Here is a 126371-nt window from a genome sequence, read left to right on the forward strand (position 1 = left end):
ACCCAAGGTCGCACAAAGGCTCATGGCTGTAGAGCTGGGAGGAATCTCAGAAACTATCTAATCCAACCCCTTCCTTTTACAGGAAACTGAAGGAGAGGAGGGAAGGTGGCAACAATTTATTTATTTATTTTGATTTTTCTTTTGTTAATTTTTAAGTTCTCCCTCTCTCCCTTCCCACCCTGCACTAGAGAAGGCCACCATTTGGCACAGATATGTGTGTGTGTGTGTGTGTGTGTGTGTGTGTGTGTGTGTAAAACCACACTATACATACTTCTATTTATCAGTTCTTTCTGTGGAGGTGGATAACATCTTCTTTCATAGGTCCTTTGTAGTTGATTTGAGTATTTATAATATTCAGAATAATTTAGTTGTTCAAAATTGTTCTTAAAATAATGTTGCCAGTATTGTGTACAATGTTCTCTTGGTTCTGCTCATTTCACACAAGTCTTCCCATGTTTTTCTAAAATCAACCTGCTCATCATTTTTTATAGCACAATAATATTCCATTACATTCATATACCACAACTTGTTCGGCCATTCCCCAATTGATGGGCATTCCCTCAATTTCCAGTTCTTTGCCACCACAAAAAGAGCTGCTATAAATGCTTAAGATTTATTAAGAAGCACTGAAAGGGTCATGAGTGGAAAAAGTTTAAGAAGCCCCGCTTTAGAACATACAGGTTCTTTTCCTTTTTCTCTGACCACCTTGGGAAACAAATCTAATTGCTGGGTCAAAGGGTATACACAGTTTTATAACTCTGGGCATAATTCCAGATTGTTCTCCAAAATGGTTGGATCACTTCACAGTTCCACTAAAAATACATTAGTGTCCCAATTTTTCCATATCCCTCTAACATTTGTCATTTTCCCCTTCTATCATTTTAGCTAATCTCATAGGTGCAAAATGACATCTCAGAGTTTTAATTTGCATTTCCCTAATCAATAGTGATTTAGAGCATTTTTTCATATGACTATGGACAGCTTTGATTTTTTCATCCCAAAACTGCCTGTTCATATCCTTTGGCCATTTGTCAATTGGGGAATTGATGAGGTGTTTGGGTGCTTGTATTTGGGTGCTTGTGCTTGTACTTGGACCCCAATTTCTCCCTAGTCTCAGAAACACAGTTTCTGACAATTTCTCCCCAGCCCAAGGACACTGCGCCTAGCAATTACTCACGGGTGAGCCCCAGCAAGACCCTTATCTCTCTCCCTGATGCAGTTACACAAAGCTGAGTGAGAGAGTGCTGGGCTGCTCAGGCCCCAGCCCTCAGATCATGTCTCTGGAAGCCTCCCAACTCCTTAGTAAGCTCCTATCTTGTGAGAAAACTTTCCCTTGTTGCAGAGCATTCTCTAATCAGCTCAGAGAGAGAGGAGTGTCTTGTCTGGCCCAAGGAGTTTTGTCCTTGGCTAGCCCAGGGACTCTTCCTCCTGCCAGATTCCCAAGATCTATGCCTCTGATATCTCCCTCCCTGTCTAGTATACTCCCTACACTTTCCCATCCATAGCTCCCAAAGACACCTGGACCTTTAGCTTACCTAATTGGTATCCCTGGCATTCCTTTCCCATGCCCTTTTCCATATAAACCCTAGCTCCATCCTCAGTCTCTCGCAGGTTCCTTAAGAATCTTTGCCTGTGGGGCAGCTAGGTGGTGCAGTGGATAGAGCACTGGCCCTGAAGTCAGGAGGACCTGAGTTTAAATCTGGCCTCAGATCTTACTTGACACTTACTAGCTGTGTGACCCTGGGCAAGTCACTTAACCCCAATTGCCTAAAAAAAAAAAAAAAGAATCCTTGCCTGCTAAAAAGCGTAACAATAAAATTTTTGCCAACTTGACTTAAAGATTGCTTGAGTCTGTGAATTCATTCCAGACAACCGTCCTGTCTTTGAGGGGTCTCAACCTCTCAGACCGCAACAGAATGACTCACATTCTTATAAATTTGACTCAGTTGTCTATATATTTGAGATATAAGCCTTTATCCGAGAAACTATCTAAAATGTTTTCCCCGATTTTCTGCTTTCCTTCTAATCTTGGCTACATTGCTTTTAGGCAACAAGTATTTATTAAGCACCTACTATGTGACAGGCACCGTGCTAAGTGCTTTACAAATACCTCATTTGATTACCACAACAAACCTGGGAGGTAGATGCTGTTATCCCCATTTTATAGTTGAGGAAACTGAGGCAGACAGAGGTTAAGTGAATTGCTCAGGGTCACATAGCTAGTAAGTGTCTGCTGCAGGATTTGAATTCAGGTCTTCCTGACTCCAGACCCAGGGCTCTATCCACTATGTAACTGGTGAGAACGTTTGCAGTTAGGTCCTGGTGTTCCTGCCTCTCCTCCACCTGCCTCCTTTGCCCACAGAAGGAGCCATACAAAGGACCCCCGCTGGAACTTCCCTAATCAACTAAACCCCCCCCAAAAAATCTCATTGTTTGGGGAAGCTGGCTAAATGCCCCAACCTGGCCAGGCCTCCTGGGCTTTAATTCGGAGGTGGAACAAGTCTCTGACCCAAGGTGAAGATTAGCAGATGGATTTGCAAAGCTGTGGCTAACATTTGGAAATCCCACATCCCAGCTCCAGCCTCCTCCTCTGAGGAGCAGAAAGCCCTTGGGTGCTTGAAGAGGCTGCCCCGGCCAGCTGGGCCTCACAACTAACCCGGCCCAGCTCAGTAAGTATCCCCAGCTCTGGCCCTCTGAGTGGGCTCCCTGGCCCTGGCTGCCTTCCTTCCTAGAGAGCAGACCTTCTTTGTCTGGCTCCCTATCTCCCTTCCTCCCTCCTTTCTTTCCTGTCATTTCCTTCCTTCTTGCCCTCTCTCTCCCCCTTCCTCCTCTCCCTTATAACTCTAAAATCTATACATTTTTGACCTTACAATTCTTCTCCTTTCCTTTCTTTCCTTCTTTTTCTTTCCCTCTTCCTTCCCTCCTTCCCTTCCTTCCTTCCCTCCCTTCCTTTCCTTTCTTCCTTCCTTCCCTTCTTCCTTCCCTCCCTTCTTTCCTTTCCCTCCCTCCTTCCCTCCCTCCTGCCTTCCCTCCTTTCCTTTCTTCCTTCCTTCCCTTCCTTCCTTCCCTCCCTCCTTCCCTTCCTTCCTTCCCTCCCTCCTTTCTTCTTTCTCTCCTTTCTTCCTTTCTTTCCCATTCCCTTTCAGAGAAGACTCTATTTTTTCTTATCTTCCTTCCTTTTTTCCCCTCTCTTTTCCTTCTCTCTTCTTCCTTCCCTCCTTTCATTCCTTTCTTCTTTTATTCCTCTCTTCCCTTCCCCTTCCTCCTCTCCTTCCTCCCCTTTCCCCTCCCCCACCCCTTCCCCTGTCCCTTTCCTCCTTCCCCCTCCCTTCCCTTTTCCTTCCCCATTGAAGTGTGTCTAGAAGCTGTCTGGGAGGAATGGGGGGAAATCTAGTGACTCAGATTTGGGAGTATTGACTTTGCAGAAAGACCCAAGGCCTTAGGGAGCCAGTTTGGTACATGGGATTTGGAATCCCCAAAGCTGGGCAGCAGTCCTGGCTTTGCTGTTTACTGGTCCCGTTACCTCAGGCAACTGTCTTGCCCACTCTGGTCTTCAGTTGCCTCAGCAAGGTTTGTTCTAGAAGGTCTCAGAGGACACCCCCAGCTCTAGATTGAGGACACTCTGGTAATTCCTAGGTAGAGCTGCTGCTTAGGAAAGAGTTAGGAAGGTAATCTTGGAAGGAAGCTGCTGCTGAAATGCCTTAGGTGGTGTGTTTGCACCTGGGAGATGGGGGACAGACCAAGGGAGGCTGGGAAGAAAGAGCTCTGGCCTGGGCTCAGGAGTCCTGGGATCTCCTCCTAGACCTGCCATTAACTTGCTGTGTGAACATATCCTCTCTAGGATTTAATTTCTTTCTCTGTCAATTAAACTCTTCCTATGTGACCAGCACCATACCAGTCACTCAGGACATGGGCACAAATGGCAACATTCTCTTTCCTTAAGGAGTAAGTAGTAACGTCCCAGTGCCCCAGGTGACTCCAAGACTATGTGTGACTTCTAGAGCGGGTCGTGATCTGCATTGGTGAAGGAAGTTTCCTCCCTGGGACTTCCCCATAACAATAAAATGGGATCATTGAATCATAGAATTAGAGCTAAGAGGGACCTTAGAAGGCATCAAGTCCAATCCTCTCATTTTACAGATGGGGAAACTGAGGCCCATAGGGTGAAAGAGGTTTGTTCAAGGTCACATAAATAGGAAATGTGTTAAGTGGGATTTGAACACTGATTAGCGAAACCCCAAATACCCCAAGTACCCCAAGTATCTGCTATACCTTGACGCCTTTCTAAGTATAAGTCATAGGTCTAATTTCCATGCCTACCCCCCAAAAATGGTTGAGGGAAGGCACTGGGGAGTGTGTGTGTGTATGTGTGTGTGTGTGTGTGTGTGTGTGTGTGTGTGTGTGTGTGTGTGTGTGTGTGTAGAGGTGAGAGGGAAACAGGAAAAGCCTCATATTATCTTATCTGTTTCATGATGCTGGAGCTGAACTTTAAAGGAAACTAGAGATTCCAAGACAGAGAAGGGAGTATGGTCTAGGCCCAGAGATGGGGGATGATGTGTCATATGTGAAGAGTAACAAAAAGTCCAGTTTGACTGTGGGAGGGAAATAATATATAATAAGCCTGGAAAGGTAGGTTGGAGCCAGGTCATGAAAGGCTTTAGGTGTCCAATGTAGGAGTTCATATTTGATCCTGGATGGAACAGGGAGCCATTGCATGTAATTGAACACAGTAGTGACCTGGTCAGAACTGCACCCAACTGATTGGAGGATGGACTGGGGTGGCTAGAGAGATCAATTAGGAAGCTACTGCAAATACTGTGCAATGATCAGCTGTGAATGACTTAGCCCTTCTCAGCAATACAATGACCCAAGACAGTTCCAAAGGACTTATGATGAAAAATCCTATCCACCTCCAGAGAAAGAATGGATGGAGTCTGAATGTGGATCGAAGCATGCTGTATTTTTCTAGGGTTTTTTTTTTATCTGTGTTTTTTTTTTTACAACATGACTAATATGGAAATGTTTTGCATGATTGCACATGCATAACCCGTATCAAATTGCTTACTGTCTCAGGAAGGGGGAAGGGGTGGGAGGGAGGGAGAGAATTTGGAATTCAAAATTTTTTCAAATGAATGTTTAAAATTGGGTTTACATGTAATAGGGGAAGGGGGGGCTGGCTACTATAATAGCACAGGCCAAGAGTGATGACGGCCTGAACTAGATGGCAAGTCATCAAATCCAATCCTTCATTTTATGGAGGAGGAAATTGAGGCATGGAGAGGTTCATATAGCTACTAAGTGTCTGAGGCAGGCTTTGAACCCAGATCTCCTGGTTTGAAGTTTAAGGGCTTTATCCACTGTTCCAAGAAAGCTTGTGGAGAGGATGTGATAAGGGCAGATAGGAGAAAATCAATTGGACTTAGCAAATGATTGGCTGTGGAGTTTGGGGGAAAGGGAAGAGTCAAAGATGAATAATAAAGGAGTTGGGACAAGGACCTCTGGAGGCCCTTCTACCTGTGAGGATCTATTGTCTATGGCTGTCAGAGACTCCAAGGAGAGCTGACCGAGATCCATGTGATTGGGGGTGGGGAGGGGGGGGGGAGAGTTGGAGGAAGGTCCAATATAACTCCCCAATTGGGTACCACACTCACTACCAGACCACCCCTACCCCATTCCTTTTTTCCTCCCTCCTCTTGCTTAGGTCATTAGTCATTAGGGATTCAATCTCTTCCTGGAGTTGTTAACAACTTTTGGAACTCTTCTCCAAAGAAGAGAGAACCATGGGAGAGAGCCATGAATACCCAGGGCTTTAGAGACGAAATTTTCAGACTTCCTGAAAAGCTACCTGCAGTCAGTTTCCTGGCAGTCGTTATCTTAAAATTGGACCGCTCACCATTCCCCAAAACCATTCTCTTACCTCCACGCATTTGTTCCTGCCATTCCTGGGGCTCGTGCCTTAGAACTGTCTCAGCTCAAATCTTCCTCCCCCATTGACCTTGGCCAGGCACGATCTCTCTTTCTTTGGAATAAGTCGGTTCCTCAGTTTGAAAGTGCTTTCTTTGCCATGGCCCTAGAAGAGAGGACAGATGTCATTCCCATTTTCTGGAGGAGAAAACTGAGATTAAAGAGAGGCTAGGTGACTTGGCCAAGATGGTTTACTTAGGAAGGGAGTGGCAGAGCTGGGCTCCCTCCTGGCCCTTTCACACGCATCGATCACTTGTCATTTTGTGTTTTTATTTCTATAGCTTTCTGATCTCCCTTACCAGAATGTTAGCTTGTCAAGGGTCCTTTTTGTAGCCTCCACAGGGCCCAGAGGGTGCAGCTGAACTTAGAGTCAGAGGACCTGAGTTCAAATCCAGCTCTGCTACTTACTACTTATTAGCCTTGGCCAAGTCACTTTAGTGACTTGTCTAAGCTCACATAGGGGCACTTGGATTTTAAGCTAAAAGGGACTTTAGGCCTACTCTCTGGGCCTCAATTTCTCCTCGCATATTATTTCATTTGGGATGCAGAATGGAGTAATAGAAAAAGGACTAGATCAAGTCAGGGGGCTTGGGTTCAAGCTCTGATCATCACTTAGTTGTGTTACCTTGGAAAAGTCACTTTATTTCTCTAGGACTCAGTTTCTCTTCTGTAAAAATGAGAAGGTGGGGCTGGATGACCTTTGAAGTCTTTTCCAACTTTAGATCTATGCTCCTATGTGTGACCTTGAAAAAGTCGATTAGCTTTCTGGGCCTCAGTTTCCCCATCTTTAAAATGAAGAAGGTTGGACTATATGACTTCTAAAGTCCCTTCTAGGGACTTTAAAATCTACATGCTGGTATGTGAGCTTAGACAAGTCCCTTCCCTGCCTGGGCCTCAGTTTCTCTCTTTGTAAAATGAGAGTGTTGGACCAGATGGCCCCTGGGGCCCCTTCCAGCTCTAGATGCAGAAGCCAATGAGACTATGGATGGCCTTGCTAGTGCCCTCAAGTGGCTACAGATTGAGGCTTCCTCAGAATGCCCTGGAAGAGAAGAGCGGAGGAGGGAAGAGATGGAAAACCAGAGGAGGGCTGTGGCAGGGACCCTTCTGGGGGCCAGGAGTCCTGTCATGTCCAAACCTCTGAGCTAGCCTCACCACCCCCCTATCAGTTCCTAACAGCCTCCTCTTGGCCACTCTAACAGCTGTTACCCATGAGTCCTTCCTTGGGCCCAGATCCAGTGAGTGGCCACCCCTGGCTAACAAGTGAGGCCCTCCCCCAACTCCTCCACCCGCAAAAAGGAGTCAGACCCTCGGTGATCAGTGCACCAGGACCCCAAGAGTAGAGAGCCCCGGCAGGAGCTGTGGCACACTGAGCTTAACGCTGGGGTTAATTCTAGAGAAAGCTGGAGGCCTCTTGCTCGCCTGATCATCTGGAATCCCTCCCCTAAAGATTAAGAAAGAAGCTCACCTGGCCCTGCTCCCCTCCTCTAATGGTGTGGCCAATGTGGGAGTCGTAGGAGACTGGGGTGGGAGGTGGGGAAAGTGCAGTTGAGTGGACTAGCTCAGTTCTGCCTTCTCTGCACCTTCAAAGCACACTGTCCCTGTCACTGTCCCTGGCCTGGGGTCTCCCCATCCACATTCAAAAGATCCATCTCTCCAAATATATCCCTCCCCTGGCCACTCCCCTACTCAGCAAGCCATTCTTCATAACAAAGAAGAAGCAAGGGTAGGGGCGGCTAGGTAGTTCAGTGGATAGAGTCCCGGCCTTGGAGTCAGGAGGACCTGAGTTTAAATCCGGCCTCAGACCAAACACTTGACACTTACTGTGTGACCCTGGGCAAGTCACTTAACCCCAATTGCCTACAAAAAAAAAAAAGAAAAGAAAAGAAAAGAAAAAGAAGAAGAAACAAGGGGATGGGAGCTGGGGGAAATTCAGCAAAACTAACCAGAGAAAATGCTGGGAGCCAAGAGATGGAGTGTCTTGTTCTAGGGGCAGCCAGGAGGCCGGAGTCACTGCATTGAAGAGTATGTGGTGGAGAATGGGGTATAAGAAGACTTGAAAGGTAGGGGTGGAGGACTAGATTATAAAGAGCTTTGAATGCCAAACAAAGGATTTTGTATTTGATTCTGGAGGTGATAAGGAGCCTCTGAGTTGATTGACTAAGGGGGAAGGGGGAGGTGACATGATTGGACTTGGGCTTTAGGAAAATCACTTTCAATTACTTTGGTGGCTGGAGGATGGACTGGAGTGGGAGGAGAATTGAGGCGGGCAGAGCCAGCAGCAGCTGCTGCAATAGGCCAGAAGGGAGGTGATGAGGGTTTGCACCAGGGTGGGAGCAGTGTCAGAGGAGAGCAGGGGTGCAGAGGTGACATTGAAAGGCCTTGGAAACAGATTGGATATGGGAGGGTGAGAGAGAATGAGGAATCCAGGATGACATCTAGGTTGGGAGCCTGACGGACCAGGAGTGGTGCCCTCTATAGCAATAGAGAAGTTTGGGGGGGGGGGGTTAGGCAGGGATGGAGAACCTGTGACCTCGAGGCCACATGTGGCCTTCTAGGTCCTTGGGTGCCCTTTGACTGAGTCCAAGTTTTACAGAACAAATCCTTTTATTAAGGGGATTCGTTCTGGGAAATTTGGATTCTGTCAGAGGGCCTCACTTGAGGACCTAGAGAGCAAAGATTTGTTCTGTGAAGTTTGGATTCTGTCAGAGGGCCGCACTTGAGGACCTAGAGGGGATTTATTCTGTGAGGTTTGGATTTAGTCAGAGGGCCGCACTTGAGGACCTCGAGGGCCTCATGTGGCCTGGAAGCCACAGATTTCCCACCCCTGGTTTAGGGGGAAAGATGAGTTCAGTTTTGAACACGCTGAGTTTAAAACACCTACTGGACATCCAGTCTGAGCTGTCTGAAAGGCAGTTGGAGATGTGAGACTGGAGGTCAGCAGAGAGTTTAGGTAGGAAAGGTAGATGTGAGAATCATCAACAGGGATGGTCATTAAATCCAAGGTAACTAATGAGATCACCAAGTAAAGTCGTCTAGAGGGAGAGGAGAAGGGGGTCAGAGGGTGTGATCTGGAGGAGGGTCCAGAAAAGGAGGCAGAGAAGGAGCCGTCAGAGAGGGAGGAGGAGAACCAGGAGAAAGTGATGTCCTGAAAACTTATGGGAGAGGGGCCAATCTGTTGGAGGAGAGAAGATAGAATGGGATCAATTGTGCAGGTAGAGTAAGGACTAAGGGTGAAGAAGGAGACAGAGGCAGAAGCCATCTGAGTGATAGGAGTGATAGGAGGAAGAGGAGAGAAAAAGAGTGGACTCCTCCCAAACTCCTTCTATTCTTTATTTTTTGTTTTTGTGTTTTTTATGGTTTTTGATGAGGCAATCGGGGTTAAGTGACTTGCCCAAGGTCACACAGCTAGTGAATATAATGAGTCTGAGGCTGGATTTGAACTCAGGTCCTCCTGACTACAAGGCCAGAGCTCTCTATTCACTGTGCCACCTAGCTGCCCCATAGGGGTGTATTATTATTTTGTTGTTTTTAGGCAATTGGGGTTAGGTGACTTGCCCAAGGTCACACAGCTAGTAAGTGTCAGGTCTGAGGCCAGATTTGAACTCAGGTCCTCCTGACTCCAAGGCTGGAGCTCTATCCACTACGCCATTTAGCTGCCCCAAGTCCTTCTATTCTGCCACAAACCTGCCAGGGCCTGCCTCCCTTTCCACTCTTTCATAAGGTTGCGGGCTTGCGAGGGACATTCAAGAGTCATATCTAGTCTTATTTTACAGGGAACAGAGAAAATTACAGAATCAGAGAGTCAGAAGGGAGCTCAGTGGCCATCTGGTCTGATTCCACCTCACTGTCACATACCTGACAAGTGGTCATCTGACCTATACTTGAAGACCTCCAAATAGGGGGACCCATGTCTCCCCAAAGTAGCCCATTCCACTCTGGTCAGCCTCAGGTCATACATGTAGTAAGTAACAGAGTGAGGGCTTGAACCCGGGTTCTCTGATTGCCCAGGGTCACACAGCTAATGTCAAGTGTTTGGTCTGAGGCCAGATTTGAACTCAGATCCTCCTGATTTCAGGGCCAGTGCTCTATCCACTGTGCCACCTAGCTGCCCCATAAATCCACTGCCTTCTTCACCATGCTGCCCTCTCTCATCCTTGTCCCTTCCTAAAGGCATCCCCAACCAGTAGTCAACCAGCCTTTGCTTGAAGACTTCCAATGGGGTGGAATCCACTCCCTTCCGAAGCGGCCCATCCCATCTCTAATTAGTATGAAGTTCTGTTTCCTACCATCAAGCTTAAAATCAGCCTCTTTGTGCCTTCCTCTCATGGCTCCTCATTCTGCCCTCTGGGGCCAAACAGAGCAAACCTAATATCTTTCCACATGACAGCCCTTCCAATTCTTTTTTTTTTTTAATAGTATTTTATTTTGGGGGCAGCTAGGTGGCGCAGTGGATAGAGCACCAGTCCTGGAGTCAGGAGGATCTGAGTTCAAATCTGACCTCAGACACTTCACACTTACTAGCTGTGTGACCCTGGGCAAGTCACTTAACCCCATTGCCTAGCCAATAATAATAATAATAATGATAATATTTTATTTTTCACAGTTGCATGTAAAAACCATTTTTAACATTCATTTTTAAAAAAATTTTGAGTTCCAAATTCTCTCCCTCCCTTCCCACTCATTGAGAAGGCAAACAATTTGATATCAGTTATACAAGTGCAATCATGCAGAACATATTTCTATATTAGTCATATTGTGAAAGAAAATAGACCAAAAATAAAACCCATGAAAAAATAAAGTAAAAAAAAAAAGTATGCTTCGATCTGCATTCAGGCTCTGTCAGTTCTCTCTCTGGAGGTAGACAGCATTTTTCATCATCATGAGTCCTTTGGAATTGTCTCGGATCATTGTCTTGATGACAATAGCTAAATCTATCATAGTTGATCATCATGCAATGTTGCTGTTACTGTGTACAATGGTCTCCTGGTTCTGCTTGCTTCACTTTGCATCAGTTCATGTAAGTCTTTCCAGGTTTTTCTGAAGCCATCCTGCTCATTGGCCTTTCCAATTCTTGTTTCTTCTTTTTCTTTTTTTTTTTGGCTAGGCAATGAGGTTACATGACTTGCCCAGGGTCACACAGCTAGTAGTAACTGTTAATGTGTCTGAGGCCAGATTTGAACTCAGGTCCTCCTGACTCCAGGGCCAGTGTTCTATCCACTGCACCACCTAGCTGCCCCTGGCCTTTCCAATTCTTGAACGCAGCTCACGTGTCCTCCCATCCTCCAGTTTCTCTTCTCAGGGCTTGACACCCTCCCTTCCTCCAATGTATCTTCATGGAGTTTTACACATAGCTATCCTAGCTTCTTTCCTCTGGATGCTCCGTAGCTTGAACTGTGACAGCCAGATGTGAAGCCAGCATGGGGTCTGCCCAGGGCAGAGGACGGGGCTAGCCCCTCTCTCTTTCTGCATGCTTCCAGAAGATCCTGTCGGGGTCTGCTTCTCCAGCAGATGCTCTGCTCCCTATCACACTTGGGGAAAACCTCTACTCCAGCAGAAAATTTAACTAGTGTGCAGCAAGTTGGGGATGCGAGCAGAACCAGTCTCCCCTATGTTCCTCCACCATTGTCGTAGTCATCATTTTCCAAGGTGGGGAAAACCTTGCCCTTTCTTCCCGCCCCCTAGCTTGTTCTGATCCCACCTGGGCCCTCCTCCCACCCCCTTGGTTTCTGGTTTTGTCTTTGAGGGCAGGATGGATGTGCCCAGGGCTTGCTGAAGGGGAGTAGAGAATGAAGAAGAGGTGACATTTCTGCCCTCAGAAGGCTTTTGGTCTAATTTGAGAGGTGGAATCCGTGTTTTTCCCTTCTCTTATAGTCCCCCCCCCCATCCTGTACCAAAGGATCCCAGATCTCAAACTTATAAGTGCCTTCAAGGTTATCAAGATCAAATGACGCTTCCATTTTACAGAGGAGGAAATTGAGGCCGGGGGGGCGGGGGGAGAATGGGGTGGCATGTGACTTTCTCAAGGCCACACAAGTACTAAATGGAAGAGCTGGGATTGGCCTCAAGGTGTCTGATCCAAAGCCAGCATTCTCTCCACTGCATGGACAGCCTCCCTCCTCCTCCTTCTCCTTCCTTCCAAGGCCGCCATTAGTGGAATGCTAGCCGTCATTGGAGTCAGAGGACCTGGGGTCGAATCTGGCTTTTCTACTTCCTACCTGTGAAAACTTGGACAAGGAACTTCTTTCTGAGCCTCAGTTTCCCTCATCTGTAGAACGAAGGGCTTGAAGTGGTCAAAGAGCCCATGCCAGTCTAGTGGCCCAGGCATAGGGCACCTGCCTGTCATTGACTTATTTGGGAACCTCCCTCCACAGGAGTTGGTTGGGATTTGAACCCTGGAGAGTCTCTCTCCTACACTCCAAGGATCCAACCATGGTAGGCTGTTATCCCTGTCTGGCAACCCCAGGGCCTGGTCCAACTTATGCCCTGAGGCACCTGGGAAGTCTAAGAGGAAAGTCAACTATTCACAAACCCGGGCACACCAAGGACCTAAGTAGAGGGTATGGATAACTGTGTCCCCCTTAGCTGTCTCCTGATACCCAGACTAAAGCCTCTGGGCCCACAGTGACTGACTCAGGTCCCAGTTTGTGCCCTCTGAGCCTCTGGTGTCTCAGGGAGGCCACCACCTCCCAGACTCTTCCCTCCTCCTCTGGGTACCCCTCAGCCCATAACAGTTGACCTAAGTCAGCTCCTATGGTCAGGTGGGGTCAGACTCCTGGCTAGGAAAGCTGAAAAAGTTGGGCCAGTGTCTACCCCAGGGGCCATGAGTCTTTGTTCTTTCCCCCCTCCTAGCCTGTCCCGCCCCCTTCCTTTGTCTGGCTGCCACCCTGGGGCTTAGGCCTACACAGGAGGTGATGACATTTTGGCTCAATTTTCAAAGTTAGTCGGGAAGTTTTTGCGTGTGTTATTTCTAAAGATAACAAAGGTCAAAAAGCACCCAGCATTTTCTGGTTTCTCATAAGCTTCTGGTCAATATTTAATCTGGTTTATGTGGGGTTTTTTTTTTTGTCTTCTAGGTGGCTTCTCTAGCCAGCTTGTAGCCACCCTCAGACACTCCTGAGGAGGGAACAGAGACAGCCCTGCCTTCCAGAGGCGCTCTGCAATGAGGAGCTAGGAAGCAGAGGCCCAGGGAAGCAGAGCCATCATCAGGGCAACAGGGGTGTTCTCAGTGGAGAGACTCCAACCATCATGGCATCTCTCGGCCTGCAGCTGCTGGGTTACATCCTGGGCTTCCTGGGGCTGGTGGGCACCCTCATAGCCATGCTGCTGCCAAGCTGGAGAACAGGTTCCTATGTGGGGGCCAGTATCGTCACAGCCGTTGGCTTCTCCAAAGGCCTCTGGATGGAGTGTGCTACCCAAAGCACTGGCATCACTCAGTGTGATATCTACAGCACTCTGCTAGGGCTGCCTGCAGACATCCAGGCTGCTCAGGGCATGATGGTAGCTTCGAGCACCATCTCCTCTCTGGCCTGCATCATCTCTGTGGTGGGCATGAGGTGCACTGTCTTTTGCAAGGACTCCCCAGCCAAAGACAGGGTGGCAGTGGTGGGCGGAATCTTCTTCCTCCTAGGAGGCCTCCTGGGTTTCATCCCTGTCGTCTGGAATCTCCACGGGATCCTCCGTGACTTCCACTCACCACTTGTGCCTGACAGCATGAAGTTCGAGATCGGAGAGGCCCTCTATCTTGGCATCATCTCCTCCCTCTTCTCCATGGTGGGTGGCACCATCCTCTGCTTCTCTTGCCCAGCCCGGTGGGGCAGCCGCTCTGCCTACTATGGCGGTTACCAAGCTCAGCCCTTGGCCACCAGGGCCTCCCCTCGGCCAGGCCAGTCCACAAAGGGCAAAAGTGAATTCAACTCCTACAGCCTGACAGGGTATGTGTAAGGAGTGGCTTGCCAGGGTGGGGGGAGTGGGCCATGGTGGGAGGGCCAGCCCCGTGGCTCTCCGCTGACACTGGGGAGAGACATTTCCATCTGTTCAAGTCAAAAGGCAATGCTAAAGAAAGGACGGACATCGGGGGTCCCTTGGGTCTGACCAGGGGTAGCTGACACTGCAGGCCTTCCCACAGGCCTCCCTCCTCAGCCAGCAGCCCCCTCCCTATCTCCACCCTGCCCTTTTTCTCCCCAGTCTACAGGCCCCGACCCAGTTCCCTAGCCTCCCCACCTCTCCAGAAGGCCTTCTCAGCTCAATGGACTGAAGTCTCACTACTTGAACCTCACACCCCTCCCCACAAAACTCCTTCCAAGGCCATAACCAGACTGGTGGAGAGCTAGACCCAAAGGGCACTTCTTTGTTTCCATTGTTAGAAGCAAAGAGGGAGGAGGGCCCAGCTCCCAAGGGGCTTCTGGCTGGGAGTTCCCTATCCCCACATTCCACTGAGAAGTCTTCTCTGCCGTTAGAGTCAGCGTGGAAGCCAGGAGCCTGGGCGTTTGCTCCGGAGGGCACCTACTGCCAGGAGCCCTAGATGAAAAAGAGAGCAAAGGAAACCAGTTTTTCTAGAGATGCTCTTTGGCTTGGGGAACAGCGTGTAGGGGCTGAAAAAAACCTTGGCATCCTCCTATACTTCCTGAGAAATAGTAAAATTTTAAAAATAAGAATACCAAGCCAAAAGGAATGTGTGTGTGCGTGCACGTGTGCACATGCGTGTGTGTGTGTATGCATATGCATGTGTGTGTATGTTTAAAGCCCTCAATGGAGCCCCTCCAAGGATTTCAACCCAGGTTATGGATCCAGAAAGAGAATGAGCTGTTCTGGAGCAGGCTGTACCCAGGCTCTTAGATTTGTCTTCTTAGCCCACCTCACTAAACCAGAGCAGTCCCCAGGGGAGCTCCCAGTCCCTCTGGGGGGATGGGGCAACAAAAGCCCCAAGCAGATAGGCCTCAAAGAGAGAATTGTTAAGAGCCCTGGAGACCCAGTAGTGACCCCCTAGGGGGAGTCCAGAACAACAGGGAGAACTGAGAACATCCTCAGCCCCTCACACCCTGCCCCCCCATCCCACCACTTCTAAGCAGGGAGGGCCCTGTTGGAACCTTCCCCATCCTGAGCATGTCCATCCTTCAGTCCCCAGTGGGAAGTCCCCAGCTCCAGCCTGAGTGCCACATCCTTCCAAGCCCTACCTGCCCAGCTTTGCCCCACATGGCTCCCCTGCCCTCTAGCCCAGAACTTTTTGCCTGTCCCTCCTGTAAGGCGTTGGCCTCAATCACTCCAGCTCATGGCACCCTGTCCCTCTGTACCTTGCCCCCTGCTGACTCCTCTGTCTCAACCATTGGGCCCCTTGGCCCAGTCGTCTTGCGATGTTAGTTCTCTGTCCCTGGTTGTAAGCTGTGCCTCCCAGCTTTACTGTAAGCTCACTGTGGGCAGGCCTTAGTCTGCACCATCTTCCCCACTGCACTGAGCCTAGTGGTGGTTCTTAGTGAGTATTCAATAAAGACTTTTGAATTGACTAAATGGTTCTTTGTTTGGTTATTAAATGGTTACCAAGCCTGGCTATCTGGCAGGGGGCTAGGCCTTGGGCGCCCAGCTGCCTTCCATGGGTGGAGGAGGCAGGCCCACTATCTCAGGGTATGAAGAAGCCAAGGAAGTGGAGTGGCTGCTGGTACCCCTTTGATCAGCCCCACTGGGGCCTTGGGAGGGCTCAAAGGCCCTCAGGCTTTAGGATCAAGCCCAGCTTGAGTCTCCAGCTTGGGAATGAGCTCTCCGTCCCCATGACACAGGTGGGGGTGGGGGGATGGGACTACGGGATGGTGCATGGAGTACAGAAGGGGGAGTGAGCTGTGGTGATTGTGGTGACCACCTAGCAGTCTCAGGAAGACAACAGGTACACACTTCTCTTTCCCTCTCACACCTAGCTGCCTGTGTTTTCAGGCTGTCAGGGAAACTCCCCTTCTTGGGCACAGGGGTATGTAGCAGTGATAGCTGACATTTATATGGTAGTTTCATGGGGATAGGAACTTCCAGCAAAAAACCTAACAAACCAGAAATCCCTCCACTAGTGTAGCTGGTAGTCTTAGAGGGCAGAGAAGATAAGTGATTTATCCAGAGTCATACAGTCAGTATGGGTGCAAAGGGAAACTGGAACTCAAGTCTTCCTGGCTCCAGAGCTAGAACTTTATCCACTAAGCCACACTGCCCCTGAGAGAAGGGTGTGCGCGCGCGCACGTGTGTGTGTGTGTGTGTGTGTGTGTGTGTGCATGTATGTGTGCATGAGAGAGAGAAAGAGAGAGACAGAGACAGAGAGGGGGAGAGGGAGAGAGAGACAGACAGAGAAAGAGAAAGAGGAGGAGAGGCGGGGAGAGAGAGGGAGGGAAGGGAAGAGGGAGACAGAGACAGAAAGACAGAAAGAGAAAGAAGGGGAGGGGGAGGGGAAGAAGGGGAAAGGGGAAGAGAGAGAGAGAGAGAGGAGAGAGGTGGGAGACAGAGAGAGACAGAGAAAGAGAGAGGGGAAGGGGGAGAGAGGGAGGGGGGAGACAGAGAGAAAAGGGGGGAGGGGAGAGGGGGAGAGGGAGAAAGAGAGCTGGCCTGGGTCTGGTTTCTGACACACGCTGGCTATGGGCCCCTGGGCTCTTCTCTCTAGATACACATACAAATACAATGCCAGGCCCCCTTTCTCTCTTTGTCTCTCTCTCTCTCTCTCTGTCTCTCCTCTCTCTGTCTCTCTCTGTCTCTGCTCTCTCTCCCCCCTCTCCACACATACATAGACACACATACACACAGCACACACATACACACGTGCACATACATGTTCATATACACATACATGTGCACACACATCCATATTTACATGCACACACAAGTGTGTGTATGCACACAGACACACATATAGACATAAACACATTCATATACACAGGTATATGCACATATACACATGTACAATCCATATTCATATGCATCCATACATATGTATACACATATACATATGCATGCATGTATTATATACATATATATATATATATATTTTTTTTTAGTGCCTTAAGGTGGCAACATCATGCAGTGAGAAAGATCACTAGTTCTGGAGTAAGAAAAATTTGGTTCAGAACTAGCTTCTGCTTACTACCTGTATGACCTTGGATAAGTCACTTCCCCTTATGGGGCTCAGTTCCTTCTTCTGTAAAACGAGGGCAGCTAGACTAAATGGCCTCTGAGATTCCTTCCACTTCTAGGTCTAAGATCCTTTATGTGACTTTGCACAAGTTCTTTCCCCTCCCCGGGCCTCAGTTTCTCCAAATGAGAGGGGTGGTCCAGATGGCCTCTGGAGCACCTTCCAGCTCTGTGATGTCCTGACTTCAATTTTGTGCAACTCCAGATGCCCGACCTCATTCAATCCTCACAGCAGCTCTGGGAAGGTAGGTGTTATTATTATCTTCATTTTACGGATGAGGAAACTGAGGCTGTGGGCGGTTATGTGACTTGTCGCATAGCTAGCAAGTCCCTAAGTTAGAAGTTGCCCCCGTCCTAACTCCTAGTCCTAGGATTCTACCCATTACCCCACACTGCCTCTGTGCTGGAGATTGCCTAACCGAAATCCCGAAGACTTCCTAACAAGTAGAGGAAAATCTACCCCCACCCCATAAACGAGAGCCCCTTAGACTTTAACTTTTCAAAGGTCTTTCCTATCTGCTATCTCCTCATAGCCTCCTGACTCTCTTGTGAGGTAGGCAGGGCAGGCCTGTAATAATATGATAATAATGCATTACCTGACACAGAGTAAGCCCTTTAATCAAGGCTGATCTACTGAAGACAACAGCAGCAGAGGTGGCAGATTAGAGTTCAAAGGGGCTTCCCATCCATTTCCTCATGGGAGCCTCCCAGTAGCACTGTGAGGTAGGGTATTGTCCCATTTTACAAAGAAGAAAACTGAGACTCAGAGAGTGGACACAAATTTCCCAGGGTCACCCTGGTTGCCGAGCCAGCAGTGAAGTCCTTTCTGATTATCCCCATTTGGCAGATGAGGGGACTAAAGTCGCACAGAAAATTAATAGTGGAGCAATGACCTGAACCCAACCTAGTCTCATGTGAGAACAAGGTCTGAATTCGGAGGATCTAGGTTAGAAGCCAGGCGTGACTTTGGACAAATGTCATTTCCTCTCTTGATATCTGCCACACGGTCCATAAAAGGAGGCCTTATGACTTCTATTATGATTTCTGAGGTCCTGCCCGCTCGATAATCTCCCAATTCCATTGGGATATGGTGGAGATAACACTGGATTGGAGTGAGAAGGCCTAGGTTCAAGTCCCGCCTTTGCCACATTCCCTTTGTCATTTCAGGAAAGCCATTTTCTGGGCCTCAGTTTCCTCATCTGTAAAATGAAGGGGATGGCCTCTGAGGTTCTTTCTAGCTCTAGAGCTGGGATCTGTGAACCCAGGGCCCTTTCCACTCAGGCTGGGGAGTAGACAGAGTTAACTCTCCCAAAACCACACCTAGGTCTGTGGTCTAGCTGCCTCTGGTAACCAGGCAAAGGCCATAATCTGGTGGTCTGGGCACCTTCATTACCCACACCAATATGGGGGAAGGCTAAGAATTTTGGGGGATCCCCATCCCCAACTACGGGAAAATTCATTAATTGAGCCAGCCGATGCCAGCTAAGATAGCAGGACCGGTTTGGAAGTAGTGAATGTCTCTTTGGCATGGAGGCCAGGGCCCACCTCAGCCCTGTCCCAGCTTATTGGGAAGAACAGAGTCCCCCAGGCATCAAGGGCAGAGCAGGCTGAGCACAGTTCCCCTCCCCCACAGCCCACACTGCCATTCCTCACAGCCAGAGCTGATATTTGGAAGCACGCTCAGGGTCTGGACCCCAGGGAACCACTGGACCAAGTTGGAGATAGCTTATCACCTTCACTATCTGTTCTCCAAATCTGGCCATCCTGTCCCAGTTCTGCCACCCTAGGAAGGGCCTATCAGAGACCACCTCCTTGTTCCAAAGATGCCCACTCCAGGACAGATGCCCCATGCATTCACCCCCAACCCATGCTTATCTATGGAAAACGGAGTCATCTGCAGGGGAGACCAATGCCAGGCCCCCAGGGAAAACATAATTGTGTCTTCCTAGGGATGTGAGTTGGGGGGGGACGACATGTTGTGCTAGGGTGCAGTGGGGAATCAGAAATCCTCTCATAAATAAGATTACTGGCATTTGAGTGTGGCTTCCTTCTTTTGACTGTGTTTCCCCATATTCAATGAAAAGAGAGATGGATTTGGAATTAGAGGACATGTCTTCCTTGGCCTCAGTTTCCCCATCTGTAAAATGAGGAGATTGGACTGGATGGCCCCTGAGGGTCCTTTGAATTCTAGAACTATAAGCCTACAATCTCACTTTATCTGGTGAGTATTGTTTATTCCCATTTTACAGATGAGGAAACTGAGGCCCAGGAAGGGGTGCAATGTAACATCATATCTCAGGCCTCCCAGCCATCCCAGTCCCATGATCTATGTGTAGTGATTTGGGAGAGGGTGATGGGATGGTACAAAGAGCTCTGGGAGACACCCTTTCTGTATCCCCAAGGTCACCTGACCCACATCCCTTGGCAGGGCTGCCACAGGCCAGTGAGAGAAGGCAGGCTCTCTAAGGAAGACAGAGACAGAGAGATAGAGAGAAATAGAGATAGAAACAGAGAGACAGAGATAGGGAAATAGAAATAGAAAGAGAAATACACACAGAGACAAAGAAATACAGAGACAATGAGAGAGAGAAATACAGACAGAAACAGAGACAAAGAAGGAAAGAGAGAGAGAGAAATACAGAGACAGTGAGAGACAGAGAGATACATTCAGAAACAGAGACAAAGAAGGAAAGAAAGAGACAGAGAGAAATAGAGACAATGAGAGACAGAGATAATTAGAGATAGAAGCAGAGAGGCAGAGACAGGGAAAGAGAGAGACAGAGAGAAAAAGAGACAAGGAGAGACAGCGAGAAGTACAGACAGAAACTGAGACACAGATAGAGACAGAGACGTAAAGAGAGACAGAAAAATAAAGATGGAAACAGAGAGAAATACAGATAGAAAGAGAGAGACAGAGACAGGGAAATAGAGACAGAGAGAAATGGAGAGACAGAGGGAAATATAGACAGAAACAGAGAAGTGGAGAAACAGAGACAGAGAAATGGAGACAGAAATAGAGAGACAGAGGGAAATATAGACAGAAACAGAAACAGAGACAGAGAGACAGAGAAATAGAGACAGAGGGAAATATAGACAAAAACAGAGAAGTGGAGAAACAGAGATAGAGAAATGGAGACAGAAATAGAGAGACAGAGGGAAATATAGATAGAAACAGAAACAGAGACATAGAGAGACAGAAAGACAAGGAAATAGAGACAGAGGGAAATATAGACAGAAACAGACAGAGAAGTGGAGAGACAGAGAGAAATAGAGAGACAGAGAGACAGAAAAATACAGAGAGAAATAGAAATAGAAAGAGACAGAGACAGAGAAATAGAGAAACAGAGAGAAATAGAGCGTGAGCCGGGGAGAGGGAGAGCAGGCTTTCTCCTTGGGCCCAGCGACGCCCCCCCCCCAGCACGATAAGTCCATTGACAGCCCGATGCCGGGAGGCTGGACAGGCCAGGGCAGAACCTGAATCCCGGCTCTCCCCCTGGCTAGCCATTGAGCAAGAGTCCTTCAGTTTCCTAGAAAAGTCTCCCAGGTCTGGATCCAAGTTGAATAACTCTCAGTCCCCCAGTTCATCCTGTGCCATAAAGTAATTTAGATTAGCACTGGGCCAAGTGAGAGGCTTGGGGGGATAGTGAGGCCTTTGTGTCTGGAGCTGGAGCTCAGTCTTGCCACTCTGACCCTCGTACAAGGCAGGCCTATTTGTCTACCCCCCTTTGCCTTCAGAGGGTGTGACTGCTCCCCCTTTCTGGGCCCTAATACCGGAAAGAAGCCCCATTGACCCAAGGGCTGCTGCCAAAGGAGGGAGGATGTGCAAAAGGTAAGGGCCGCATGGAAAGAGCATTTCTTCTGGAATCAGGGGGTCTGGGTTCAAATGTCACCACTGACACTTGTTATCTGGGTGACCTTGGGCAAGTCCCTTCCCCTCCCTGGGCCTCAGTTTCCTTCTCTGTAAAATGATGGAGTTGAACTCGCTTGCCTGTCCCTTCCACCTCTCATTCTCCTGTCCTCTTTTGCCCAGAGCCCTCTTTCAGTCTATCTGTTAGACTGGCCTGCCATCCCCAGGACACAGCAACCTAGGGCTGAGAATAGTCTCTGTTCTTCCCAGTTCTGCTGGGTGCAGCCTCCCCCCCCCAATTCCTTTCTTTCCCCCAACCTGCCCCCCCCCCCCGGCCAGCCCAGGCCAGCCTCTGGCTCTCATGGTTGTTGCCTTTGGTGAACACATCTGTTATCTTGAGAGGAAAAAAAAACACTCGAGCAGGAAGTAGGCTGGGTTATCATCTTTCGCCCCAAGTGGTAGCTGAAGCAGGCTGTGCAGTGCCCATTGATAAAATGGTGGCTATGGTGATAAGGAAATAATTGTCACCAACCCCCTCACCATATTTGTCAATCCCTTACTTCCTTTGGGACCATCCGCCCTCCAAGGCAGGAGCCCTGGTTCCCTAACTTCCAATTATGGGACATTTCGTCAGTCCTTTCCCCTCTCTGGGCTTCAGTCTTTCCATCTGTGAAATGGGAGGAAATAACTCTCCCTGGCCCACAAACTTCCTTGACAAATGGGAGATGGTATTATTAGTCAAGGCCCTCTTGGGTCCCAGGTCAGGAGAGCCCAGATTGTCCTTCCCCCCTAGGAAGGCACCATCTCTCAAGGCCCCACCCCCAAAAGCTAACAACCTGAGGAAAGGGGTCTAGTCCTCTCTTGCATTAAGCACTGAAAAGTGCTACAATCTGGAAGTCCCAGGGGCAGTGGCCTGTTGGAGGAGTCATGGAATCACCAAGGGAACTCAGTGACCACCTAGTCTAAGCCACACCTGAAAAAAGTCCCCTCTACAATATACCTGACAAATCCAATGTCAACTTGAAGAACGTCAATGGAGTCTAACTGCAAAGGGCACCCATTCAACTCCTGGAAAGTTCTGACTGTTTGGGATTGTTCTTCCCTGACATCCAAATGAAATTGGACTCTATGCAGCTTCCCCCCCAGTGCACCTGCTTCTGCCCTCTGGGGCTAAGCAGAATGAAACTCGGTTCATTTTCTCCCCTGTGTTCTCCCTCAGCTAAACATTCCCAGTCCCTTCCGCTGGTCCTCTTATGACACTGACTCAAGGCCCTTCATTATCCTGGCTGCCCTGTTCTGGATGCTCCAATCTTTTTTTTTTTTGGGGGGGTGAGGCAATGGGGTTAAGTGACTTGCCCAAGGTCACACAGCTAATAAGTGTTAAGTGTCTGAGGCTGGATTTGAACTCAGGTCCTTCTGACTCCAAGGCCAGAGCTCTATTCACTGAGCCACCTAGCTGCCCCCTGGATGCTCCAATCTTTATCTACCTTCTCCACATCCTTCCTAAAATGTGCTGCCCAGAACTGAATGTGATATTCTAGATATAATTTGATCACAGCAGAATAATGTGGGACTATCCCACTTCCCTAATCCTGGTTATCACTCGTCTCTTGATGCAGCCTGAGTTTGCATGAACTTTCTTGACTCACACTGTTGAGTCATATTGACCTTACGGTCAGTCCTCTAGATTTTTGGTGGATGAATGATATCCTCTGATCTCAAAAGCCTTTCTTTAACCTATAGATCAGCTCAGTCATTCATTCTATCCAAAGTGAAGACAGATAATATCACTTTGCCTGTACCCAAATCAGCTACAGCATGGCTTAGGGCTTAGGACGCTTGAGGTGGCAGCCTTGGGTACTTACTGAGCCTTCCTTAGCCTCCTGAGAAGGTAATTTGATTCTGGGGTGCCCACATAGGGAGAAAAAGCCTGAAAAGCTTCCTGAGGAAGTCTCCACTTGGCATCTCAGAATCAACCAATTAGAAGTTAATGACTCCATGAAGCATCAAGAAATATTAAAAGAAAGTCAAAAGACTGAAAAAATAGAAGAAAATGTGAGGCATCCCATGCAAAAATAGCCTTGGAAAACAGATCAAGGAGAGACAATTTAAGAATCATTGGACTATCTGAAAGCCAGACCTGAAAAAGAGAGCCTAGAGACATTATATTTCAAGAAATCATAAAAGAAAACTTCCCAGATCTCTTAGAACCAGGGGGCAAAGCATTAATTAAAAGAATATACTAGTTACCTCCTGAAAGAAACCTCAAAAGGAATAGTATAACCAGAATCTAGAGCTCCCAGGTTAAAGAAAAAAATACTCAAGAAGCTGGAAAGAAAGAATTCAAATGCCAAGGAGCCATAGTCAGGCTACTTGGAATGTGATATTCCACAAGGCAAAAGTTCTAGGCTGTCAACTGACAATAATTGACCCAGAAAAATGGACTGATAATACTGTAAGAGAAAACAATGGATTTTTAATGAAATAGAGGACTTCCAAGCATTCCTGATGAAAAGACCAGAGCTGAGTAAAAAAATCTGACACTCAAACACAGAAGTCAAGAGAAGCATTAGAAAGATAAACATGAATGAGTAATCAAGAATTAACAGAGTTAAAGTGTGTACATTATTATATGGGGAAATGATATATGTAGCCCCTCAGAGACATCATTAGGCATCAGAGAGGGAGTCTAATTAGACAGAGGGCTTGATTCTGTTATGTTTTGATGACCTTAGAAGAATGGAAAGGGAGAGGAAGAAGAACATCACCTCCCGTGGGGGGAGAGGAAGAAAGGCAAACATTATCTCACAGAAATGGGGGGTACATGCACAGAAGTCTACAAAACAAGGAGGAGGGAGTGGTCGGGAACAGGTGACTCTTGAAAAATATTTGTTCAGAAACCTGATGTGGTCCTGACACATTGCCAAAGTCATCCTGCTCTTAGAATGATAGTAAGATCGTCACCCTGGAGATGGCAGGGCCCTTGGAGGCCATCCAGTGCTTCTTAAACTGTGGGTCGTGACCCCATGGGGTCACGACCCACAGTTTAAGAAGCACTGAAGGGGTCGCAAGTGGAAAAAGTTTGAGAAGCCCAACCATTTTATTTAACACAGGGGCAAAGTGAAGTCCAATGAGGAGAAGTGATTTGTCTTGGGCTAAACAGCTAGTAAATGTCTGTAGTTGAGATTCAAACCCAGGCCTTTCCTGACTCTGCGTGTAGTGATTCCTCCACTAGGCCTCATTGCTTCCCTCCATATTTTTATTCAATTACTAAAAGCAAGTCTTTTTATCCACAGGGTACACTAAATATAAAAGAATGTTTCTATTCAAACTTAATGAAAATAAAGATGAAAAAAATGAGATGGCAATAATAATAAGGAGAAAACAATGATATTGATAACTTCTATTTTTCCATTGTCTAAGTTTTCCTTATAACAATTCTATTATGCAGGTGGTGCAGAGATTGTTACCCACGTTTTCTGGTTGAGGAAACAGCGAAGGGAATTGATTTTCTCAAGATCACACAGCATATTGGCAGGAGAGCCAAGCTTAGGCCTCAGCTCTCCTCATCCCCAGGCCCTGGTGATCTCTACAACCCCCAGAATTTCTCCTTGTGCTGTTTCAGAGATTTCCCACCCAAAGGAACCATCTCTGGCATAGCACTGAGTGGTTGGATCAAGGAAGGTACCAAGGAAACTTTAGGGAGTATGTCTTCTGTGCGAATTCTGACATGGACATGAAGAAATAAAGAAGAAGAAGAAAAAGTAGAGTCCATGGTTGGCCTATGGAGGGAGGAAGACAGCAGTGCTGGGGTCGGGGGGCGTAGGGGTGTCACACTTGCCCTGGGAATGCAAGAGGCCCTTCGTGTTTCGCAGTTCTCATGGTTAATGTTAATCTGTCTGTAATGATAAACCAACATGTCCTTAGGTGTTGGTTTCCCAGTGCCCATGAGAGCTACCTGAATCAGCAATCTCCAGGTGGGAGGCAGAGCTTGGAAGAACACAGGCAGACAGAGGCCAGCGAATTCAAGACCTCCTGGAGTGTGAGAATGGGGTCTTGGGAGCCATTGTGATAGCGGGAAAGCTGCCAGGTGACAGTCCTGAAGGCAGCCAAGAGGAAATGGCTTCCACTCTAACTGTAGGATTCAGGTTATATAATGGATGAGAAGAATGTCCTGACCATGAGAGTGGTTAAACATTGGACTAGACTGTAGAATTTCCTTTGCTGGTACTGCTACTTAGCTGGAGAAGTGGGGCAGTAGAAAGAGGCAAATCTCACCTTTGTCAGTTACTACCTATGTGACCTTGAGGAAGTCACCTCACCTCCCTGGTCTCACTTTCCCCTTCTGGACAATGTCAGAGTTGGACATGAATGCAGTCACTTCTTCATCCTGGGCCTCAGTTTCCCCCTCTGTAAAATGAGGGGGTTGGACTCAGTGGCCTCTGAGGACCCTTCCAGCTTTAGAACTGTATCCTATGACCATGGAGTGTTCTGAAAGTTATGATGGTCATCTCTTAGATACTTTCTGAAGAAGCTTCCCCTCTAAGCCTAAGTGGCTGCATTAGCGGCTAGTCGAAAAGTAGTAGCTTCAAGAAAAAAAGTACTGATTGGTTGGGATCAGCATATGAATGTAATGGAATATTGTTATGTAACTAGGGGACACAGTGGTCAGAGCACTGGACTTGGTGTCAGGAAGATAAGCTTGGATTAAGCTTTAAACACTTCCTAGCTATGTGACCCTGAGCCAGTCACTTAACTTGTGCCTCAGTTTCCTCATCTGTAAGATGGGGATAATAATAGTATCTACCTCCCTGGGATGTTGTGAGGATAAAATGAAATCATATCTGTAAAGTGCTTTGCAAACTTTAAACTCTATGAATGCTAGCAATTATGATTATTCCATAAGAACTAGCAAACAGGAGGAATTCAGAGAAGTGTAGACACATAGGAAATGCCTTGAAGTAAGCAGAACCAGGAGAACAACGTTTGCATCTTTGGAGCTAGGCCTCAAAAGTTGTTAGACCCTTTGACTCAAAGATATTAGTACATGGCCTATGCCCCAGTGAGATGAGAGAGAGAAAGACAGAGACAGAGACAGACAGAGGCAGAGAGAGAGGGAGGGGGAGAGAGAGAGAGAGAAGACCAAAAGCACTGGTATATGAACATGATGGAATACTATTGTGCTATAAGAAATCACGAAAGGGATGGTCTTAGGAAAACCTGGGAAGATTTGTATGAACTGATGCAAAGTGAAGTGAGCAGAACCAGAACAATTTATAAAATAATAATGACATTCAAAAAGTTGTTTGTCAACTTTGAAAAACTGATCAGTGGATAGAGCACCGGCCCTGAAGTCAGGAGGACCTGAGTTCAAATCTGGACTCAAACCAAACACTTGACACTTCCTAGCTGTGTGACCCTGGGCAAGTCACTTAACCCCAATTGCCTAAAACAACAACAACAAAACTCTGATCGACACAATGGCCAGCTATGATTCCAGAGGAACCATGATGAAACTCTTTTCCTCTCCTATTGACAGAAGCAATAAACCCAAAATACAAACAGATCATACATGGACAGTGCAGAAATATTTCCCTTGACCACACATATTTCTTACAAACAAGGGTTGTTTTTCTTTATTTTCAATTGGAAGTGGAGTCGGGTGGGGTGGGGTGGGAGGTAGGCAGGATAAACATCTAGGTGGTGTAGTAGATAGCACACCATACCTGGAATCAGGAAGATTACTTTTCCCGAGTTCAAACCTGGTTTCAGATAAGTCACTTAACCCTGTTTGACTTAGTTCCTCATCTGTCAAATGAGCTGCAGAAGGAAATGGAAAACCACTCTAGTATCTTTGTCAAGAAAACCCCAAATGGGGTCATGGAGAGTAGGACATGACTAAAACAATTGAAAGGAAGGGAGAGAAACTAAATGATTTTGGGTTTTTTTTTTAACATTTAATAGTATTTTTTTTTCCAATTACATATAATGATACTTTTCAACATTCATTTTCATAAGAGTTTAAGTTCCAAGTGTTTCTCCCTCCCTCCCTTCCCTCTCCCCTCCCCAAGACAGCAAGTAATCTGATATAGGTTATACATGTACAATCATGTCAAATATATTTCCAGAAACTAAATGTTTATTAATTGAAAAAAATTAAATTTTTAAAAGAATAATTAATATAGGCATCCACTATGATAACATAAATAAAAAAGCAGTAGATCTCAGATTAGCAATGACCAAAGGTGGGATGGGGAGGGGGGTGAGGAAGAGAAAATAAATTATTGTTAATTGAAATAAAATTTTAAAAAATGACCCATCTTGGTCCTGGAATAGGTGATAAAACATATCTCTCTTCTCTTGGCAAAGGTGTGGGGGGATTACGGGTGCAGAATATATAATATTCTGGTAGTCATTTTGTTGGTGAGTTTTGCTTAATTATTTTTCTTTGGTACAGGGAGGGTCAAATAATAGCTAATAATAATAATAGTTAACATCTCTATGACCTATGTGCCATGCACCGTGCTCATCATACCCTGGGAGGTAGGTGCTATGATTATAGGGGAGAGGGTAAACTGAGGAATGCCTATGATTCAAATTCCCCTCTTCAAAATCTCAATAAGACTTTTAAAAAAGTAACAAAATGATGATGGATGCCTTCCACCTTGCATCCAAGAACTGCTCTCATGCAGGTTATGAGGGAGAGACCGACAGCCATGGAGCCGAACAATAACGCTTTGCAAAAGAAGATGGGGCAGCAGCAATCTCTTCCTAAAGGAGTCACAAAGCAATCAAAGAAGGTAAATAACTATGGCCTTCATTTTCTTACTCTTAAGAAAAAAAGAAAAGGAAGAAGAAAGGAGAAGGAATTCCAGCCAGGCCCAAGGAGAACTTTGCCTTCTCAAGCAGAGCCAGCAGGGCTTGGGGATAAAGAGCCCAACGCTCTCCATGGTCCAACCTGGCGTGACTTAGTCTCACACTATACAACCAAGGCTTCCCTCCTCCAATTAGGCCAGCCTCCTCCTCCTCCCTTGAGGATCCCATGCTGCCACCCTTCAGAAGTCAGTTTACTTCCTCTTGTAGAATGAGGGAGTTAGATTAGAGGTCTCTAAGGCCCCTTCTAGCTGGAGTTCTACGAGCCTATGTGTGACTTTGGACAAGTCACTTGCCCTCTGTAGGACTGGGCTTCCTCCTCTGTACAATGAGGTGATTCATGCTGTTGTTGATGTCTGTCCTTCATTTCGGAAGAGGATGGATGGTGTCTTGACTTGCACGTGAATTTGGATTTAGTGGAGGCAGAGTTCATTGAAGTCCAGTGACAAGACGAAAGTCAAGACAGCCTAGCTGGTCTCTGAGGTTGCATGCCTAAAATTCCTTCCCCTCTCCTGTCAGTCTACCATCTCTTAGCTCCAATTCCAGCTTCTCCAGGAAGTCTTTCCAACTATCCCCAGGCTACAGTTATCTGTCCCTGTCTCTCTCCCTCCCGTATCTCTCTTTATTCAGAATGTACCATTTTGGAATGTAACTGGAATTCTTTCAATGAACACGTACTGAGTCACTACTAGGAGTGATGAATTGTTCCTCTCCTCAAGGGCCTTGAGTTATATAATACCCTGTAGACCATAGGTATTAAACTCATGACCCACAGCCTGCATGTGGCTTCAAAATTCCAGAATACTGGGGGCAGCTAGGCGGCTCAGTGGAGTCAGGAGGACCTAATTTCAAATCTAGCCTCAAACCAGACACTTGACATTTACTAGCTGCGTGTCCCTGGGCAAGTCACTTAACCCCAATTGCCTCGCCAAAAACAAAAACAAACAAAAAAACCCCTCTGGAATACAGCCAAAGCAGATTAAAATGTAACTGGGAAAAATGTTTGATGAAATAAATAAAAAATACAATACACACAGAGAATGTTCATTTGTGGTTTTCTAAGTCACCATGCACTGGAGGGATCCTTTCTACTTGAGTTTGACACCAAGGTTGTAGAATATAAGGCACTTTAAGAAATGCTTGTTGAATGAATGAATGGCCATCGTGTGTGGGTATGTGGGAGGTGTCTTATGACTGGCATAAAGTAAGTCCTTCAGGAGCTTAGAGGAAGGTGTTCAATGTCTTGGCAGGGGGTTGGGGGAGGGCAGAGAAAGCTTCGTAGAGAGGGAAGCATCTGAGCTCAGTTTTGAAAGAAATAAAACTGATAAAATCTTAGCACTAAGGGACCTCCGAGATAATCTATGTGAGCTTCAAAGAGGCAGAGACGGGCAGAAGGTATTCCAGGCTCAGTGTAAAAGGGAAGGGAGCTGTTCCGGAAGAGTGACATTGCCACACAGAGATGGCTGTTATGCCAGCAGAGAAGAGCATAGGGGTGGGGCCTTCGTTGCCTCTAGCTCCCTGGGCAGGCCGATAGTTTAGACAGGAAGCAAGACATGGCTCCCATCCAAGGCCCCTCTAAAGTGGCTTTGGGTTCAAATTTCTATTGAGTTTTAGACAGAGAGTTGAGATGGCATTAATAGGAGACTGCCCCACCACCGCTAAGGCAGTGGGAGCGTGGAGCCCCAAAATCAGGGTATCCTCTGAACTACTTAATAAGGAATGAGAAATGAGGGACAGGGACCCATGGGACTTAAACTAGGTATGCCATAGCAAGCAAGAGGCTGGAGAGGGGGGCAATGACTGGTCATTTAAGGCCTAGCACACATGTAATCTGTGTGGCTGGGCCTGGCACCACACCAACCAGTCCAGTTTTCACCGGCTCACACCAGATAAAGGGAAGAACATGGGTTGGTCTGGTCTTAACTGGAAAGCACGCAAAAAAATATGTGCAGAGGTGAGAAGCATAAGGCATAGGAAGCCAAGAAGTCCAGTTTGATTAAGCAGGTTTGTGTCTAGGAGTCATGGGAGATCAGGTTGGAAAAGTTAGTTGGAGCCAGGCTATGAAGGGACCTGAATGCCAAGCTAAGAAGTCTGAGATTTATTCAACACAAAGTCAGGAGTCATTGTACGATTTGAGGTGGGATAGTTACATGATTGCAGCTATGCATTAGGAAGAGTAACTTGGGAGTGGGGAGTGGGATAGTACTGGAGGTGGGGAGAACATTGCATTGTTGTAAGTCTGAGCGGGGCCCCAAACTAGGGCAGTAGCAGTGTGAGTGAAGAAGAGATGGGAGAGAATGTCATAGCATTGCCAAGGATTTGACAACTGATTAACCATGAGAAGTGAGGGAGAAGGAATAGAGACTGGGGGGGAGGGGGTGCTTGTAGCTACATTAAAAAGATGTAGTTGATCTATGGTGTCCTATTGCCAAGCTCGAGAAGGCAGAGACCATGTCTTACCTCCTTTTTTTTTGTATCCTTTCCAGCAGCCCATAGTAGGTATGAAATAAAGGATCGCTGCTCATAGAACACAAACACAATGCTTTGCCCTGGGAAAATAAAGCAAGTCAGCAGAGACTTTCCTTCCAGAGGCTCTCACCAACCAAGAGGGTATCTCCATGCTTTTGATATGTTATTAGCAAAGTAACAAAGCTGGGGAAGTGTGAATGTGAGCTGGCAGGGCTGGGAGGAAGGTGGGTACCCACTCCAAACAATACCAATGCTTCCCAGTGTTGAAGGAGTGCTTGGCTATGATAGGTATGGATACATAGGTAGACTTCCAAAGGGCCAGCCTCAGTCTGTTATCTACCTAACCTTGGCATAGACCCTCACCCAGTTGGGCCCAACCTACTCCACACTTAAGCCAGATTGGTCTCCTTACTCCTCTCCCTCCCGCCCTCTCCCCCTGCCACATTCCTGCCTCCGCTTCGCCCATTCCTGCCTTCTTTGGACATGCCTACTCCCTATGACCCAACCTGGAATGCCTTCTCCCTATGCCCATCTTGGAGGCTGTGTGGTGGAGTGGGAAGAACACTGGAATCAGAGTCAGAAGACCAGGGTTCAAATCCTGGCTCTGCCACTTCCTGCTTGTGGGACCTTGAGTAAGTCCCTTCCCCTCCCTGGGTCTGTTTCCCTATTTGTAAAATGAGGGGATTGGATCAGATGGCTTCTGGAGTCCCTTTTCAGCTTGAAAATCTAGGATCCTTATCTATTCTTCAAGGCCAAGTTCAAATCCCTCCATGATACTTTCCTTGACCAATTCAACCTATACCAATTTCTTGTAGTATGGTACTTACCTACACTAGTCTGATGTACATAAGGGGATTTGTCTTATACTTCTTTGAAACTTCCACAGCAGCAGAGGTAAGGAACCTGGGGCCTTGAGGCCACATGTGGCCCTCTAGGTCTTCAAGTGCGGCCCTTTGACTGAATCCCAATTTCACAGAATGAATCCCCTCAATAAAAGGATTTGTTCTGTAAAACTTGGACTCGGTCAAAAGGCCACACTCAAGGACCTAGAGGGCCACATGCGGCCTCGAGGACCCAGGATCCCCACCCCTCTACGGCCTAGTATAATGCTTTGCACACAGTAGGCACCCAATTCAGATTTATCAAATGATTAAACCAAGACCAACTGGTCTTGGGCCTTGGTGTTTGGAAAGGAAAAAGACTAGCAGAGGTTCTTGGGACACAGAAACAGCTTGTGGCTATGACTCCATTTCAAGGACAAGAAAAGATGGGTAGATGCAAGACTGGAGGATAGTAGGGACCAGTTTGGATGGTCAAACCCAAAGAGTAGCCATGAATGGTTTGATCAGCTTCCAATGTCTTCAATGGAGTGCCCCAGGGATTTGGCCTATTAAACACTCTGATCAACGACTTGGATAATAAAGGCTTAGTTGGAATCCTTATGTATTAAGTATGCAGATGATACAAATGAGAGGGAGAGCTAAGAGTCAGAATCCAGAGACATCTAAACAAATGTAATGAGGGATGAATGTAAAGTCTTATACTTGTGTTCAAAGACTCAACCACACAAGGCCGTGGTGGGGGAGGCCTGGTTAGACAGCTGTTGGTCTGTGTCAATGGTGGGATGTGGTAGCCCACAAAAGGGCCTACTTAATACAATCTTAGGTAGCATGAGAGGCATAACTGATAACCTGAATAGCTAACTTTTATACGGCACTTCCTATGTGCCAGGCACTGTGCTAAGTGCTTGACAATTATTACCTCATTTGATCCTCACAGCAATCCTAGGAGGAAGGTGCTATTATTATCATTTTACAGATAAGAAAACTGAGGCAAACAGAGGTTAAGTGACATGCCCAGGGTTACACAGCTAGTAAGTGTCTGAGGCTGGATTTGAACTCAGGTCTTCCTGACTCCAGGCTCAGCACTCTATCCACTGCACCACCTAGGGCCCAGGAACAAAAGTCCCACTGTACTGGTTAGACTTCATTAGAAGTACTGGGTTCGGTTCTGGGTATGTTTTAGGGTGGGCACTGATAAGCTGGAAAGTGTCCAGAGAAGGGCAGCTAGGATGAGGAAGGGCCTTGAGCCCACATCGCATAAGGATCAGGTGAATGAAATGGGCATAGCCTGAAGAAAAGAAGGCTCAGGGATGACAGGATAACTGCCTTGAAGTACTTGAAGATCAGGGCAGCTAGGTGGCGCAGTGGATAGAGCACTGGTCCTGGAGTCAGGAGGACCTGAGTTCAAGTCTAGTCGTGTGACCCTGGGCAAGTCACTTAACCTCACTGTCTAGCCCCCCCCCCAAAAAAGTACCTGAAGATCGAGGACCTGAAGGATTGATGAGACTTGTTACATTTTTGCCCCAGAAAGAAGAATTAAGAGTAATGGGAAGAAGTTTCAGAGAGGTAAACTGAGGGTGGCTGTTAGGAAAAACTTCCTCACACTCAGAGCTGATCCAAAGTGGAATGAACTGCTTTAGAAGAGACCCCAAAAGATACCTAGTCTAACCTCACCACTTTTCAGATTGAAGAAGGAGGCCCAAGGAGATAAAGTGATTTACCCAAGATCACCCATAAGCTCCTCTATCGATAGCCAGAAAGCCCTTCAGAGGCCATTGAGTCCACCACCTCATTTTACAGGAGAGAAAACAGGCACAGGGAAGAGTGACTCCCTCAGGGTCACGCCGGCAGCATGTCCAGAGCAGGAACTGAGCCCAGGCCCTCCGACTATATGGTCAACACCATTTCCACTGTCCTAAGCTGCCTCCTGTAATGGGATCCCCCTTGTTGGACATCCCCCAGGAGACGATGGATGACCGCTTGCCACGTATGCGGCAGGGGGCACCCTTTTGGGACGTGGGTTGGATTAGATGGCGGCTAAGCCCCTTCCAACTCTGAAACTCATTGGCTTTTGAGGGTATTGAGTGGCCTCTCACCCCACCCCCCTCTCCATCCCAAAAGGCAGGGAGAGAAGCAGCAAGATCACCAGCCGTCATTTATTACTAATTCTGTACACGTAAGGCAAGAAGGCGGCCACCGCAGGGAAGGCGAGCGACGGCGTGGGAGCCGTCGCCGATCACTCCAGGATGTGATTAGTCTCTAACACAGTTTGCAGGATCTCATCCACCTGATCAGACTCGAAGTTGACCTCTTCCAGCTCCAGGTGAGGAAGAATGGAGGCCAGCAGGCGGCTGACATTCACCCGGAGGCTTTTCAGCTTCTCCAGGGTGCTGAGATGGAGGAAGAGAAAGGACAATGGTGGGGGGCTCAGCCACGAAAGCGGCAAAGCAAAACAGCTGGGCAAGAGGGGGCTCTCTCCCCTCCCTCAGAGTTCCTAACCTACTGGGCCTCCATCAGGCAGAGCCAGGAAGGAACAGAACACCTGCCCCCCAGCCCCACCCCCAAAGCTTCCCAGCAGATACTGAAACTTCTGGGAGACAAAAGTCCAGGCTCTCCCTCCACACCTGCCCTGTTTTAAAAAACTCTAAGGGATTTCTTCATGGATCCTTTTTATGCTTGAATGAGACCATAATCAACTAAGTCATCTGAGATATCCAAACCTGAGTTATTGGCAGCATGGAGCTGGCCCAAGAGAAGGGTCAGGCGATTCCAGTTAATGGCCTGGGAGCTGGTTCCAGTGGGTTCACCCCTACCCAGACACACAACACTGAGTTAGCGTGACTCTGTGTCCCCAATCTCTCAAAAGGGGCTACCTACCGCCTCCTCCATCTACCTCTGGAGCAGCCCTCCCCAAGCAAACCTTTTTGTGATTCACAGACTGCTGAGAGGCTACTTCTCCCACTGGGACTCAGGCTTCCCTAGTGGGGCTGGAGATGATGGAGGGGAGACAAACTGAGGATAGAAGAACGGAAAGGAGTCTCTCTTCTCTTCCTCTCTCAATCCCAGATCTAGAAATTCAACTTGCTATGCAATTATAATGACCAAAGAAATATATGAGACTGTACGTCACCTCCTTCTCTGCAGAGGTGGGAGAACTACGGGTGTGAGACACTGCATACGTTGTTGGACTTGACTGAACGTGAGAACTTGAGCTTCTTGAGCTGAGGACTGTTTTGTTTTGCTTACTCTCTCCCCAGCACTTAGCACAGGGCCTGGCACGTTAGAGGGGCCTGATAAGTGTTTGTGGATTGATCGAACTAGTTCTGTTTTTCCTCTTTGTTATAAGAGGAGGCGTATACTGGGAAGTGTAGGCATAGCTACAGGGGCCAGACCGACAGTTCCATCGGTGTGGGAGTTCCCAGATGGGGAAACTTCCTTTCCCAACTGGAGGTTGGCCCCTTCTACACAATTTCAGAATCTTGGGGTGTGGCCTTCAAACCCTGAGAGCCTTGAATGACCCGGCTAGTGTGTGGGAGGCTGGACTTGTCCCCAGGTCTTCCTGGTCAGCTCCCTAGCCACCACACCACCCTACCTTCCCCAAACAAAAGCTGGAGGGAATTCAAGCACGGGAGCTGGAGACTGTAGGGCAAGGGCCTGGCGCACTCCCCACCAAAGACCAACAAACCCTGGTAACAACCTCCTATCTTCTCCCTCCAGGCTCTGACAGGAGCCCTGAGCCTGGCGCAGAACCTCCACGCGCATCTCTGTGGCCTTGAGCCGCTCCTTGAGCTCTGTCTTCTCCTCCAGGGTTCTCTCCAGCTCGGACTTGAGCACCTGCAGCTCGGCCTGGCGGTAGCCCATGTGCTTCTTGCTCCAGTACAAACTCTCGCTCTCTCGGGCCCGGAGGGTCATCAGTTCATGTTGGGTTCTCTCAAACTCGGTCTGCCAATGGCTCTTCTCCTCTTCTAGCTCTTGAACCTGTGGTCCAAAGGACAGGGACACAAGCACGCATGGAGACACCACTATCGCTCTACACCTCGTTCCATCGCTAGACCCTACCCTGGCCTATTGTGTACAGACCCTTCCTGAGATTCACTCCATTTAGGAATTACTATCAAGTATCTCACTGCCAGCTTGGGCATGAGCTCGGGATTCAGAGGAGCTGGGTTCAAATTCTAGACCTGCCAACTCACTTGGGCAAGTCACAGCCTCCCTGGGCCTGCCTCAATGCCCTCATTGGTAAAAAGGAGAGGCTTGGCCTCAATGACATCTACGGTCCCTCCCGGTTCTAGACCTGGGATCCTAGGATCCTGGGATGTTCCTTTATATGGAACATCCATACCAACACCTTCCCCTCGGTCACCACTTTTGATCCCCAGTACCAAAGTGCCCCTGACCTTCTGCTGCAGCAGATCCCTTTCTGACAAGATGCTTTCCAGTCGTCTCTCAGTCTTCTGGTCCTTGGCCTTGGGCTGACTCAGAGCTCCATTATCCCCAGCTTCCCCCTTCTCACTGCTGGGCATGGCACGGAGCTGGCTCCGGTCTTCTGCCCCCCGTCTATGCTCAGCTCTCTCCTCTCGAGCGAATGGAATCAGCTGGATGGGAGCTCCGCCGTCCATGACGGCTTCGGTGATCCCAACCACGGCCACGAAGGGGCCTTTGGCTGCTTCCTGTGCTGGTGCTCTGCTCTGCTCCGCCACCAGAGAGCTTCGGCTTGAGGGCGGCCAACCCTTGGCCATGTCGGCCACCAAGGATGACCGCTGACTTCCGAGCTCCTCAGGGCGCTTCCCAGGCAGCCCGTCCTCTCGGATGCTCACCAGGGATCCTTGGCCTGGGCCCTGCTCCCCAGCAGGTGCCCCCCAAACCTCACTGCTACTCTGGCCTGCCTCTGGGAGAAGGCTTCTCTCAAGGTCAGATTCACCTCTGCCACTCTCCATTTCTTGGCGAAGGGCAGCCAACTCTGCCCTCTTGTAGGAGTCAGAGGCCGTCGCTGGCTTCTGGGACCGTCTCCGCTTTACCAGCGGCTCCTCATCTAGGAACGTTTTGTGCTTGCTGCAAGAACGAAAAGCAAGCGATTAGTGCGGACCCCGCCCAAGTCCAGGCTGTGGACGAGCCCACCTTTCGCTGCCTCCCTACATTCAAATCACAGCTTGGGAGAGCTTCTGGACCCAACTCTACCCTCTAAATCCAACCCCCCCCAACCCCCTTTGCTCAGCAGCAGCTGGCCCAGGCTGCAATTGGGGAAGGGGTGGAGAGGGAGAGGGAGCCTGCCTGAGGCAGGAGCAGCCTGACCTTTACAGGAATTTTGGACACAGGCAGTGAAATCAGCCCAGCTTTGAAGTCTCCCAAATGCAAAGAGAGGGAGAAAAAAACAAAAAATAAACACATAAAACAACCCCCTAATGTGATGATGGAAAAAAAATAAGGTCACACAAAGGCTTGGCGGGGTATGTGGAGGCGAGCAGAGCCAGCCTGTTCATTGTAAAGTGTCACAAAACCAGCCAGTTTCAGACTTAGGCACATGTTGTTATACTGCAATGGAACACCATCCGGTCCCTTTGCCAGCCGCCTGGATTGCGGCTATGGCCCATTATTCACTTGTAAAAGTTAATTAAAACACAGGGTCCTCGCCAGAAACAAAGAAGCCAAATCAGCCAGACCTAAGCTGATTTGAGCCCCTGGCCAACTACTGCCCGGTTGAGACCGAGGCCACGCTCCTTGGGGCCTTCAGCAGGACTCAGGGGATCGAGCTGCGACCTTGACCCTTTGGTTGCCGCACACGCCAAAGGCAAGATCTCTGGCCCCAGATGGCTCGGTGGGAGAGTCCGAGGCAGGCAACAAGAATCGTGACCAGTCTGCCTTACCTTCAGCTAGTGCCCCCCCTCCCCAATTCAAACTGAAAATGTGACTTTCAACTTTCTAACAAAAGAAAATCAATCAGCAAGCATTCATTAATAAGCACTTCCTACACAAACATGCCAGGCACCGTGCTAGATTGAGAATGCAAAGACAACGGATGGAGCGATTTCTACTCTCAAAGAGCTTCCTCATCGTGAAATCACCATACTGTTCCTCACCCCCCACCCCCATCACGGGGCTAACGTCCACATCAGTGCCACGTCTGGGTACAGCCTAAGGTGACACCCTTGCAAAGCCTTAGCTTCTCAGAGATTCTCCAATGACCTTCAAGTTCACTGGCCAGTTTTCTAGGTCTGACATGGGGGATTGGTCCACTTCACTGTGGTATTCAAGATGGAAGCTCCCTGAGGACAGAGATTAGTTGATTTTTATCCAGGGTCGAACACAGTGCCTCATGCATGGTAGAAAATCATATAAAACGTTTGTAAGTAAGCTTCTTGGGGACAGGGACTGTTCCTTTTTGTCTTTACATCCCAAAGTACTTAGCACAGTGCCTAGAACAGAGTAGGTATTTAAGAAATGTTTGTTGGGTGACTGATATGCCTACTCTTAGAGAATGTAGTCTCCCCAGTAGAATGTAAGCTCTCTGAGGGCAGGGACTATTTGACTTTTGACTTTGTCATCTCCAGGGTCTAGGATGGTGACTGGCACACAGTAGGCATTTCACTAATGCTACTCAACTGATTGATGATAGCAGACCAACTCACTGATCTGCAAACATCTGGGAGGGCACATGGTCCTAGGTAGTAATTATGTCTATGAAGAAACAAAAATGCCAAATTAGAATTTCAGAAAAGCCTTGGATTCGGCCCCACATAGTCCTCGTGAAAAAGGTAGGAATGAATCGATATGAATCACGCTGTCCCAAAACTGGCAGGAAGGCCACATCCAAAATATAGCCATCAATAGTGTGGGGTCAGCCTGAAAGGAAGGGTAAACTGAGGCACATCCTACAAAGTTTTGTTCTGAGGCTAGCACTAATAATAATGATGATGATGATAACAACTAGCATTTATACAGTGCTTTAAGATTTGCAAAGCACCTTACAAATATCTCATTTGACCCTCAAAACAACTCTAGGAGGCAGTTACTATTATTATTCCCATTTTGCAGATGAGGAAATTGAGGTTGAGAGAGCTTAAGTGACTTTCTTAGGGTCACATAGCTAGGAAGTGTCTGAGGCAGGGTTCAAACTAAGCTCTTCCTGACTCCACTACCTGTGTTCTCTCCTCCCCACCATGTAGATGCCACTAGTGAATGTTTGTGGCTGGTCAACAAAGTTGAGTGGCACCAAGTAAGTCTTTCAGGAGTTTAAAGGCAGGTGAAGAGGACAGAGAAAACTTCATGGAGAGTGTAGCATTTGAACTTAGTTTTCAAAGAAATAAAACCAATGAAATCTTAGCACTAAGGGACCTCAGAGTTAATCTACATGAGCTTCAAAGAAGTAGAGATGGGCTTTGGTGATGGGGATCTCCATAGGAAGACACTGGGTATAATGGTAAAAGATGGTAGCTAAGGTACCCAGATGAGTCTGAAACTAGAACGGCAGCTCACAGGGAAAGCAGGTTCAAAGTCAAGGCATACTGGGTATTCCAAAATTCTCAGTGCCATTTTAAGGTTGCATAGGACACAAAGGAAGGTATTGGCAGAGTGCAAGAGACTGAAGGAGTCAAACTGTCACATGTTAAGAGGGTTATAGACACACTGCAAAGGGTGCAAGATGGGTTATGTGGTCCAAAGAAAAAAACGGTGTCCAAGAATCATAAAAGCCAAAAGATGGTCTAATCCTAATGATAGTCTAGGCTAATGGGAAGAAGTGTTTGGCCTGGAAGTCTGAAGAATGATGGGTTCCAATAACCACCTCAGATAAGCCTTGCAGCTGTGTGAACCTGGGCAAAGCAATTAACTTCTCTGTTCAGAATCAGTGTCGACTTGCATTCCTGGAGGGGGCTTCCATACTGGGGGTTCCTATACCAATGAAATCAGAGGTCTGGGCCCAGAACAAATACTCAACCCCCAGGACTGTAAGATTCAAATCGGACTGTAATTGCATCTAATACTATCTTAGGGGCTTTGGGGAGTGCTTTGGTGAGGAAGGATGTCAGGTTCGGCGGGGGGGACTTTTTTTTTTAGTTTTATCTTGGTATTCTCAAGTGCCTAGCATGGTATCTTGCATACAGCAGGGGTTCAATAAGTATTTGGTTTTGGTTTGGGAGCTTTTTTTGCCTTGCATGACTTTCAGAAGATATAAATAAGCTCCATCTGCTGGTCACTGCTTAAATCTCCATTTTGAATGTGAGCCTACATTTGTTTTACAGCATTTATAGAAACATCTCTCTCAAACACTAAGTGGCTGATCTTCCCTTCCATTCTAGAACCAGATGTTCTCTTGTTTTGCACATGTGTGTGTGTGTGTGTGTGTGTGTGAACAAGTGTGTACACACACTTGCTCACATACCAGTCAGCAAAGTACTTATATAGATTTGTTGAATGAAATAATAAACAAATTCTTCTCAATTGGTAAGGTATGATTTCACTTTAAAGCAAACAGGAATAGGGGACTGGCTAATCACATGGTGGTCCATGGGTGTAACGGAATGTTTCTGTGCTGTAAGAAATCACGCATGTGTGGGGCAGCTAGGTGGCACAGTGGATAGAGCACCGGCCCTGGAGTCAAGAGGACTTGAGTTCAAATGTGACCTCAGACCAAACACTTGACACTTACTAGCTGTGTGACCCTGGGTAAGTCACTTAACCCCAATTGCCTTGCCAAAAAAAAAAGAAAGAAATCATGCGTGTGGTGAATATACTGAAACCTGGTGAGATATACTTAAAGAGTGAGGTAAGTAGAGGAAAAGTAAGATCCACAATGATGTCAGTGGAAGAACAACCACATACCCTGAATCAGAAGTAAATGTACCCAAATTACAAGGCTCTGCTAAGAGTTGGCGGCAGGGATGGAGAGGCCCTTGGGGAGCTGGGAGCTCCATAGGTACTATACGCTACACATGTTCTCAAGTATTTTCAATGTATCCATTAGTTGTCCTGACTTTTTGTTTCCTCCAAAAATACTATTTGTTATAGGGGATAGCTTTCAGGGAGGGTGAAAGGAAGAGATTCTTGGGATAACTATGGTGGTATAAGAGACAGAAAAATTCAATAGCAATTTGTTTGGTTTTTTTTAAGAGAGTTGTGGACACGAAAAAGAAATTCCTTGCTCTACTACCCACAGTGACGTGTCCTGCACACTCTGGTCAAACCTGAAGAGCGTACTTTGCCATTCGAACTCAAAGCTTCAATTATAATCTTGGGCAGTCAGGTGGTGCAATGGATAGGAAACAGGAGTTGGAGTCAACCTTAGATGCTTACCAGCTGTATGACCCTGGACAAGTCACTTAAGCTTTTGCAGTCTCAGTTTCCTCATCTGTAATGTGGAGATAATGATAGCACCTATCTTGAAGAGAGTTGTTGGGAGGATCAAATGAGATCATGTTTAATAAGGTGTTTTGTAAGCAAAGTACTGTACAAATGTTAATCTTCAAAAAAACTGAGCAAATTTTTTCATGCTGAAAGAAAATTAGTTGTCTTCCAGTTAAAATGTAGCCACAGCATAAACTATCTAGTCCTCCTGAAGTGGTAAACAAAATGTTTCTTTGTTGCTGGGCAATCTGGGCCTCCTGGGGATGCTGGCTTTATTCACTGGCTGCCCCCCTCCCCCAATTCGGCTGGTTTCTGTCATTGACAGGCTGGACTCACCATTTTGGAGTTTGATTGGTCTAGTTTAGAGGTGTCAAACTCCTGGCCTACAGGCCACACACAGCCCACAAAATTCCTTGACTACAGGAACTGGGTTCAAATGTCATCAGGAAATGTTGAACCAAATAAATACAAATACAATACAACATCAATGAATGGTCACTTGTGGTTTTCTAAGTTGATCTGTGAAGTAGAGAGATTGTTTCTATCCGTGTTTGACCCTATTGGTCTAGTTCAAGCTCCTTATTTTACAGAAGTGAGGCCTAGTCTTACCAAAAGGTTTTCATCATCTGACAGAGTCATTGGGTGATGCCTGAGCCCCGCCCCCAGTGCTCCCATTTTACAAGGAGTCCCTGAACTCAAACAAATCAACATGGAGGGCCCACAATCCTCCAAATTACTGAGGTAGTTTGAACCATCTAGACCAGTAACCCAAGGGTACAATATCATTTGCCAAGCCCACACAATATGAATGGAATGAATTATTATCATCAATCGCCACCTACCTCTTTTTCTGAAGAGAACAATTATTGTTCTCAACAGGCTATAAGGCATAAATGAACAGGCTGTGCAAGGAACAAAGTACTTTCCTCCACTCCTACACGCCAAGGCCAAACTGCCACCCTTGGCTAGGAAGGCTCATCCAAAAGAAAAATGTAACGAGAGACTGCTCAAGTGCACCACCCACTGGCAAAGGCTATACTGCACCCAGAACACACATACCCAACAATTCCCTCCTTTCCTCAGAGCCCAGACACTCCCCTTCAGAAGTTAGGGAAGCCAAGGATAGAGAGGGAGAGAGAGAAAAAAGGAGGGGCAGAGGAAGGAACATAGGAAGAGAGACAAAAAGAGAAAAGGAAAGAAAAGAAAAATGAAAACTAAAGAAAACAGAAAAGGGCTGAAAGAAAAAGAGGGAAAAGAAAGATAAAGGAAGGGAGGGAGAAAAAGAAAGAAAGAAAGAAAGAAAGAAAGAAAGAAAGAAGAAAGAAGAAAGAAAGAAAGAAAGAAAGAAAGAAAGAAAGAAAGAAAGAAAGAAAGAAAGAAATAAGGAAGAAAAAAGGGTAAAAAAGAAGGAATGAGAGAGGGAAGGAAGGAAAGGAGGAAAGGAAAGGAGAGAGGGAAAGAGGGAAAGAGAGACAGAAGGAAGGAGAGACGGAAAGAAGAAAGTATGGAAGGAAGGAGGAGAAATTAAAATCTAAATTCCAAGAAGTAAGAAATTGGCCACACCAATGGTTGTGGCATGCTATGTTCCAATCTAAGAAATGGCCAAACATATAGGCTTAGAGAGACTAGGAATGAATCAGGAACAGAGGCCAGGACAAAGAAAGATAACACATGCAAGGCTTACACTTCCCCTAGTGAGGCCCACGAAGAGATGCCATCGGACTCAAGAGCAGGGATTAGAGGGACCTCCAAATCTGACCCCCTCATTTTCCAGAAGAGGAAAGTGATGGCCATGGAGGGGCAGTGCCCCCCACCCCCCACTATCTCACAGAGAGTGAGTAGCCAAAGTGGAGATCAAACTCAGATCCCCTGACTCCAGAGCCCACACTCTCCTCACTGAGTCCTCATTTTCTAAAAAAGCCAACAAAGTTCAGAGGCTGATGGTGATTTGAAATAACATCATACAGAGAAAACAGCACTGGATTTGGAATGAAAACCCCACCCCTGTCACTTACAACTCATTTACCCGCCTTGGGCCTCAGTTTCCTCCTTCATAAAATAAGAGAGTGGGACTCAGGGGCCTCCCTTCTAGCTGCTGTATGACCTTGGTAAAGTCCTTTCCCTTCCCTGAGCCTTCGTTTCTCCTGGATTAAATGGTCTCTGAAGTTCCTCCAGCTCAAGACCTAGGGGCCTGTATGCAACCCTAGGAGAGTTACCTTCCCTGCCTGGGTCTCTGTGTCTTCCTTTTTAAAATAACTGGACAACCTCCTGACAAAGGGGTGATTTGTTTTGTTTAACTATACATACAAGTTTCAAGAATTTTCTTTTTCTTTTCTACAATAGAGGTGGACAGTAGATAAAAGGGAGAGAAAATAGATTGTGTTAATTGAAAAGAAATAATTTAACTCAATAAGTAAAACCAGGTAGGACGAGATGGCCACTGAGGTCCCTTCCAGCTCTAAATCTACAATCCTATTATCCCATGATGCCTCTGGCAAGTCACATGTCTGAGAGCAGCACTATTCTATAAGCAGCTACAGCAAAGCATGGGTGTGTGTACGGGTGTGTGTGTGTGTGTGTGTGTGTGTGTGTGTGTGGGTGCATGCATGCACACACATGTGCATGCATGTACATGTGTATGAAAAGGCTGGCTCCAAAGCTTCAGAGAATGGAGCTCTTCTCCCAGGCCAACCCAGCAGCAACCATCTCTGAATAATGTCCTTCCTTTCTCTCCACCTTGCTGTGAAGAGCCCTAAGACTGTGAAAATCCACAGCTGCCCACCTCCCCTGCCCCTGCCAGCCCACAGGGCCCACAGGCCTCTGCCCACTGCCCGGAGTGGGAGCCAGGGCCTTGGTGGCCAGCTTTCCCATCCATGAGGCTATCTGGATTCTTCAGTTCCCCAGGCCAGCACAGTCTGAACACATCAGCCACGCCAAATAATAATCCACAAACAGTCACTTACTGTTCCCAAGCAAAGGAAAAGAAACCTGTGAAATTATAGGCCATTGAAAATTTTGGAAAATCTTCCAAAGAGTACACATACATGCATACATACATATATATATGTATGTGTGTATATGTATACTTGTCTACACACCCACAAATACAGACATACACATATATACACGTGTACATACATATACACAGACACAATATACATATACAGGCACATATATATGTATATACATATACAGACACATACACACACACACATACACACACACACACACACACACACACAAATCATCCTATTAGTTAAATGTGATACTAATCCTTCTGAGCTCAGGGCTTGTTTAGAATGAAAACTCAGACAAAAGCCAAACTGGGACGGCCCATATCCTGATGGAGGGCAGCTGATGCTGATTGCTAAAACGAAGGGCTATTGTTTCTTACTCACCTGGATAAGTGGAGGTACATGGGCTCCGGAGGCTTGGGGAGAAGACAGGGAGCCGGGCGTTCTCCCGCCAGGAGCAGAGGTGCGTGAGAGCCACCAGCTCCATCACCCCTCACTTCCCTGAGGTTCTCCAGTTCGGTTCTAGCCTGCATAGGAATGGACTTCGGTGGAGCAGTAAGTACCTGGCAAAGAGAGACAAGGGTTAGAAAGACCCAGTTTCCAAGAGGAACCCTCAAAGAAGCTGCTGTGGGCTGAGGGTAAAAGATGAGTTAGCCAAATCACAACAAACTCATTCCCATACAAGATAAACAGAGCACAGTGAGATACGCTGGGACACTGACCCCAGGCAAGCCCAGTCATCGCCCTTATCAGCTGGCCACCAAGAGCCAACCTCCCCCTCATTTGGTTATTGGCTCCCAAAGCTCTCCCACCCAGAAAGCGGACCCAGAACTCTTAATCATTGTCCAGTTCTGCTACAGTAGGAAGGCAGGGCTTCCAGTCCTCTGGGATCCAGAGTGAGGGTTCATTTGGAGGAAAAGATTGTAGACAAAGTTTTTTATGTTGCTTTCACAGAAACATATGCAAGGTACAAACTCATGGCAATTTTTGTGAACACACATACCCAAAGACAAAGCATCTGCGTTGATGGGGTGGGGGAGGGGGGACTTGTGGGAGGGATGCCTTGACTTTCCCACAGGATTAGAGATCTAGAGCTTGAAAGATGAAAACAAAGGTAAACAAATAGAAAACAACCTGGGGGAAGACAAGGTAACCCTAAGGAAATACCCAATCTGTGGTCCAGTCCTTCAAGCCAAGACAGTGGAGTTGAACATCTAATGCACTATTTACCGGTATGACAATTAGCATGATCTTAGATGAGCGATTAATTAGAAAAGAAGGAAGTTGCCCCCTGACCTTTCCTCCAAATCTGACCTTCCCTCCAAATCTGACCTTCCTTGATGGAGCAAACAGAAGATGAACTCAGCACGTAATGAGCAGATCTCTTTGGGAACAAGCGTGGAGGGAAGAATGTACAGAATGAGAAAGTTGGGTAAAGAAAGTGCATGGCACCAGGGTGGATGAAGAGAAGAGAACGTCCTGGAAAGAGCAGCCAACTTTGCTGTACCCTAGGAGTATCCTGGCTCTATTGCTGTAGGGGACCTCAGAAGTCAAGTTTGACCCAAGAGAAGCCCAGAGGGATTAAGTCATAGATATTTCTCTCAAAAGATTCGCAATTAGAAGGGACCTTAAGAGGCCATTTAGTCCAACGTCTGCCATTTTACAGAGGAGGAAACTGAGGCCTAGAGAGCTTAGGTGACTTGCCCACAGTGGAACAGCTCTTAAGTATCTAAGGCAAGATTCAAACTCAGATCTTTGCTGACTCTGAGTCTGTTACAATTAGTCTCAAAGAAATTGAAACCCAGAGATGGGAAATGCCTTGCCCAAGGTCACTCAGGCAGTAAGTGCCACAGCTGGCATTCAAACCTAGGTTTTCTGAGCCCAAATCCAGTATGTTATCCACTGTGCCACTGTCCTCTTCTCTCAAGTCCTTTGTCCCTTTATTCTACCGCCAATCTTGCCCTGCCAGGCCCAAGTCCTGGATCACTCCCACCATCCACTGTCTTCACTCTTACTCACGTGCTGCTAAATAAAGCTGGGGGGGAAAATCCACCAAACCACGATGGCTGGATTCACCACAAAGTTATGCTATGTGATGTTGTCTGGGCCCTCACTGCTGCCAGGCAATCCATCTCTACCTGCCTTATCAATTTCCTATCTCACTTCCCAAAGCAGCTCTTCCAAACCTTTTCTAACTTCCCAAGGCTTTCCCTCCCCTCACCCTCTCAGGTAAGAACTCTGCCTCATATTTTACAGAAAAATATTGAGGCCATTTGCTGTGAGCTCCCATCATCCAGATACCTCCTACCATTACGTCCACCTTCACAAGTGATCTCATTCCATTTAGTCTCCCCTAGCAGACTGCCCCTCCCTCCCTAGCACTTAACTCTATCACTTAACTTCCACCTTTCCCTGTCTATTGGCTGCTTCCCTACTTCCTACAAATATGCCCATGACCTTCCCCATCCTCAAAAACTCTCACTTGGGACCCACATGTACAAAAATATTTATAGCAGCTCTTTCTGAGGTGGCAAAGAATTGGACGTTTAGGGGATGCCCATAAATTGGGGAATGTAATGGAATACTGCTGTTCTGTAAGAAATGGTGAGCAGGTAGATTTCAGAAAAACTTGGAAAGACTTGTATGGACTGAGTGAAGTGAGCAGAACCAGGAGAACACTGTACACAGTAACAGCCACACTGTGTGATGACCAACCATGATAGACTTAGCACTTCTCAGAAACACAATGATACCTTCTTCTTTACTCCTCTGATACTGTGGAGGGCACCACCATCCTCCAAGTCACCCAGGCTTGAAGACCCAAGATAATTCCAAAAGATTCATGATGGAAAATGCTATCCATATCCAGGGAAAGAACTGTCTGAATGCAGATTGAAGCATACTATTTTTACTTTTTTTTTGTTTTTTTTTTCTTTCTTGTGGTTTTTCCCTTTTGTTCTGATTCTTCTTTCACAACGTGACTCATGTGGAAATATGTTTAACATGACTGCACATGTATAACCTATATCAGATTCCTTGCTGTCTTAGGGAGGGGAGAGGAAAGGAAGAAAAACTTAGAACTCAAAAATCTTATAAAAATGAATGTTGAAAACTATCTTTATATGTAATTGGAAAAAAATACTATTAAGTGGGTGGGGGGGACCCTTACTTGCTCCTTTCAGCCCCACTAGATGTGACGCTATAGCTTTCCTCCTTTTTGCAACTAAGCTCCTACAATTGATGCCTCCATTTCCCTTCCTCTCTCTCACTCTCTTCTCTCTACAGGCTGGCTTCCAACCTCATTATTTGCCTGAAACTGCTGTCTTCAAAGAGATCAATGATCACTTTGGTATCTAAGAAGGCCTTTTCTTAGTCCTCAACCTTCTTAACCTGAGAGTGCCTGATATGGTCAATCGCCCTCCCCTCTTTGATCCTCTCTTCTTTCTAGGTTTGTGGAACATCCCTCTCTCCTGGTTCTCCCTCTACCTATCTGACTGCTCCTTCTCAGTCTCTTTTGTTGGATCTTCATCCAAGTCATGCCCACTAACCCTGGGTAGCCCCAGGGCTCTGTTCTGGGTCTTCTTCTCTTCTCCTCTATACTATTTCTCACGGTCATCACACCATCTCCCATAGATCCATTTATCACCTCTAAGCTGACCATTATCAGATCTACCGATCTAGCCCAACCTCTCTGCTCACCTCTAGTCTTGCCTCCTGGACATCTTCAACTCAACAAACCCAAAACTGAGCTCAGTATCTTTCTCTCTGCCAAACTCACCCCTCTTCTTCACTCCCCTGTTACTGTGGAGGGTACCACCATCTTCCAAGTCACCCAGGCTTGAAACTTAGGTGGCATCCTTGATTCCTCACTCTTTCACCACCCCACCCTTATGGCCAATCAGTTGCCAGGGCCTGTTGATTTTTTGTAACATCTCTTGTATACTTCTCCTTCTCGCCTCTGATATTGCTGCCACCCTGCTGTAGGCCCTCATCACCTCACTCCCAGGTTATTACAATAGCTACTGGTTGGTATCCCTGCTTCCAATCCATCCTCTGTTCAGCTGTCAAGGTGATCCTTGTAAAGCACAGGTCTGACCACGTCATTCTCCTCTAAACTCCAGTGGCTCCCTATCCCCTCCAAGATCAAATATAAAATCTCTGTTGGTCATTGAAAGCCCTCAATGTCCCCCGTCACCTTTCCAGTTTTCTTACACCTTCACCACCTCTCCCCTGCTGCACCACACACTCAGCCTCCTTGTGGTTCCTCACACAAGACAAGACACCCCATCTCCTGATTCTGGGCATTTTCTCTGGCTGGCCCCCCATGTCTGCATTTCTCTTTTCTCATCTCTCCTTCTTGACTTCCCTGGATTCCTTCAAGTCTCAGCTAAAATCCCACCTCTTGCAAGAAGCCACGTCAATCCCCTGAAAGCTAGTGCCTACTCTCTGTCAATCATCTCTAACTCATCTTGTCTATGGTTTGCTTGTACGTATCAGTCTGCAGGCTGAGTCCCTCATTAGATCGTGAGACCCTTGAGGGCAGGCACTGTCTCTGACCACAGGGCCTGGCACACAGTAGGCACTTAATAAATGTTTATTGACTGACTGACCACTCTCCCTCTCTTGGAGAAGCACGTCCCTGCGTTCCATCATAGTGAATATGATGTTCCCATTTCTCCATAATCAGTATTTGATTCTTATGGGGGGTTTTCCTGATATTTATTTGATGCCCTGAACAGAGGCCCTTGGCAGCAGAATATCCAAGTAGAACCGAACACTTCCTCTTTCAAGTAGGGTCAGCAAAGGCCATTTGTCATGGCTTCCATTTCCCCAAAGGACTAGTAGTGTTCAGGAGTGAGTAGTAACACTTTGAAGCAATGGACTAGTGGGGAAGTATGTGTAAATGTGCATGCTGTGCTGACAATTTTTTCAAAATTTCAAATGCCTGTAATTTACTAGACTTATTTTCCTTTGCTTGGGAACACTAAGTGACTATTTGATGATGATTATTTGGCATTCAGAGTGTGCTGGCCTGGGGAGATGAAGAATAGCAATGGAATCGTAGAGGGGAAAACGCTGTGGACAATGGGCAGGGGCTAGGATTATACTGAGGCACGTAGGCTCTGCTCCTGAGGCCGTGTGGGAGGCGAAGGACCTCAGGCTCCCATGGAGTCCAGCTACTTGTTTACTGTTTCCTGCTATGGATCATTCATGTTGTTCTGCTCTGGATTTTTCCCTTATTTTTAAGAACTTCATTAGTCCCATCTTATTATTCTTTAGAGTAAGAAATAAGAGAAAGGAAGGAAGTCACCAGTGGAGAAAGCTTTGCTTTGGAAGATGCAGCCCTTGGGTTCGACTCCTGTCTCTCATACTTATAACACGGAAGGGGCAAGTGGCAAGTCCCTTCCCCTCGCTGGGCCTCAGTTTCCACCTCAGTTTCCTCCTCCATAAAATGAGGGGGTTGAAGTAGATGGTCTCTGAAGGTCCCTTTCATCTCAAGATATAGGAGCCTAAGATCTTCCTCCAGAAAGAAGAGATCAGGATCTACATCAACAGTGGTAATTCCCAATGAGATAGATAGACATTTGTGGGTAGGTTAAGGATGAAAGGGTATAGAGAGGATAAAAAGGATAGAGATATTTCAAAATAAAGCTAACTTACCATGGAGCATCAGAAGAGGGGAGAAGGAGATGCCAAGTTCAAGTCAACAAATACAGATGAAGTGCCCACTAGTTGCAAAGCCCTATGTTAGGTGCTGGGGACACTAAGATGAAAAGCCCCTGAGAGGGTGCTTGCACTCTCCTGATGGGGACATGCAATGTGGCCACAGAGAAGCATGATATCAAACTGAGCCATGGAGGTGAGACACCAGAGGAGACACCTTGGTAAAGTTCCCCAGGAAAATGTGAAGAGGGAAAAACATTTCCATTTTGGAACTGAATTGTTCAATGATCAAAGAAGATCCTATAATGGGGGGAAAAAAAAGAGCAGGGACCCTGTAGCCTCTCACCCTTGCCGACCTTTACAGACCTCCCTCGAAGCAGTTTCCTGCTTCTTGAATTTAGTAACTCCATTTCACCTCAAGAGAAAATGCATCAGGAAGGCAGTTCTTCCTGGACCACGCAATGAATGACAGCAATGCCGAGACTCAAAATTTGAGCAAAACCCTTCTAGGCTCACAGCTTGGCCTGAAGAATGACTCTTAGGGAATAAACATAGGCCAAGATGAGATAAAACTGTCTCAATTTACAAACAATATGCTGGTGTATTTAGAGAAACAATGGAAAAAAAAGGGAAAAGTGCCTAACTTCAGTAAAATAGGATGAAAATAAACTCACAAAAAGCACCAGCCTTTCCACACACAAGCTGTCCCCAAAGTCTTAGTGTAGCTTTAAGCTAGTAAAGCTGTTAAAACTTAAAACTGCACTAAGAATTTTGGGAGACCCTGTATTACTAATAAAACCTACCAGGAGGGGGAGAGAGAGAAATTCCATTCAAAATTACTTCAAAATCCATAAAATATCTGGGACTTAACCTTCCAAGGCATGCTTGGGCTTCATGGAAACACAATTACAAAGCACTCTCCAGAAATAAAGGAAGATTTAAGTAATTAGAGAGCTATTCATTGTTCTTGGTTAGGCCATGCCAATATAATAAAAACGATATTACCAGTGAAATTAATCTATAAAATTAGTCCAATGCCAAATAGCCAGCTAGTTTTACAGAACTACACAAAATAACAACAAAATTAATTTAAGGGGAATGGTTAAAAATCATGAGAGAAACGATGAAGAAAAAGCAGGAATAAAGGAAGCTTAATATATCATAAAGAAATAATCATTCAAACTATTTGATGTTGGCTAAAACATGGAAAAGTAGATTGGAACAGACTGGATAAGTAAGACCCAAAACCAACAGAGCACAATAATCTAGTGTTCATTAAACCAAAGAACATAAACCAGCAGGGGAAGGATCCCCTATTCATTGAGAACAGCTGGGCAAACTGTAAAGTGGTTTGGCAGAACTTAAGTTTAGATCACCATCTTATACCATAAAAAGTGCCAAGTGAACATGCAACCTAAATATGAAAGGTGACATTATTAAAAAAAAAACCATTAGAGGAAAATGAATAGATGTACCATTCACAATTTTGGTTGGAGGGTTTTAAAAAAATATTTATCTTATTTTTATTTATATCTTTTGTTTCTATGTCACATATTTCCGAATCTATCTCTCCCCTTCACAACCTTCCCCTTGACTCTTTCCTTGTAACAAATATTAAACCAAAAAGAAAGAAAGAAAGAAAGAAATTCTTCACCAAGTGACTGACACAAAAGAGAAAATTCTGAGTACATAATAGCTTTTGTATGAACAAAATAAATGTAGCAGCTAGGATAAGGGAAACTCAATTACAGGAAAATCTTTCTATTAAACAATCTTGGATAAAAGTTTAAACTGAGAGGAAGCATAGTATACTGGAGAGGTAGCTAACCTTGGAGCCAGGAAGACCTGAGTTCAAGTCCTGAATCTGATCCACACTGGCTGCTTGACCCAAGGCAAGTAAGTGACCTTTCTTCTCCAGGCCTCTAGGCAACTAAGATTATATGCCACAGAGAAATTGGTAGGGGGAGTTTCCTCATTTGGGAGCTCTCTATTTTGATGAACTCACAGGTTCAGTCCTCATCCCTCTCCTAAAAGGACTCTCCAAGCCATATAGCAAAGTAACATAAATATGGCAAGAGCCATTTCCCAATAGAAATGGTCAAAAAATACAAAGTGTCAGTAAAAAAATGTAAATTATTAATACACCACATTTTAAAAAAATGCTGCAATCACTAATAGGAAAAATGAGAATTATAACAGCTTTGAGGTTCTATCTCACACCCATCAAGCAGGCAGAGATGACAAATGGAAATATTCAACATTGGAGAGGTCATAGGGGAAATGGGCATGTTAATACAGTGCTGGTGGAATTGTGAATTAATCTAAACACTCTGGGAAATAATGGAAGCAATTTGGAACTGAAAGAAAAATCACTAAACTCTTCATAGCCTGTGAACCAGCTATTCTGCTACTGGTCATATGCCCCAAAGAGAATAATGACAGATATGCAAGGTCCTATTATATAACAAAATATTTATTGCAATGCTCTTCATTTCTGTGTGTGTGTGTGTGTGTGTGTGTGTGTGTGTGTGTGTGTGTGTGTTTTGCCCTAGAAGGGTTTAGTCATCATCTGGGGAAACAGCTAAGCAAACTGTGGTACATTAATGTACAGAAATATTACTGCATCATAAGAAACGATGAAGTGGGGGGAGGGGGCAACACAGTGTATGGAGAGAGAGGATGTCTATGAGTCACGAAGACCTGGGTTTCAGTTCTGCCTCTGGTACCTACTGGCAATGTGACCCCCAATGACCTCTCCAGGCCCCAGGCAACTCTTCATGACCCCAAGTTGCAGAACAGCTATCAATCTGTATCATTAGACTGAACTTCTTCATTGGAAGGAATGAAAACATAGGTGTGGTCCACCCCCCACCAAAAAAAAAAAAGAGAGAGAGAAATGAATTTAGAGAAATTTGGGAAGATTTGTCTGAACTAATGAAGAGTGAAGTAAGCAGAACCAAGGGAACAACATACAAAATGAGCACAATAATGTCAAGGAAAACCATACTAAAAGACAGTAAACCCCAGATCAATGTACCACCTGGTCTTGACTCCAGAGGACTGATGGTACCCCTTTACCCCTCTCCTCCAAACAGTGAGGTAGTGGACTACAGGCACACAATGAGGCACATTCTGTCAGACACAGTCAACGTATTGGTTTGGTTCATTCAATAGTACTTTTTTGCTACAAGAAAGGGTTCCACAATGGGGTGGGAGGGGTATACTGGTAAATGACAGCAGAAGGGGGAAAAAACCAGCAAAAAATTACATAGATAATCTGGGGAAGGCTTGTACTGTATAGAATCCCAGAATCTCAGGACTCTAAGTGTTCTCTCTCCAAAGTCATCCAGTTCAGCCCAGACCTGAACAGAAACCCCTTGTAAGCCCTCCCTGATGAGTGATCATCTATGCTCTCACCATTAGGCAGGTTTCTCTTACGTAAAACCTGCTCCTCTGCAATTTCTACCCATCGTTCCTAGCTCTGTCCTCTTGGTCATCCAGAACAACGTATTCCCTTTTCCACATAGAACTTTTCGAGTATTTGAGGACTGATATAATGTTGTACTTTAATCCTCCCTTCCCGGGCAAGAATTATCTCTTCTCCAGCTCCTCCAAACAATCTTTGCATGGCACGGTCCCTCGCCATCTTAACATCCTGGTCACTCTCCTCTGGATGACCTCTAGCTTGGCTCTGCTTTTCCCAAAGTAAAACTGAACATGATTCATTTGTTTATTTTATTTTTTGCCACTGAGATTATTCTTTCTCTAGAATACTTCCAATATTCTAATACCTTCCCCTCCCCAAAAGAAACAACCAATAAAATGACAAAACAAAACAAAACAAAAAAAACCTACCACCCTTCACCCTTATTTTCAGGCTCTGCAATAAGGCTTGAGAGGGTTACAGACAGCAGGCTTACCCCCTCCTAGAGCACTTCCTTGTCATGGCAGAGAGGCCTGAATAGCTCAATGAAACTGAACTAGGCTGTGCAGGGTTACCCAAGATGGACAGGTTATAGTAGAGAGTTCCGACAAGAGGTAGATCCACTGGAGAAGAAAATAGCAAAACATTCTAGTATTTTTGCCAAGAAAATCCCAAAGACAGAATTCTAGTAGAGGTGCTATCGTTCACAGGGTCACGAAGAGTTGGACATGACTGAATTACTGAACAACAACAAAGGTGCTTAGAATCTCTTTTAGAGTTGTAGATACATAAACTAATTCAAGGTAGCATATGATCAAATTCTAAAATATGTGATACAGGAAATAAATATTTCATAAAGTCTAAAAAGAGATTAATCTCAGTTGGAGTCATCAGAGAAGCCTTTCCAGAGGAGGCGAGACTTGAGCTGGGCCTTGGAGAGTGGGTAGGATTTGGATGGGTAGAAGAAAGCAGAATGCATTCCACGTAAAGTTATGGAAGTAGAAATGATCCTGTCATGTGTAGGGGAATGTTAGATGTCTGACCTGGTCAGAGCAGAGGATTTGTGTTAGAAAAGAATGAGATCAGGTGGTACCTCTTACAATTATAGCTGGCAGAGGGGCAGCTAGGTGGCGCAGTGGATAGAACACCGGCCCTGAAGTCAGGAGGACCTGAGTTCAAATCCAGCCTCAGACCAAACACTTGACACTTACTAGCTGTGTGACCCTGGGCAAGTCACTTAACCCCAACTGCCTAACCAAAAAAAAAATACTATATCAACTATAGCTGGCAGAGAATTCTTAACTAAACAAGAGATGCTCTGACTACATAAAATTTAAAAATGTATAATAAAAATAAATGAAGATAGGATTAAAAGGGAAATAATTAAGTAGGAAAAAACATTTGCATCAAATGGCACTGATGAAAGTCTGACTCCCCCAAATACAGAGGGAATTAACACAACTATATAATACTGAGAGCCATTCTCCAATAGATAAATCGTCAAAGAACATGAAGTTTTAAAAGAATTATAAGCTGTAAGGGCAGCTAGGTGGTGCAGTGGATAGAGCACCGGCCCTGAAGTCAGGAGGACCGGAGTTCAAATCAGGCCTCAGACCAAACACTTGACACTTACTAGCTGTGAGACCCTGGGCAAGTCACTTAACCCCAATTGCCTAAATAAATAAATAAAAATAATTATAAACTGTAAATGACCTCAGGAAAACATGCTCCAGATCACTAATGGTGATACATTAATGCACAATAAAGCAATGCACAATAAATGCACCAGAAAGCAGAGTTCACCTCACACTTCACGAGAAAAGGTGGGAAGGATCAATGCTGGGGGCGCTGTGGGAAGACAGGCACACTGAGACACTGTTGGTAGAGCTGAGAAGTGGTCCAAATATCGTGGAAAGCAAATTTGGAATTATGCTAAGAAGGGTGAGTAAAATGGCCAAGCCCTCTGAGCCAGCCAACTGACTGCTGGGTAAATACCCCAAGGAGATCAGGGAGAGAAACAGAGGCACCACATACACCAACACGATTATAATAGTACTTTTTGTGGCAGCAAAGAACTGGAAACAGATGCAAGGATGGTCAAACCAATTGTGGTACGTGAATGTAACAGAATATTGCTATGCCTTATGAGAAATTATAAAGATGAAGGATTCAGAGAAACATGGGAAGATTTGTATGAACTGATGGAGAATCATGGCAAAGAGAGATGAAGAAATGCTAAGCTCTTATCACTAGGACAGAATACAGTAGACTTTGTCAGATAAGATTCAACCTGAGAAAGTGAACTATTTATTCTCTTAGCTCCTTAGCATTTCTAAGGACAGAATGGAGTGAGGCAGCCTATTGCCTTAGACTTGGAGTCAGAAAGACCTGGGTTCAAATCATACCTCACACTAATGAGCTATGTGACCCTAGGCAAGTCATTTTCCCTCTCAGGGCCTCAGTTTGCTCCTCTGTAAAAGGCTGGGAGTTTGGACTTGATGGTCTCTGAAGCACCTTCCAGATCTAGACCTTGGATCCTATAATACGTTCTCAGATGAGCGTTGGCTTAATTTGATTTTTTTGTCACAAGGGAGGTTTTGGTCTGGAGGGGTGAGTGGGAAGTAAAATATACTAGAAAGACAAAAGGCATAATTTTTTTTTGGTTTTGTTCTTGTTTTTCCAAGAGAAGTGAGCGAGAAGGTTGACTAGGTCTAATGGAGCCAGATGGCAGACAATAGAGTCCTGAAGGGCAGGCTTAAGGAGACTTTGGATTGGTTCAGAGACACTGGCAGGCAGGCAGGCAAGCAGAGAGAGCACACTGCCGGCTGCTGAGTGGGATGACAGAGAAGTTCTTACCTGGACCTTGGATGGGGATTAAGGCAAGAGAAATACTTCTCAGGTAACCAAGACAGAGCAACCTGGTCAGGAAGCTGCATCCATTGAGACACTCCTCCCACTGTCCCTGGATCTGGTCAGGAGCCCCACTGCATGAAGGAGTGGGAGAGTGAGTCACATCCCAGCTGTGTGCTTAACTTACTTTCCCATTGCCAATCATATACAAGGACTTTGCGTCTGTATGGAAAACATCCCATACCCATCAGTTTGATTGTTGTGTGTTTGTGTGTGTGTGTGTGTGTGTGTGTGTGTGTGTGTGTGTGTATGTATATACCTGTATACTTGCATACACATACATCCATATTGACTTGTATGAATATATTTACATATATCTATATGTGATATATTAAGACATATTATATATACATGTATAGTATATACACATATATTTACCGATGTATGTATATATAATAATATCTATAGATTATAGATAGAGATAGACATATCGTGAACAACTCTGAAAGGCCTCAGCTCACTCCCAAGGAGGTTACAAGCTCCCACCCAATGGCTCTCTCTGCTATTTCAATAAGGAAAAAGCCCATGAGAATGAACGCGACAACATAAGAACCCTGCTCTTGAGTCAGTGAAACAAGAATGCCTTACCTAAAGCAAACAGGCCACACTGAATTTCCCAAAAGTACAAAGAAGGAACCAATTCGACCCAAGCTCCCTCCGCCCCACCCCTGCAGTGACAAGCTCGGCAAGGCCCGGGGCCCATGGTGTCAATTTGCCTGACACTTGGCCAGGCTAAAAATACATTTACAGGAGTCATCAGAGCAGTATCCCCCACCCCACTCTCTCCCCCCACCACACACACATACACACACACACACTCTCACTCTCTCACTCTCATTCTCTCTCTCTCTCTCTCTCACACACACACACACACACACACACACACACACAAATACAGGCTTTATGCCAAGCCCTTTTTGCTTAAAGAAATATCATCCACACCTCAGGTTTTGTGGGGGTGCTGTCATAAGATCACGGGAGTCACAGGATTCTAGATTCAGAGGCAGAAAGAGAGACCTCAGAAACTTTCTAGTCCAAATCCTAACTGAGACCCAGGGTGGGGAAGTGAGTTGCCCTTGGTTACATGGAGGATTCAGGATTTAGAGATATAAGAGGGGACCAGTCCAAATCCTTCATTTTACACAGAGGAAACTGAGACAAGGCTCAAGCAGGAAACACGAATTGCCCAAGGACACCACATAAAGTCCTAGTTGCATGCCAGGATCTTTCAGCATTTTTTCCCTGGGGTCTCTCTACAGGGCTCTTATGAGTCTCAAATGAGGGAAGAAATGGCAAGTGTTCTTACAAATGTGACGTCTGTTCTGAGGGCCTGTGTCCTGAGGGGGAAAAAAATGGTTCCATGGAAATATAAACATCCTTTGTGAAAGAGATGTGTCTTTTCTTTTTAAAATGTTATTAATATCTTTTGTTTTAAAATCACCTTCATTTTCAAATATCGCCTTCCCCCCTCCCCTATCTAGCCTGGCATCCCTTGTAGGAAAGACAAGAGGGGAAAGAGAGTTCAACAAAGCCAACTGACACACCAACTGCATCTGACAGTGGATGCAGCATTCTGCAGCCATAGTCCCCCACCTCTGCAATGAAGGGCGAGGGGTCAATTTTAAGAGTTGGCTTCTTAAAAACACTATGTTGTAGGGCAAAAAATTGAAGTAGATATATTTTTTGAAGTGACTTTCATTATAAAAATCAGTTAGGTTCCTATATTTGTATACACCAATGTCGTGCTACTGGGAGTGTCATGGTATATCACACATCCCGGGGTATGTGTATGTGTATGAGAATGTCTGTTCCTGCCCACTCCCAATGTTCCCTCCCAGAGGCTTCTGGGAACTCCATCTGTTATTAACTGTTCTCTTCTGCCTCCCTGATTTGTTGAATTCCCTAATCAATTGCCAGGCATTTAACCCTAAACAGCTTGATTGAGTTCTTATTGGGTTTACATTTGACTTACAAGCCAGGGTAGAACTGAGCTTAATCCATTGGTAACCTCAAATCTGCTATCCAGCCTCTTTTTTCTTTGCTGGGCCTAGAGTCAGGAAGACCTGAGTTCAAATCTGGCCTCAGACACTAACTAGCTATGTGACCCTGGCTTCCTCATCTGTAAAACGGGGATCATAGTAGCACCTACTTTAAAGGGTTGTTGTGAAGATCAAACGTGATATTTGTAAAACACTTCGCACAGTGACTGGCACACAGTAGGTGCTATATAAATGCTTATTCCTCTCTTCCCACACCAGGTCATATTCCACCCAGCTACTAAAGTGACATTCCTAAGGCGTATATATTGATTTGGTACACATATATGTCTCCATGTGTGTACATGCACATACATGTGTGCACACACATATTTCTTCCTAGGGGCAGGAACAAAATTTTTCCCCCTTTTTCCTTTGTATCCCCAAGAACTAGCACAGTGTCTGGTACACAGAAAGCACTTAATAAATGCTTGTTGCTTGATGTCTCCTCCATTAAAATATAAGCTATTTGAGGGCAGAGGTCATTTCATTTACATAGTCGTGTCTTCAGGGACTAGCATAGTACCTAGCACACAGTAGGGACTTAATAAAAGCTTACTGATTTCTCTCTCCTCCTATGGAACACGAGGTCCTCGGCGCCAAGGGCTGTTTTCTTATTGAATCTCTAACACCTAGCATAGTGTCTGGCACATAGTAGGGTCTTAGTAAATCCTTATAAATGAATATAATTGATGGACCAAAAAAGGGCAAGCCAAAAGGATTCCGGGCAGCCACTATAATTTGAGAGTTGAAAAGTGCTTGGGGATCACATAGTCCCGCCCTGTCATTTTGCATTCTCATGGTCTCCAAGCCTTCCCTGCCACGCTCCCTCCCCGGCCCCCCCCATCTGTGGGTGCGGCCCCTCTGACTCACACTATTGGTCTGGCTGCAGCTGAGTTGGGAACATTTTTCTGGGATGCCTTCTCCTTCCAAGGAGCACTGAGCTTCTGGCCAAGGGCAGCTCGAGTCAACCTGAAGAAAAAAAAGCAAACAGAGAGAGGAAAGAGGGATTTCAGGGTCTGGCCATAATTACCCAGCTCAGGGACAGGTGCCTGCCTCTCTGGTGCCTCAACAGAGATGACAAGCAAGCTAGAGTTGCTATTTTGAGCAGACCCAAGACAGGGGCCCATGGCCTTCTCCAGTCACATACAGAATGGCAAATGCAATGTTGGAAACTGATTTCAAGTGGAAGTTTAAAGGAGTTCACAGTCCTGGCACCACCACACCAGGCAGTTTCTCAAGCCTTGTGAAAAAGATTCAAGGAGTATTGTTGACAGAGGCTCAAATAGAGCCAGCTCAAGTTGCAGGGTGTGGCTGGTCAGCAGGCTCATGGGAAGTTAAGAGGCTGTCAGGGGCCTGCTGTGAGGGATTGACAACGATCAAGTTATCAGGCCAGATGATCAATAGGGCAGACTTCAGATTTCTTCAGTCCGACCTAGAAATCGAGTAGAATTTTTTTGTGCCCAGGTCTCTGTCTCCCCTACCCAAATGGTGCACCTAGCAAGGCAGCAGCAGCTCACCCCCAGCCCTGGTGCTTGATCTACCCCTCCCCCAGCACCATCCACAAGGCTCCTGAACAGCAGTAGAACCCCTCAGGCCAAGCCATGCCATAAGAAGAGGTTTAAACCCAAGGATTATTTAGGGCCTGTGCAACGTGGCTGAGTCAACAGTGGGGGGAGGGGCGAAGTGGCAAGAAGGGCACAGTATTTTCCCTTTCTTGACATGAGTAATGCCATTTTAGAACGGCCTCCATTTCTATCTAAGTCGCATCTAATCCCCGGATTTCACCTTCCTTTACAAACCCAGATAGATCGTGGGCAAGGCCAGTGACAAGCTGGAAGATTAGAATGTCTCTGTCCTCCCCACCAGAACACAACAAACTGCCCACAAGGCCAGTGACAGACTGGCAGTAAATCCAAGGTCCAGAATGATTGAGAGTTTTCTTTATACCCATAAGTACCTGCAGAAAATGGCACTTTTTCAGAAGCCTGCTTGCCCTGTCAAGACCCTCGCCCTTCCTGTTGGCAGCTAGGTGGCACACTGGAGAGTGCTGGACCTTGAAGTCAGGAAGACCTGAGTTCAAATGCGGCCTCAGACCAAACACTTGACACTAGCTGTGTGACCCTGGGCAAGTCATTTAACCATAACTGACTAAAAAGAAAAGCACTATCTGGACAATTCACTTAACCACTCTGGGCCTCAGTTTCCTCATCTGTAAAATGAAGGCGTTGAACTCAGTGGCCTCTAAGCATTACTTTGAGTTCTCATTAGAATGGGAATCTGTGGTGCAATGATCCTATGAAAATCTGAGCTCAAATCCTGCTGCAGGCACTCACTGGCTATGTGATCCTGGGCAAGTCACTTGAACCTCTCTTGACCTTGATCTAATTCCTGATCTAGAAAAAGAAGGGATGGAACTCAACCTCCAAGGTCCCTTCCAGTTCCAGTTCGATGGTGCTATGACACATTTCTCTGTCTCAGCTTGTAACTACACACATAGTAAATCATAAGAGTTAGCACTTATATAATGCTTCATATAATGCAAAGCACTGTGCATGTTATCTTATTTGACCTTCACAACAACCTTGAGAGGTAGATGCTGTTATGATGCCCATTATACAGATGAAGAAACTGAAGCTGACAGCAGTTGTCCAGGGTCACATGGCTAGTAAATGTGTGAGGCTGGATTTCAACTTGGGGCTTCCTGACTAGGACAAACATTCTAAGCTGCCTCTGAAGGGCTTCAGAAAGCCTTTTCCCAACAGTGGACCTAAACTGTAAACAAGGGATTTCCTTTCCACACCAAGAGAGGTGCTCTAGGAGGCACGAAGCCCTGGGTTCAAGTCCAGCCTCTGCCATATCTCCCAACTGGGTGGCCCTGAGCTAGTCCCTTCAGCTGTCACTGAGTTACAGAGCAGGTGGAGGGCTACAGGTAGCCAAGCCTCTTACACAGGAAATGACAGGTGTGGATCCCACCCCAAACATTTCCACCCACAAATAACAAGTACTCTAGGCCTCCAGCTGGTCGCTGTCTCTCAGCCCCAGGCACACTCCCCAAATTAGTGGCTCTGGCCCTGCTCAAATCCCCAACTTTTCTCCTTACCCTATGCTTCCTCGGAGTACAGCAGAAAGCAAGGTTGGGGCCTTCAACTATCCACTCAGGTTCTCCCTATCCTTCAACAAAAGCCTTGCCTCGATGCTATCAACCCTTCAAGCTACCAAGCTAGGCCCGTCTTCCCTTTCACTGCTAAGCCCCTACAAAAGAACAGCCCCTGTTGGCCTCTCTTTCCTCCCCACCCACTTCCTGATCACTCTTGTGATCTGGCTTCTGACCCCAGTGCCTCACCACAAGTGTTCTCTCCGAAGTTACCCTCCATGAGCTTGGGGGCCTCATCTCAGTCCTGACCTCCTCCCTGATGCTCTGCTGCTTCTGACATGGGGGCCTCACCTTTCCCAGCCACTCTCCTGCCTTGTTTTCCTTGACACTGTTCCCCTACGTGTTCTCCCCTGCACCATATTACCATGTCTTCTCAGCCTCCTACGCTGGCTCATCCATCAGCACCTCTCCCTCCCCCAACTATGAGGAATCATGCAAGGATGTGCCCTGGGCCAGCTTCTGTTTTCTTTTTGTCCTCTCTCTAGCTGACTTCATTGGATTCCCCGAGTTCAATTATGGGACAGTATGTGATTGTTCACCCTTATTCTTTCCTGGTCATATATGTCTTTGGAGGGATTTTCTACAAACACTCCTCATGGGGAATAGGCTGCACCCCACATCTCCACACCAAGTGTCTTTCTGTCACCCTTTGAGTTACACACCATTCGGAGGCTTTGGCAATGGCGGTATTGAACGATTCACAGCTCTACAGCATCACAAGCATGAAAAAGAACAGAGCAAGTTGGGGTCACTGAAAGTTTCCACAAGGGATTCCATTCAATCTCTTCCTCTGGTTGAATTCAGGGCCTGTCCAAGAGAGATGCCAATGATGGACTAACTGGATGAGCTGCTCATCCGATGGCATATCGCCAATGGTATAGTCTGGGCACTATGCATTTGTCATCCACTGGACTTTTTCCCTTAGGTCTCACCATGTCAATCTCTTTTGATTGGTCATGGATCTCACTGAGGGTGTCTTCTGGCCTAGAGCCTTGTGGGGCTTAATACAATCAACATATGCAATCATGTGAAAATGGAGTGGCTGGAGAACCTCCCCATTTGTAGAAGACTCTCCTAACCATGTACAACTCTGCATGACATCCAAGGCTTTCTGAGTCACAGCTGGGCCTCTATCTTTAAGACCCATTAAGTCAATTGCTTGTTCTGTAAATCAGTAATTATTATTCATTTCAGTCACTGTGTGACTGTGAAGGTGTGGTCATAGGGACCCTAGCTCTCAAGCTGGAAGGGACCTCAGAGGCCTAAGTCTAACCTCCTTATTGTACAGAGGAGGAAATAGAGAGCCAGGGAAGTGCCTTACTAACAGGCACACACAGGCTCCCAGACCTAGGGCTGCCAGGGATCTTGGAGGTCATAAGAGTCTGATCCCTTATTGTACAGAGGAGAAAACTGATGCCCAGGGAGGGAAAGGGATTTGTCCTCGATGCTTCTAACCTGTGCAACCTTTCCTGGACCTCAGTTTCCTGATCTGTAAAAAGAAGGAGTTGGACTTAGCTGGCCCCTGAGGTCCCTTTCAGCTTGAGAGCTAGGGCCCTATGCTTCCTCCAGCTCCTAGGGTTTCTACTGAAAATGTCCTTGTATACAGTTATAGGATCACATGCTATTTCTACAATATAAGCTCCTTGAAGACAGGGACCATTTATTTCATTTTGGTCTTAGTCTCTCCAGTTCTTCATGCATAGTAGGTGATCAGTAAATGTTTGCTGATTGATTTTAGGAGCCTGACCAGAATGTCTTCAAGAGAAATGGAGAATCCGCTCCCTAAACACATGGAAGGCCCTCTGCTCAGGGACCATCATCATAACTGTGGCAGATAAGATGAGTGAATGCTCCTGCCATCCCATTTTCCGAGCTTAGAGGGAAATACACATAATAGTAATTTACAGCTTTATTACCCCTGGCCCATGAAGCCCTGTCCTCTCCCTCTCAACCTACTCAGCCAGCCACTGTTCCCAGTAACAGAGACTAGAGAAGACAGAGAAGGAAAAAGAGCATTTCAGCAAAAACCAAAGCATCAACCAAGATGGCCAATAGGAGGAATTCCACAAACACTTATTAATTTATCGCTTACTATGTGTAAAGACCTGTGCTTGGCTCAGTCTTGTCTGACGCCACAGATGCCAAAACAGGAAGTGCTGTGCCACCTCAGAATTTTCTCAGTAAATAGGCTACTCCCTAGGGAAAGAGGAGAAGCTTGTCAAAGTTACGCCACCTCTTGAAGGCTTTCTCAGGGCCTCTTCAGGAACATGGCCTGCCTGCTTCAGCCCCCTAGTGGCCTGATGGCATGGGCATTCCTTTAACAAGGAGCTGACCATTCTTTCCATGCTCCATACACAGCCACCAGACTGGGCTCTGTTTGATGGGAGGGTTGGAGCCCACAGCCCTGACCACCCCCTGGCACACACGTACGCCCCTGGTCTGGAGGGGCTCAGCAAGAGGCTGAGATGGTGGCAGCTAGCCTATCCCCTCTACTGGAAAAGGAAACTTGAGGCATATGTCCTATTGACAGAAAGTTAAAAATATGTTTCTTTGTAGGAAAAGAAAAGAGAGAAAAGAAGAGGAACGTGACCTAATGACAATAGCCACGCTTGGTCTCAAAGAAGACATTAGCAAATGCGTGATTTTCCATGGTGGGGGGTGGGGAGGCAGCTATGGGTGTGGAACATCACATACACAGTCAGACTCGAATGATATAAGGATGAAGTTTTCTAGAATTGTCTTCCCCCCTATCCCATTCTAATTTTTTTGTTATAAGGGATGTTTTATAGTGGAAAAAGAGACACCTTTGATGATGAAGGTGCCATAAAAACAAAAGGCAAATTAGAATTTAAAATTAAATCAAAAATAAAAATGAAGTTATTAACATGTTCTTGTTCATGAAGGACAATACATTTAATGTTCAGGAAATAACTTAAACACTGGACAAATGTGCTTGCTGTGCGTGAAATACCAGGAATTTCCCGAGAAAAGGGCACTAGTTTTTAATATTTCTCATTTCCCCAATGGCAGCAGTTGAGGAGCTGAACCACCCAAGGATCATCAGCCATCCCCCTCTAACCTCTTACTCCCACCCTACAGTTGGGGAACATCTTTTATACAAACTAGCAGAAATGTTGCAGATGCTTAAAAGTGGGTGTGGTACTGAGGGCTTGGTTGAAGAAAAGGAAAAAGGAAGAAACTGTTCATTGGCTCAGAGAGCTAGAGCTGGCAGGGCCCTAAAAGTCAATGAAGCCGATCCTCTCATTTTACAGATGGGGAAACTGAGACCCAGGGAAGGGATTTGCCCGAGGAGACACACAGGATCCTAGATCTAGGGCTAGAAGCAACCTCAGAGGCTACCTAGTCCAACCTCCTCATTTTACAGATGGGGAAACTGAGGCCCTGAGAGGGGAAGAGACTTGTCCAAGTTCACACATAGGCTCCTAGATCTACAGCTGGAAAGGCCCTCAAAGGCCATATAGGGCAGCTAGGTGGTGCAGTGGTTAGAGCACCAGCCCTGGAGTCAGGAGGACCTGAGCTCAAATCCAGCCTCAGACACATAACACTTACTAGCTGTGTGACTCTGGGCAAGTCACTTAACCTCACTGCCCAACAACAACAACAAAAAAGCCATCTAGTCCACTCCTCCTCCTTTTACAGAGAAGGAAACCAAGAACCAAGAAGGGAAGTGCCTTGCCCGTGAACCTGGGTCCTCTAGGTCCAAAGCTAACCCCTTTTCTACTGCTTCTTAACATGTTCTGTTATTGTACATAGGGTGAAGGGGTAGTATTTTCACGGTCAACCGCACTTCTGGCCAAGATGTCCACCCATTCCCAAACACCTACTCTAGCAAAGAGCTGAGATTCACCCAAGACTGAAAAATGATCAAGACATCCAATCGGAAACCACAGTGAGTGACTTCTACCCTAGAATTCAAGCAGTCAATAAACATTTAATGAGCTCCTATGTGCCAGGCATTGTGCTAACCTCTAGAGATACAAAGAAAGAGAAAAGCCAGGCCCTCCCCTAGAGGAGCTCAGGGTCTAACGGAGGAGACAGCATGCAAATAACTGTGCACAGACAAGCTCTGAACGAGATCAAGTGGAAATTGTCACCAGAGGGAAGGCACTAGAATTAAAAGGTGGGCTTCATGTAGAAGGTGAGACGTGGGCTGTGCCTTGAAGAAATCCAGGGAAGCCAGGAGGCAGGAATGAGGAGGGAGAGCCTTCCAGGCATGCGGCCTACTAGGGAAAATGCCCAGAATCAGAAGATAGAGCATCATGTGTGCAAGGATCAGCCAGGAAGCCATTGTCACTGAAGCAAAGAGTATGTGGGGCTGGGGGAATCAGGTGGGAGGAAAATGGAAAGGTAGGAGGGGGCTGCATCATCAGGGGCTTTGAGTGCCAAACAAAGCATTCTGGATTGGATCCTGGAGGCAACAGGAAGCCATTTGAGTTTGAGTGAGCAGATGTTGGGAAGGGGAGAGGCGATACAGTCAGATCAGCCCTTTTAGAGATCGCTTTAGAAGCTGAGTGGAGGATGGACTGGAGCGTGGAGGGGGACTGAGGCAGGCAGACCCATTAGCAGCCATTACAACAGTCCAGGTGTGAGGTGATGAGGGTCTACACCAGAGTGGTGGCAGTGTCACAGGAGAGAAGGGGGTACACTCAAGAGATATGGTGAAGGTAAAATTGGCAAGATTTGGCAACAGCCTAGATATGGGGAGTTGAGAGTGAGTGGTTGAGGCTGCCCTTCAAGTCGTGAGCCTGGGATGTGGGAGTATGGCGGTGTACTAAATGGTAACAGGGACATTTGGGAGGGGGGAGGTTTGTGGGGAAAAGATACTAAGTTCAATTTTGGACATGTTGAGTTTAAGATATCTACCAGACATTCAGTCTGAGACATCTTTGAGGTGCTTGGAGATGTAAGACTGGACCTTGGAAGACAGGTTAGGGCTGGACAAGCAGATCAGAGAATCATGAGTGTAGAGATGATCACTGAATTCACAGGAGCTGCTGAGATGACCATGAGAAATAATACAGAAGGAGAAGAGGTCCCAAGATAAAGCCCTGGGGACAATCACAGTTAGTGGGCATGACTTGGAGGAAGATCCAGCAAAGGAGACAAGAGGGAGAACGGTCAGATGGGTAAGAGGAGAACCAGAAGGGAATGGGACTATTAAAACCTAGAAAGATAAAAGTATTCAGGAGAGGATGGTGATAGACAGTGTCAAAGCCAGAGACACAAGTATATGAAAAGCAAGTCAGAAGCCCAAGGACAAAAGGGAAGGGGGCCACCAGAGAAGCCTCCCAGCATGCCTGACAATGGGCCGGAGAGACATGGAGCCTGCATGGCTCCATGTCTGGACGCAGCAAGAGCAGAGGATTTCTATGAGAAAACCCCAGGGAGCTTAAAAAAAAAAAGGCCCAGGGTGGGGACTTGGGAAGTCCTTGAGATTGTCAGTGGCCAGCAGGGTATCTATCATAGCAGCTGTACTAGGACACTCCAAGGCTAGGAGCTCAGAGGTCCCCAGCACCCTGTCCTAAGACACCACAAAAGGTGTTGAAGATCTAGTACTCTGAATCTCAATGATCCAGGGGGGCCAACATCAGATGGCAGAGGTCAGCATAGAAAACCAGGGGGCCCAGGGCAGGACCAGCAGGGCTGATCACCCCGTCTGAAAGTCCAGCAGGGGAGCAGAGCCTGGGATGTGAATATAATGGAATAATATTGCTCCATTAGAAATAACAAAAGATACACTTTCTGAGAAAGTCTGTGGGTGGTATGAGCTGACATAGAAGCAAATGGAACCAGGGAAACAATTTCTACAAGGACAGCAACATTGTAATGAACAACAACTCTGAGAGACCTAAGAACTTGGATTGAAGTGGTGATCTCCGGAGAACATCTTATCAACATGCTGACATGGAGCTCATGGACACAAGGTACAGAGGTCTATTTTTGGACCCAGCCAATGGGTGGATTTGTTTTGCTTGGCTCTGTTTCTTGGCTAAAGGATTTATTTTTTTTTCCTTTCTCTTCGTTTTTAATGGGGGGGTGGGGATGGGGAGAAGCGGGGAGGGTTAGAAATAGTGATACTAAACAAAAGAAGGCCATTGAAACCTAAACAAAAAAATGCTCCTCACTCTCCATTGCTGGGTCTTTGTCTAGGTCACACCCACCAAAGGTGGTTATTCCCCCAAAGTTCTGTCTGGGGTCCTTTTCTCCCTCTAAACCATCTCTCTTGGTGACATCATAAGCTCCCAATTATCATCTCTCTGCAGGTGATTCTCAGATGGCTAAATCCAGCCCCAACCTCTCTGCTAAACTCCAGTCTGTTACCCTTTTTTTTGGACACCTCCGAATGGCCATCCTGCCATGCATCTCAAACTCAACATGTCTAAAACAGCTGCCATCATCTCCCCAACCTCCCAATTGCTCTCTAACTCGACACCATCCTCCCAGCCACCCAGGGCTCACCATCTCACTGTCCTCTTGGACTCCTCACACTCTCTTACCTCCCACATCCAATCTGTTGCCACCCATCATCTTTTCTACCTCCATGGCACCTCCCGTCAATGTCCCCTTCTCTCCTCTGGCCCTACCCCCATCCTGCTGCAAAAGCCCTTCGTTTCCCTGCCTCAAGTCTCTCCCCAATCCAGTTCATGCTCTATACTCAATTGCCAAAGGGATCTGCACAAAGGGCAAGTCTGACCATGGTGTCCTTCCTATTCAATATATTCCAGTGGCTCCCTATTATTTTCAGGATCAAACAGAAAATCCTCTATTTGATATTTACAGCTCTTCTCAACTTGGCCCCCTCCTATCTTTCCCCCTGACTCCCTCCCATATACTCTGACCCCACGACCTTGGTGTCCTGGCTGGTCTGTGAACAAGTCGCTCCAGGCACATTCCCTGGCCATCCCCCCAGCTTGGAACGCCCTCCCTGCTCACCTCGGCTGAAGTCCCTCAAGACTCAGCTCAAATCCCAGCTGGTACAGGAGACCTTTCTTGGGCCTGCCTCCCAGTGCTAGAGCCACCCCTCTGAGATCACTTCCCATGTGCACTGTGGACATCTATCCAGTCTGTGGCGAGCCGTCTGCAAGCTGTGTGCCCCATCGGGATGTCAGCTCCTTAGGAGTGGCTTCTGCCTTTCTTTGGGTCCTTGGTATGGGAGCTGGCACCCAGTAAGCACTTACAAGATGCTTGTTGACTGACAGACAGAACAGAAGGAAGTTCAGAAGGAAGCAAAGACGAGCAGGACAGTTTTGAAAGTGAAGTGTGGAATTTATTACATCCTTTTTTTGGAAAAAGCAAGCGAGAAGAAATGGAGATTCGCAGTCTCACAGGGTGGCCTCTTTCGCGGTTCTGCCCAGCATATAGCTATGTTTCTTTTTGGTGTTTAGGTTCTGAATTTAAAACTTTTTTTTAAGTGGCCAACAGCATGCGGGGTACTTAGCAAGGGGCACCCTTGGCATGACAAGCTAAGCATCAGCTGGAATAGGGAAAAGTCTTCCTAGATTCTGAGAGCTCCAGGGACATAACCTTTAAGCAGCCTCGTGTTAGGCCCAGCTTTTCTGCTTGGGAGGCGTGTGGTCCGGGGCTATGTGCCCATTGCATCTAGCACTCCAGTGGATCTGAGAGGAGCAGGGCAGAGCCCTGCCTTGTTTGTTGTGAGAAACAGGGTAGCTGAAGCCTCCTGATTGGGGGGGGGGAGAGAAGGAAGAGAGGGGAGAAGAAGAAAACAGAACAAGGAGGAGGAAAAGGAGGGAAAGAAGGGACAAAGAGGGGAATGAGGGGGGTAAAGGGGGAAGAGGAAGGAAAGGGAGAAGGGGAAGAGTGGGGGAAGAAGTGCAAAAGGAGGAAGAAGAGAGGGGAATGAAGGGGGAAAGGGGAAAATGGGAGAAGAAGAAAGGAGAAGGGGAGGAAGAGGAGGAAGAGGGAAAGATGGAGGAAGGGGGGAGAAGAGAGAAGGGGAAGAAAAGAGGGGGAAGAGGGTAAAAAGGGAGAGAGGGGGGAAGGAGAAACAGAGGGAGGGGAAGGAGGGAGAGGGGGAAGAAAGCAGAAGGAGAAAAAGGGGGAAAGAGGAGGGAAAAGAGTAAGAGAGGGAGAAAAAGACGAGACAAAAAGTGGGGAAAGGGAGGATAAGAGGGGGGAAAGAGATAATTTTTATTTAAAAGTTATAGTGAGCATTTTGATTTTTATTTTCATATTTACAAGTTACCAGGAGAATACACACAATAAGTATGATAACACATATGAAAGAACAAAGATCTCCACCAAAATGCAGGGCCTCCCGTGCCCTGTGCCTCCCCCTGGGCTTCCCTGCAATGTAAGCTCCTTGCAGGTTTCACTCCTGCCTCTACATCCCCAGGCCCCGCACAGTGTCTGGGACAGAAGCCATCCTTGTCAAATGAATGACCAAATAAGCTCGGCCCTTGTATCTATGCAGAGCTGGGGGGACTATGGGTGCAGAACACTGCATATACCATCAGACATAATGGCAGGGTTTTTTTTCTCTTACTTTGTTATTCTTTGTTACAAGGGATGTCTCACTGGGCCCGGGAAAGGTGGCATACATACTCAGAAATGAAAGGCATTAATCCATTTTTTCCAAGCTCCCTGAAGAACATCACAGGGGCCAAGGGCATGAGACTGCCCTGGCTCTGTGTGTCTGAGGGGCTGGGCCCTATCCCAGCCTCTGGTGGGTTTGGGCTCTGGGCCAGGGGTAGAGGGCAAGGTGGCTGCCCATCTTCATCCACTCCTGTCCTGGTATAGGGAAGGCCCCAGGGAACATTTCTAGTGTCCTAACTAAAAAACAGGCCTCCCCAGACTCCCTCCACCTCCCACCCTGAGCTCACTAGCGCTCTGAAAACAAAATGTATTTTTGGAATGAAACCTCTGAGATTTTATTTCGATTTGGTGCTTTTTGACACAGAGAGTATACATATATGGATGTGCTGGGGGAGTGCTGAGGACAGGTGATTCCACAGCCTCTAAAAATGAGGCTCAAACCCACATGATAAAAGATATCACAGATTCAAGTCAATAACAATAAGAATAACCAGCATTTATGAAGCACTTTAAAGTTTGTGAAGCATTTTACAAATATTACCTCATTTAATCCTCAACTAAGGTAAGGTAAGGGAGGTGCTATTATTATCATCATCCCCATTTCACAGATGAGGAAATGGAGGCTGAAAGGCAAAAATAGCTTGCTTCGGACCACCCAGCTAGGAAGTATCTGAGGCCAGACTGGAGTTCAGATCACCCAGACCCCAGGTCCAACGCTGGCCACGGGGACCCTGGTAGTAATGAGTTCTAAACAGTCCATTGGTGACTGAGCTTTACTGCTTCTAAACGGAAGGACAAATAATTGCGTAGCAGCAAAAAGACCACTGGCTCTGGAGTCGGAGGGCCTAGGCTCAAGTCCTACCTCTGACACTACCTGTGTGACCTTGGGCAAGTCCCTTCCCTTCCCTGGGTCTCAGTTTCCCCCTCTGTAAAATGAGGGGGTGGGCCTGAGGGCCCTTCCAGTTCAATCTATGACGCTATGATACAGGAAGCAGGGATAGAACACAGGTTTCTAGTGTCAGCTCCAACAATGCCTTGGTTTTTGAGAACCATTTAATTTTTATACCTCAGTTTTTCAGTATTTTTTTTAAAAAGCAAGCAAAATACCTCCTCTTTAGCTACCCTAGAGGGATGCCAGAAAGAATAATTTGATATTGAGAAAGCATTCTGAAAATCTTGGAACACTTATTAGTCTCAAAGGCTGAACTGGCCTTCTCCTGACCAAGGCCAAGCCTTCCCCTTATACCCTTGACCCAGTTATTTTTCTACTTATCCCATCCCTCAGCTAGATTTGAATCTCTGAGGGCTCTCTGGGCCTCAACTTTTCTTCCTTTGTAAACTGAGAGGTTGGATCCTTCCAGCTTTAAATCTGAGGCCAGCTCCTCTGTTCCCCCCCCACCCCAATGTGAGAAAGAAGGGTGAAATGTTAAAGCTTCTACCAGAACCCATAAATATGCCAAGACAGGAGGTAGAAAAGAGACGTCATGTTACCTGAGCATTCGGTACAGGTCCCGAGGTGTCATTCCACCACCATTATCAGGAAAGATCAAAGTTCATTCTTGACCCCCTCAACTTCTATGCAGAACATGTGGGCCAATCCCCTGGCATCTGTGGCATTGTCTGCAAAAGATCAGAAACTCTGAGACAAGATGCCAGTCTCAGCTGTCCCTTCATGCACTCGTTCAGACCACTTCCTGCCACTTGACTAAATCACTTGGGTACATGAGGAATACAGGGGTTGCTAAAGAAGCAGATATCTGAACCAGTGAACCAGCTTAGCACAGTGCCCTACACACAGTAGTTGCTTAATGTTTATCAACTGGCTATTTATTATTCAGTATTCCCCTCAGCTGATCAAGATTTGCTCCTTCTAGGGGCAGCTAGGTGGCGCAGTGGGTAGAGCACCTGCCCTAAATTCAGGAGTACCTGAGTTCAAATCCAGCCTCAGACACATAACACTTACTAGCTGTGTGGCCCTGGGCAAGTCACTTAACCCCATTGCCTAGCCAAAAAAAAAAAATTTGCTCCTTCTCCTAAGACAGGGTATTCCCAACCCAAGGAATGTGTACTTCCAGGGGGAATGATTGGCAAATAATTATCCCACTGAGGTTAATCAATCTCTCTATTTTATATTTCAGTGTACATTCATAGGAAACTCTAGAATTTATATTATGTTATGTTATATGTTATGTTAATAATTTCATATCAAATAGAAGGTATAGGAAAGTTTACTGAAAAGCAAAGGGCACATAGACCAAAGAAGGTCTGTCCTAAGAGAAAGGAATCAAAGCCAACTCTTATCTCCTAGCTCCCTGGCCTTGATTTCCTTCGGCTGCTCTCTCCTTTGTTCTTGGGTGACCTCATTTATTCCACCACTCCAAGGATTTTCAAGTCCACTTCATTATCAGCAGTCTTCTCACTTGCTCTTTGCATGGATTTCTTTTCTGATACCCAAGTGCTACTTGACACTAACTCAGCTGAGTTAATCTCTCCACTATGGGTCTCTTAACCCTCTTCATCATCTGGTGTTTTGTCAGTCCCTGATTATTCCTTGCCCTAACTAGGCTGTAGCTCATCATTTGCTGGCATAGCTTTGGATCTGGGGCCCATGGAAAGCTGGGAACTGAGCTGCCTAAAGGACAGATGTGGAGAGGGACAAAGGTGGAGGAGGGGGAGCAGCCAGGAGAACCTAAGAAGACTGAATGGACCATGTGTGGTCAGGTGACAGGGCAACTATGAAACCCACTTCTGCATTTCATTTAGTCACCAGTCAGTCACCAGGCCTGCTCCCTCCCTGAAAAATGCATTCTGGGGGTGCAGGTAGTAATTTTCCTAAGGCCCAAACCTTTTGATTTTTTTCCCCCTCTTACTGCCTGACTCAGCCATTGATGCGCCTTTAGGAAAAGGAGAGAAAAGATAAAACAATTTAGTTATAATCAATTCTATAGTGTCTATTTTACCTTGGGCCAATTTTGTTTTCAACAAGAAAACAATCTTTTCTTCGGTTTAAACAAAGTCTTTGTTAATATCATGAGCTCTACTCACAGCCTAGGAGGAGTTGGGACAGAAGGAGGTTTGAGATTCATTCCTTTTAAGCCAGAGACATTTAATCGCCTCTCCTGACCCTAAAAAAAAACCAGCAAGCCAGCTTAGAAAGTGAGAGCACATCTCTTTTTAGGTCTGGTCCTTGCATTAATCTGAGGAGTGAGGTCATCTATTCCAAAAACAGGAGGGGGAGCCCGGAGAGTCGTATGACTTCCAAGGCAGGTTTCAACAAAGGACTTACCTCTCAAATAGGACCTCTCAGACTATTGGACACCCGGAAAAGTACGAAAACACATTCCAAATGGACACACAATTTGGGGATTAGCTATACTAATATTTACTGGCCCTCATGGACAGGAACAACCAATCAGAATTTAAGTTTCTTGAGGAGAGGAAGCTTTTAGACCTCTCTGTATGTTCAGGACCTATCATTACACCTGAGAATGGGCCTGTTACTATCGGTTGCATTGAAAAGTTAAGTAGGAAAAAAAGCATAGGTCTGACCATGGTATTCCCCTGCTCAGCAAACTCTAGGGGCTCCCTATTACCTCCAGGATCACAGCCATTCACTACCTGACTCTGGCTGGCCTACCTTTCTAGCTCCATTATACATTATTCCAGTGCTCCCTAATTTTTTTTGTTCTTCGAATCAATTTCAACAATAAGGGGAAAAAATGTGTTGTGGATCCCTGGAACATGTGTGGGGGGGGGAGGGTTGTCTGTATAAATATATTTGTAACACAGGCAATTACTGTTTAAGGAGTCATTTAATGAATATTTAGTGCAAAGCCCATGGGGAACCTGCAGCCTCGAGGGTACATGTAGCCCTATGGGTCCTCAGGTGAGGCCCTTGACTGAATCCAAACATCACAGAACAAATACCCTTAATAAAAGGATTTGTTCTGTAAAGTTTGGACTCAGTGAAACAGTTGCACTTTACCTAGAGGGCCACACATGGCCTTGAGGCTGCAGGTTCCCCACCCTTGCCCCAGGGGTTTGGGAATCACTATATTACTCCCTCTATGAACTCTACAATCAGGCCAAAATGGCCTTGTTATTCTTCACAAAGTGACATTTCATCTATCTGTGAGCTATTGCCCAGGCTGTCTCTTTTAACTGGAGAACACTCTCCCCTTATTTCTCCCTAGCCCTAAACCTCTATGAATCCCTTTCCTTTCATTCTCAGCCCCAGAGCCACCTACTAAAGCAGTGGATCTCAAATTTTAGGGACTCAGGACCCCTTTACACTCTTAAAAATGACTAAGGATCCCCCCCAAAGAGCTTTTATGTGGTTATACCCATTGGTATTTGCCATATTAGAAATTAAAATGTCCTAGATTATTATGAAAACAGTTTTGACCTCCTGTACCCCGGAAAGGTTCCAGGGATTTGAGAACTGCTGTTCTAGAGGAAGCCTTTCCTCATGTCCCCAATGCCTACTGCTTTGCCCTGACCCCACTACCTTGTATTTATTTGGCATGTGCTACATGTAAATCTTGGTTTTGACATGACAGTTATCATTTGCATATTGGATATACGTATATTAAAAATCTCACCTTGTACTGAAAGCCTTTCCCAGTCCCCCTTAATTCTAGAGGTTTGGTTGTTTTTTTTTTTTTAACCTTTGCCTGTCTCTAACTGATCCTGCCTAGAGCTCTTTTGTAAATAGTTGTTAGCGTGCTGTGTCCCCCACTGGACTTGTGAGTTCCTCAAGAGCAAGGCTCCTCTTTTGCCTTTACATCTAGTGCTTAGCACAGGGCCTGGCACACAGCAGGAGCTTAATAAATGCTCTTGCCTATGTTTTAGTTGTCTCTCCCTCAGAATACAAACTTCTTGATGGCAGAGGTTGTTTTCTTTAGGTCTTTGGAGTTCTTTCCAAGGCCTGGCTCTCAGTGGGTGCTTACTCAATGCTAGTTGATTGACTTCAAGGGAAGATGCTCAGGAAGGGCCAGGAGCTGGGGCTTCTTTCCCCTCTCCCCGGCCTCTCTGGGCCCCAGCTGTCTCCCTCCCCACCCCAGCCCCAGGCACGAGAGCTGCGCAGGTTCACCTGGCAGGCCAGGCCTCTTGTTCAAACAGTTGAGCGCTCCACGCTCCCAGCTCTTTCCTGCTCCCAGCCCCCTCCTCCCCTCGCTCCCCGCTCCTCCCCCGCCCCCTCCCCAGCCCCTCCCCCAGTCTCTCTCTCGGTCTCTCTCTCTCTCGATCTCTGGCTCTCCCTCTCCGCCCCCCTCCCCCGCCCCCAGCGCCAGGCTTCAGTTTACATTCGCACCGCTGGGCTGCTGCCTGCTCTGCGCCCGTTATGTGCTTTTCTCGCCTCGTCTGCGGGCCGGCAGCCAGCCTATTCCGAAGTGCCCTGTACACCTAGAGGCGGCCCGGGCGCCGCGCCGCCCCGCCCCGCCCGGCCCGCCCGGGGCCCCCGCGCCCGCGCTCGCGCCCGCTGGGGGATGGGGAGGGGGCCTGGGCTCCCCGGCGGCCGGCCGGCCGGCCTGGCGGAGGACCCCGGCTCCCGCTCCTCGCTCACCTACCTGGCAGGGCGCTCACCTGGTAGCTTGGCGAGGGCACCGAAGGGGGGCCACGTGGGACCGAGGGCGGTGCTGTGCAGGTCCCCGGGGCTCACCTGTGCCCGCGAGGCGGCCCGAGCCCACCTGCCGCCCTGCCCGCCCGGGCTCGCCTCTCGCTCCCTCTCGCTCTCCCTCTCTCCCCCTCTGTCTTTCTCCCCCTCTCTCTCTCTCTCTCTCTCTCTCTCTCTTTCCCTTCCTCCCTCCCGCTGAAAACCGTCCCTCCCCCCCCACCGCGCTCAGGGGCAAGGCCAAGGCCGTCGGGGGCGGGGCCGGGGCGGGCCCGAGGGCGGGGCCTCGCCTTGCCTCCTTCTGGCTCCCAGCTGGGAAAGGCAGGAAGGAGGAGCTGGGCTCGGGCCGAGCCAGTCCGGGCCACACGTCCCCGCTGCCCCGCAGCAGAGTGGCAGCTTCCAGCCACCCCGTGTGTGCCTGGGGGCTGCGGGGCCCCGAAGGGAGCAAAGAAGGCTGGAAGGAAGGCAGAGGGAGGGAGGGAGGAAGGAGGAAGAGAAGGAAGGGAGGGAGGAAGGAAGGAAGAAGGGAGGAGAGGAAGGAAGGAGGAGGGAGGAAGGAAGGAAGGAGAGAGGGAAGGGAGGAGCCAACTGGGGTAAGTGATACTGTGAGTCCTGGCTCCAAATCCCTCCCCTCCCCCACCACTACCCATCTCGCCGAACCTCAGTTTCTCACCCAAAAATGAGTGACGGGGGCCTGGAGGAGGGCTACAACGCAAAGAGTACTAATTGGGGAGTAACCTCCCCCCATCCCCCATTCCGGAGGGGCACCGTAGTGTTAGAGGTCAGGATGTCCAACACCCACGCCCCATTTTCAGGTAGTAAAACTACCCCTCTAGGGAAGTTAAGTGACTCGAGCAAGATTCTGCAGGGATGCCTCTTCTATGCAAGCCATTGCTGAGCAAGTAAATTGCCCAAACTCCTTCCACATGTGGTCATTTGTTTACGTTAACTCCCAGGCTCCATAGTGTAAACCCTGCCGACTGGATACATTAGGTTTGTTCAATAGTATCAGTCGCACATTCATAGTCGCGAATACCAATCTTCTGGGTCAGAAGAACCACCTTCATGAGTTTCTAAAACCCATGCAACATCAGAAAATCAAGCTTGTAATTCTACCTCTGCTCCTAACTAATTTGCATGGTATTTGGAAAGTCACCTAAACTCTGGGCCCCATGCATGGAAGGGATCTCAAATACTACCTAGTTCAAGCATCTCCTGAATCGGGAATCCTCTCTTCAGCATCCCAGCCTCCCGCTGGCCTGGCCCCTGCGTGAGGGCCACTAGTACTGTATGGAGATATTCACTCCATTATTCCACAGCTCTTTGTCTCTTAGGATAGCTAGGAGGAAGTCCGTTCTTCTAGCGGTAGAGACTACACCAGGGATTTCATTAGCATAGGGAACTTCCGCACAAGGAAACTTTATCAAGTGCAGGCAGGCCCAACACCTTCTTGGCAACTTACAGCCCAGGAACTGGGGTTCTTGACCTTCTTCTGTGTCATGGACTCCTCGGAATCATGTTTGCAAATGCATAAAATACCTAGGATCACAAAGGACCCCAACTACATTGAAATATAGTCATCAAAATATTCAACAAGTTCACAGACCCCAGGTCAAGAAGCCCTCTTAAGTGACTTAACTGGATTCATCCAGTGTCAGATGCAGGGTTTGAAGCCAGGAGGCTAGGTCTCCAGCCGCTACAACATGATACTTCTAAGTCATCCCTGATGACATACACTCAAGAGGTTTTTAAAGTGGTGGTTTTTAACTAATCTTTTAATCTCACTCCACTTCCCTTATTATGGTAAGCTGAAATCTGCTTTTCTGCTGCTTCCGTCTATCTGTCTATCCATCCATCTGTCCATCCCAGCCCTGCTGTCTGGGCTCAAGGAAGAGGAGACTCCGCTCTCTCTTCCTTCAAACACACAGCTATCATACCCCTCCCTCCTAAGACTTATCTTCTCCAAAGCCGACATCCCCACTTTCTTTCTTCAGTTCAGCCTTGTACAACATGGCCTGAGTGTTCTCAGTCTTGGCTGTCTACTGGCCTCCCTCCATTTTGCCCCTGTCCTTCTTGAAGGGGGGCACCCGAAACCGGACACGATGCTTTGGATATGGTCTCACTGGGGCACAGTACAAAAGGCTGTTCATTTCCCTCCCATTCATCTCCCTCAAAGGAGCCCAAGATAATAGTCACATTTTGGGTGGCCATGTCACACACAGCTCACGCTGAGCTTGTGGCTCACTAAAACATCAAGATCAGGTTTTTTTTTTCCTTTTTAAATGCTTTATTGAAGCTCTTTATTTTATTTTTTTAACATCATCGTCACTTCTCAATAACTCCCCCCACCCACGCCCCCCCAATGGAACCTTCCCTTGTAACAAATAAGTACAGTCAAGAAAAACAAATCAACATATTGGCCACGTCTGCAAGTGTATGCCTCATTCCACACCTGGAGGCCACCACCTCCCTGCAGAGAGGTTGGAGGTGTGCTTCCGTGTCAGGCCTCTGAAGTCACCATCGGTCACCCGTCCAAGATCTTTTTCACATGAACCACTGCCTAGTCACATCTCCTTAAGTCTGTCAGAGAACAGAAACCCAACACAAACGTAAGAACAGTCTCTTGCTCGCTGTGATGGGGTCCTTCTGATTGTTGGACCTAGCTAGTGATCATTTAAACCATATCCGTGTTGTAACTGAGTTTCAAGCAAACTGTTTCTCTACATAACCCTATTTCTCTAATATGTTCTAATATCTGTGACACACAGGACATTGCTGAGACAGTGGAAGAGGGAAGAGAGGAGTAACTAGCTAAGGGCTGCTCTTTGAACAGAAAAAATGGGGAAACACGAGAAAGCACCCCTCCAGGAAGGGTCCCCCTGAACACGGAACAGCACCTGCTAAATTACAGATGCTTCCAGGAGAAAAGCAAACAGGGGCCCTTGCATCCCAGTTGGGGAACGAAACAAAATACACACCCCCTAACACCTCTCCACAGATATACAAACACTCATGGACACACATTCACATAATGTACCAAGCCTAATACACAAACAGGTATCTGCCCATGCCACAGTACAGTTGCGTTGGTACATCACAATATGGTACACATACAGCCATGGTTTGATGAGTCTCATCTGTGCCCATCATCAGTGAAAACTTTGTTTCCCACATTCTCTTGGCCACAAATTTCCTTTTCCCACCTTCCCCAGGGGGCTTTGCATTTTGGCTCCTGATTACCTGTTCCCAGGACACTGAGAGAGGAAGAGATCCTTGGATTAGGGTTGTCTGGGGGGGAGCGGGATATGTTGGGGCACCGGGGACTGTTTGGTCCTGGAAGAATAGCTAGTTCACCTAGGTGGACAAGTGTTCTAGAGGGAGGACAGAGCAAGTGGGATATCTCAGGGAAAGACAGGTCCCACAATAAGCTAACTGCAAGACTCAGGGCAGGACCATCTGCTGCTTGTTCTGCTAGAGCTCTCTGGACTGGCCATGGTCACCAACACTACTCTTGCCCTTCCCTTAGTCCCCAAGGGCTGGTTTGGAATCTGCTTTTGCTTTGAGGAGAGCTGATCTTGGCCTGGCCAAGGGACTAAGGGATCCAATCTGACCATGGACACCAGAACTGCTAGTCCGGGCCCTGATGTGGAATGTATCATAAGCAAAGGTTTGCTGGGAACAAATGAGGCAACCTGTCTGAATGCAGACTGGAAGAAGGCCTGCCCTATGTTAAGGAGTTATTCTAGTCTGGAAGGACAGACAGACAGCAGCTGGCAGAGCTGTGTCTAGGCCAGCAGAATATCAAAGAAGTTGAAAGTCTGCCCCCAGCTATCTGTACCTCCAGTCAGTTCCCTGCAAGCAGGCTTGGCAAACTTATAGAGGAAGCCAGGCCACGGGGCAAAGCTGAAGGAGAAAGAAACTTTTGGGGAACAGGGTCCCAAAAAGCATAGGCCTGCAAAGGGAAAAGGTTTCCAGGGTGTCGCTCTAATGGCCTCTTATGTTTTATGGAATCAATTCAATCACCCACAAATGTTTATTACCCATCTACTATGTACAGGGCACTGTGCTAGACACTAAAGGGGAAAGACAAAGAAACAGAAGACAAGGCCCCTGCCCTCCAGGAGCATATGGTTTAGCTGGGAAGACAAGATATACAAATTAAATACGCTGGCTACTCTCCTGCAATCCTAGATGACTGGTTGGGGGGAAGGGGGAAGGATTAGAGGAGGTTGGGTGTAGTGAGACTGATGTCCTTGCCTTGTGGTTAATAGGAGACGGGCTAGGAAGTTTTGTCAGCCTCTGTAAGGTAGCGGGAAATACAGGAAGACCAAACGGAGACAACTTGATAAGAATTCTATCTTACCCTAGGGAGGGGGGAGAGGGAAGGCAATCTTTATTCTCAGTATCTCCTCTATCCCATATGGTCTCTCATTGAGGGAAATGTTTCCAAAAGTTACCCATAATGAACACTTGAAAAGGACTGTCTTAGGTGCTTACTAATCACTCTCTCCTATGAGATGGTTCTTTATATACAGACCCTAGAAGTGAGTTGCAAATACAAGCGAGAACACGTAAGGGGCCTGGTCCATTTCTCTTTTAGCTCCCATCCCGTTCTGTCATGCTATCTGTTGCACATGGGATAGGAGAGGCTGATTGAAGCCCTGACATCTGCGTTTTGTTCTTTCCAAACTCTATCACCAGTGTTTTCCCCAGTAGGTTGTATCCATTCACCAGCAACAATGCCTGCTGGGCCATCTCCATATCTAAAAGAGAAAACAAAAATGAATTTACCAAGGGCTTGACAACTTGATTCCATGGACTGAACTGGATTGGGGGATTTTCTATTAGGGTTGAATGTCAGGCCTCAAGGCTAGCTGGCCCCTTCTGATAATGAAGTTTGCCAGCATCTCAACGTAATTGGAAGCTTGAGGTCCTCTCTGATTTTTCTGTCAGTACAAAAGGAGTCAAAGAAAGGCACCAGAGGAAAAGATGGGCCCATCATGTGGTGAAAGGAAAAGCGATGAGCCCCTGTGTTCCATTAGCATCTTCGCAATGTCAAGAGAAATTGAGGAAGGCTCCCAGCACACAGTGGATGGACCTCCTGCGATGAACTTCTGGGAAGACATGGACAGGCAGGCATAGGTGGGTTGCAATCTGTACTGTTGGAGGGAATATCCACATCGATGAGATCACAGATGCATTCGAGCATACAAAAGAAGAAGAAACAGATGTGGACGGTTCACTAAAGGAGAAAGCTAAGACAGAACTAATTCTGTATAGAAATTGGTTACTTAAGAAAATGCAACAAAACAAAAAAAAATGTATCCGACATGCATCTGCATTTCCTAAAGGAGTATTCCTCAAACCAAAGAAGGTTTGAAGGGATGACAGAGACCTTGGAAGCTGGAAACTTCGTCAACCATCACAATTACATTCCTAGCTTCTTAACTGCCTTCCATTCCCTCGTCGCCCATAAATACCTTGCTCTTTGTGTGTTCATTTCTTCCCCAGCTAACCTGAACTTTAGAACCATAGACTTTCATCAATTTATGCCCCCCAAAATCAGCAAAACAAAAGACACAGCAATCAATCCATCAAGCACTTATTAAGCTAAGCACTAGGGATACTGAAACAAAAAACAAAACAAATAATAGTCCCTACCATCAAGGAGCTTACATTCTATTGAAACACCATGTAGTACACATCTAAATATATATTAAATACATACCAAATGAATACAAGGGCATGGGGAGGGGGGGAGTGGAGAGGCTCTAGCAGTGAGGGAGATGAGGAGGCTTCCTGAAGGAAGTAGCATTTAGGTTGAGCCTGGAAGGACACTAGGGATTCCAAGAGGCATAGGCTGAAAAGGTATATTAAAGCCAGATTGTGAAAGGCTTTCAATACTGACCAAAAGAATTTGCATTTGATCCTAGAGGTGAGAGTGCCACTGAAGCTTACGAAGCAGAGAGGAATGATGTGATCAGACCTATACTTCAGGAAGATCACTTTGGCAGCTGCGTGGAGTATGGAATGGAGAGAGTAGAGACCTGAGGCAGGAAGATCAATTAGCAGGCTCTTACAATACACAATAGTGCAGGCAAGAGCAGAGAGTTACCAGCAAAGAGAAAGGGAAAAGCTGAGAGAGATACTGTGGAGGCAGAATTAGCAACACTTTGCAACTGACTGAATTCAGGGTTGAATGGGAGTGAGAAATCAAGGGTTACAATGAGGCTCCACATCTGGGTGACCAGGATGGTGGTGCCCTTGACAGAAATAGTAAAATTCAAAAGAGGGCTGGGTTTTGAGGAAAAGATAATGAGCTTAAGATGCCTAAAAGACAAACATGTCCAATAGATAACTGGTGAGCTGGATCAGCTGGGTCTGGAAGTCACCTGCATAGAGATGATAATTAAACCCAGAGAAGTCAATGAGATCACCAAGAGAGAAAATTAGAGAGAAGAGAGTATACAGGCTTATAGATGATGATCCAGCAAAGAAGCCTGAGAAAAAATGGTCAGACAAGTAGGAGATGAAATGAAAGTGACATCATAAAAACCTAGAGAAGACAAAGTATGTCTACCAAGACAGGGTAATCAAAAGTATCAAATATTGCTGAGCTCTGGGCCAAGAAGGATAAGGATTGAGAAAAGACCATCAGATTTGGCAATTAAGAGATCACTAGGTAACTTTTAAAAGAGGAGTTTCTGTTAAGTGTTGGGATTGCAGACCAGATAGTAAGGGGTTAAAAAGTGAATGAGAGGACACAGAGGGACCAGTAGGCTCAAGTGATGCTTCAATGTTTGTAAGCAGTGAGGAATGAGCCAGATAGACAGAAGTCATGGTGGTGACGGGGTATATGTAAGGAGAGGCACAATATATTGTGGGATAACCCAAAGAAGGGAAGGGAAGAGGAGGGAAGCACAGAAAGAGAAATAAAAGAAGGGTCAAAATAAACTTTACTGTTCGCTTCTTCTAAAGACCAATGAGTGTTGATTCATGTCTTAGAGGACGAATCAAGAACCCAGAGCTAAATGACATTAGAAATAAACTATTCAGCAGAAATACATAGAATGGAAAATTTTAAAAAGCGCTAAGAACATAGATTTAGAGCTGGAAAGGATCTTGGAGGTCATCTAATCTAACCCCTTCATTTGACAAATGAGGAAATTGAGGTCAAGAGAAGTTAAGTGACTTGCCCAAGATCACATGGATATTAATAAAACCAAGAGCTGTTTTTTAAGACCAAAAAAAAAACCAAAAAACCAAAAACAAAACTGACAAACCATTAGCAAACAATTAAAAAAGGAGAGAGAAAACACAAATCACCAAAAATTCGTGCAATTACTACTAACAAACGAGAGAACTTTAATGAAATGGAGATTATTTGCAAAAATATAAATTGCCAATGCTTACATATCAGGAAATTCATAACTTAAAAAGACCAATCTCAAAGCAAGCAATATGAATTACCCAGCAGAAAGGCATCTGGTCCAGAAGGGTTCTTAGACGAACCTTCAAAGAATGAATAATCCTTTTATTACATAGACTATTCCTAAATATAGAGAAAGACGGAAGATTACCCAATTCCTTCTATGAGTCAAATATGGTACTGATTTGAAAACCAAAACAAAAAAAAATTATAGACCAATTTCCCAAATGAGTACAGATACCAAAAAACTAACTAATGCATCAGCAAACATCATGTAGTAAAATATTATAAATGATGCACTGTGACAGAGCAGGATTTATTCCAAATAATCAAGGCTGGTCCAAAACCAAATGGATAGCAGGAGTGCTGCAAGGGCACTAATAAAATAGAAAGAGATCTAGAAAAAGGCTGCCCACAGAGTGGCTCCTCTCTGGTGCAGTTATGGGAAAATATGGACAAGAATCATCCAGAACGAGAAGGTGCAGGTGACTAGTGACCTGCATCAAAACAGGGTACAATCACATTGATGAGATCACAGATCGTCCACTGAAGAATTGATCTAATACATTCAAAAATTATAAAAAAACCCCAACAACCCTAATCTTATCACCAGATGCCAAAAAAGCCTTTTGAGAACATCCCAAAACTTGATCACAATTTTTAAAAAATTAAAAATAGGAATAGAAAATTTATTTTCCTCAACAAAATAAAAAAGAGGAAGCTGATGCACATAATGCTTGCTACTTCTTTTAGTAACTGAGAAATATTTGAAATATTTCCATTAAAAGCAGGTACAAAACAACAGTGCTCACTTTCACTATTTCTATTTGGTATAGTAACTGCAGTAAGATAGGAAAAGATATTAGCGAATTAATGTTGCAATGAAGAGATCAAAATATTGTTATTTGCCAATGATGTGATACAGTATCTAGAAACACCAACCATCCAAACAAAAAGTAAATGAACCAATAAATGAGTTACACAAGTCAGCTGGATACAAGATAGACCCACAAAGATAATTTGTATCCTTATGTACTAAAAATAAAAAAATCAAGAAAACATCATTAAAAAAACCCAATTTACAACAAAAATTAAGGGCTTGGGAATTAACTAATCTAGACATACACATGACCTTTATAAAGGCAATAAGACTGTACTGAAAAACAAAGGAAGACCTAAATAGTAGGAGGGATGTTCCATGTTTACAGGTGGGCTGGATTACCAGTAAAAACGTCAATACTGCCAAAATTAATTTACAAATTTAATGTAATACCCATGAAGATGAAGGTATCAAAATTTTTCTTTATAGAATTAGATAAAATAATAACAAAATTAATAAGGAAAAGCAAGCTACAATATCAAAGGACACTGTGGAAAAAAATACATGCTGAAGATAGAGTTGTACATCCAGATTACAAAACATTATAAAGTGGTTATCATCAAAATCATCCCAAAACAGGCAAAAAATAAATCAGTGGGACAGAATGCAGATTCCAGATATTAATCCAAATATGTATAAAAAATTAGTGATATATATCACATATATACATACACACATACAAAATAAGAACTCTGGAAAAGATTCATTATTTAATGTAGTAAGGGAAAATGGTCAGAAATGGGTGTATCTCTATTCTGGAAAATAGTTTGGAATTATCTGAGAAAAGTGATTAAACTGTTTATACCCTTTGACCCAAGTGCCATTATTAGCATATACTTCTGAAAGAGAACAAAGAGAGAGGGGAAAGTTTCATATATACCAAAATACTCATAGTAGTACTTTTTGTAGTGGCAAAAAACTGGAAACACAGTGGGTGTCAATCAACTGGGAAATGGCTGAACAAATTGTGACATATAAATATAATGGAATATTATTGAACAATTGGAAATGATGTATAGGAAGAATTCAGAGAAACTAGAAGGAACTTATATGAACTGATATAATGTGAAGACAATGTTAACTAAGAGCAAGATATACAATGATCATAATAATATAAAGGAAAACAACATCAATAGATTAATGTAATGACCAATCTTGATTCCCGATGAACCATATTTCTCTCTTTTCTACTAGAGAAGTGGGTGGACTGGTCAGAATGCTGCATATATTGTCAGTCAACATATGAGCTATTTTATTACAAGTGACAGTGATGTACAAAAACAAGAAGGGCAATGTGGAAAATAACAAAATTATATCCACACCTCACACTCTACAACACTGAATTACAGCCACTTAAAACTATGAAAAGATGGAAGAAAAATGAGTAATATATTAACCTTAATTGTGATGGAGAAGTATGTTTTTATCTACTAACTGAATAGAGGAAATTATTTAGAACAAGGTAGATGCAACTGACTGTAAAACATTTCTACAAAGCAAAAGAAAATATGGCAAATATAGGGGGGGGATAGGTACTATTGGACCTGTGATTTCATTAGGTATAGGGAACTTCCAGGTGAGGAAAGTCCCTCTACCCATGCAAGTCAGCACCTGCTCTATGATAAACAAATCTAAGACTTGCCTGGGGCATCAAGAGATTAAGTGACTTGCCCAGGACGACAAAGTAAACCTCTAAAATTTACTAAGACCTGATAAAAATAACCCAGAACAAAAAACTAATCCCCAGTGAATGACTATTCAAAGACTATGAACTGATTCACATGTATAATTGATATCATACTGTTTGCCTTCTCAATGAGTGGGGGAGAGGCTGAAGGGAGGGAATTAAGAAATCAAAAATAATTTTTAAATGAACATTAAAAATAATAAGTTGAAAAAGAAAAGAAAAACAAAGAATAAATACAAACAATTTATAATTAGGGGAAACAAAATTATTTTTGAAAAAGATCACTTGAAAGTTAAAAGAACTTTGAGGCATCACTTCATACTCATCAAAACGGCAAAAAGTTCAAAAGAAGCCATGTAAGTCAGTGCTGGCAGGGACATGGAGAAACAAAATACACTCATGTCTAGCTGGTGGTTTTGTAGAATGGTGAGATCTTTTGGGAGAGCAATCTAGCAGTGAATTGCAAAAATTACTAAAATAATCATACCCTTTTACCCATATCGAAAATATACCTGGACTGAATTTTCTTGTTTTAAAAAACTGTATGTTCAAAGATTTTTTTTTAATAACAGCATTGTTGCTGCCAAAAATTGGGATTAATCAAAATGTTGAACAGTGGGGGAATAGCTGCATAAACTGTTCAAAGAGATCTGGGGAGAGCTAGGAGGTAAATGGAGCAAAAGAAGATGCGCAGGCATGGGCCAACTACATCAGAGGGAAAATCTAAATGGCAATGTGGGAATGAATGGCCAGAAAGGGAAGGTACAGGAGACTTAAGAGAGGATATAACTGGGTAGTGGTTGTGGCCATTTTATATGTGGAAATTCAAGTATTCAAATGTAAATATTTGTAAGATCTGTTTAATATGAGTTTTGTCCTCGTAAAGTCTATTGGTTTTCCAAGTAAATTGTTCTTCTGCCTTAGAAGAGGTGGGAGGTAGCTTTTGGTAACAAAAAAAATGCTATAATTTAGTGGTTATCTTAGTGATAACTTAGTGAAGCTACTTACTGGGGAAGGTGATGAAGGCCTGGCCCTTCATGCGGCCAGTCAACACTCGGAATTGAATCGGGGGTCCTTTTTTCTCCTGGAACCGGGCAAACAAGGAGACAAGTTCCTTCTCAGTCACCCGAGGACTGAGGTTCTTCAAATACAGTACCTAAATCAAATTCAGGTTCAATAGGAATATTACATGAAGGAAGTACAAGGTAACTTATTCATTATAGTTAGCACTAGCCAGACTTTTCCTAGTGTTCTAGGCTCAACTTGATGGGCAGAGCCTTATAGAAAAGGGAGCAGCAGCTACAAAAAGGCTGGGAAACCGAGACCGTTCCTTCTCCATTCTTACTTGGGGGGTAGCTGGAGAGAGTCACATAACATGACAGGTCGTAAAGGGAGAGCTGATGGTGAAGTATGCCTCCCATGTCTTGCTTGACAGAGGTGGTGAACTACAGGCATACATTTCCAGACATGACCAATGAGCTGATTTGTTTGCTTGACTGTACTTGAGTTACAAGAGATGGTTCTGCTGGGAAGTGATATTTTTAAAAGATGTTAATAAAAGAGCAATAAGACAGCTATAAAGAAAAAGAAAAGTTGTCATTTAACCATGCCGACTGAGGCCATTACAAACATATGTTATCTGATCTCAACTGGACCCTCACAGCTGTGCTACAGTCCACTTATTTGGCCCAACCTATGGAATGATTGTTTCTAATCTCCTCAAGAACCCTAAAGCAGGGCTTCTTAAACTTTTCCCACTCTCCACCCCTTCAGAGCTTCTTAAACTGTGGGTTGCGACCCCCTATGGGGTCTTGACCCACAGTTTAAGAAGCATTGCAGCCTAAAGCACCTCCTCTTTCCTTTTCCACACCACGGAAATCCCTCATTTCCTCTTCCTTTGCTTTAGTCTTGAAGGAAGAGGTGGCCCCTTCTCCTTAGCAAGCTTACCCCCTCTTACTTGCATTCTTGAGCTCATTCCCTCCCATCTACTAGAGATGCCTCCTTGACCGTTCCCTCTTTCATCTCCAGATTCTCCTCTGTGGCCTACAGGTCTCCTTGATCCTTAGAGATCATGTCATTCCCTTAAAACTGTCCTGCATTTCTTTTCCCTTCCACAGACAAACTCCTGGAAATGATTAAGCATCTATGACTATCTATGATAATCACCTATGACCTCACTTCCTCAACACCTATTCACTTCTAAAATCCTTGGAACTGGGCTTCTGACCCCATCATTCTATTGAAACTGCCCTGTCCAAGGTTACCAAAGATCTCAACTTCAAAATCAAATGGCCATTTCTTGGTCATCATTGTAACTCTCTGTAGTTTCTGACTCTCACATCTTCTTTCTGGATACTCTCTTCCTGTCTTGACTATTCCTTTTCTTGTTGAGTCGTTTTTCAGTTGTTTCTGACTCTTTGTAACTCCATCTGGGTTTTTTTTGGCAGAGATACTAGAGTGGTTTGCCATTTCCTTCTCCAGCCCATTTTACAGATGAGGAAACTGAGGCAAAAGGGTAAAATGACTTGTCCAGAGTCACATAGCTAATGATGTCTGAGGCCAGATTTGAACTCATAAAGATTAGTATTCCTGACTCCAGGCCTGGTACTCTATCCACTGGGACACCTAGCTGCCCCTTTACTGGATCGTCATTTATAGCCTGTCCCCTTAAGCATGGCTATATACTTTAGCTCTGTCCCCTGTATCCTCCTCTCTCCTCTCTGGGTCATCTCATCAACTCCCATGGGTTCAAGTACTATCTCTATGCAGAGGACTACCAAATCTATATATCCATCCCTTACCTCTCTCCTGAACTCCCATCATTACCACTTGCCTGTTAGACATCTCTACCTGGATGTCTAATGGATATTTCAAACTTAACAAGTTCAAAATGGAATTCAGATGTCTCCCCTAAGCTCATTCCTCCTCCAATTTCTCTCATTTTAGTTGAGGGCATCCAGGCTCACTACCTTGGATCCTGACCAGTTGCCAAGTCTTGCTGATTCTTCCTTTACAACATCTCTCAGGTCTTCTCTCTTTTCTTCACTTCCACAATCACTACTCTGGCACATGCCCTTATCAGTCCTCACCTGGACAATTGCAAAGCCTCCTTATTGGTGTCTCTGCCTCCAGTTTCTCCCCTCTACAAAGTATTCACCCCTCTGGAAATTTCTATTTCTAAGTCACAGGTCTATCCATCCCATTCCTCTGCTCTAACATCTTTGGTTGTTCATTATTACCCCTAGCATAAAATATAAGCTGCCATTTTAAAGCCCTTCCCAGTCTGGCTCCTACCAACAATTACAGGCTTAAACTACATTTCCTGCCAAACTAGCCTGCTAACTTCTCCCAAAACGACTTGCCATCTCCTTCCTGTCTTCTCTCAGTTTTCATGACACTGCTCTCTCCTATTTCTCCTCCTACCTTATCTAATTCTTTTGATCTTCATAGAATTCCCAATCCCTAATCCTAGCATAGCCCAGGGTTTGGTCCTATTCTTTGTTCTCTTCTCTTCTCTCTTGGTGACCATATACATCAGCTCCCATGGAGTTTAATTATCACCTCTATGCAGATGACTCCCAAGCTAAGTCAATAAGCATTTATTAAGCACGCACTTACTATGTGTCAGACACTGTGTTAAGCTATGGGGATTTTTTTTAAAAAATGGCAAAAACAGAATCTGCCCTCGAAGAGCTCATAGTCTAATGGAGGGGCTAAGGGTCTACAACATCGAAACCTACACATCCAGAATGCCATCTCTCTTCTGAGTTCCAGACCCATATCATCACCGCTTGCCTGATATCCCCAACTGGCTATCTATCCCAAAGGCAGATCAAACTTAACGTGTCCCAAACAAATTTCATTATCTTTCTCCTCTAAAGCCACCTCTCCCTCTTCCAAACTTCCTTATTTTTCACTGGAACCTGCCACCTCAAGGCCACATGTGGCCTGCTAGGTCCTCAAGTGCAGCCCTCTGAATCCAAACTTCACAGAACAAATCCTTTTATTAAGGGGAGTCTCAACATATACACATCTAACTTCGGCAAAATCAAAAGGAAAAAAAAAATCAATTAAATAACACAAGCAATTCCTTTCCTTATTCCATTTGATGAGGCTATTCTTCACCACTACCCCCACCTCTACTTCCTTTGCAGCGAGCATGAGATGAGAGATAGGAATCTGCTCTTTCTCCCATTGGCCTCAGTTGCTGTGAGGAGCACAAGAACAACTCTAGAGTCTCCTCATCAGCCCCACAGGCTCTTCATTCTGCATAGGCTGGTGAGGATGAAGGGGACAGCCCCCCTCAGCCTCCCTGGTGAACTAGAAGGCCCCTGCTGTGCCTTCTTTAACTTCAATGTGTCCTCTCTTACTACAGGAAGACACAGAATCAGGGTCGTGTGATTTAATATAATCACACTTACACAAAGTGTTTTTAAGAGCATTGTTCCCTAATCCTTACTTTTCCTACAAGCTAAGTCTTTACCTGTTTTTGTTTTCTTCTATTTGAGTTATTGCTATACTCCTCATCACCAGATTAGCTGGATGCAGGGAAAATTCCAACCCATGATAAAGCCTTTTCAGGGTAACCACACACTGATACAGATTGCCTTTGAAGAAACAGACCTGGGGGGCAACTAGATAATGCAGTGGATACAGCCCCGGCCTTGGAGTCAGGGGCACCTGAGCTCAAATCTGGCCTCAGACACTTGACACTTACTAGCTGTGTGACCCTGGGCAAGTCACTTAACCCCGACTGCCTCACCAAAAAGCAAAGAGAGAGAGAGAGAGAGAGTGAGAGACCGACCAACCTAGCCCTTTTGCAGCTCCAACTATGTAAAGATCCTCTATTGTACTTTATGGATGACTTAGGGGACTTTAAAACATTATTCGGACCAGAGTTTTTGCTCTATACACATGGCCTTGAAAACTGTAGCCTGTGTAAGATGCTACTCTAAAGTACCTAAAAGTATCTAAAGTACATGCCTGACCAGGTCACTCCCCTCACCAAGAATGGCTTCTTCCTTTTGCCTGTAGGATAAAATACAAGTTCTTCACTGGAGCATTTAAAATGCCCTTAACAACCTAGCTCTGCCCCATATTTCTACACTGATTCCACATTATTCCTAGTGCCCATAAATGTCCCTCATGCCTGGCATACTCTCTTCCTTTGTATGGGAAACTCAGCTCAAGTACCACTTTCTGCATGAGACCTGTCCTTCAACCTTTGCTTGTTAATGCTCTCCCCAACCTCCCCCAAATCACTCTAGATATTTTGTATTTGCTCATCTAGGTATGTATTGTTGTCACCCAATAAACTGTAAGCTCTCAGAGGGCAGGGAGCATTTCATTTTTGTCTTTGCATTCCCAGTGCTTGGCATGGAGCCTGACACAATGTAGGCAATTAAGAAATGCTTATTGTGGGGCAGCTAGGTGGTGCAGTGGATAGAGTCCCAGCCTTGGAGTCAGGAGGACCTGAGTTCAAATCTGACCTCAGACACTTGACACTTACTAGCTATGTGACCCTGGGCAAGTCACTTAACCCTATTGCCTAGCCGCCCCCCCCGCAAAAAAATGCTTATTGAATTGAACTTAATTCATACCTTTGCACAGGGAATACACTCCTTCCTCATCTCTGCTTCTTAGGATCCCTCCATCCCTTTCGAGGTTCAATGTAGGCGCCACCCTCCACCTTCCACAGAAAGTAAGCCTTCAGCTGCTCCCTACTCCCGCCCCATGGATACTCTGTTAATGGCCATTTCCTCATCTGTATATATGTTCTATCTCCCTAAGGACAAAATAAGTTCCTTAAGGGCAAACAACTATGTGTTTTGCTTTGCATTCCCAGAGCTTAGCACAATGCTCTGAGCACAGTCGATAATCAGTACATGTTTGCTGAAATGAACTGAAGGCTTTGGGGTAACTAAAAAATTGATTTCCAGCATAATGAAGGATTCTCATATAGATGATGGTGGCTCTCTATTTTTCACATAAACAAAAAATTCAACACGCTGCAGAACAAAGACCTTCCTGAAAGCAAGTATTGCTTCATGCTGTGGCAGGTTGTACTCTCTCAATCTGTACGTCTTTAAGAATAATGACAACAGCAAGTAAGCCCTTTACAAACATTACCTCATTTGATCCTCACAACGACCCTGTGAGGTAGGTGCTATTGCTACCCCCATTTTAAAGATAAGGAAACTGAGAGGTTAAGTGACTGGCCCAAGATCACACAGTAAGTGTCCAAGGCAGGATTCAAACTCAGGCCTTCCTCACTCCCAAGGTCAAGCGCTCTATGCACTAAGCCAGCTAGTTCCCTGCTGAAACCAGGAGTCACTTGTCTGAAATGATTTAAGTGTGGTCATCTCTTAAAGGAAAAATGTAATCCTGTGAATTAACTAAAGTCATTTCTGGAGGGGAACGAGCTTTCAAGTACTCAGTGTGAAACATCATTAAGTTAAAATAATTCTCTTGGGGTTTTTTTTTTTTGTTTTTGTTTTTTTAGGAAAGAGGAGTGAATAAAGCTGGACCAATGTTCTTACCCTCTAGGAAAGGTCCACATTGAGATTTACTTCTTTGATCTGTCCCAAACAAAGCCTTCAAGTCATAAGCAAGAATTAACGGCAAAAATATTTTAGAAATAAGTCACTGAAAAGATGTTGTGTTAATACGCCTCATGTCCAATGCTCCTCCTAGAATACCCAAGGATTGCCAGAATCACTGAGTTGTCCATATTTATGAAATTAGACCCCAAAAAGCACATGCTCTAGGGGCTTGAGGCACATTTGGGGGTGACGGGCTCAGTGAGAGCTTTCCATTCTACTTAGGTCATATGCTATTAATGCAAAACCGTACCATTGGCAGAGATGGAGACTAGATGATAATACAATGAAATGGACATGGAATTGGTTGAATTGGCAGGACCCAAAGAGTGCTCTCTCTACTCATTCATGTTTGTTTAATGTTAACTTTCAGAGAGATCTCTAAGGGAGTGCCCCAGAAATCTGTGGTTGGCCTTGTGCCTTTTAACCATGCCATGGATAAAGGCCTAAATGGCATGCTTATCAAATGTGCAGATGACACCAAGCTAGAAGGGCTAGCAAACACCAGGTGACACTCAGGATCCAACAAGGTATGGAAAGCTAGAACAAACAGGGAGCCAATAGAAGACATTTAAGAGGGAGAAATGAAAAGTCTTATACTTACATGGGTTCAAAAGATCAACTTCACAAGTACTAAATGAGGGAGACCTGGCTAGAAAGCAGGTCTCTTTAAAAAGAGACAATTATGTGATATGGTGGTCAAAAGGCTACCTTAACCTTAAGCTGAACAAAGAGACATACAACTGCCAGGAATAAGGAGGCGATAGTCTTAGAGTACTCTGCTCTGTCCCAGACCACATCTGGAGGGCACCACATTTTAGGAAGGACACTGACCGATGAGCTGGAATGCATCCAGAGGAGAGCAACCAGGACAGTAAAGGGCCATGAATTCACATCATTTGAATGGGAATGTTTATCCTGAAGAACAGATGACTTAGGAAGACCATGATGGCTTTAAGTATCTGAAGACCTGTCAGACAGAAAAGGGATTAGCCTTATTCTGCTTGGCCCCAGAGGACAGAATGAGGAATGAAGGGGAAAAGTTGCAAAAGGACAAATTTAGATCCAACGTTAGGAAAGATTTCTAAATGATAAGAGCTATCCAAAGGTAGACTGAGCTGTCTTACGAAGCAGTGAAATCCTTCCCCCACTGGATGTCTTTAATTAAGCAAGGCCTAGATGACCACCTATTGGACATGATAAAGACACCACTTTTTAGGTACAGGCTGGCATATCTAAGGTGTCTTTCAACTCTGAAATTCTGTGATTCTGTGAACCTCAGTTTCCTCATCTGTAAAATGGAAATAACACTTGTATTACCTTCACCTCACAGGGTTACTGTGAAGAAAATCTATGATATTGCATATACCTTAAAGCCCAATATAAATATGGATTAGTAACAGTATCCTCAACTTGGCCTCTCGGAATCTTTTGTCCTCCAAAGCACAATTCAAACAGCATCTCTTACACGAGGTCTTCCCTGATCCTCCCCCCCGCCCCCCCCCCCCCGCCCAGGCACTAATGCCTCCCCACTCCCCAACTACCTTGCGTTTATTTTGTGTGGACTCATGTGTGCACATGCTGTTTCCTCTAATAAAGAGTAAACTCCTTGGGGGCAGGAGATCATTCGCTTTTGTCTCTGCATCCCCAGCACCTAGTGAGGTGCCTGGAACATCGAAGGCTCTAATAAATGCTTGGTGGTTGACTGGCTGATGGCCTCGTTATCAGGTACTACTAGCAGCCTAAGTTATCAGCCACCTTGGATAGTAACAAAGCTGCCTAAAGAAGCAATCCTTCACTCTCCTCAGGAAGCTTCATTAAGGCCACACTGAAGAGATAAGGGCCATTGGGCAGCACCAGCCAGTAGCCAAGCAGCTGAGCAGCACATGGCTCTGTTAATATTGACTATGTCCACAACCATCCCAATGGCCACTAGATGGGATGGTTTCTAGTCAAAGTAACTCATTCACCTGGCACTTTAAAGCTAACTGCCTATCATGTGGCTGCCCTTGTCCCAGGAGACTGGCCATTATTATTTCCTAAGCTCAGGGCTTCTAAGGCAGAGTAAGATGGTGATTCTCATCAAGAGGGTTAGGCTTGAGAATGCCAAGGGTGGCCGAGTGAGGAGCAAGAATGAATGGTGAACCAGGCAGCCTAAGGCAGCCAGCCGGTCTGCAAAGGCTATTCATGGGGATGCGCAAGGGGGGAATTCATCCAGGACCAGGAGGTCCTGGCCAGGAGGCTAGAGCCCTCTTAGATAGATGAGTCTTTGACTCCTCAAGCTGAAGTGCAAACCCAGTTGCCATGATGATCTCATGACTCTGCCTTCCCATTACAAGGCCTAATCTACAGTCCTGTTTCAGTAGAGAAAAAAGGAAAGCAGCCTATGTGTGCCATGCTTGCTTTGGCCTATACCTTGTTCGGCTCTCCAGGACTGTATGAAGCAAACATAGGAATTTTGCGGATGTCCTCCTCTGACAGACGATTTCTCAGGATCTCATCTTCTGGGACAAACTCCACTAGTTCTGTCACCTTCTTGGGCCCCATAAGACATTGCTGGGACTCAGATTCAATAGCTTTCACCACATGAAGGCTAGGCCCCTCAGCCTGTGCTGCCTGGTTTCCCTGATCCTGAAGTACTGACAGGTTCTTAGCTGTGACACTAGTGTCCACTAATGCATCTGGGTCCAGTGAGGGGGAAGCAAAGGGTTCACCTCTCATAAGCTGAGCCTCTTCAGGGTGTGGTTTGGCCAGCATTTCTTGGTAAACAGTCTCCAGATTATTAATGGGGTCCTTCTCAGCCTCTAGTCTTTTATGGGATTCACCTGAATCAAGGCAAAGAGGAAGAAAAGTTATTCAAAATCCATTACAGCCCAAGACAAAAGTCAACCAATGAGCCCAGGCCCTGAGTCTCAGGAGATGTTCTGCTGAGGGGCAGCTCTTCAAAGCCTGTCATAACTGGCACTAGCAGACAATTAAGAAAATTGTTATGTGCATCATTTTGAAAACGTATTTGGTTATACCAATATCTCTGCTATACAAAACAGCTGCGTTAGGTATAAAGCAAAATTATTTATGGGTCTTTCCATATGGTGAGATTTCAGATTACGGAACTGAAAATAAACTCAGCCTAAAAGGGCCTAAAGAGTCAACCTTTCAGAAAATGTCAGGCAACAAGACTATTTCCTTTGGGAGTTACCCAAAGCAGGGGAGATCTTTCTTATCCCAGGTACTGGAGCCAGGTGGCTGGGCAGAGGACTTCCTGGCCCCAGGCAATGGACTGTTTTCCATATGGCAGCCTCTTAGATATGGCAGAACACCATCTTTTGCCCGCCGACTTTCATTTCCAAATGGCACATGCCATCCCACCATCCTTTTCAAAATGGAAGTCAGTGGGAAATTAAGGATAGATATGGGATGTCCCAAAAGTCTTAATGCAGTTGTAAATTCTGATAGCTTAAAACTGCATTAAGACTTTTGGGACACACCCTCCCTTCTCCTCCCACGTGCATGTGCATAGTTAAACGCATATGTGTAATAATAACAACTAACATTTATATATTGCTTTAAGGTTGGTGAAGCACTTTTTCCATATATCTTCTCATCTGGCAATACATATGTATATATTTACTTTATAGATGATTTGGCTAGAATAGATTTAGGTCAAGAGATATATGTGTGCAAATCCTATTTTTCCACTTATTTGAGATTATATAATTGGAAGTATGTTCCTCAAGAAAAAATGTTGGCCCCAAGATAATAGCAGCAATTAGCATTTAGCAATGCAGTTAAAATTAAAAACATTTCAAGAAATTTTCATTGAATTCTAATTTAAAATATTTGGAAGGCACATGCTTTAAAGGAATATTATGAACAATGAACCGTGTTGGAGAGTAGCATAAAAGATCCAACCAAAGCAATGAACGGATGACCCAAAAAGGAGGTGGGCTGGCATGGAGCAAAAGCTTGGCCCGCCAAATGGCTACACGAGTATCTACTCTATGTCAGGAGGACATGGGTGGGAATTGCTTGAGATGAGAAAGTGTAGATGTGCTGTAATCTAGACCAGTGGAAGAAGTACCTACCTTAATTAGATCATGGAGTCATTCAAGTATTGAAGAAATATTTAAAGGAAAAGTGACTATTTTCTCAAAAAACAATAATGGTTTACATACACAGAGTACTTTGGGGGCACAAAGCACTTTACTTATAGTATCTCATTTGATTTCTCCAATAACCTTATGAGTTTTGTAATACAGCTGTTTCATCATCCCCATTTTGTAGATGAAGAAATCGAGGCTCAGAGAGGTTAAATTTAATTTTTTTTAAGTTAAATTTAGTTAAAACTTAGTCCAAGTAGCGGGCAAAGCCAAGATCTGAACCCAAGTTTTCTCCCTCCGAGTCCAGTAAAATATAACTTTAAAATATTCTTTGTGTTTTGGCAAAAAGCTTACAGACAAAAGGAAAATAAGGACCAGCAACTTACTAGGCTAAAACTGTCCCACCTGGGATCTCAGGCGTCAGGCCTGGAGTCATCAAGACTGAAATTCAGGCAAAGACCTACGGCTAACCTGGCTGTTCCACCAATATGGCACTCCATCTGTCGGCTCCAGGCATTTTCTTTGGCTGTCCCCTATGCCTGGAATGCTCTCCCTCCTCTGATCTGACCTCCCCCCCCCCTCCGCTTCCTTTAAGTCCCAACTAAAACCCCACCTTCTACAGGGAGCTTTCCCCAACCCCTCTTCATTCCAGTGCCTTCCTTCTATTAATTATCTCCTATTTATCCTGTATAGAGCTTGTTTCATATGAGTTGTTTCCGTGTAGTCTTCCCCACTAGATTATAAACTCTTTGAGGGCAGGGACTGTCTTTTGCCTCGTCTTGTATCCCTAGCCCTTAGCACAGTGCCTGACACATAGTAGGTGCTTAATAAATGTTTATTGATTGATCTGTACCATAGACATCAGACTAAATGTCAAAATTATCACAGGCAAGGAATGGTCAGTCCACGGTGGATACATTGTCTAGGTATGTCTTATCTCCTGCCATCTTGGAATATAACTGATGAGCTGATGTCACATGTGATTTCAGGCCAGTCTCTAAGGACCCAAATGTTCCTGCCCTAGCTCTCCAGCTATATAGAGAGTCTATAAAGAGAGCACATGTACCAACACTGCCTTCCATCCTCACAAGGCTCTGGAAAGTAAAGACATAAATCAATTGGTATTTCCACAGTATAATGACTAGTAAATTTGTTACTCCTGATCCCCTAATCCCAGTGATTCATAATGACTGTCTCCTGAGAGGAAAAAACCACCACAAAAACCTTCCTAAGCTACCTCTTCCCATATTCCTGCCTTCATCCAGCAAGATGCCATAATTCTCCAATCCCTCTGGAAACCACACTTGGATCATAATAAATGACCCTCCACCTTGATCTCTCCTTTTCACACTTTATCCATCTTGCATTCATGGCAACTCTCCAGAAGACACTGCAAGGAATAATCAACTGAAAGTCAAGAAGACCTGGGTTCAAATCCTGCCTTTAACACTAACTAGCTGTGTAACCTGAGGAAAGTCACTTAAACTCTATGTGCCTCCATTTTCTCATCAGCAAAATGGGCATACTCCCAAGGATTGTTGTGAGGATCAAACGACATAAGGTAGATAAGGCACTCTGCAAACTTTAAAGCCCTACAGAAATGTGTGATCATCATCATCCTGGCCCTCCCCCCAGCCAGTGCTGGTTGTACCTTGGCTCATGGCCCCCCTGCAATAAGCCAGGAGAAGGCACTGATGTCCTCCCTGCTGCCACTATCAGACCCTACTATAACTCAGCTACTTTTTTCTCTTCAAGATTCACTCTGTTGACAGTATCCCATCCAGATCCTAGCTGCTATCATCTATCAGCCTCCAGCTCAGTCTCACTCTTTTTTCTGGGTAGTTCATAGTTTCTCCAACCCAATCCATGCCCTCTTTCCCTGGGGCCTTCAATATACATATGGGTGTATCAACTCAGTGGGCTTCCAAATTCAACAACCTTCTCAACGACTCCCAGGACCTACAGTTTCACTCGACCCCAACAAAGGGATAGTAGTACCTTACGTCTCATCATCCCCCCCCCAACTCTGCTACCTGCAGGATTTCAAATTCTCAAATTCTTCTTTCTGATCACAATCTCTTGTTCTCCCATCTTTCCCTCTGCCTAAACCTCTATTTCATCCTCACCATAACATCTAGCTACTGCATCCCTCACCATTTTCCTAGTCCGTCACCCCAGCTGCATCCTCATTATCTTCACTTCATAGTTTCCACCTCACGGTCAACCCATTCAGCTACACACTGTTCTTCACTCTGGATTCTCACACCCCGATCCCACTGCCATTCACTCCTTGACGGTCCTTGACCTTGGATCACTCTCTACCACCTGCCTCTTTCACTCATACTCCTAAGCTGCTGAATGAAATTGAAGTCAACCCACTGGTTGACTGAGTCCATTACAAACTCACATTAGTGAATTTCAAATGGACCTTCACTGCCACACAGCAACGCTTGTTCTTCCTAGATACTCTATCCCATTCCCTTAAGGAGCTGTTCCTCCTTTGGCCCAAATACCTTCCCCTTAGCCCCCTTACTCTCAATAAATGTCTCAACCTCCTATTTGCTGAGAAAATAAAGGTCATCAATGGTGAACTCCCTCAATTCCCTACTCAACACATCAAAACCCCCTCCATATCTTCAACCCATCCTCTCTTTAGTCTCAAAAGAAGTGGCCTTTCTCCTTGCCAAAGCCAACTGTTTTAAACGTGCCCTCAAGCACATCCCCTCCTATCTCTTCCAGAAGCCTGGCCCATCATTCATTCCCTCTCTCCTTCAACTGTAAGCTCTCCCTAGTTGTAAGCTACAAACATGGCGGGTATAAAATTCCTTCAGCTGACCCTGCCAACCCTTCAAGCTACTGTCCTCTCTCCCCTTTCACAACCAAACTTTTTTTTTTTTTGGCTAGGCAATGGGGTTAACAGCTAGTAAGTGTTATATGTCTCAGGCTGGATTTGAACTCAGGTCCTCCTGAATCCAGGGCCAATGCTCTACCCACTGCACCACCTAGCTGCCCCCACAACCAAACTCTTGCAAACAACTTTCTCCCCTCACTTCCTCACCACCCATTTGCGAATCCCTTGCCATCTGGCTTCTGACTCCACCACTGAGCTGAATGTCTAAAATGGCCAATAGTCCTTAGCTGCTAAATCCAAGGGCCCTGTCTCAGTCCTTTTCCTCCTGGATTTCTCAGCAGTTTTGAATGCTGTAAGCAGTAGCGGTATGTAGCAGAAAGAGTGCTGGCCTTGGGAGGCAGAACTACCTAGGCTCAAAGCCCACCTTTGATGCTTACTAGATGCGTGGCCATGAGCAAAGGTATTTACCATTCCTGAGCCTTAGCTTCCTCCTCTCTAAAAGGCAGGGTTTGGAATAGAAGGCCTCTAAGTTCTCTTCCAACTCTGTATCCTGTGACTAGGCTAGTTTGGACTCTGAGCCTCAGTTTTTTCATCTGCAAAACAGGAACAATGCCATCTGCAGTACTTACCTTGCAGGTTGTCACGAGGATCAAATGAAACATGGCAGGTAGAACAACCTTCAAATATCCTTGAACTTGAGCTGCTCTATCCTGGTTCTCCTCCTGTCTGACTAACTGCTCCTCCCACTGTATTTCACTGCCTAGCCATCCATGGCTTGCTCCTTTGCTCCGAGTGATGCTTCCCCCTCCCCCACAGCTCATCCCTGCCCAGGATGGGGTAGGGGGAGGGTGCCTTTGAGTTGTTCATGGAACAAGGGCCTTACACTCCCAGCTCTTTATTGATATGGCCCTCCAGGTCAACAGGAATCATCAATCTGCAGTGCAGGGTGAACCTCGGCTGGTCAACCCTCCAGTGAGCTACTCTCACTGCTGAAGCGCCTTTGGGTTGCCCCCTACAATAAGCTTTGTGCCATTTGCTCCTATCCTGCAGTCACTTACTCCATCTCTAAATTCAAAGCAGAGCACTGCCTGGCTTGTCTGTCAGGCTATTGCAGGCAAACTGAGGCTTGACAAGGAAAAACCGCCTTTGAGCTATCCCAGAGAGTAATGGGCGCCTCCTCATGGGAGCTCTTCAAACAAAGGCATTTTTGTTTAGCTGTTCATTGGCCTAGATCAGGGATTCTTAAACTCTTCGGTGTCATGAGATATTGTCTGTAAAGAGCTTAGCACAGTGCCTGGCACATAATAGGCACTTAATAAATGCTTATTCCCTTTCCTTCCCCCCCCATAGTAGGCTGGCAAGGCCTATCAACTCCTCTGCATAATAATGAAATTTCAGTTAGACATTAGTGAAAAGAAAGATGTAATTCATTCCCGTCCAAGTTCACAGACTGCCTCCCCCAAATCTATCCACAAACATGTTGGGAGTTCATGAACCCCAGGTTGAGAAGCCAAGACCTGGATGGTCCCTTCCAACTCTCAGATTTTACTTAATCAGGAAATAGGGCACTGCTCGGTTCCAAGTTCTGTCCCAACACGAATTGTCAAAAACTAGTTTCCTTGCCTAACTGCCTCAATTTATCTCATCTGTTCAATAAGATCCTGACACTTACCCTCTATCTTCCACATCATGGTGGCCACGGAGACTTAAAAAATGGATCCCCAAAGCCTGAGAACAGCTTAGGGTGCACCTTCCTCATTAATCAGCTGGGCTCCTACACAGGTTGCTACTGGCCTATTGCTCTTTTCACTGCCCAAGGAAGGATTTCCACCTATGGCTTCTATTCCCTCTTTACTCTCTTGAAATCTGGCTTCTATCCTCACTACTCTAACCAAATTGCACCCCTAAAAGTGACAACCCTCCTGTCCTGTTCTTTCTGCCTTCAAAATGGTCCTTGAATCTGTCCCTTCATAACCCTCTCAACCTACACACAATCCTTCAATGGCTCCACACCAATAAAATAAAATTTAAAATTCAATCTCTTTAACAGGGCATTCGATTGCCTTCACAGTTGGGTCCCTACCCATCTCTCTAACTTGATTTCCTATTATTCCTCTGCTGGGGGTACTTACCCTGGGGTACACAACTTGAGTTTTTAAAAAAACATTTTGATAAAATTGATTTCCTTTATAATCCTATGCCTTTTATTTGACGGATTTAAAAATGTTATTCAGAGAAGGAATTAATAGGCTGGCCCATGACACATACACAAAGGGTTAAGAATCTCTGGTTGATACAAACCCTGTACTCCAGCTCAACTAGTCTATTCATTGGGTTCCTCTGGCCTTTGCTTCCAGCATTATCCTTGCTTGGGAATGCTCTCCTGTTATTTTCTGGTTTTCCAACTCCTAGTTTTCCTTTATTGTTGTTCAGCTGTTTTTCATCCATGGGTGACTCTTCCTTGACCAAGATACTAGAGTGGTTTGCCATTTCCTTTTCCAGATCATTTTACAGATGAGGAAACTGAGGCAAACAGGGTACAGTGACTTGCCCAGGGTCACAGAGCTAGTAAGCGTCTGAGGCCAGATTTGAACTTATGAAGATGAGTCTTCCTGATTCCAGGCCCAGTGCTCTACCCACTGCAGCGCCACCTAGCTGCCCACTTTTCCTTTAAGGGTCCTCTCTAAAATCTTGCCTCTTGTGTGAATCCTTCCCCACCCGCCTCAGTCCTGAGTGATCAGTCATTTCTCTGAACTCCTAGGGCACTGATTCTCTGTACAATTACATTTAACATGCCACCATGTACTGAGATACATGTGTTTGCGTGTGTGTGAGTGGGTATATGTGTATTTATTTGTGTGTGGTGTTATCACCCCCAAAAGACTCTAAGAACCTCCAAGGCAAGGCCATGTCTTATTACTTGAGCCCCCAGAGCCCAGCACAGTGCCTTACGTGTGGTGGGCACTCAATAAAAGTTTGCTGATGGTCACAATGATGAATAGGAAAGTGCTACTGTGACATTGGGCTGGGAGATGGCGATCTACGAGTTGTCTGTGTTAAAAGTGATAGCTGGAAACCCAGCTCCCACCTCTGATGCCAGGTGGGTACCCTGGCAAACAGGCAACTGTGTTTTTCATGTTCTAGTCAACCCAATTAAGATTAATTTTATAATGTGTACAAAATACAACTACCACTTACTAGCTGTGTGACCTTGGCAAGTCACTTAATCCTGATTGCCTCCAAAAAACAAAGAAATGAAATACAACTATCTCTTAGGAGAGCTGTGGATGGAAATCCAAAGAGGTTTTGTTCACAATAGGCTGCATCAGACCACTGGCATCTCACACCCCTTCCTTCACTGCTGTTACCCTGACCCTCACTAACGTTCTGATCATTTTCTCAGGAGAAGTCCATATCAAAATCAGTGGGGCCTACATACCTTGGTAATAGAGAGCCCTCAGGAAGGAATGGCGATCATTCCCCTGAAACAAAGCCTTTTCTATTTCCATCTCTCGCCGGCTCAGTTGTTTACTCCCCGCAAACCTCTGTGGCAAGGCCAGAATGCGCTTATGCTCTGAGATCTTCTCTTCAATATCTCGAAGACGCTCCTGTGTTGCTTCAGGGGCTGCTCCCAGCCCTGTACCCTAAAACCAGAGAGAAGGGATTGCAGACAGTGAAGATGACAGCAAGTCATGATGGGATACATAAGAATTAAGTAGCATATCAGGGGTAGTAGAAGGAATTTTTGTTTGCTGTTCAGTCATTTTGGTCACATCTGACTTTTCGTGACCCTATTTGGATTTTCTTGGCAAAGATATTGGAGTGGTTTGCCATTTCCTTGTCCAACTCATTTTACAGATAAGGAGTTGAGGCAAACAGGGTGAAGTGACTTGCCCAGGGTCACACAGCTAGTGTCTGAGGCTGGATTTGAACTCAGGTCTTCCTGACTCCAGGTCCAGCACTCTATCCACTGCACCACCTAGCTGCCCCTATCCATATTTTACAGATGAGGAAACTGAGGCAAATAGGGTTAAGTGACTTACCCAGAGTCACACAACTAGTGAGTGAGACCAGATTTTAACTCAGGATGAGTCTTTCTGACTTCAGGCCTAACACTCTATCCACTGCTCCACCTAGCTGCCCAAAGAAGGAAGGAAGGAATTTTATCCAAGCTAACTATGGAATTCCTTTATTTCCTTCTTACCAATGTCTCTGGCCTAGAAATGCATGAAGAGTCAGACTTAAGGATGTGTCTCTTGAAGGCTCAAAAATGTGAAGATTCTAAATGTCAAATGGAAAATTCTCTCTCTCCTTAATCTCTAGAAAAATGTGCCTCTTAGAAAAGTAAACTGTATGTAACAGGTGTTGGCAGTTGCACACATAATCCTCTTTTTTCTGTTTTATTACATACGTGGAAATTCCCGTTTTATTTATTTAGTGTTTGTTGAGTTCAAAATTAAAATAAACTTAGAAAAATACAACCCACTGACCCTCTCGGATGAAGCTCGGTTCTTCCACAGCACAATCTCTCTATCGTTAAGCCCCAAGTCCCTCAGAGATGCGATTTCCTGATCACTCTTCTGTAGCGCTTGAAACTGGGACAAGCTCAAAGCCCCAGCTGCCTCCTCCCCAAAGGGCTTATACACTGCAGCAGGGGCAAAGCACTGCTTCTTGGAAACACACCTGCCAAACAATTAACAAGAATCATGACTTATTAAAGCACAAAAAAAACCCAGGGTGCTAGGTAGACATCATGATGTGAGCAGGACCAACCACTTCAGCTCGATCTCACAGCCTATTTCTAGGCCGAGACTGCAGAGCAGTGGGTTGAGGCCCCAGGAATCACCACCTTACCCAGCGCTAACGAAACTAGAGAGAAGTCTGTCCGGGACCACCTCAGCTCTTCCACATCGTTTGTAAATTCAACACTTACTCCTCAACAGAAACAGAAGTATCAAGCTGATGGTGAAGGAGGCTCCTCAGCTGCCTCTCTCCTTCTGTTTCCAAGTCCTCCAGAATAAGGTCATCACTGGAAAGGCTGCTGTTTATCCTGGAGTGGAAAGAACAGAATAATACAGAAAGGAAATGAGGCAGTGTATCTGAGCATTGTTCTCTTCTTCAATCTGTTGCTTTAAAGGGCCTGTCTGGTCCTAGACCCTTTGCTATCCATTTTATCATATAGATGGGGACATTCAGGGTGGGATAACTGTAGACCCACTGCATTTTATCAATCTCTCCAGCCATGGTGAGGTTAGAAAGTTGTCTAAGACATAGCCTGGTCCCTGCTGCCAAGCTCTAAGGAGCTCACACTCTAGGTTGGTAAGACAGGATTTACAAATGAGAAGATAATGAACTACAATTAACTACATAGGACAGCATATGATACAGACAGTAAGTGCTATAAGAAATCAGAGGAGGGGGAGAACGCTTTGGGCTGAGGTTATCAGGGGAGACTTCCCAGAAGAAATGAGTTTTGATATGATGATGGTAATCAAAGATAAAGGATAAGACATGCTATATAGGGAGAGCAGCAGTATTAAAAGGCAAAGAAGTGGGAATTTTCAGGGAGTGTTTGCAACGAATTGATCAGTCTGGGCAGAGTATATGTGTAACAAGAGTTGTAGGTGATAAGGTTGGAGAGCTTGGTTGTTGGAAGATTTGGGAGGGCATCACAGGCCAGACTAAGAAGCTTGAACTTTCACTCATTTGTGCAAAAAACATTAGCAAACAAAGGGTTAAATGGATCTTTCCAATAAGATCAGGGAAAAAGCAAGGATGGCCATCATGACCACTACTATCTGATACAGTGCTAGAAATGCTAGCTGTAGTGATAAGATAAGAAAAATAAATTGAGAGACTAAGCATAGGCAGACAGGATGCAGAATTATTGCTTTTTGCAGAGAATATGATAGTTTATTTAGGGAATCCTAGAGAGTCGACTAAAAAATTAACGGAACCAATAACTTTGGCAAAAGTGCTAAATATAAAATAAATCCACATATATCCATCAGCATTTCTGTATATTACCAACAAAACTAGCAGGAAAAAGCCAGAAAGAAATTCCATTTATACTTGGCAGTCTAACTGCCAAAATATACACAGGAATTATATGAAATTTTTTTTAAAAACACTCTTTACATCAGTAAAGACAGACCTAAATAACTGGAGAAATATTAATTGCTCATAGGTAGGCAGGCAAGACGGAGAATCAATCAGTCTTTGGAATGAGGGTAAAGAAGAATCACCAAGGCACTACCAAAAGCATGCACAAGAGTCCCCTGTATCTAACACTCCATCTCAACCCAAATATCTAAATAGCCTCCAACCTGGTGTTGCTAGCTCCAGCTTCTCCAGTGTCCCATCTTCCACCCATTTGTCAAACTGGCATTCCTAAAGCATAGATCTGACCACATTATTCCTCTGCCTTAAGCGCTTCTGCATCAAGGATGTAACACACATTCCTTTTCTGTTGGGAATTTAAAAGCCTCCTCAATTTGGTGCTAACTGATCTTTCCAGATTGATTTCACATTATTCCCCCTAATTCTATATTCTAGACAAAATGGTTTAACTGTGTTTCTCCTAGAGTCTGACAATGACACTTCATCTCTCACTTGCAGGTCTTTATACAGGCTGTCTCCCATACCAGGAATGCTCTCTCTCCTCATGTTCTCCTCTTGAATACCTCAAGGCATCTCCTTCAAGAGACACATGCCTCACTTCTCCCATCACTATTAATTTATTTGATATATAGCTTCAATTTACTTACCTATGAACAAATTCTATTCCAGCAGAAGACTGTAAACTCTTTGAGGGCAGGGAGTGAGCCTTTCCCAAACTTCAATTATACATATCCCCCTGGATACCTGCTCCTTCTCATGTACTTCTGGTAGATTATCATCCATATCCCACCTGCTATGTGTGAATGTAGTGCAGCTCAGTGGCGCAGTGGACAGAGCACTGGGCTTGGAATCAGGGACATTCATCTCCATGGGTTCAAATCTGGCCTCTGATACTTACTAGCTATGTGACCCTGGGCAAGTCATTTAACCCGGCCTGCCTCAGTTCTTCATCTATAAAATGAGCTGGAGAAGGAAATGGCAAACTTTCTTTGCCAAGAAAACCCCAAATGGGCCCACAAAGTCATACACAACTGAAAAACGACGGAACAACTGTGTGAATATCCCCAAACCCTCTCTATTCTTTCTACACTCTCCCTTGAAGAACTCATCAGTTCCTATCAGTTCAATGATAATATCTATGCAGATGACTCCCAGATCCATATACCCAGCCCTAATCTTTCTCCTAAGTTCCAGTCCCACAGGACAGATAGGCCTATTGGACATCTCCAAATGGATGTCCTGTAGACATCTCAAATTCATCATATCTTAGGCAACTAGGCACAACTCCAAATTTCCCCATTTCTGCTGAGAGTATCATCATTCTAATTAGTCAGATCTGGAGTCTTGAAGACCATCTTTGAGTCTCCCCTTTTCCAAACACCCCCCCCGCCCCCCGCCAGCCAACAACCGTCATTTCAACACTGGCAACATGGTGATAGCCCATCTACCCCCTTTCTCTCTGTTCACATGGTCATCACCCCAGTTCAGGCTCTCATCATCTCTCCCCTAAACTACTGCAAAGGCCTCTTAATTGGCCATCCAGTTAGTCTAACCCCTCTCGATTACTGAGGATAATCTGTGTAACACAGGTTTCAACTGCTCTTTAAATATTCGATGGAATTTACCTGTAAATTTATAGAGCAATTTCAGTTGTGTAAAATGCTCCACATTATTACCTCATTTGTCTCAACTCTCACAACTCTGTAAAGAAGGTACACTTCATAGATGAGGAAACTATGCACAGAACAGGTAAGTGTCTTGCCAAGGGACACCCAGTATCTGAAGGAAGATTCAAACTCCCATTTTCTGACTCTAGGCCCAGCTCACTATCCACTACAGGAGTCATCAAAACTGGCTGGTATTGGTGAAAAAATAGAGAAATAGATAACTGAAAAAACTAGATAAGGGAGAATTAAACAATGGAACTCGGTATTCAATAAACCAGAAAATGTAAATTGCACAGAACAGAATTCCCTATTTATAAAAAACTGTTGGGAAAACTGGAAAGCAGTCTGATGGTAAATTAGGCTTAGACCAATATCTCATGCCATATTCCACAATAAATTCAAAATAGATACTTGACCTTAATATTAAAGATCATACTGTAAAAAATTAGACAAGCAGATCATTTACCTTTCACAGCTACAGGTAGGAGATGTATTCTTAACCAAATATGGGAGAGAGGCAATTACAACATAAAATGAATAATTTTGATTAAATGAAACTGAAAAGTTTCTGCAAGAAAAAATTAATGCACCAAGATAAGAAAGGAAGTGATCAAAAAGGGAGAAAAAAACCCTTTGTACCAAATTATACTGATAAGGCTCTGGCATCCAACATATATAAAAAATTAAGATATGAGATCAAAAGCCATTCCCTAATAGATAAGTGATCCAAGGATATAAACAATTCTCAAGAAAATTGTAAACAACTAACAACTATATATATATATATATAAAAGAATGCTCCAAATCACCAACGATAATAAAAGAAATGTAAATCAAAGCAACTTTGAGGTTTTACTTCATACCCAGAAAACTGGCAAAGATGATAAAAGATGGCAATAGTCAATGTTGGAGGGATTATGGGAAGACTGGCACACTAGTGCATTGTTGGTGGAGCTGTGAATCAGTACAACCATTTTGGAAAGCAATATGGAATTATGCAAACAAAGTGACTAAAATGTCCATACCTTTTAAGCCAGAGATTCCATTACTAGGCATATACCCCAAGGAGGCCAGGCATAAGAAGAAGGCCCCCATATATACAAAATATTTATAGTATCACTTTTTATGAGAACAAAGAATTGAAAACAAAGTAAATGTACCCACTAATTGGGGAACAGCTAAACAAACTGTGGTACACGAATGTAATGGAATAGTACTGTGCTATAAGAAACAATCAATATGCTGAATACAGAGAAGCATGGAAAGATTTACACAAACTGATGCAGAATGAAGTAAGCAGAGCCAAGAAAACAATATACAGAATGATTACAATAATGTAAATGGAAAGAACCACAAAAAAAAAAATCAAAAGCAAATGTTACTAAATGACAAAGAACAAGTACGGCTCAAAAGAAGAGATGTCTTTTGTACCCTCTTTGCAGAGGAGGTTGGGTGCGTCTACCATCATGGTACATTGCACACATTTTTAGACTTTTTTGATGCACTGATCAGTTTTGCTGATTTTTTCCTCTTCTTTTTTTTTTCTTTTAAAAATGTTATTTGTTAGGTGGCATGGCTCTCTGGAAGGTGTAAGAAGGAGGGGCACTGGTGGAAATTTTGGTGACACAAAAAAGATATTAATAAAAATTTATATTTTAAACAAGAATTTATTTCTATGTCTAGATCAGGGTTTTGCACACACACCCCCTTTGGTAGTTCCTTTATGGTGTGTTCAATTTCCCTTTCTGAGACTGGGTTGTTTACAATCTCTATTTCCTGTTTTATTAATTTGGGATTTTACATTTTTGTAAGTAATCAACCATTTCCTTTAAATTATGTTTTGCTAGCATATATGTAATAGCTTCTCAACAGGTCTCCTCATCTTCAGTCTCACCCCTTCTCTAACTCATGCTACACCAGCTGTCAAATTATTCTTCCTAATGTACAACTTTGATTATGTTTTCATACTGCTCAAAAACATTATCTATGAAATTAAATCCAAATTCCTTAGCCTGGCATTCAAGGCCCTCCGTGTTCTAGCCTCAGTCCAACTTTCCAGCCTAATCTCCAGTTATTCTCCTTACCCTGTTCTCTAGACCTGTGAGCCTCCTAATATGTCCAGCGCTTCCCAATCTCCACATCTTTGGTGGTCTAGTGGTCCCCTCCACCTACACTGAGTGTCTCTCTCCTCTACCTGCTGAAATTGTACCCAATCTTTAAAGGTCCAGCTAAACTGCTATTTCATGAACACTTTCCCTGATTCTTTTAACCAAAGGTGATCTCTCCCTCCACAAAACCCCAATATCACTGTATACCTGTCCTGTGACATCTGCCATATTCTGCAGTCTGTAATAGTTATCTGTATATGGATCTCAACCCCTCTATTAACTCCTTGAAGGTAAGAACTGTGTCTTATTCCTCCTCTCCCATCCCTATCTCTACCACTCCCCTTGCCTCCTCTCTTGGGACCAGTACAGAGATTGACGCATGATGAATAGTTTCATTCGATATCTATATATCTACATCCATCTACACAGATATTCAATAGCTATGAAATAGCTGTTGAATGAATACTCTAAATTTACTACATGGGGAAAGCCAAATGCAGCCCTTTAACAAGCAAGGGAATTGGAAAAACTATTATGTCATAAATGTAATTAATAAAAGCTTATGACCCAAAGTATATCACAAATTGGTATAAGGTCAAGACACAGACTTCATTAAATAAATGGTTAAAGGAGATTTAGAAAATATAACCAGTAATTCATCACATAGAAAAGCTGTGCAGGTTTGCTGACAATGAAAGAAATGCACATTAATTGCTTATTAAAATCGTAAAAATCCATGCATTTATTCAACAAGCACTTATCAGGAGCCTGGTATGCATAAAATATGGAAGCAAACATTGCTGGTGGCACTGTAAAATTGGTGCAGTCTTCTTAAGAGAACATTCTGGCAAACTGTAAGCAGAGCTAGAACACCATTCAGACCATCTGACTGAGTAATTTCTCTTTAAGGGATGTGTTGCAAAGAAAATAACTAAAAAAAAAATGTGGAAAGAGGTCCATGGTAGCATTATCTATACAAATGAAGACCTGGAAACAACCCAAACACCCCACTCTAGAGGAACAATCAAGACAATTCTGCTATAAGAACGAAAAGGGACTCAAGACCACGGTGATGCATAAAGATGTGTGTACAGAAAAGCGTTAAGTGAAAAAAAGAAAACACAGGCTAGATTACACTATTAAACTGAGTACATTCATTACAACTATGTTACAGGTACAGTAAGATTGGAAGAGAATTTGGAAAGATAAAAAGAGTTTAACATGGATGAGGATTTTCCTTAAATTCATTTTTTTTTAAAAAAACCAACATAACCAGCAAAACAAAATCATCATCAATCCTTTACTAGTCGGGTTATAGGAAAGCCAGGGAAAAATATTTTCCATAAGCAAGCAAAATTACTAAAACTTTTCAGGGATTTGGGCTTATATCTCAAATATGTTAAATAATCCCTAAAGAAAGACTTTGGTTTTAAAATTTTATGCAACATTTCAATTTCATTTCTAAAAATCTCATTTAACTTTAAATGACTTTAAGTTAGAGAAGTAGTAAGACAGTACATATTAACTCAAATTTCTTTTTAGATACCTCAGTTCGAAAATTTCTCTAAAGACCAAGATCTTTCCCTCCTCCTCAGGCACACAAAGGGACACAAAGAGTCACACCCTTGATCTCACCATCACCCACAAGGGTCCACTCCCATCGTTAAGAAGAGTGAAATTCCTTCGGACCATAACCTCCTCTCATTTCCTGTCTCCCTAGGCTTCATTCCCCTAGTGCCCCTGCCCCTTGGTGCTGGGCTAGGCCATCACTCCAGCTCTGGCTTCAAAAGTTCAACTTTACCCCAGCCTCTATTCTTGAATTCCTTGCCCACCTGGCCTATAGCCCCTCATACTTTGGCCAAGGCCTACCTTGGATTGTCCCTACCCAGCATCCACTTCTGAGGTCCCTTCTAGCTCTACAACTATGTTCCTATGTGTGATCTTGGGCAAGTCACTTCTCTCCCCTGGGCCTCAGTTTCCTCCTTTGTAAAATAAGGTTAGGCTAGACGGCTTCTGAGGTCCCATCTGGCTCTAGTGCCTTGAAGGCAATCTCCTAGCACTGTTATTGGCACATGGGAAACAATCTGATATAACATTTATTAAGCACTTACTACAGCCAAGCACTGTGTCGACATGCTGTCAATCCTACTAATAATTAGTAATACTGAACAAAAGCCAGTCTCCAATGTTTTTTGTCTTTCTATCACCAGCGATTAGCACAGTGCTTGGCACACAGTAGGCACTTAAATGCTTGTTGCCAGATTGACTCGGAAGGATACGGGGGAAAAAACAGTCCTCAAAAGGAAAACCTATTAACAAACCTTATATGAAAGAATGCTCCAAATCCCTAATAATAAGAGAAATGCAAAATAACCCGAGGATTCACCTCACACCCAGCAAATTGGCAACGACAAAAGATTGGAATAGTCAAAAGTGAGAGGGGTGGTGGAAAGAGAGGCACCCTAAAGCACTGTCAATGGAGCTGGGAATTAGTATAACTATCCCGAAAAGCAACGTGGAATTATGCAAATTAAGTAACTAAAATGCCCCTACCCTTTGACCCAAAGATTCTACTGCTAGACATAGATCCCCAAGGAGGTCACAGACAAAAAGAAGGGCTCCATATATACCAAAATATTTATAACAGCACTGTTTGCGATAGCAAAGAACAAAGTGGATGCCCATCGATGGGGAAATGGCTAAACAAATTGTGATACACGAATGTTGGAATATTACCGTGCTGTTTAAAAAAAAAAACCGCAAACATGATGAATACAGAGAAGCACGAAAGACTTGGATGAGCTGATGCAGAATCAAAGCAGCAGAGCCAGGAAAACAATTTATGGAAGAATCTCTACAGAACAATCGAAAACGAATGCTATGAAATGAGAAAGAACAAGCTTGGCCCCAAGGAAGGGCCAGGAGAATGAATACACATCCCCTCCCCCCACTTCTCTGCAGAGGGGGAGAGGGGGAGGGGGCCACAGGTGTGGACCATTGCATACATATCGAGTCAGATTTTTTTCGATGTATTGATCAGTTTTGCCAAATCTTTTTCTCTTCTCCCTTTTCCCCCTCTCCCTTCAAAAAAAGTCTTTGTTATAAGGGATGGCTCAGTGGGAGGGGGAAGAAGGAGGAGGAGGGATGCAGAGGGGATTGTAGGCGATGTAAAAACAAAAGCTATCGGTGCAAAGCTACTGAAGACACCGACTGACGATCAGGAGGCAGCCGACTGCGTGCCCTTGCCAGCGTAGTACATTCCGGGGGAGCTGGTGGTCTGGGAGGGGAGGAGGGAGCGAGCAATCTGGGCATGGGGAGGGGGGACAAACAGACAGACAGACAGACAGTGAGGGTGCCGAGGCAGAGAGGCGGAACACTGAGTAGCGCCGTCGTCCGAGGGACCCATGGCAAATGGTTAGGGCAAGGATTCCCCCGCCCCCTTCACCCTCCGATTTCAAGGACTAACCAACCACCCTGCCTAGCTTTCTGGCCATTTTCCTCCTCCTTGACAGCCAGTCTTTCTTCTACCAACAAACCCAGGAGAAGGATTTGTAAACGATCGCAATTCACCCAAATACCCACCTCACCGAGCTGAGCCGCGATTATGCAACTTAGCCGGAAATGGGCTGCCCCGTGCCGGGATGGGCTGGGGAGGCGTGTGGGTGGCAGTGGGGTGCCGGGGGAGGGCTGCTGGGGGAATCCGATGCAGGTTAATGACAGCGGGGAGCAGCTAGTCACAGTCCTCAGGGGAGGCAAGCCGCGTCCCCTGCAGTGCCTGCAGAGGGCGCCTCCGTCCCAACCCCTAGGGCACCCCCTTTCTCGTCTGAGGTTATTGGGGAATTCAAACCTGCCTCCTTCTCTTTCCCCTCCCCAATTCTGCCTTTGGACCCCTTTATAACGAAGGAAGAAGGAGAACAGAGGGGACAGGACGTCTACTTCCCCCGTCCCGTATAAGCCGCGTCGGGCCCGAATAAGGGGAATTGGCGCTGCACCCCACGTCCCCGCATCCCCATCTCGGGGCGCCCCACCCCCGCTCCCTGGGAAGCCGCCTCTCCCACAAGCAGGAAGGGGCCAGTGCAAGAAGGACTTGGGAGTCCAACGGTCACTTCCTGGCCCGCGACGGGGCGAAGCCGGGGCCCTGAGCCCCGCGCCCGCGGCCCCAGCCCCGGGAGCTCTCACCTCTTCATGTTGCCGCTAGAGCCGACGCCGCTGCTGTGCGCTGGATCCCGACGGCTGCGGACTGCAATGCCCACAATGCCCTGCGAACGCCAATAACCCAGGGAGGCGGGGCCCCCTGCGGCGTGAAGGCTGGCGCGTGCGCAGTAGTGCCCGAGCGCTTCCTCACTGCAGGAGACCTCCAGGAGAAGCAAGAGGCCCCTTTATAAAAATCCTGGGCCTCAGCTGGAGGGGAGGGAGACTTTCCAGTTTGGCTAATATTTTGTTGCTGCTCTTTTCTTTCTTTATTTTGTATCTTCAGCACTACTCATTAACTCTCCCCTCCTCACAAGTAATAGGTTAATATAATTAAGCAAAATAAATCAACAGTGTGGAAAGAGCCTTGGCTTTGGAGTCAGAGGCTCTGGGTTCAAATCCTGTTTTTGCCTTTTTCTAGCTGCGTGACTTTAGGCAAGGCACTTCGCCCCCTCAGTTTCCTCTGCTGTGAAATGAGGAGGTTGGACTAGCACCTCGGAGGTCCCTTCTAGCTCTAGATGAACCCACATATAGCCATGCCATATCCATATGGACTTGGCCTCCACCGCCTTTTCTCTGTGGGCTGGCTCACTCAGCTGACCTGCTGGGGATGGTTTCCAAGGGTGTCAGGGCTACAGCCCAGACAAAACCTGCTGTATGGGGTGGGGTGGGTGTGGGTGTGTGTATGCATTCCTTCCCATTCATACAAAAATCAGTTACAGTTATACCATGTAGCCTTTACATTCATTACTAACCCTGTAACCTTTATTAACCCTTAATAAGGCAAAAGCAAAGAATAATCATAACCTAATAGCATTTACTCAATAGAAGGCAAGAACCAGGAGGGTGTGATTCCTAAGTCTGAGTCAGGCACTCCTACCAATGCATATAGTATCTGTGGGGAGGACTACCTTTTGAGAAATCTAGCAGGTAGGTGAGTGACTAGGGAAACCCAAATGCTTAGGGCAACTTATAACTCTGGGTAGCCGATCTTGATGGCCAGGGTTTCTTCAGAAAACAGCCAACAACAGGAACGACCTGCTGGGCAAAGCTGCTAAAAAAACGACAGATTCTTTTAATATACAACCACCTTTAGCAGGGCACTGAGAACATATTATGTTCTTCCACTGCAAAGCAGTTTCCTTAAGCCAGAAAACTGACAAGTTCCTCAGATCTTCTCTGGGGCTCTGAGAAATTTCTGCATCTCAAACTGTACATGGCAATAATGAAGACTTTCCCCCAATCAACTCTTCAAATAGCAGGGTACTCTGATTTGTCCAGTCAACCACAGAACCCTTCCCACAACAAAGCAGATACACATTCTGTGATTCCCCTTGGTTTCTCCCTCCCAAACCAGAGAAAGCAGTAGAAGGGAACAGAGGTACACCAAAGACATTTTCCTTCTCCCAGGCTATAGAAGTTGCTAGAGATCAATAAGCCCAGATGGTTCTTTATGCCACAGGAAGATTCCGTTCTCTTCTAATGGAGGTACCAACAACCCCAGTCAGTTTTATTAGCCCATCAGCTTGTTTATTTTGTCATCTCTCCCAGATGCTAGTCAAGTGCAGTCAAGTTGTCTTAACCACACTAGGAAGCAACTGATTATGGTGGGATTCTTTTTTTGTTTGGTCATTTTTCCAAGCCTGCTTCCTGACTTTATTGTTGTTTTGGTTTTTTTTGTTTTGGGCTAGGCAATGGGGTTAAGTGACTTGCCCAGGGTCACACAGTAAGTGTTATGTGTCTGAGGCCAGATTTGAACTCAGGTCATCCTGAATCCAGGGCCGGTGCTCTATCCACTGTGCCACCTACCTGCCCCCCCCTTCCTGACTTTAGATGTTAGGTCAGGGTTTGTGTACTACTGGAAGGAAAATCTGGGCAGGTCCTGCTGCTGCTTTTTGAGGAATTGAATATTGAGTTATTCCAGAATGTCAGAGACAGCTCAGGCTGGAAACCTACAAACTTTCAATGTTTCCAAAGTGATCTGATCCAGGGCAAAGTATGATCTCAGCCTTCTTGATATGATCTTTACATGTTACTGACCCAGGTTTGGGTCTGAGCAACATACATATCGACTTGCCCCTGGTTTGAGTTCCAGTAGATTGCTGCTCAACTCAACTACTATTAGCCAACTGGATAGTCTTGAATTCAGAGTGACAGAACTGAAAACTCTGCTTTGGTTTGGTATTCCTGCTTCAGACTAGGCTAGAAGTTGGAACTGAGACCCCACCAGAGCCACACAACTGCTACCTACTTTTAAATTTGCTCCTTGCTCAATACACAGTCTAGGGGCTATGATTACTCCTCACCCTGGAACACTACTCCTAGGAAGAGGTCCCTTCCTCAGTCCACCATGACTCTGTCACCTGGACTGGGTAATGAACAACAGGGATGCTTCCCATTCATACACAAATCCGTCACAGTTATACCATATAATCCTTAAACCACTAACCCGTTAACCCTTATTAGCCCTTAATAAGGCAAAGGCTTATTTGGAGTGGAATAAATGAGGTTAATATTGACGGTCCGGCTTTTAGCAGCCTTTTTGGGTATTAACAGTAATCCGTTTATAAAAGTCCTTCAGTTTCCCATTCCCAACTGCCTTGGAGTCTACTTTATTAGCAGGGTTAATTTCAATTCAGCCTAAAAACATATATACTAAACGTACTATATATGGGTCTGGAGTCAGGAAGTCTTGAGTTCAAATCTTACCTCAAATACAGTATATACTTCAGACTGGCTGTATGACTCTTGGAAAGTCATCAAACCTCTCTCAGCCTCAGCATGCCTATCTGTAAAATGGGAATAATAATAGCACCTCCCTCCTAGGGTTGTTGTGAGGATAAAATGAGATAACATCTGTAAAGTGTTTTGCAAACCTTACAGCATTGTATAAATGTTAGTTAGCTATTCTAGCATTTTGTCATTTGGTTAGAATCAACTTCCATGATAACAAAAGAAAATGCCCCAAATTTTGTGTGCTGTTCTCTTTGACTTACTAGCCAGCCTTTCTGGAGCACTTTAAGATCTGCAAGGCACTTGAACCTCACAACTACCCTGTGAAGTAGATGCTATTTCACAAATAAGAAGACTGAGGCTGAGGTCAACTAGGTAATTTGACCAGGGCCACATAGTTTGCAAGAATCCATGGGAGAACACAGGTCTCCCTGACTCCAAGAGCCGTCTCCTAAACCAAGTAACCAGTTCTTTGCTTCATCCAGTTTCCCAAAATGATGTGTTTGGTGGGATAACAATAATAATAACAAAAGCTAGCATGTATGAAATGCTTTATGGTTTGCAAAGCACTTTGCAAATATCATCTAATTTTATCCTTACAACAACCTTGGTAGTCAGTTGCTATTATTAACCCCATTTTATAGATGAAGAAACAGAGACAAACAAAGGTTGAGTGACCCACCCAGGGGCACAGATCTAGGAAGTATCAAAGGTGAGATCTGAACGTCTTCCTGACTCTAGGACTGGGTTACCTAGCTGGTGGATAAGGCAGCTACGATTATTACAAGTATATTGTTGAGCTATTAAAGACAAATTTTCAGCCCATCTCTTTTTTCCTTTGACCAAAATTCTGTACTGCAGCAATGACAAAATTAAGTCATAATTGTTCGGCCAGCCTAGATCTCCTTTCTCTAAATTGCCTGGCTGGCCATTACTAGAATGGCCTGGGCCTGACTTCTGAAAACCCCCCCCTTGTAAAGGCTTTACAAAACAAAGACCAAAGGTTGGTTATGGCCTGCGTTTTCCTACTAAACTTTTTTTTTTTTAACTTTCTTGAACGCTAGGTTCCTGGAAACAGCTTGTTATTATTCATTTGTGGAGGCACCTTCATAGTACTTCCTGTACTGGAATGATATCTTCTAGTCCCTGAGAAGGTTATATGCAAGGCCAATTGCAACATCTACTGATAAGCATTTCCAAGGTCAGTAGCAAATGCAAATTGATGCTTTCATAGTCTGGCATAGATACATTTGAATACTTTAGATAGACATTAACCAAACTAAGAGTACTCTCTCTTCCAGACTCAATCTTGCTCTGATGAGCAATCACAGAATTCTGATCAAGGAAGACCTCAAATGTTGCAAAGCAATCACATTACAGTATTATAAAATATAAAAACCATTTCTATACAATGGTTTCCAAAATCATGGCTTTTTTTTTCTAAGTTAGACCTTGAAAGAGATTTTGATAGCTGGCACAAATGAGGGCCTTGCATGGTCCCTGTTTAAGTGAAAAATCACTCTATTTTCTTGCTTTTGGGGAATCAGGAATTGAAGTCACTCATCTGGGCTCTCAATGAGGTAATAATTGTACAAAGAGTTGTATGCTTAGCATTTTCTATTTTTGAGAGCCCCTAGTAGCTTCTCATTGCCTTTAAATTGAGCTTTAGGTTTACACTATGACATTGTAAACTATATCTAATTTTAAATTCTTTTTTTTTCTATGCTGTTTTTGGAATCCTTGGAGGAAAACCTTTTAAATGGCCCTCAGTTCAGTTTATGGACTGAGCACCTTTCATACTGAAAAGCTATCAATATAAACATAGACAAGATAAGAAACAAACATTTCCCTTGCTAGCAGCATGCATTTATTCACATAACCAAAAATCCAGAGAGTGAACTCTTAATTTGGATGAACAAGAAAAATTTTTGGCACAATCATTTTGTCCAAGAATTTACATGTTTTATTTCTCTGATGAATGCATTAAAATGGCAGCTTTTCCAATGACAGATGCATTATTCTAAGCTCCGCTCCCCTGTCCAAGGTTCCCCTCAACTTTTCCCCCAAGATGAATACTCGGTACTGACTTTACCTGCATGTTTGGGTTCCTTTGGCCATGAAGGCATCTGGAGTAGGTGCTATGGAATGTTTAGAGCTTGGTCAAGCATCAAAGATGCCGAGGTCATCCACTGCATCCCAGGCCATCTTGGTCATCTTGACCTTTGTCCTGGTACTGGACTTTGATGACTCTGGAAGAGAGCTCTGCCTCACTTAAATCTAATTTACCTGCAACTCAAGACATCACCCTTCATGTCATTGGTCCTCTTCTAAAATGAAGGACAAGCACCTGCACAGTGGAGGTACTGTTCCCAGCGCTCACTGACCAGTTTAACTCACAGGAGACCAAGTCCCTCTCTGCCCTTAGAACAGAGGACCTAGTCTTTTTCCTCGGCACAGAGGGGCATCTGGAGCCTTGTTTCCTAGTACTGAGAATCTCCTGATCTGAGGTCAGCCATTCTCAGGAAGGAGTATGCTCTGGCCAACTTTGGTCAAGCACTCTGAAAATGACCAGGAGGATCTCTTGATCAAGAGGTTGAGCATTTGGGGGAGGAGGGGAGAAGGGAGGATGAGCAAGGAATCTTTGTGATCTTGTGGTCATTTACCCCTTTACTATGGAGGACCTACTGCTTTTAAGATCATTTACTCCTTACTAGCTGTGTGACCTCAGGCAAGTCACTTAACCCCAATTGCCTGGGGGGGGTGGGGAAGATCATTTACTCCCTTAGGCCTTTCTATCTCTAACTACAGAGCAGACTGACAGATGCTAAAATAAGCCACAAAACTGTGGAAACACACCAAACTTATTATCCCTTTTAGCCAGTTGGGAGTCTCTGGACAAACGGCTCTGGGATCCATGGTATTCCCAAAGAGGCTGGGAGTAATTAAACTCATAGCCATGGACTGGGCCACTAGACCCAGGAGATCTGGTGCCCAACACTAAGAAGAGGGCAAGGAAAGCTCGTTGGGCATCGCTGCTCATGGGGTGAGATGAGACCTCCCTTGTCATCAGGGATCCCTTGCTGAATCGCCAGTGTTCTGGTAGTGGCTGAAATTGGCTTAGCCCCAGCGTGACTAGGTGATTTAAAGCTGCAAAAGGCAGGCTTCATACTGGTCTGATATGAGGCTTCCCACATGTAATAACCAAGGTGGGTGGGTCACCAGCTTAGCCACAAACAGACATACACATATCCTCCTTACAACGTGTGACACACTTGCCTTGTTTCTCAAATGAGCAGATTCTGTGAGCCCAACCAGAAGTCAGCAAGGCTGGGGCAGATCTCCTCTCAAAAACTTCCCATGAGGGTTGAACAGGGACCTCACCACTATTTTGTTGGCCATGTGTGTTTTTCAAAGAGAAGCAATCTTACGTCTGGTTTCTATTAAGTATCACAACTCAGGTACATAGCACCACTAAACAATGAAGCAAAAAAGATTCATATTAATATAACACTGTGTGATTTAGGCTTGTCTGCTAGAAATTACTTTAATATAATATTAATCAATATCCAAACCATTTTTACCTTAGAGAGAGAAAAATGTCCAAACTAACATAGTCCCTCATGCTATCCAACGTGACTCTCTTCCCCAAGACAATATGAGGTAACATTTATTGGAACTTTGAACCAGGAGAGATCATAATATGTTAAAAATATAATAATATTCCAGAATAATCACTGTTCAGGTCTTTTCTGGACAATTTGTCTTTAGGGAATTAAAGGCAGCTGATGGCACAGAGCACTGGGCCTGGTGTCAGGAAGACCTGAGTTCAAATCCTACCTCAGATACTTACAAACTGTGACACTGGGAAAGTCACTGAAACTCTGTTTGCCTCAGTTTCCTCAAATATAAAATGGAGATAATAATAGCACTTACTTCCCAGGGTTGTTGTGAGGATGAATTAGATACTATTTGAAAAAAGAGTATTTAGCACAATGCCTGGCACATAGTAGGTGCTATATAAATGCTTATTCTCCCTTCCCTAAGGATTGAAGACTTTCTTCCTATGATCAATATCTTAATCTTGAATGCAAAATAAGACAAAACTCTTAGGTAGATTATAATGACAATCATTCTAGGTGGGTAGGGAGGCAATAATCTTATTTAGACAAGTGTTAAGTTTGGTTATCAACATTAATCCATTTCCCTACGAAAGGGATTCTACCTTTTTTCTTAAAGGGAAAGGTCTGAAAAGAGGTTTAGGCTGGAGAAATATTACTTCTTAATATTTTTAGAGAAACTGCAAAGGTTTTGTTTTTTTAATATGCTTCCATGAGGCAAAAGAGACTGAAAAGATAGGTCTGAGGAGAACCAGGAGAGAACAATGTCAAAAACCAAACCAAACCAAACCTCAGGAAAAGAGAATCAAGGAGAGAAGGGTGATTGACAGTGGAAAAACTGTAGAGAGGTCAAGAAGGATGACAATTGAAAAAAGACTGCTAGACATGGTGATTAAAAGATCATTCGTAACTTTGGAGAAAGCAATTTTTTTTTTTAGTGAGGTAATCGGGGTTAAGTGGCTCTGCCTGGGGTCACACAGCTAGTAAGTATCTCAGGCCAAATTTGAACTCAGGTCTTTAAGACCCCAGGGCCAGGATCCATCCATAGCACCACCTACCTGCCCCTTTGAGAAAGCAATTTTGATTGAATGGTAAGGCTGGAAACCAGATTGCAAACAGTTACAAGTGAAAGGAAAGGAAGTGGAGGCTGTTATGGGAATTATTTAGTTATTTATCATTTTATTTCCTTTTATTATTTGCTGTTATTTTTATTATTTCATTATTATAATATTTAATAATAACATTATTATTTTATTATTTAGGACTCAGGTCCATTCTTCCTGTAAATTCTGGTCAACTAAAAGTCTGTTTTAATATTAACTTCACCTGAACAAAAGCTGCCCAGAATGGGATGTAAAACATTTACTTACAAGCCTTAAATATTTTTTTTCCTTAAATATTTTTTAGATATGAAGTCTGGCGAAAAATCTCAACTGTCCCTGACTCCTTGGCAAAATGTATATCCTCCTCCTCCATCATCAATTTATGAATCCTCTAAATGTAGTATATTTAATCTGTAACCTGACTTAGTTTACCTAGAGAGTTTGTTTGACAGAGTTTGTTTCCTTAGGAATGTGTAAGATTACGACTGTTTAATGAACTTTGTAAAACTTTTATGACATTGAAAGAAGTATGGGATCATGGAGCTATCTTCTCTTTGACTTTTATGGCCTAAGAGAAATGTACAAGATTGCAATAGGTTAAAAGAATTATTTCTCTGTCACTGTGATATAATTTTGCCTGTAACAAGCCTTATTAGGGTCTTAATCAGGGTTCAGGTTTTCTGTGAGGCTTGAATCTATGCTTGAACATAAAAATAAAATCTAAGTTTTTACCTCTCTAATTTCAGCAGTTACTCACCACACAAACTCATAGAGAAGATTTTTCTCCCATAACAACTTTTGGAAAGACTGGCGCTTCCACTTCAGAAATTCTCTGGTGCACACAAAGGTATATTTTTACCTTGGAGAATTTTGAAGAGGAAAACTCAGCCAGGTCATAAAGACTGCTGTCCAAAAATAGAAAAACCAAATCACAGAAAGGGAGATAAATTTGACCTCTATGTGTGTCTCATATACTTCTATCTATTGTTCTGTTTTTTTTGTTACTTTTTTCCTCCCAGTATATTTTTATTTATTTCATTAAATATTTCTCAATTGCATATACAATTTTTTAAACATTCTTTTTTTTTAATTTTGAGTTCCTCCCTCCTAAAATTCTCTCCCTCCTTCCCGTACCTCTTTCTTAAGAAGACAAGCAATTTGATATGGATTATACATGTGAAATCATGAAAAACACAACTCCATATTCACCATGTTGCAAAAAAAAAAAACCCAAAACAAAACACAGACCAAAAAAAAAATAGAAAGAAAGAAGAAAAAGAGAGAGTAAAAAAAGTATGTTTCGATCTGCATTCAGACTCTATCAGTTCTTTCTTTGGTGGTGGATAGCATTTTTCATCATAAGTCTTGTCTTGGATCATTGTACTGCTCAGAATAACTAAGTCATTCACAGCTGATCATCATAAAATATAGCTGTTACTGTGTACAATGTTTTCCTGATTCTGCTCACTGCATTTTGCATCATTTCATTTAAGTCTTCTCAGGTTTTTCTGAAAGAATCCTGCTCATCATTTTTTATAGCACAATAGTATACCATCAAAATCATATACCACAACTTATTCAGACATTCCCCAATTGATGGGCATCCCCTCAATTTCCAATGCTTTGTTTCCACAAAAAGAGCTACTATAAATATTTTTGTATGTATAGATCCTTTTCCTTTTTCTTTGATCTCTTTGGGATACAGACCTAGAAGTGCTATTGCTGGGTCAAAGGGTATGCATAGTTTTATTACCCTTTGGGCATAATTCCAAATTGCTCTCCAGAATGGTTACATCGGTTCACAATTCCAACAGTGCACTTGGAATTGATTGCATGACATGGGAGACACTGGCACAGGACAGACCAGCATGGCGTGCCCTCATCAAAGAAGGTGCTGTGTTCTATGAGCAAAGCAGAATTGAAATAGCTAAAGAGAAACCCAAGATGCGCAAATTTAGAGAATCCACCCCAAATGCTCACATGGACTATGTGTGCCTGACCTGTGGTAGAGCATTCTGAGCTCATACTAGTCTGATCAGTCACAGCTGGACACATTGTAACTTGACTTTAACATAGTGATGTCATTTTGGTCTTCAAGAACAAAGGACAATAACCAATTAATGTCCCAATTTTCCCACATTTTCAATACTTGCTATTTCCCTTTTCTGTACTATTAGCTAATCTGATAGGTATGTGATGGTACCTGAGAGTTGTTTTGATTTGCATTTCTCTAATCAATAGTGATTTAGAGCATTTTTTCATATGACTACAGATAGCTTTGATTTCTTCTTCTGAAAACTGTCTGTTTATGTCCTTTGACCATTTATCAATTGGGAAATGACTCATTCTTATAAGTTTGACTCAGTTCTCTACATATTTGAGAAATGAGGCCTTTACAGACAAATTTGCTGTAAATTCCCCCCCTCCAGCAAGTTTCCTGCTTTCTTTCTAATCTTGACTGCATTGGTTTCATTTGTGCAAAAATGTTCTATCAGTTTTCTCAGATTTTATATCCCATAATGCTGTGTCTTGTTTGGTTGTAAATTCATTCCTTATCCATAGATCTGACAGGCAAAATATTCCACGCTCCCCTAATTTGTTGATATCACCCTTTATGTCTAAATCATGTACCCATCTTGACCTTATCTTGGTATACCATGTGAAATGTTGGTCTATACCTTGTTTCTGCCAAGGTGGTATGATCTAAGGAGAGGTTTGGTCACTCTCCTGGCCTGCGCTCTGGACTTTACCCAGGAAGGGACCTTGTTCTCCTATAGCCAGAAAGGCTAGCATTCCTTTCTGCCTTGGACCTAAGACCAGGGTCCCTACTCCCTTGTGATAGACCACAAGGACTCTTCTCTACCCTGGAACCATGATTTTTCTGACCAGTTGTCTGATCCCCTTAGCATCTGTGGGCTGAGAGCTTCTGAAGCTGTTGCTGCTGCTCTTGCAGCCACTTCCCAGGCCTTCTGCTCACAATGCTAAGATGGTATTGCCATGTTCTGCACTGATGTTGACCGCTACCTATGTGTGATGGACCTTTCCTGTTGACTTCCTAAGTTGTCTTGGGCTGGAAAATTATTTCACATTTTGTTGGCTCTGTTACTACAGAATTTGATTTGAGGTGTTATTTTAAAGTTGCTTGGAGGGGAATGTTGGGAGAGTTCAGCTGAGTGCCTGCCTCTACTCTGCCATCTTGGTTCCACTCTGTTTTTTGTCTCTTACATTTGAATAATCAGTCCATTGGACCTTTTGGGGTGTTTAGTCTGGCAGCAATTTGATGAGCAAGCCACCGGGATTCAGGTGTCTAAAGCAAGGGCTAGAATGAGAAACTCTGGGTTTTAACAGGCAGGAAAACACTTTTTTTTTCCTTCTAAACTTTGTGTCCTGTTTGCCTCAATATCTTGTGCCATTTTTTTTGAACCTCTTTCATTTTTTCAGGTATATAAGCAAGAGACTTGCAGCCATTGTTTCGTCTTTGGGTTAGGATCTGGCACTGTGGTTCTGATCACTGGTTAAGTGGTCCTGGTTCAGTGGCTTCAGTCTAGCATAAAGCACTACAGTGGATTATCCAGAGATCCTCTTTCTGGTCTGGTTCTGGTTCTGATTCAACCCTGGTAGGGTCCAGTGCTGTGGTTTGATCACTGGTTGAGTTATCCTGGTAAGAATGCACACCTATAACATCACTAATGTGAAAATATGCTTAATAGGAATATATATGTATAGCCTATATCAGATTGCATGCCATCTTGGGGAAGGAGGGGAGGAGGGAGGGGGAGAAAAATTTAGAACTCAAAAGCTCATGGAAGTGGTTGTTGATAAATTAAAACAAATAAATAAATAAATAAGTACATAAGTACATTTTTTTCATTCCAAAAAAAATGCACATCTGGCATATTTCTCAGTGTTATATCAAGGACAGGTCAGAAATCATCTGTTTATTGTTAACTAACTGTTATTGCAATAACATGAGAAAAATAGTAATGACTGTATCTAGCCCTAAGCTGTGATTAGTGCAACATGCTATTCAGGTAAGCACTTTGGGGACTATACTTCGATGTTGTTTTGAGTTTTGATTTCAGGTATTATAGTCTGGAATATCATTATGTCAATCTTCCATCATTCAAGGGAAATGCCATGTGCTGCTCAAAGGGAGTGTGGTCTGAAAACAGCTAGAGGTAGATGTCTGTGCCAGACAAGATTGAGGGGATGAACTTGTAAATCAGATAGTAGGCTCCTCTTAACTCAGTCTCAACTCAGTTTCCTTTCTGAACAGGAAATTTTTCTACCTGGTTAACATTGAGTCTGACTCTGTGAATAATGTGGAATTTTACTACATAATTGGCTATTCCAAAATAAAGGTTAACTATGACTCTTACCTGGAATCAAACGGAGCTAAGAAAGCTCTATCCTGTCATGCTTACGTCAGGTTGGTTTGTACCATTGAAAGGACAGTCTTGATTTTGTTATGACCATGTCCCTCCTTCTTCGTTTCATAGAAACTCCTATAACCAGGGCAGGTGAGTTGTAAAAGTGCACGCACACACACACAATGGATCTTATTGCAATACTGAAACATCTCTGAGTTACTATAATAGCATGCAAGCGTGAAAGATCTTAATTTTAAAAAATTTTACTACTCTGAATTTGTGGTCTCTGTTTCAACTTCCTAACCTAAGCAACTAGGTAAATAAGTCCTTATGCCTGCCATTTGTCTCCTTGCTAATGATTAAGTGTTCATGGGTAGCATCAGGTCTGCACATTGCCGGCTCCTTTCTGGATGATGTGATGATATATAGATAGACAGACAGATGATAGATAGATGATAGATGATAGACAGATAATGATAGATGACAGAGTGATAGACGGATATATGTGTGTGAGTATATAAAATTTCTTCATGGGGAGATGTGATAAAGATGTTAAAGTTTTCAATTTCAAGTTTTATGTAAAAGTTTTAAGTTTTAATGGAGTAGTATGTATGTATTGTTGTTTAATCATTTCAGTTGTGTCTGACTATTTGGGACCCCTTTTGGGGTTTTCTTGGCCAAGGCACTGGACTGGTTTGCCTTTTCATTCCCCAGATCATTTTACAGATGAGGAAACTGAGGCAAACAGGGTTAAGTGATTTGCTTATGATCATACAGCTAGTAAGTTTCTGAGGCCAAATTTGAACTCAGGAAGATGAGTCTTCCTGACTCCAGGCCTGGCACTCTATCTACTGTACCACCTAGCTGCCCAGAATATATGCATATGATTGGCTTTCAAATGTTTCTATTAATAATTACAAAAGTACAAAGAAGCATGATGTTCCTGGATGATATATTTGTTTTCTTTTGATCCTGACAGTAATTCAGAACAAGACTGAAAAAGCAGAACAAAGTACTGAACATCCTTCACGTTCAATTGAATATGCACAGATGAATTTAAAAAGAAATTTTTTTCTTTTTTTTTTTTCCCTGGGATGTACAGGCTTTGATTATGTTTTAGTAATAAACTCTCAAAGTTGGATTAAGGATCTTTCATTAAAAATTTCATTAATAATTGTAAAGAAAATTTAAAATTATGGTTCCCCCCCCCCATTTTGAAGTCTCTCTCTGACAATATTAAGAAACAGAAGGGCCCATTTTATAAATCATGCCCTCTTTAAGATTTTTCCTTCAGGGTGTAGATAGCATTATCTATATTAGGTACTGGATTCAGGTAAAGATAGAAAGAGGTATGTAAAAGGGTATATGAAAACTGAAATTCTCTGTACTTTCAGGTGAATTATGGGTTTCTAATTTGATGTTCTCTTACAGCTCTGTTGTTAATTGGTTAGCTCTATAAGATTTGAACTGGTTTTTACCACACAAACTAGTTACTGGAAGACCAAATTTAAAGTCTGCATCAGGTAAATTGTGTTCCATCTTTTTTTTTTTTTTTGGTGAGGCAATCAGGTTAAGTGACTTGCCCAGGATCACATAGCTAAGAATTGTGTTGTGTCTTGTCAGCATTACTTATGGAAACTTTGAAAGTGACTTGGAACCTGTGAAGCAGATCAGCTAGGAGGAACACTTCTCCAGAACCACCTTGGGAACAAGGTGGATTCTAGAATCTCCAAGGGAAAATGTTTCCAAGGATCAGAAGGCTACATGAGACAGCTAAGACTCAAGATAAAATAAACAGGTTAAATGGACATTTGGAGTGGGTCACCAGGAACAAACCGGGTCAAGGAGACTTGCTGTTTTGCCATATTCATGATTATAGTTATATTACTGTTGGTTTACTGTTGTATCCAATGTTTTCCAACATTCATGTCTGCCTGTAAGAATGCATGCTTCAGTTCAGTCAAAATATGTGCAGGGTAGGGCAGCTAGGTGGCACAGTGGATAGAGCACTGGCCCTGAAGTCAGGAGGACCTGAGTT

The 126371-nt window shown here is 44.9% G+C and overlaps 3 protein-coding genes across 7 annotated transcripts; 1 reads left to right on the plus strand and 2 right to left on the minus strand.

Annotated features, from left to right (window-relative positions):
• Positions 1–13029: 13029 nt before the first annotated feature.
• CLDN2 (claudin 2) lies at positions 13030–15462 on the plus strand. The gene has a single exon (XM_020967290.2). The coding sequence runs from the start codon at positions 13210–13212 to the stop codon at positions 13903–13905; it is 696 nt and encodes a 231-aa protein (XP_020822949.1). The 5' UTR covers positions 13030–13209; the 3' UTR covers positions 13906–15462.
• Positions 15463–33291: 17829 nt separating this feature from the next.
• Positions 33292–75075, minus strand: MORC4 (MORC family CW-type zinc finger 4). Of its 5 annotated transcripts, XM_020967243.2 has the most exons (10): positions 74851–75075; positions 70759–70887; positions 62786–62889; positions 61356–61500; positions 58410–58508; positions 43887–44065; positions 35547–36201; positions 34847–35127; positions 33870–33958; positions 33428–33539 (listed from the first exon to the last, which is right to left on the minus strand). In XM_020967243.2, exons 4-10 carry the CDS (start codon positions 61356–61358, stop codon positions 33523–33525), a joined length of 1323 nt encoding a protein of 440 aa, XP_020822902.1. In that variant the 5' UTR covers positions 61359–61500; positions 62786–62889; positions 70759–70887; positions 74851–75075; the 3' UTR covers positions 33428–33522. The 5 variants fall into 5 exon arrangements, with proteins under 5 accessions (XP_020822906.1, XP_020822904.1, XP_020822905.1 ...); XM_020967247.2 differs by lacking the exons at positions 33870–33958; positions 61356–61500 and adding an exon at positions 55447–55574 and having other exon boundaries at positions 33292–33539; positions 62799–62889; positions 74851–75072; XM_020967245.2 differs by lacking the exons at positions 33870–33958; positions 61356–61500 and adding an exon at positions 55447–55574 and having other exon boundaries at positions 33292–33539; positions 74851–75072.
• Positions 75076–77208: 2133 nt separating this feature from the next.
• On the minus strand, positions 77209–112601 carry RBM41 (RNA binding motif protein 41). Its single transcript, XM_020967238.2, has 7 exons — positions 112499–112601; positions 103358–103474; positions 102915–103107; positions 101864–102068; positions 93889–94298; positions 85883–86030; positions 77209–79641 (listed from the first exon to the last, which is right to left on the minus strand). The coding sequence occupies exons 1-7, from the start codon at positions 112504–112506 to the stop codon at positions 79475–79477; spliced, it is 1248 nt and encodes a 415-aa protein (XP_020822897.1). The 5' UTR covers positions 112507–112601; the 3' UTR covers positions 77209–79474.
• Between the last annotated feature and the right edge of the window lie 13770 nt (positions 112602–126371).

This window comes from Phascolarctos cinereus, unplaced genomic scaffold (genome assembly GCF_003287225.1).
Source record: "Phascolarctos cinereus isolate Bilbo 61053 unplaced genomic scaffold, phaCin_HiC Scaffold_8;HRSCAF=390, whole genome shotgun sequence".
Lineage (NCBI taxonomy): Eukaryota > Metazoa > Chordata > Mammalia > Diprotodontia > Phascolarctidae > Phascolarctos > Phascolarctos cinereus.

Excerpts from the sequence above, each read along its gene's own strand:
- CLDN2 (XM_020967290.2), top strand. The coding sequence starts at position 13,210 with ATGGCATCTCTCGGCCTGCAGCTGCTGGGTTACATCCTGGGCTTCCTG.
- MORC4 (XM_020967242.2), bottom strand. Across the intron at positions 44,066-58,409 it reads GCTGCAGCCAGACCAATAGT|GTACTTACTGCTCCACCGAA; the intron begins GTGAGTCAGAGG and ends TCTCTTTGCCAG. Across the intron at positions 33,540-34,846 it reads CTGGAGGGAGAAGATAGGAG|CACCCTGGAGAAGCTGAAAA; the intron begins GTTGTTACCAGG and ends CCTCCATCTCAG.
- RBM41 (XM_020967238.2), bottom strand. Across the intron at positions 94,299-101,863 it reads GAGGGCTCTCTATTACCAAG|GTGAATCCCATAAAAGACTA; the intron begins GTATGTAGGCCC and ends GCCTTGATTCAG. Across the intron at positions 86,031-93,888 it reads GTCCTGGAGAGCCGAACAAG|GTACTGTATTTGAAGAACCT; the intron begins GTATAGGCCAAA and ends AATTTGATTTAG.